General features: G+C 42.6%; 6 protein-coding genes across 12 annotated transcripts; 2 read left to right on the top strand and 4 right to left on the bottom strand.

The window, feature by feature from the left end:
• Positions 1–7,441: 7,441 nt before the first annotated feature.
• Positions 7,442–12,077, bottom strand: LOC105013876 (kelch repeat and BTB domain-containing protein 12). Of its 4 annotated transcripts, XM_034295922.1 has the most exons (10): positions 11,618–12,077; positions 10,556–10,762; positions 10,290–10,471; positions 10,093–10,225; positions 9,435–9,668; positions 9,000–9,349; positions 8,597–8,867; positions 8,298–8,448; positions 8,009–8,206; positions 7,442–7,937 (listed from the first exon to the last, which is right to left on the bottom strand). In XM_034295922.1, exons 2-10 carry the CDS (start codon positions 10,724–10,726, stop codon positions 7,777–7,779), a joined length of 1,851 nt encoding a protein of 616 aa, XP_034151813.1. In that variant the 5' UTR covers positions 10,727–10,762; positions 11,618–12,077; the 3' UTR covers positions 7,442–7,776. The 4 variants fall into 4 exon arrangements, with proteins under 4 accessions (XP_034151813.1, XP_034151814.1, XP_019907216.2 ...); XM_034295923.1 differs by lacking the exon at positions 11,618–12,077 and having other exon boundaries at positions 10,383–10,471; positions 10,556–10,791; XM_020051657.2 differs by lacking the exon at positions 11,618–12,077 and having other exon boundaries at positions 8,597–8,726; positions 10,556–10,791.
• A 17,719-nt stretch (positions 12,078–29,796) lies between these two features.
• Positions 29,797–55,691, top strand: LOC105013875 (solute carrier family 26 member 6). Its single transcript, XM_010875712.4, has 19 exons — positions 29,797–30,159; positions 34,215–34,354; positions 39,424–39,534; positions 40,523–40,863; positions 44,779–44,931; positions 45,991–46,073; positions 47,311–47,458; positions 49,035–49,148; positions 49,273–49,350; positions 49,435–49,530; positions 51,051–51,157; positions 51,275–51,344; positions 52,482–52,574; positions 52,953–53,063; positions 53,325–53,453; positions 53,637–53,843; positions 54,059–54,113; positions 54,236–54,381; positions 54,507–55,691. The coding sequence occupies exons 1-19, from the start codon at positions 30,023–30,025 to the stop codon at positions 54,531–54,533; spliced, it is 2,346 nt and encodes a 781-aa protein (XP_010874014.2). The 5' UTR covers positions 29,797–30,022; the 3' UTR covers positions 54,534–55,691.
• Positions 55,692–58,285: 2,594 nt separating this feature from the next.
• On the bottom strand, positions 58,286–87,617 carry si:ch211-117c9.5 (sodium- and chloride-dependent creatine transporter 1). Of its 4 annotated transcripts, none has more exons than XM_013136454.4 (14): positions 87,027–87,610; positions 81,622–81,900; positions 77,764–77,895; positions 76,352–76,700; positions 76,010–76,142; positions 73,288–73,422; positions 73,059–73,162; positions 69,173–69,297; positions 68,040–68,152; positions 64,670–64,810; positions 64,337–64,439; positions 62,801–62,901; positions 62,326–62,496; positions 58,286–61,433 (listed from the first exon to the last, which is right to left on the bottom strand). In XM_013136454.4, the coding sequence occupies exons 1-14, from the start codon at positions 87,055–87,057 to the stop codon at positions 61,302–61,304; spliced, it is 2,049 nt and encodes a 682-aa protein (XP_012991908.2). In that variant the 5' UTR covers positions 87,058–87,610; the 3' UTR covers positions 58,286–61,301. The 4 variants fall into 4 exon arrangements, 3 of the variants coding, with proteins under 3 accessions (XP_012991908.2, XP_019907214.2, XP_019907215.2); XR_004576610.1 differs by lacking the exon at positions 58,286–61,433 and adding an exon at positions 63,868–63,919 and having other exon boundaries at positions 62,383–62,496; positions 87,027–87,616; XM_020051655.3 differs by lacking the exons at positions 58,286–61,433; positions 62,326–62,496; positions 62,801–62,901 and adding exons at positions 63,017–63,332; positions 63,868–63,919 and having other exon boundaries at positions 87,027–87,617.
• A 3,019-nt stretch (positions 87,618–90,636) lies between these two features.
• Positions 90,637–108,343, bottom strand: LOC105013879 (transmembrane prolyl 4-hydroxylase). Its single transcript, XM_010875720.4, has 9 exons — positions 107,308–108,343; positions 103,311–103,392; positions 96,418–96,614; positions 96,219–96,309; positions 94,701–94,872; positions 94,399–94,584; positions 93,484–93,574; positions 92,883–93,006; positions 90,637–92,568 (listed from the first exon to the last, which is right to left on the bottom strand). Exons 1-9 carry the CDS (start codon positions 107,674–107,676, stop codon positions 92,354–92,356), a joined length of 1,527 nt encoding a protein of 508 aa, XP_010874022.2. The 5' UTR covers positions 107,677–108,343; the 3' UTR covers positions 90,637–92,353.
• LOC105013878 (secreted frizzled-related protein 5) lies at positions 96,558–102,942 on the top strand. The gene is made up of 5 exons (XM_010875719.3): positions 96,558–96,628; positions 100,604–101,124; positions 101,747–101,925; positions 102,128–102,217; positions 102,377–102,942. The coding sequence occupies exons 1-5, from the start codon at positions 96,626–96,628 to the stop codon at positions 102,694–102,696; spliced, it is 1,113 nt and encodes a 370-aa protein (XP_010874021.2). The 5' UTR covers positions 96,558–96,625; the 3' UTR covers positions 102,697–102,942.
• A 3,496-nt stretch (positions 108,344–111,839) lies between the features above and the next one.
• Positions 111,840–121,502, bottom strand: mapre1b (microtubule-associated protein, RP/EB family, member 1b). The gene is made up of 7 exons (XM_010875721.4): positions 121,226–121,502; positions 120,042–120,165; positions 119,562–119,707; positions 117,458–117,650; positions 117,131–117,240; positions 115,307–115,459; positions 111,840–114,993 (listed from the first exon to the last, which is right to left on the bottom strand). Exons 2-7 carry the CDS (start codon positions 120,160–120,162, stop codon positions 114,943–114,945), a joined length of 774 nt encoding a protein of 257 aa, XP_010874023.1. The 5' UTR covers positions 120,163–120,165; positions 121,226–121,502; the 3' UTR covers positions 111,840–114,942.
• Between the last annotated feature and the right edge of the window lie 394 nt (positions 121,503–121,896).

Consider the following 121,896-nt stretch of genomic DNA (forward strand, 5'->3'; position numbering starts at 1 on the left):
AAACTTTAAACTAACTTTAAATAAACTATTGGTTGATAAAAACTGCTTAATAAGGTTAGGCACACTTTTGGGACTCTCGAAATAAAATGTTACGCACAGCTGAATTCAGTTTGATACAGCAGGGTAATGTTGTTTTTTTCATTATACATTTTAAATTTTTCATAATCAATAACTTAATATGGGTTTTCCTATTTTTAATGTTGAAACTTGGTAACTGCTGCACTAGATTATTTACTGGATTAATGTGTTTGCTATATCTCAGTGTACATCTCAGTCTGTTAAACATCCCTCTGGACGTGACAGGATGTAGTTGGAAATAGTAACAATTAGAGATTCTAGGTCTAAGATAAAATAATGACTATTACCTCCCTGGAGTAATGTTGGTTCTGTAGAAAACACGTAGAAAACACATAATCAAACCAGATATAATCAAAATCAAACATAACATTTCTACATACGATATACACAACATATGTACAAATACAAATTTGTTTGAATAGTATTGGTAATGTATATGCAAATAAAGAAACAAAAGAAGTTTCCATCTTGTACTTTACTGCTTCTTTAGGTTTCACCGGGCTCATGTTTGGAAGTCAGCACTGGTCTATTATGGCAGAAATGTAGGTTTCTTTTGGGATTTTCACAGTTCCAGATGGAGAAGAAAGGATGCTGTAGGAGAGGAAACACTGTGGGATCCTCTTATCATCTGTGATGGACACTTCTGGAAACCCTTTTTGTTCTAGCAACAATCCCCTTTAAAAAACAAACAAATCAGACATGGTGGGCTTGTTTCTTTCAAGCTTTTGTATTGCAGGGAGTCTCCTATTATTACACTTATTCAAGAAAATATATAGAGACCAGCTTCTGCAAAAGAGAGAATTTAAAAAAGAAATGTTAACGCAAGCGAAGAAGGGTGAGTTGATAGCTTCTGAAACTACCAGAAGACTGAACTCAACTGTCCAACAATGAATTGGCTCTCAAGACCTTTGAGACCCCTGAATATGTAATACAAATATAGACCCATTAAAATGAACCATATTCTAGAACAGTGCTTCTCCACCCTGCTCCTGGACACCCCCTGCCCTGACTATTTTAGATATCACCCTGATCAAATGATCAGCTCATTATCAAGTCCTTCATGAGCTACATCAGGTATGTTAGGGCAGGGAGAGATCTAAAACATGCATGGCAGGGGGACATCCAGGAGCAGTGTTGAGAAACACTGGTGCAGAGAAATGATAAGAAAAAGAGGACAGTTACATTGATGTGGCCGGAAGCAGTGGCAAAGTTGTTGTGAGATTAAGAAATATCTGTAACACTTGTCGTGGTGTAGTGTTGGTTAGGAACCAGGCGCAGGCAGTAATCTCGTTTGTGGGTTTAATACTCAACAAACAAACCAAACACGAACGGAAAACAATACTAATGACTGAATGAAATAAAAGTGCGCAACATGCGTCTTAGCAATAAACATTCAAACAGTACATTAAACAACACTCACCGATTAACTAACAAACAGCAACAATGACAGCGACAGCAACAATGATCCACAATGTGGGGAGCAGAGGGGAAACATATATACACATACAAACGAGCTAGATTGGGACCTGGTGTGGAAGATTGGAAACATGTGACAGTCTGGGATGTGTTCGTGAGATATGGGAACTTGTGAAAACATGGCACGGTGGCGCTGCTGCTCACCGCACCATGACAGTACCCCCCCCCAAAGGCCCGGCCACCGGACGGGCCAAGACGAACCCCAGCCCAAGGGAGGGGGGGCGGGGCAGCACAGTACCCCCATCGGCACAAACCCGCCGAGGGGGCGGAACAGCCGCGACTAACCAGGGTGGCGGAGCCGTCGGGACAGGCCGGGGAGGCAGAACCGGCTGAAGAACAGGAGCCGGCGGAGGGTCAGGGGCCGGGAGAGCCGACGGAGGGTCGGTAGCCGGCGGAGGGTCAGAGGCCGGGAGAGCCGACGGACGGTCGGTAGCCGGAAGAGCCGACGGACGGTCGGTAGCCGGAAGAGCCGACGGAGGGTCGGTAGCCGGAAGAGCCGACGGAGGGTCGGTAGCCGGAAGAGCCGACGGAGGGTCGGTAGCCGGAAGAGCCGACGGAGGGTCGGTAGCCGGAAGAGCCGACGGAGGGTCGGTAGCCGGAAGAGCCGACGGAGGGTCGGTAGCCGGAAGAGCCGACGGAGGGTCGGTAGCCGGAAGAGCCGACGGAGGGTCGGTAGCCGGAAGAGCCGACGGAGGGTCGGTAGCCGGAAGAGCCGACGGAGGGTCGGTAGCCGGAAGAGCCGACGGTGGGTCGGTAGCCGGAAGAGCCGACGGTGGGTCGGTAGCCGGAAGAGCCGACGGTGGGTCGGTAGCAGGGCGAGCCGACGGTGGGTCGGTAGCCGGAAGAGCCGACGGTGGGTCGGTAGCCGGAAGAGCCGACGGTGGGTCGGTAGCCGGAAGAGCCGACGGTGGGTCGGTAGCCGGAAGAGCCGACGGTGGGTCGGTAGCCGGAAGAGCCGACGGTGGGTCGGTAGCCGGAAGAGCCGACGGTGGGTCGGTAGCCGGAAGAGAAGAAGGAGGGTCGGTAGCCGGAAGAGCCGACGGTGGGTCGGTAGCCGGAAGAGCCGAAGGAGGCGCCGGGGCGGCCGGGACAGGAGAGGGCGGTGGCAGCCAAACCCCGGCAAGCTCAGGCGGTGCAGGCCACTCCTCCTCGGCCTCAGGCGGTGCAGGCCACTCCTCCTCGGCCTCAGGCGGTGCAGGCCACTCCTCCTCGGCCTCAGGCGGTGCAGGCCACTCCTCAACGGCCTCAGGCGGTGCAGGCCACTCCTCAACGGCCTCAGGCGGTGCAGGCCACTCCTCAACGGCCTCAGGCGGTGCAGGCCACTCCTCAACGGCCTCAGGCGGTGCAGGCCACTCCTCAACGGCCTCAGGCGGTGCAGGCCACTCCTCAACGGCCTCAGGCGGTGCAGGCCACTCCTCAACGGCCTCAGGCGGTGCAGGCCACTCCTCAACGGCCTCAGGCGGTGCAGGCCACTCCTCAACGGCCTCAGGCGGTGCAGGCCACTCCTCAACGGCCTCAGGCGGTGCAGGCCACTCCTCAACGGCCTCAGGCGGTGCAGGCCACTCCTCAACGGCCTCAGGCGGTGCAGGCCACTCCTCAACGGCCTCAGGCGGTGCAGGCCACTCCTCAACGGCCTCAGGCGGTGCAGGCCACTCCTCAACGGCCTCAGGCGGTGCAGGCCACTCCTCAACGGCCTCAGGCGGTGCAGGCCACTCCACAACGGCCTCAGGCGGTGCAGGCCACTCCACAACGGCCTCAGGCGGTGCAGGCCACTCCACAACGGCCTCAGGCGGTGCAGGCCACTCCACAACGGCCTCAGGCGGTGCAGGCCACTCCACAACGGCCTCAGGCGGTGCAGGCCACTCCACAACGGCCTCAGGCGGTGCAGGCCACTCCACAACGGCCTCAGGCGGTGCAGGCCACTCCACAACGGCCTCAGGCGGTGCAGGCCACTCCTCAACGGCCTCAGGCGGTGCAGGCCACTCCTCAACGGCCTCAGGCGGTCTCAGGCCACTCCTCAACGGCCTCAGGCGGTCTCAGGCCACTCCTCAACGGCCTCAGGCGGTCTCAGGCCACTCCTCAACGGCCTCAGGCGGTCTCAGGCCACTCCTCCTCAGCCTCAGGCGGTGCAGGCCACTCCTCCTCAGCCTCAGGCGGTGCAGGCCACTCCTCCTCAGCCTCAGGCGGTGCAGGCCACTCCTCCTCAGCCTCAGGCGGTGCAGGCCACTCCTCCTCGACCTCAGGCGGTGCAGGCCACTCCTCCTCGACCTCAGGCGGTGCAGGCCACTCCTCCTCGACCTCAGGCGGTGCAGGCCACTCCTCCTCGACCTCAGGCGGTGCAAGCTGCTGCCACTGGCAGGAAGGAGGCGCTGGCTGCTGCTCCAATGCAGCAGGGGGCGCTGACTGCCGCTGCTGGCAGGTAGGAGGCGCTGGCTGCTGCTCCAATGCAGCAGGGGGCGCTGACTGCCGCTGCTGGCAGGTAGGAGGCGCTGGCTGCTGCTCCAAAGCAGCAGGGGGCGCTGACTGCCGCTGCTGGCAGGTAGGAGGCGCTGGCTGCTGCTCCAATGCAGCAGGGGGCGCTGACTGCCGCTGCTGGCAGGTAGGAGGCGCTGGCTGCTGCTCCAAAGCAGCAGTGGGCAATCGGCGCCGTGGCACAGGGGCGGCGGAAGGCCGCGGAGCAGGAAGCGGTGTGCGCCTAATTGCCAGCCTACAGCCTGGCCAGCCTGCACGGGGTCGAGGAGGCACCGGACATAGAGGGGGCGCCGTCGGGACTTCCCCCGGGCACCCACTCAGCCCCCCCCTAAAATTTTCCTGGGGGGACCTCGGACCAAGCGTTGGGCACCTCGCCCTCTTCTTCCTCCGGCCTCGCCTGCGTCCTGTCCTTCCTGCCTCCTGCATGTCCTGCAGGAGACCCTTCACCAGCTCCCCTTGCTCTTTGGTGAGGGGCTTGACCACTCCATACTGGTCCATGCCCCACAGCGGCACCCCGAACCCGTCTTGGGGCAACCCCCAGCACTGCTCCCCAAGGGGATCCTCCTCCACTCTCTCATAGACCGCTTCATCATCGTCCGATGAGAGGGAGTCAGACCCCCAATCGCCCCTCCAGGTATATACCCTCTCTGGAGGGACTGCCTGCTGGCTCCAGTTGCGGTGGATCATTCTGTAACACTTGTCGTGGTGTAGTGTTGGTTAGGAACCAGGCGCAGGCAGTAATCTCGTTTGTGGGTTTAATACTCAACAAACAAACCAAACACAAACGGAAAACAATACTAATGACTGAATGAAATAAAAGTGCGCAACATGCGTCTTAGCAATAAACATGCAAACAGTACATTAAACAACACTCACCGATTAACTAACAAACAGCAACAATGCCAGCGACAGCAACAATGATCCACAATGTGGGGAGCAGAGGGGAAACATATATACACATACAAACGAGCTAGATTGGGACCTGGTGTGGAAGATTGGAAACATGTGACAGTCCGGGATGTGTTCGTGAGATATGGGAACTTGTGAAAACATGGCACGGTGGCGCTGCTGCTCACCGCACCATGACAATATCCTGTCTCCCTCGTCTCAACCTAAGCTAATACAATCTAAATAACAACTGTCCTGCAGCCAGCTCCTCCATGCCAATCCAATCCAATATTTTGACAACTTTACATTGGTGGATGCTGCCGGCCCCTCCATGAACCCCAGATCAATGTTTGCAATGAGTCTCTAGGAGAAAGTCAGATACTGCCCACACATGATTATGTTCTCTTGTTAGAAGACCAGTTCTCCCATTCCCACATATTTTACAGAAATTAAAAATGTAATAACATTAGAATAAATACAGATATACTGTACATTTGTAGAGGGCTACTTGGACATAATTAACTAGTTAGTGGACTCTGCCCCTTTAAGAGTGCAGTGGGTGCTGGGTAAGGTGGTGAGTGAGTTAGCGTTGCATTTCCTGAATTGGGCATTAAGGATGGGAAGTTTGACTCTTTCTAGTGACTCGGATCTTGTCAAGTAGTTCAGTAAAAAGTTTGAATCTTTCGAGTCATTTAGTTCATTTGAGTCAGTAATGCCTACAGCCCCACCCCTCCCCCCAGGGCCAAACGAATGCTCATCATCATAATGTTGTTCACGTGTATTTTCTACTAAACATATCTTATTTTACTCTATGATTACAACTATGTTTATAATCACAATAAAAAATTAAATACTACGTTAATTACTGTAGTCCATGAGTCCAGTTGTCTGTTACAAACACCTATTTACTATGCCACTTGATCGACTTATCTTTGAAGAGTCAAACTAACAGCTATTGGACGGAGAGTAGGCTACTGAGCTGGAAGCCAGCGGTTGGGGTAGAACTCCACTGGCAGACATTCAAACAGTGGTGGCTACTCTGCTGGCCTAAAGATTGTCAGAATCAGAAAATTATATTTTCATTATTTAATAAGGAGACCCCGGGGAAGACCTAGGACATGCTGGAGGGACTATGTCTCCCGGCTGGCCTGGGAACGCCTCGGAGTCCCCCCGGAAGAGCTAGAGGAAGTGACTGGGAAGAGGGAAGTCTGGGCATCCCTGCTTAGACTGCTGCCCCCGCGACCCGGCCCCGGATAAGCGGAAGAAGATGAATGAATGAATGAATGAATAAAATATGTTTTCATTAACGCTATATGTATTTAATAAAGTGAATTCCCATCTGTCTATTTGAAAGGTTCAAATGAATGAAACAACCATTCAATTGACCAATAAAACCGAAGAGTCGGTCGTTCACAAGTCTTTTTTACTTAGGCAAAGTCTCAGTGTATGATTTAATCTATGTTAATCATTACAATCCAAAATCAACCACTGCATTAATAATTTTAGCCCTACCATGTGTTCAATCATCTGTTACAAACATGTCTTAATAATTTTACTGTCTTGATCTACTTTTCTTTTTGCGAACGTAAAACTAACAGCATATTCCATGGTTGGGTAGAACTCCACTTCCAGTCATTCAAATGAATGAAGCAAAACGTGTACATAGACGTTGATCGGAGAACTGAGCTGGAGAACCAAGTATGAAGCAAGTGATCATGTTGTAGAAATCCACTGTTCGAATGTACGATACAATTGAACAAGTCACTAGAAAAAAGGCATTGTCCCGAGTCACAAAAAGATTTGTTCAAAATGAACGAATCGTTTGTGTACTGCACATCACTATTGGGTATTCGGTTTATGGTTTGGATTAAATGACACAAATTTGTGTGTCAAGGAGAGAAGTGTCTGATCTCAATTATTTCCAACTCCTCTACACATTATTATAATAAGTAATCATGTATTGTGTAATCCAAAAGGTAATTGATATCTTGTGAGATGGCTAGAATAAATGTCATACATTTTATTGAAGGAACTGTACAAGTTAAAGACAAAAAGCTGTCTGAATTTAATTAACAGTAATTAAAGGACATTTCATTGTGGGACAGAAGGAAATACAATGAAATGCTTTCAACTGGCACCAAAATACATGCTTCAACTGTGAGGTCTAACAAAATTCCCATCTTAAAGAGCAAAAATGTTATACTTCATCACGATAATGATCCCAGACCTACTTGAAGTCTACAGATTGAACATTCATTGCAGTAAATGGCCTACCTCAAAGCCGCAACCTCAACTTAACTGAAGCTGTGTGGACAGGGAGTGTAACAAAAAAACATTAAAGTCAAAGAAGAATTATGTAAAATCTTGCAAAATGCTTGGAAGAATTTATCATAGAACTACTTGAGAAACAAAATTCACCTAAGTCTACCAAAGCAAATTTCTTCAGTTTTGCATTCTAAGAGAGGCTACACAAAATGTTTTAAATACACAATAATGTATGAATATTAAATTTTTGCTTTGCATTGTAATAACGTTTTTTTTTTTGTTCAATGCTAATTAGTGTTATTCCAAACAAATATACAATAACTGCTCAAATGAATGACTTTGAACAATTTTCTCATCTGGCCTAAGACTTCCTCATAGTACTCTATGTGTCGTGAGGAGAAAGGGGACAGATCTAGGAGTTTGCAGTGGGACGGAACAGAACCCACATTGCTGCATAGGTTAAATTCCATCCCATACTGGAGTACATGTGCACTGGTACATATGCACCTGAGGCAGTGGCTTAAACTGCTGGATGATCCTAGGCCCTATGCCACTTTCCGACAGTGATCAGAACAGTTGCGTTTTGTCCTTTATCCATCAGGGGTCAGAGTTGGGGGTTGAAAGGTCACGCGGGTTAAAGTTGGCCACCAGACAGACGTCATAGCTGTCATGCATGGCGGCTCGCCGCTCCACCACTGTCCACACGTTGTCCTTGGGATCCAGCTCTAAGATCTCTTTGGTAATAACCTCATGGCGACCTGTTGAAGATTATTCATTCATTTATACATTCATTTATTCATTTATCAACCTAGATGTATTTGGTTCTCACCTGCCCCCTTATAATAGCCACAGAGATACAGCTTGCCGTCCACCTCCCCAGTGTTAGAGGCGTTGCTTCGGAGAGAGAGGAGGGGAGTTGGGAGGGTAGGCCCGGACCTCCAGGTGTCTTCTTCTGGGTTATAGATCTCCACTGAGCTCAAACAACGACGTGATTGGCCACGGTCCTGCCCCTCACATCCTATTCCTCCTGAGGATCACAAATACATGTACAACTTATAACTTTTGGGCCCTTTAATGAATGCTTCCATTCGGATGAAGTGTGAAATGTTTGTTCTGACCTAGAATGTAGATCTCTCCATTGAGTGCAGCGACCCCACATCGATAGCGGGAGTACCTCATGTTCTCACACTCCATCCACCTGTCTTTTCCTGGGTCAAACTGGAACACACGGCTACTCAAGCGGTCTGGCTCATCGTCTGGATGGTCCGTCTGGGGGGGTGGCATTGGTGAAAAGAAGGATTGGAGGATGAAGACGGTGAGACAAAGCTTTTAAGTATTATTTTCTGTTATTGTAAAAATCACATTGGGGATGATGATTTATTTATTTAAGTGTGACTAATCTGACATCCCCGCTCACCTGTGGCGTCCATCCCCCCAGCACGTAGAGGCGGTCTCTGAGGCTGATCGTGCAATGACATGCCACCGGGAGAGGCAGAGGGGCGAAGCTTAGCCAGGACCCGCCCCTTTTCATTGACCACCTCTCAACGCTGCTGGTGATGACATAATGGTTCCTAACCTTCATCTGGCCCCCCAGCAGGTAGATGGCATCGCCTAGCGCCCCCATGGCATACATGTCCCTGTAACCCACCCAACACAGCTCCTCCCACCTCCCACATGACTGGTCATATCTGGGACAGCAGAGCACAGAAGAACACATATGGAGTATCCCTGCGATACCGGAGCGTCTCCACCTTTTATTTCCCTTCAGTAGCCTTTGTCCTTCACCCGCCCCCGGACTCACCACACAGACACACACTCACCTGTATATCGCCAGTTTCTTGGTCCTGTTGTCGTCCTCCTCCTCTACAGCAGCAACTATGTTGTTGTCCTGTGTGACTGCCCCCGCCGTGATCAATCCCACCCCCTTGACAGGAGAGGGGATGTAGTACGACTTTCTGTCCTGGGGGGCGAAACAGAAGCTGAGGTCAGCCAGACCCCCCCGGCGGGCTGGGAGACCCCCCTCGTCACTACCCCCAAGGCAGAGGAGCAAGTTTGTGGTTGCCATCCCATAGCGCAGGGTGGGGCGATGGGTGGCAGCTGCCACCGAGGGACAGGAAGTCTGGAGAGCCGTATCGATCATCCCGAAGCATTCGGCATCCCGGAGCAACACCTGCAATGGTGGAATTAGCAGGGTAGACTTAGCCCTACAGTCTTTTTCTTTTTCAGCCTCCAACCATCTGTCTGTACAGCCTCACCGGGTTTCTCCTCCTGGCTTTCCGGAGGAAGTTGGGGTCAATCAGCTCCAGTCGTACCCGTCTGAGGAGCTCGATGGCCTGGGCCTCACTCTGCTCGTCTCCCCTGCGCCTTTCTATCCAGCGCAGCACCAGCTCCAGAACACACTCCTCCTGGGTCACGTTCAGGTCATCTGACCCCAGTAAACACCCCAGACTCTGGGCATCCAGTTCCAACAGCTCCTCCTCCTGACACACCTGGAGAGGCAGGTAAAAAAGGGTGGTGGTAAGAGAAAAGAGGGTAGTGATGGTCATTTCTTTTGCACAAATAGGTTGATAAATAAACATAGGGAGGTACAGTTAGTCATCGACTTATGACCTATGCAACTTACGTCCGCGCAGACTTACGACCGTCCGTGACCTAAGTAAAAAATGAGATTCTCGCATGCCAGTCGGTACGGTGCGGTGCGGGATTCTGGGCAGGAGGCAGGACGTACAATAGTTACTGCTGTGAGCGAGCTTAGTAAGAGAAAATGCAAACATGGCTACGGGGGACTTGAATGTACAAAGTTATTATTCCTCTGCCAACTTACGACCAAATCGACTTCCGTCCAGTAGGCTACCTGTAAGACGGGCAGAAAAACGGGCAGAAAAATGTCCAAACTCAATGATTCTTTCCTACCTGGGTGAAGTGACGACACAGGTATCTCAGGGCAAGGTCTGCCAGGTCAGTGGCCCCAAGATTTCTGGCCCAGTGGTACAGTCCTACACAGTTGGAAGTGTCCATGCTTTCCACCATGTAGCTCTGGCACAATCTGTAACAGTTAGGTTCATTTAGTACGTCTAATAGCTTTGCTACCATTAGCCATCAGGACCCACCTGAATGCCCCGTCTATGTGCAGCAGGAAGGCAGCAGCGGCCACACCCTGGATGTTTTCGTGGGTGAGAGGCAGATAGGAGCAGTACATGTACCCCAAGATCAGCTTAAGGCTCTGGGCAGGCGTGTCCCTGAGAGGCACCTCCCCTCCACGGGTCTCTTTCAGACCACAGGTAAACATGGCCTGGGGAGACAATCGGGTGAGGATAAAAGAAAACGTCTACAGACGATAAAATGATAGATACGGAAACAAGTATCGTTATCTTACGTGGAAGTAAGGGCTGAAGGCGGATAGCACCACCCGGTGGCAGGGGAAGGGAATGCCGTCGGCCAGAAGAACCACGTCAGTCAGCTCCCTAGCCCTCCACATCCTCTCCAGCTGGCTCCGCAGAAGCAGTCCATGTTCGGCCTGACCAGGCACCATAACCTGCTGGTCCATCTCAAACTCTGGAGGCTCAAACTGGATCTGTTGAACCTACAACGTTAGAGGAGGAATAGAGGATTGGGACTGAGAGTGGGGGGGGGGTATTAAAATAGACATGACGGTCTGTAACATTATACCAGCACACTAGATATGCAGAATGCCCCGTCAACATGGCAGAGAGAGCGGCAGTGGCAGAGTTAACAGCATTAAATAAACTTACAATAATGTACCAGTTTGGAGAACAACCTATCCAGAGGCTTTCCCAGGATTAACAAGTCAGTTGTCATTGGCAATTGTCTCCTTAACAGGGTGCATTTGTCAGTAGGACCTGTGTCTGTCCTCCATACAATTTGCTTGCCGTCTGTGTGTGTGTGTGTGTGTGTGTGTGTGTGTGTGTTTGGGTTTGTTTGCATGTGTAAACAGGTTTTAAATAGATCAGATCGTGCCTCTGAGTCTGCTATAGTTCAGTCAGGACATACTCCTGACTGGACATTAGATAGTTTGACTACCTGGTTGTAATTCAAACATATTGCAACCGGGTAGTCAATTTATAATGCCTCACTTGAAAACTAGATGTATCACTTACTGGGATGTCCTTGTTTCAAAAGGTTTATATCATAGTCAACAGAAAATGTGACCAAATGACCAAACACTAAGCAAACCTGTTCTGTTGCCGGCATAACCCAGTATGGAACTGAAGTAGATAGTTGATATTCACATTCACATGTTTGTTGTAACCCCAGACAAGTGTACCCAATTCAACTCAGTGAGGTCCTGATAATTACTGTAGTTGACACGCTGTTTCAGATATGTACTATTGGGTGTTCTCTGTGACTGGAGTTGGAAACCACTGCCCTAGAGCATAGGCTGTTAGTTCCATTTAAAAGCGGTCATTTGTCTTGATACCTCATTTTCCAAAAGGTTGCATTAACACAGGCAGCCCAGTTCTAATCCAATCTTTCGTCTTTGGGCCCGTCAAATCATCTGTTTTGACAAAAGATCAGAATTAGGTGTGAATGCAGCCAGAGTAGCCTGTCGTTTAGGTCACTTGTAACTCATTGAGTGTGAAAGAAATACGTTGAAGGGTGACGTTTCACTAGTGCATGGTTGATATTTGACCAGGGGAGAGGTGAGAAGGAGGGGTGACATTTAACATGTCCAGGATTGATACCTGACCAAGGGAGGGGTGAGAATTGAGAAGGAGGGGGATAATAGACATGGGGAGATGTGAAGTCTGAGAAGTGTGATGCTTGACTAGTGCAGTTTTGATTCTTGACTAGTGGAGAGGTGAGAAGTGAGTAAAAGGTATGATGCCTGACTAGGGGACGGGGAAAGTCTGAGGAGAAGTAGCAATGAAGTTCCTGGTATGTATTCCATACTGTAATGCTACCAGCTATGCCATTGGTGGAGTGAAATTGCTTATTCCTAAATTATTAAATAAAATGACCAATAGAGGTCAGTGTTTGAAAGTTTTAGGCATTGAACAACTATAGAAGCCTACATTTTACTGGAGGTTTTGGAAAACTTGTGATCAAATTTAGCTTTAGACGTCTCTTGTCTAGTTCTGATTTCCTTTGTATTTTTAAACAGTCCAGCACTGGAAGATATGGTTTTTTTTGTATTTCCTGTTTCAGTTTTGTGTTATGTTTTGTGAAATACTCCTTGCTAAAGGAAAATAAAAATATGTAATGCAAATTCTTTAACTTCACACGTCTCTAATAAGAAACATCTGTGACCAGTTGGTCAAATACTTGTTAGTACTTTAAAATAGGAAGACTATGTACAAAATGTGCTGTATTTTTTTATATATTGAATCTGATATGGATGACAATACCTTTGAATAAAAATAGTCTGCACTTTAACCCCCTAGCCATTGTATCAGTTGAAATGTGCTGGAAAACAGAGTCAAAGAAGCTACAAATTGGTCACTGCCACAATTGGAGTACACTGCAGGTAAGAATCGTTTACAGTTTAGCAACATTGGTTTCCACATGTATGATTACAAAAGAGCCACATTAATATGATTTTCATGAGACTGTGCTTTACACATCAGATTTGACCATTTTAGGAGGTTCTCAATGTGTTCTCATGACTCAACATGTCTATAGCCCCATAAACCTTTGTGCTGGCATCACTGCCAAAACAATAAACAATGACTTCTGAAGAACTTTATTTTTTCTTCAAGGCCTTTTACAAGCTTCTGTCTTAGGGGCATTTGCTTTCAGTCTACACACAATACCTTGTAATGACATAGATGTTTTTAGAAATCTGCGTCAATTTATTGAAAATGAAATTACGATTAACATTACGTCAATCAATTAATCATATTTCGAAAGTCGTCCTCTAATGTTGTTGTGATCTTTGCTCACAAAAGATTTGACAAAAGAGAGCCGCTTGCTGATCAAAAGTACTTACAATATTTTTTTTATTTATCTGTTAGAACAATGAGCACCGATCAGTTGGCTTCACTGTTGCTCAGTTTCTAATTGCCACACAGGATAAATAGTACTCTTCACTCTAAACCACGTCTGTAGTGAAATTATGCACCTAATTCAACAGATTTGCTTGCATTTTATGTAATTAGTTAAAAACAAAGCAGCTGATTACACTCAAAAACTTCAATGTAACTGCAATCCTGTCTGGTATTCAGGTAATATTTGTCTTGGTCAATATGTTATTTGAATAGAGAATGCATGGGAATAACAGCGAACTTTTGCCCATATACTGTGGATGTGAGGTGTGATGGAAGCAAGTGCATAAAGGAGAGGCAAAAACGAAAGAAACAAAACAACACCGACATGAAGAATTATGGTTATTTCACCAGGAACTAAAATTCACCAGGAACTAAAATAGACATCGTAATAAACAACCTCAAAACAGGTGTGTGTGTGAGACAGGTGCGTTGCTGCCATCTGCTCCATCAGGCGGTTAGTACACCAGCGAGGTGAAGCGTCAAAGAGGAAGAGAACCCACAGTGCCACTACATGACTAGATCCCTCCAGTGGACCAGGCACTACCGGCCTGAGGAGAAAGACATGGAAAGAGGGAGAGATGTTAGTAGAGTCAACTGGTGCTCATATGTGACGTTGTTTACCTTCTGGGTGACCTTGAATGGTCCCACCAACTGGGGGCCAGCTTACGGCAGGGCAGACAGAGTGGGAGGTCTCTCGTGGACAAGACGGAACTCTGGTGATTTGCTCCAACGCCGACCCACCTGCACTTTCTGTCACCACATTGCCTCCTGCAGGCAGACATAGGCGGCGGACTAGAACTCGTCAGACTTCTTGAACCACTCTTCCACAGCCTAGACATCGCTGGAATCCCCCATCCAGCGGCACAGCAGGGGCTGGAAACTGAGGACCACCTAGAAGGGGGTGAGACCTGTGGAGGAATGGCGTAGGGAGTACTGAGTGTTCTCAGCCCAGGGGAGAAAACGGGCCCATTCACCTGGTCTATCTTGGCTGTAGGACCAGAGGAAACTCTCCAGTTCTTGGTTGGTACACTTCACCTTCCTGTTGCTGTGCAGGTGGTACCCAGACGTGAGGCTGATCACAACCCCCAGCCTGGAAATGAAGGCTTTCCATAACCAAGATGTGAACTGGGGGCCGCGGTCAGAGACAATGTACTCTGGATGTCCATACAGCCGGAAAACCTGCTGGAACAGCACCTCAGCGAACTGGAGGGCAGAGAGGAGGCTGGGCAGTGGAATGAACCTGACCATCTTTGAGAATCAGTCCACTACCATGTCAATTATGGTTTTCCCATTTGACCGTGGCAGGTCCGTCACGAAGTCCACGGAGAGGTTGGACCAGGGTCGCTGAGGTACTGGAAGGGGGTGGAGCTTGCCCACTGGATTCGCTGGCGGGGCCTTTGACTGCGTGCACACTGTGCAGGAGAGGAAGTATTGCGGCACTTTCCCATGCCGGGCCACCAGTACTTTTCCCGGAGTGCCTCCAAGGTCTGGTTGATGCCTGGATGCCCAGTCGCTGGTGTAGTGTGTGCCCAGGTCACCAACCGGCCCTGCACTCTCTGGGTCACATAGGTCTTGTCCAGGGGGCAAGTCGGTGGTGTGGGGTCCTGTCACCCTGCAACTGCCTATGGGGAGAAAAGAAATCAGATGCACAGAAATGCAAAGAGGCATCCCCACGGTCAGGCCCTGGCTGTGGCCCCCAGGTGCATAGAGGCACCCCAGCCAGGACCTGACAACATGGCTCCACCCATGATGGACAAGCAGATCTTCCGACACTCCGGTGACCATCCCAGAATCTTCAGTTTACTCCAGGTGATGTTGGGGTTTAGTTTTTGGACCCCAGGATGATGGGGTGTATGGACGATCCCCTTTAATTCCAGTCTCTCTCGATGGCAGCCGTTGATGGTGAGAGTGAGCGGGCGGGTCACGTGGGTAATGGAACCAGATCCCATGGGATGGCCATCGAAATCCTGGATGGACATCGAGGACCTCAGACGGCGCAACGGCAGCCCGAGAGCAAACACTAGGGACCGGTTGATGAAGCTCCCCTCAGCACCAGAGTCAATCAGGGCTGTGGATGTATGAGAGGAAAAACCACAAGACAACACCACTGAGCAACAGAAAGGGCTCGCTATGTTAAGCAAACGTAAGACACCTAATGTGCCAGCCTGTGCTGCCTGGCTACTCACCCCCTTCCAGCTCTGCGCCAGAACCGAGGCACATCCCTTCCAGGAGTGCCCCTTCTCACCGCAGAACAGTTACAGACCCCACTGACTCCATCGTTCTCCTTCCTCTGCAGTGAGCCTCATAATTCCCAGACAGACAGACATCCAGCCGCATGGAATTGCTGACACACGCCAGCTCCATCTGGACCTCAGTTCCCAGTCTCCTGCGAAAAGCGGTCCGTAGAGCCGGTCTAATTCCAGCCACTGGGTGCCGCCACCATACGGAACGACAGGCCATGCTTGTTCCCTGTCTAAGGCGCATTAAGCCGGTCGCCACCTCAGCTGACCCCTCTCGATGTAAGACAGTAAGAATTGCTTTGCATAATAAGTCATTTCAATCTCTATCATAACTCAGTCAACAATGAATTTCCAAGTTAGGAAGTGAGTGGGGTTGATGATATTCTCCAGAGCTAGCACATGTCATCTAATCATTAAACTCTTCATTAACGAATCTGGTGTTCCTGTTTAGGGCTACAACAAAATTGTGAAACTTAAATCTCACACTTTCATAATAACATGTTTGCTGCCTAAATTCCCCTTGAGATAAGATAGCAGCCAACAAATTGCTCTTTATGATCTACGTGTGTGGGTGTGTGCTACTGTAAGAAAAAATATTTTGATGTCAAAATGTTAATATTTAACTTATTTGAATATTTATTATGTTGAATACTTAATCAACTCACTTGAAAGGGGGCTCCAACCTGTAATAAATACAGTAACCAGATCGATGCTTCACATACAAGATAGGTGCTTCACATACAATCATTCTGGCCTTCAGTAAAGTTGATTTATCTGCAATCTGAACCAGATCCATCCACCAATATTTTTCAGTTGCTATGTTTATGAAAATGATAGCAATGTACTACATCATTAGGATTACAAAATGAGTGTGAGAGTTGTAAAGATATGATGAACAAATAGTAAGTTGTGAAATATTTTCCTCATCCCTGTTGGTCTGAATTTCATAGTGCACTTAATAACTGAGCTGTATGTATTGTTATTGCCCAGTGATATCTTTATTCATGTTATTCATTAGTGCATACAGTTGAGCACCAGAACAGACTCTGACAGCACAAATGACATTACAACAAAGAAATCAGCAGACTTGTTTAATGTTTTTATTATTATTTAACCTTTATATATGCAGAGAAATCAAGCTGAGACCATGGTCTCTTTTACAGATGATCCCTTTATTGCAGTTATGTAAAATAAGATATTATTTGTTCATTATTTTCACTTTATAAGAAAAAACACAAAGAAATACATGCCTAGGAAGCACACACAACAAGAAAAGCAATCACAGTTTACAGTGAAAAGGTCTTGCATCAGACATTTGAACTGCCTTCAAGGCACCAATTCTTGTAACTTAAGTTTACTCTGCAAGGCATTCCATGGGTGTAAGATATGGTGGTCAAAAGCTGATTTACTTAATTCAGCGTCAACCCATTCAACTTATGGGTACCCATATGGAAAATAAATGTATTTTAAATATATTTCCAAACACATTTGGAAAATATAAAGTGGATATACCCTCACCTAAAGGATTATTAGGAACACCTGTTCAATTTCTCATTAATGCAATTATCTAATCAACCAATCACATGGCAGTTGCTTCAATGCATTTAGGGGTGTGGTCCTGGGCAAGACCATGTCCATCCCTTTATGACCACCATGTACCCATCCTCTGATGGCTACTTCCAGCAGGATAATGCACCATGTCACAAAGCTCGAATCATTTCAAATTGGTTTATTGAACATGACAATGAGTTCACTGTACTGAAATGGCCCCTACAGTCACCAGATCTCAACCCAATAGAGTATCTTTGGGATGTGGTGGAACGGGAGCTTCGTGCCCTGGATGTGCATCCCACAAATCTCCATCAACTGCAAGATGCTATCCTATCAATATGGGCCAACATTTCTAAAGAATGCTTTCAGCACCTTGTTGAATCAATGCCACATAGAATAAAGGCAGTTCTGAAGGCGGAAGGGGGGTCAAACACAGTATTAGTATGGTGTTCCTAAAAAACCTTTAAGTGAGTGTAAAATGCCATGTTTTGTGATGTAAAAGAATGAGACAAAGATAAAATCATGTCAGATTGAAAAACGAAATAATGACCAATTGAAAAACAAACTGAAATCTTCAAGGGGGAACAATGAAAAATAAAAACCTTACAATTACCTGGTCGCATAAGTGTGCACACCCTCTTATAACTGGGCATGTGGCTGTCTTCAGAATTAACCAATCACATTCAAACTCACGTTAAATAGAAGTCATTACACACATGCCATCATTTAAAGTGACTCTGATTAATCATAAATTAAGTTCAGCCGTTGTAGTGGATCTTCCTGACATTTTCTTAGTTGTATCTCAGAGCAAAAGCCATGGTCCGCAGAGAGCTTCCACAGCATCAGAGGGATCTCATTGTTGAAAGATATCAGTCAGGAGAAGGGTACAAAAGAATTTCCAAAACATTAGATATACCATTGAACACAGTGAAGACAGTCATCATCAAGTGGAGAAAATATGGCACAACAGAGACATTACCAAGAATTGGACATCCCTCCAAAATTTATGAAAAGACGAGAAGAAAACAGGTCAGGGAGGCTACCAAGAGGCCTACAGCAACATGAAAGGAACTGCAGGAATTTCTGCCAAGTATTGGCTGTGTGCTACATGTGACAACGATCTCCCATATTGTTCAAATGAATGGGCTGTGGGGTAGGGTGGCAAGACGGAAGCATTTTCTTACAAAGAAAAACATCTAAGTCTGTCTGAAGTTTGCAAAAACAAACATCAAGTCTCCAAAAAGCACATGGGAAAATGTGTTATGGTCTGATGAAACCAAGGTAAAATATTTTTGACATAATTCCAAAAGGTATGTTTGGCACAAAAACGACACTGCACATCACCCAAAGAACACTATACCCACAGTGAAGCATGGTGGTGGCAGCATCGTGCTTTGGGGCTGTTTTTCTTCAGCAGGAACCTGGGCCTTAGTCAGGGTGGAGGGAGTTATGAACAGTTCCAAATACCAGGCAATTTTGGCAAAAAACCTTCAGGCGTCCGTTAGAAAGCTGAAGATGAAGAGGAAATTCACCTTTCAGCATGAAAACGACCCAAAGCACACATCCAAATCTACAAAAGCATGGCTTCACCAGAAGAAGATTAACATTTTGGAATGGCCCAGCCAGAGCCCAGACCTGAATCCAACTGAACATCTGTGGGGTGATCTGAAGAGGGCTGTGCAAAGGAGATGCAATCTGACGGATTTGGAGCGCTTTTGGAAAGAAGAGTGGGCAAATATTGTCACGTCAAAATGTGCCATGCTAATAGACTCCTACTCAAAAATAATGAGTGCTGCAATAAAAACAAAAGGTGCTTCAACAAAGTATTAGTTTAAGGGTGTGCACCCTTATGCAACCAGGTTATTGTGAGTTTTTTATTTAATTTTTTTCCCCCTCAAAGATTTCAGTTTGTTTTTCAATTGAATTGTTCACGTTATAGGTCACATTAAAGGTGGAAAAAGTTCTGACATGATTTATCTTTGTCTAATTCTTTTACATCACAAGAACCTGGCATTTTAACAGGGGTATGTAGACTTTTTATAGCCACTGTATTTCCAAAAATATTTTGGGAAATATATTCCTGAATACATTTGGTAAATATAAGTCAAAAGGTTTGAAATTGGCCGCTTAAATATATTTATAAAAAATGTATTTAATAAATTTTTAAAATGTATGTCTAAATGTAATGTAACCACTGGCAGGCTTTGTTTTGAATCCACAACATTATGCTCCCCAGTCAGGCACACTAACCACAGAATTACCTCTTTTAGAGGGGCGAGTAGTGGCCTTACCAAGGTCGTTATAGTACGTTAGAATATATTTGTGACCGTAAGATGAAATTTATTTTGTCGTTAATTACATTTAATCTTTTTACTTTCACAGGATCTAAAAAATCTATTTTAATATGGGCTTCAAAATACTTTTTGTAATGTATTTTCTATACAAAATATGTATTGTGATGAGATTTCTTAGGGTGAAATACATTTGGTCAAAATGTAAATGTATTTATACATTTTCAAATACATTTCAGAATAAAAGGTGAAACACATTTTGATAACTGAAATGTATATTGTTTGAAGTTAAATGTATTCAACATACATTTTGCATTGCAAAAATATATGTATTTTTCATATTGGTAGTAGTTTTAAGTCTACAAGTACATTTTCAGAAATCAGACTATAAGTGTGCACAAAAATGAAATGTACAATTTATCACAGAACTACAGATATTAAATATATATACAGGGGAACTCCCTTGTCAACTGTAAGAAATTAAATTATTATAGTCTAAGTTATTTTGCTTACATAATTGAGAACCCAAAAGCAAGTGTCCATGACCAGGCCTAATGCGATCAGACACTTTTGCAAGATGGATTGATCAACTGTATCAAAAGCCTTTAAGAGCTCAATAAACAAGAAACCAGGCAAGCCTTGAAAAGCATTGTTGCCCTCCCGAGATTCAAATCCAGATTACCAAGGTGAAAGGCTGTGTCTTTAACCAGGTATGCCACCAAGCTACACATCTGTCAAGTGTCGGTATAGCCTCTTGACATTATATAATTCTGTCATGCATTAACATCACGTCAAGTATGAATATTTGTTTTGACACCATTAACCATTGTGTTACTGAATACCATTTCTTATTAAGTTTTCCTCCACCACAAATAGCATCTATGCTTTTGCCACTGGCCGTTTTAACAGTTTATCAGCCATTCGTGAATGACATTGAAAATCCACCAGAAATAGTCGCAATATAACAGTAAACAGTTTCATTTTAGGCTTATAACAAACTACTGAAGGTTTAAGCCAGCAAAGTTTTTGTCTGTCCTGAACAAATCCTCTTTTGCCACTGGCCGTTTTAACTGCTAATTAGCCATTTGTGAATGACACTGATACAGTATCTATCAATATAGGTGACGACTGTTTCGTCAAGTGAAATGACGAGAGAATCGTAGAATCCACTAGAAATCGTTGCAATACTCTATAACCGTAAACAGTTTTAGACACCATTCAGCATTGTCTTACACTGACTCATGTTTTTTTATTAAGTTTACCTCCACCACAAATTGCATCTATGAACTATGGCTTTTGCCACTGGCTGTTTTAACAGCTTATTACCCAGTAATAGGCTTACTAGAATCAACTCACTTTCAGGGAATAGTTATAAAAATTTAGCAGTAGCTAGCAAGACTGAAGATAAACTTTTCCCTACCAAAGCTATTTCATTTCATGCAACAAAAACATTGGTTTTTCTTTCATTCATGAATGACATTGGTAATAACTATAGGAGACGATAACTGACTTTCTCGTCAAGTGAAAAGATGAGAGAATCGTGGAAACCCCAACTCTTTTACTGCCAAAGAGGTTTTGATAAAGCCTATATTATTACCCTCAAAGGCTTGCACAGATACGTACCTTTGAAAATCCACCAGAAACACAATATATCCATCGCAATATTACCATAAACAGTTTTAGTTTACTATAACGTAGCTACTGAATGTTGTGTCGTCAGGATTTTTTTTGTCTATCCTGAACCAAAAAGCATGCACGGATGCGTACTTCGAAAATCCCCAAGAAATAGTCACAATACTGTATAACTGTAAACAGTTTTTGGTTAGGCTTACTAAGGTAGCTACTGAATGTAGTAACCAGCTAAGTTTTTGTCTATCCTGACCCAAAAAGCATGCATGGATGCTTTTAGTGACCCCTAAAATGAGTGTAAGGTTGTAAATGTGTGTTAGTGCTCTAGAGGTAAAAGGAGCAGCACTAGCCAACATACCAGGATCAAGTTCCTTCCCCTGTGGATTTCCTAAAATTGATACCTAGCACAGCATCTTCAACAATATTTTCCATGAGGCTCAGGGAAAAATGTTTGCTATTAGCAACAGTGTTGTTAAGGATTTTTCTATTTTCATTTATCTCTCAGCCAGTTCTGTTCCAGCAATCCCATTCCAGCAAATCCCTTCTACGAGGCAGGCTTAACTCCTTGACTTATTTTGTGAATGCACATTTTACCTGGATGATATACACCGATCAGCCATAACATTATGACCACTGACAGGTGAAGTGAATAACACTGATAATCTCGTTATCATTGCACCTGTCAAAGGGTGGGATACATTAGGCAGCAAGTGAACAGTCCTCAATGTTGATGTGTTAGAAGCAGGAATTATGGGCAAGCGTAAGGATCTGACCGATTTTGACAAGGGCCAAATAGTGGTGGCTAGTCAACTGGTTCAGATTAATTTGTGATTAATCTCCAAAACTGCAGCCCTTGTGAGGTGTTTCCAGTTTGCAGTTGTCAGTACCTATCAAAAATGGTCCAAAGAAGGAAAAGCGGTGAAATGGCGACAGGGTTAAGGGTGGCCAAAGCTCATCGATACATGTAGGTAGCAAAGGCTGGCCTGTGTGGTCCGATTCAACAGACGAGTTACTGTAGCTCAAATTGCGGATAAAGTTAATGCTGGTGTTGACAGAAAGGTGTCAGAACAAACAGTGCATCACAGTTTGTTGCGTATGGAGCTGCAGACCTGTCAGGGTGCCCATGCTGATCCCCATCCACGGCCGAAAGCACCTACAATGGGCATGTGAGCATTAGAACTGGACCAGGGAGCAATGGAAGAAGGTGGCCTGGTCTGATGAATCACATTTCTTTTTACATCATGTGGATGGCCTGTGTGTCGCTTACCTGGAGAACACATGGCACCAGGATGCACTATGGCACAGGTGTCAAACCAGATCCACGGAGGGCTGAGTGTCTGCAGGTTTTCTCTCTCACCTTGTGCTTGATTTGTTAACAGGGTCACTAATTAGGTAAGTTCTTCCTTCACCTGGTTCTATTTGGTCTCAGATGGGCAAACATTTTAAGGAAAAACCAAAAACCAGCATACACTCAGCCCTCCAAGGAACCAATTAACACCCCTGCACTATGGGAAGGAGGCAAGCCAGCGGAGGCAATGTGATACTTAGGGCAATGTTCTGCTGGGAGACCTTGGGTCTTGTCATTAATGTGGATGTTACATTTATACGTACCACCTACCTAAGCATTTTTGAAGACCATGTGCACCCTTTCATGGCAACAGTATTCCCTGTTGGAATTGGACTCGTTCAGCAGGATAATGCGCTGTGTCACAAAGCAAAAATGATTCAGCAATGGTTTGAGGAACACAACAACGTTGTTGACTTGGCCTCCAAATTTCTCAGATCTCAATCCAATCTGTGGGATGTGCTGGACAAACAAGTCACAACTTACAAGACTTGAAAGATCTACTGCTAACATCTTGGTGCCAGATACCACATCACGCCTGCAGAGGTCTAGTGGAGTCCATGCCTTGATAGGTCAGGGTTATTTTGGCGGCAAAAGAGGGACCTACACAATGTTAGGCAGGTTGTCATAATGTTAATGGCCAATCGGTATATTTAGCTCAAGTACTCCATAGGGAACAAAAATCTCTCACTATATGAAACTATAATGGCAGTTAGACACCAGGACGACAACCTGTCAATTCCTCCCTTGTTTACTAAAGCAAACACTACAAAAACAAAGAAACAAAGAAGCGAAAGAAGACTCAGACAAACTTTCTATAGCTAGCTACCAGGAATCCTAAGCTAACATTACCAAGGCTAAGAAGAATGCTGAATGCTGAAGCTTTTTTGGAACAAGTAATACAAAATTTCATATTTTGATTGAAAAATAGAACGTCATTCTCTATTGGGCATTGGTGTGGAACAACTTTCAGACCAAGAAATTGCAATATGCTGTAATTGTTTTTTTACAGAAAAGCTCTGGGAAAAAATTAAGAGACCACTCCTAATTTTTCTTAAATCAGCATCTCTACATGTATGGCAGCCATTCCATTCCAGTGTCTGTTAAATTCCAACACAGGCATACCTCATTTTATTTAATGAGGCACTGATTAGGTGATTACCTGAACCAAATCTAATTTAACAAGGAAAAGTATAAAAAAAACACTGCTGTGGTCATCCTCTTGCAATAGGACCAGCTGGATGGCAAATACAGTGCAAGTAGTACCTCAAAGGTAATTTGAATAAAACAATTACTATTCAGCATGACAAAAGAGTCAAAAAGAAAAGCTCTGAGTGAGGAAAAGAAGGGTTCAATTCTGGCTTTATTAGCAGAGGGATACTGTGAGCATCAGGTTGCTTCCATCCTGAAAATGTCAAAGACGGCGGTTCATAAGAACAAGGTCAAGCAACAGACATTGGGGACAACAAATCTACAGACTGGCAGAGGGCAAAAACGACTGTCCACTGACCGAGATGACCGTCAACTCATTTGAATGTCACTCAACAACCGTAGGATGTCATCAAGTGACCTACAAAAAGAATGTCAAACAGCAGCTGGGGTGAAGTGCATGGTGAGGAAGGTTCGAAACAGGGTCCTAGGGACAAGGTTGAAGTTGTGCAAAGATATAAAAAAGCCCTTCATCAATGAGAAGCAAAGAACAGCCAGGCTGAAGTTTGCAAAAGACCATAATAATTGGACCTTTGAGGAATGTAAGGTCATCTTCTCTGACGAGTCAAATCTTCCGCTTTGCCCAACACCTGGTCATCTAATGGTTAGACGGAGACCTGGAGAGGCCTACAAGCCACAGTGTCTCGCACCCACTGTGAAATCTGGTGGAGGATCGGTGATGATCTGGGGATGCTTCAGCAAGGCTGGAATCAGGGCAGATTTGTCTTTGTGAAGAACACATGAATCAAGCCAAGTACAAAGTTATCCTGGAAGAACATGTGCTTTCTTCTGTTCTGACAATGCTCCCCAACTCTGAGAATTGGTTTTTCCTGCAGGACAATGCTCCATGACACACAGCCAGGTCAATCAAGGTGTGGATGGAGGACCACCAGATCAAGACCCTGTCATGGCCAGCCCAATCTCTGGAATCAAGAGGATGATCAAGCCATCAAACAAAGCAGATTTGTGTGCCATTTTTGTGCCAGGAGTGGCATAAAGTCACCTAACAGCAATGTTACAGAATGGTGGAGAGCATGAAAATCAGGGTTTGTCCACCAAATATTGATTTCTGAAGTCTTCCTAAGTTAAACAATTAGTATTTTGTTGTTGAAAATGAATATTAATTTGTTTTCTTTGCATTATTTGAGGTCTGAAAATAATGCCTATATTTTGGGTTATTTTGACCAATTGTTGTTTTCCAAAAGTAAATACTCTGTACTGGAATTTGGGTGTAATGTTGTCAGTAGTTTATAGAATAAAATACAAAATAAAATAAAAACACATACCTATGAATAGTAAAACCAGAGAAATTGATAATTTTGCAGTGGTCTCTTAATGTATGCTATATATATATATATATATCATGTGTATAATGTGTAAGAACTTACAAACCTATTTCTAGAGATCTCTTATATAATGTACATTATATAAGATATTTCTAGAAATAGGTTTGTAATACATTATGTAAGAGATAGGTTTGTAAGTTATTTTAGAAGATTGAAAAAGGTTTAACATATACTTTGCTTATTTACCCCACCAGGCTTCAGGCTATGGAACTAAGGTCTAGGAGAGCTAAAGCAATCTTACACACAATAATGAGTATGAAATGTAACAACATGTAAGAGGAGTGTGATGAGCAAAACTTATGGTTGGTTTCATCCACATAATTACTATTTACGCTTAAGTCCTTATTAGAACATCCAGGTGCAGAGCAATGTAGCAAATTTAACATAGTAATTACCTTTACAGTGCTTGGTTTGTTCTCTTAAGGCTTCTTTGAAAAGCTGGGACAGGATCCAGGTGCCAGGTGATTTGGGTGAATGGTGTGAGGTCAACAAAAACTCCTTTGTTTCCAGAAAGTGTCAAAAGTGTCCACAAACGTTACCTCAATGGATTTCCAGTAATTCTGTAGCCACATTTGTAAAGCTAGGAGGATGTTTAAGTGTTCAATGCCATGATCCAAGGATTTCCGAGGTCTGGAAATAACAGGTATTTTCTTTGAGGCTAGCAGTGATTCAAGCTTGTCTTTCATAAACGGTTTGGAGCTGCGGTTCATAATGGCATTTGAACCCACATGAATAACGATAGAGTCACTTTCTGTGTGTTTGCACAAGGTGTTTGGAAACAGCGCGGTAATATCCCTTACATGAACCCCAGTGTAACACAACCCATATGGAAAATAAATATATTTTTGCAATGCAAAATGTATGTAGAATGTATGCTGAATATATGTCAAATACATTTAACTTAATTCAAAATACATTTCAGGTATCAAAATGTATTTCACCTTTTATTCTGAAATGTATTTAAAAGTGTATAAATACATTTAACTTTATTCAAAATACATTTTAGCTTTCATTCAAAATGTATTTGAAAATGTATAAATACATTTCAGTTTTGACTGTCAACAATGCTCTCATTACAATTATAATGTATTATAGAAAATACATTACAAAATGTATTTTGAAGCCCATATTAAAATGCATTTTTCAGGTCATTTGAAAGTAAAAAGATGAAATTTAATTACCGACGTATTGATTATATCACATTTAGATGTTGAAACACATTTTATATATATATACATAATATATAATATATAATACATATATTACCAAAATACATTTAATCTTAGTCACAAATGTAGTCTAACGTACTAAGTTAAACTTGGTAATACCACTACTTGCCTCTCATATGAACCTAATCCTGTTTGGAGTAGTGCTTAGCGCTCCTGACTATGGAACATAAGGTCACAGGTTTGAAACACCACCTTGTCGATAGTCCGATATATTTAGACATGCATTAAATAAAAATTTACAAATGTAATTTCAAACATTTTTACATATATTTACCAAATGTATTCAGGAATATATTTTCCAAATGTGTTCGGAAATATATTTTCCAAATGTATTCAAAATATATTTAAAATATATGTATTTTTCCGTATGGGAAGGCAGTGTGTGTTTGAAAATTGGAGTTTGTACAAAGAAATGAAAGAATCATCAAACTTGGTCATTTCTTTCTCTGTAATTTTCTCAAATACTATAAACCACAAAAGCAATTTAATGTGAACTGTAGCACCTCCTCAAACATGTTTGTTCAGTAATCGATATGTTGCATTCATCCCATTATCCATACTAAAAAAAAATCTGTATACGCTGCATGTTTAAAAAGTTAGTGGATCTCTTCACAAGAGGATTAGAACCAAATGAGTGTGTATTAATCCTTCTGTCTTCTTTTACTGTGGCAAACAGGTCAAATAAAATCATTAAAAATGAGATGCAACACACACGACACCTGTTGAGTGAGATGTAACTGTCCAGGTTGAGAATGGGGCTTTTGACTTACAGTACGTTGACAGAGGTACCAGGGACCCATGTATAGATACGTAAAAAGCTTAGTTAAGCATTACCTCTTTCTTGTTCTTGCTGGTGTGTTATCAGCATTGCAATGCTAGTGAAATTTGATGTTGATTCATCTCACATCTCACTTGAAGATACATGAACAAGAGAGGACCCAACATTGACCCTTGAGGGACATCCTGTGTAACACAACCTAGTGATTTCTCCGTTGCACAAACTGTTGGCAATCAGTGAACTAGGAGAGTTGCAACACAGAATTTCAATGATAAGTGGATGGGAAAGGTGAAGTGGAGTGAAACTGCGCTGGAACATTTGTAAAGGTTATTCAAGTTGAGATGATGTTCCAGAGTGGTCACAACCTATTCCAATATTTCTGAAAGGGGAATATTTGAGATGGGACAGAAGTTGTTTCAGCAGCAGCAATCTCTTGGCATGGAGGGTAAAATTCTGGTGCTGAGGGAGTTACTATATATACGGTAGTGAGCAGGGGAGAGATGTAAAGTCCAAACAGCAATAGTACTAGATCGAATGCTAATCAAATTCGGCATGGTGAAAAATCTGTGTCCCTACAAAATTCTGTAAACCCTAACTGCTTCCAGGTTGTTTCTGTAAATGAGAATGTGTTAGACAACCTACTAGGTAAAATAAGAACGGAATTAGTTGTGTGCGATAGCCTGGGGATGAGGTTACTTTGACTCAGTGAGTTACGCAACATTTCCCTGTTCTATATTTTAGTGCTTTGTATAATAAGGCTGTATATTACAGTTCTGTGTTTGTTATTGCCCTACAATGTCGGCATAAAAACATGTTTTCATTGGTGCTTTCAGACGTGCCCCCTCTTCTAAAGACCAAATAAATCAAGTTACTTGACCTATTACTGCTTGGTGTGTTAATGAATACCAACATACTACATCTGTGTTTATGTGGTTCCACATAATTATCTCACTGGTCAAACCTCTCAATTTGTCAAACTTTAACAGCACAGGTGACGTAACAACACAAAAATCAGTTGACGTGTTCCAAACATTTTCAATATAGACTATGTTCCACCTCACAAGGGCCAAGTTAACTTAAGTTAATCATTCTGGGATGATTGTGCATCCTTTTCTACTCAAATTGATTTTTATTTTATTTTTTCACATAAATGTGTGTGTGTATATGATCCAAGTGTAACAAATCACGTGGGAATCTGAACAATTGTTCCCCACTCCCCCCTGGGAAAGGGTATTTATGGCTTAGGGGTAAGGTTTAGGGTTAGGATTAAGTCTGGTTTTACGCTACCCACAAGGATATAATAACAAACGTGTTTTGTGTGTGTGTCTGTGTGTTTATGTGATGCCACAAAGATAGAAAACCTTTTTTGGCAGGTCCACACTAGGAAAGATGGGATTTTTGTCTTAGGGGTTAGCAATTGGCTAAAAACATACAATTAGGGTTAGTGTTGAAATTGGGTTTACTTTATGTTTTATGCATTACCAGTTAGGTTTAAGGTTAGGCACTAACAATAAGTTAGTTTAGGCATAAAGGTTATTGAAGTTAGGTTAATGTTAGGTTTAAGCAAAGTAATAGGAATCATGAACCTGGGTGAAGGTAAAGTCTCAGGTCCCGACAAGAAAAAAAAGGAAAACTTGTGTGTGGGAGGGTCCTTACGAAACCATACAATCATGATTAACCTGGGGAAAATTGAATCTGGGAGAAACTGGACAAAGTGCAGCTGGCATGGATTGCATAAACACTTTCACTGACGTGTGTTAGAGCTTGAAATAGTGCCTCTTCAACTTCCGATGACTGAAGCAATTTCTAATGAGCTCAGAGATACTAATCAAGTCCTACAGCTGCATTGAGACCATCTTGACTGGCTGCATCACTGCCTGGTATGGAAACTTCACCGCCCTCAATCACAAGGTGCTACAGAGGGTCAAGAGTAAGGTCCACTACATCACAAGGCCTGAGCTTCAGTCCCTCCATGACTACATCTGCAGCCGGCAGTGTTTGAGTTGGGCCTGGAAGGTCACCACGGACACACACCATGTGAGCCACAGACTGTTCGCTATGTTTCCAACTGTAAAACGATATCAGCGCATTGGCAGCACCATTGAATCTATTTGCAACCTAGAGACAACCCTAACCCTAAACTGCGTTGGTTTTTCTGTCTTTGTGGGGACCAGAAATATGACTCCCTAGTTTTCCTATACCCTAAATCTAACTCTCACCTTAACCTTTACTTCAACTTTGATAACTGTTATGCCTAAAACTAACCTACTAAATCTAACAAAATTATACTTACTCCCTAATCCCTAAAATCAACCTAAATTCTGACACTATTTTAATGAATAGTGTTAACAATCTTTGTGAGGAGTTCAAACACAGAGACATACACACACACACACACACACACAAAGCCACACTTTCTGCTATCAAGACATGCGGTTAGCCTAGTGGTTAGAGCATTCAGCAAGTTAAGCTGGTTGGTTTGATTTCCTGCGCCAACAAAGTGAAAACGTGATAAATGTGCCCATGACCAAGGTGCTTAACCCAAATTGCTCCTTTAAGATGATTTGGATATCACAAACATTATTAAACTGTACCCTCTATGTATTTTATAAATATAATCATACTTATCACATATAATAACCTCCCTTGAGAAGAGGGATTACAGAAGATTTTACACCTGTATTCCAGATAATACTTGTCATAGCATGTTAATCTTTTATGATCTATTACCTTATTGTATAAACATCAGGCTGTTACCATGCAAACTATCAATACAATAACTCCAGACAAGATGTTTTCAATTTCAATATATTAATATTGTTCAATGAATAATAGGATGCATTGTTGAAGAAACTAGCATCATTTCCCTGCACCTTTATACCTGTTGTAAACTGCGTGCATGACAAATACATTGTTATTTTATTGGAGGGGACAGCATGATTGGGCAGGATAGGAGTGTGAGGTATTCCTTCATAAGGGCAGGAGTGGAAATTGACTCCCACACTGTCAAACTGGATACACACCAGGACACAGCCAGGAGTACATTCAGGACTAAGCTGTGACTTAAGCGTGGCTTCTTGTATTTTGTAAACAAGTTGCTAGGGAGTTTGTTGACAATTAGGGCCAAGAGGTTTTTATCTGAACAGTGTTTCATTTGGGACCGACAGACTGAAAGAAGAACGCACAGGCAGTTTTGGAAGACAGATAAAGACTTATAGCCATGAGTGCTGAGGAGCAGGGTGCTGGGGAGTTTCACATACATAGGGACGTTATGGATGAGTTATGCCTGAACAAGGTGGCCAAAAGACGGATTCAATACACCAAACCAATAAAGAAGAGGATGAAAGATTCACTCAGGTAAGAGCACAAACTCGTCATTAATGTTATTTTAATTTGACAATGAATTGTGATGTAACAGGATATTTGCATAAAATGTACATGACATTTGCATATCGTGTGATTCCTGCCGCACAATTATGTCAGATCTTATGTTTTAAAACAACAGGCTGAGCAGCACCTCCTCCTGGAAAACATATACATCTAAAGCAGCCTCTTTGGTCTCAAATTATTTACAAGCCCAGCAGATATTGAGATTTTATATGTCTCTACTACCATTGTGCCATTGTAAAAATGATTACAGTGGCAATATGTAAGATTTCTACTAAACTACCAGCATAAATAAAAGCGTAAATAAACAAAATGCCCCCCACTGTTAACCACCCAGGACTAGCTAACACTGTTCTGATCTCAGTATGGGAAGAGGAGATGGAGTCCAGTCGTGTCATTGTTTAAATTCAGTCTTGTAAATGGTACAAGCAGGATCCTATTAAGCCTCAATTTCTCCATCAAAGTCATTCTGAAGTGCACACTAGATTGCCAGAGCAAATCATAAGGAAATATAGATTTTCATATCATTAATTTTGCTATGACAATGTATAAATAATAATTTATATCTAGGATTTTCATACTTAACCAAAAAGAATAAGACTACTGTATGTGTTTTGTCTGGCCTGCATTCTCACCTACAATTCTCACCTACAATGAAATCAAACCTTGACACAAATGGAACCAGACTGAGGACACCCTTTTGAAGCAAACCATGTGCCTTGTTTTGTCAGTTTCCCAGTGCATTTAGTGACTTTCACTTTCACAAGTTCAGACAAACTGAACTATAAGTAGAGGTGTAAAAATTTGAATGTAAATGTACTTACCCAGTGTTCAACAGCAGCAGGCTGTGTTCACCAGGTGAGAAAAGCTCCTAATTATGACTTAAATTACATACCTGGTCATTTATGTCCTACCTAGGAACTTCCTTCAGCTGGTGAACACAGCCAAGTACTTTTACTTTGTACTTTAACTCCTCTGACTAAAAGGACTAACACGTCAGAATTTTGTGATGGAAAAAAACACTTTGGAGTAGTTACTCTTTAACACTCAACGGTCAAAATATGAATTGAATTGGTATATAGTAAAGAGTAAATAACTTTTCAACATGGTAACAAAATAATAACTGATTCATTGAATTCACATCGGCAACTCAACAATAAAATTGTTGCATTGGTTGCAATTGAATATTACTTCTGAAATCCGGAAAATTCACTTAATTTACAGCTATCTTACAAACTACATGAACAGTATATGTGTAACCCTACAATTAGTAACACATCTGCAACAGCTGCTGACTCCTCTCACTTTAACAGCACAACTACCAGACTACACCAGTTCCTATGTTAATACTGGGACACACCCCTGTCAGTATGAGACGTTGATTTGGGTCAACAAGCCTGAGGCAATGGACCAGAAAACACTAACAAAAATCAACTATTAAGTATATATATATATATATATTAAGTTACACGTTAAGAAATAACTGACTTTGTTCCAGAAGTGCACCAATCATTAATCAATGCATACACATATGGTTGAAAATAGTAAATCCCTGGAACTTACAGTCATGCATTTTCACATTTAGAGCAGTCCATGCCTTCTCCATATTAAGGTACTGCATTTCAAACACATTTAATTACATTCTCAATTGGAAAAGTGCAACAAAAAAGGTAAAACGTGTAAATAATACACAGAAGGCTGACACGAAATACATTAAATTCAAATGTCAACAGGTTAAAATAGTTTGCTTGACAACCCTGCAACATATGGGACTACCACCAAATACTGTCACAGAGGAGTATGAAACAATATCTCCACCGATTGAACTTATATTGTATTACAACGCAGTCACTAAATATTAACTTATCAAAGAGTGATGCTTCACCACTGTATTAATCTATCACACTCTGAGACTGCAAAAAGAAAGAGATATACAGTTGGTCCAGGCAGTGTGACATTTAGACAGAGGTGAAAAGTTTACTTTTTGAGACTGAAATCTAGGCCATATAGAAAATAAGCACACAGCAAAATCCACAGTACAAATTTAAACAGATTATCATTATCAGATTAACATTGGTGACTCAGCTTTAAAAGCAAAAATAATTGCTTGTGTGAATGTAATGTCTGGCTCGAGCATAGGTTTAAAACTTTACTTTATTACAGTAGTTAGCTAGTTAATTTAAGGAACATTACATTTAACTTTGAAGGTTACTAACATGTTAGCTTCTCTTCAGTTGTATGAAGTTGTTGGCTCAGGGGAGACAGGATGTAATGGAAAACAAGTGTTTGTTTACATTAGAAAAAACTTCAGAAATACAACTTGCAGGTCAATCTTGTAGAACGATATCTTCATAACTACGAAAGACAATTTGTCAGAGCAAGGGTTTCTATATTATTTTGGCTAACCCAGGACAGTGTCAAGTTTCTAATCAAAGAAAATTTCAATATTGCCCAGTGTTTAAATGAATTGCCGGCATCTCCTAACGCCAGGACCCGGTACCTCTCATGCCATGAAATCAAAGCATAGCGTGACATGATCAATAGTTTCTTCAGATTTATTCCTCATTTGATGTGTATAGCCAAATGAAAGGGATACTGTCAAAAATGGCTGCAAATCTGGTGTTGACTGTGCAGCCAAAACAGGTCGCTGCAAAGTAGGCTGCTGCTATAAATACCAATAAATTGTCCTCAGGAAAGAAACATATTTTAGTAACCTCCAAATAAGTAGTTTGAGTTAGGTTCAAAATATAACTAAGAGTGGCAGTTGCACAACACACCACGGGAGAGGTAGTTTTCTGAGGATATTACTCTTTATTCTTCCAGATTATAGCTTACAATACGTGTCTCAACTACAATTGTGTGATGTCTGAATTGACGTGTCGCCCATCCACTTGTCATCCATGTGTGATTCAATGATGGGGTGTGCACACTGAACATGAATTGTTGGGAATAACGCAATATAAAGGACTGAGGTTATACACACATTGGCTGAGAATCAAACTGTTTATTTATTGTGATGCTGTTGTAGGGGTTACATTATTGGTAGAGTGGGCTACAAAATACTGCACCATGTAAATAGTTAATGAGGTTTATATTGTGATAGTGTGGGTTTGATTATTATATTTTTTTTTACATTGTGACTACTGCTGGTGGTGGCGCTGTTACTTTTCCTGGTCTGTGGAAAAATACATTGTTCTGTGGTGTTTAACCTATGACCTGGAGAGGAAGTAGGCCATCTTTTGCTGTGCACAGGGTGGAAGATATTGTTTGTGTTTTAAGGTCTTGTGGGTGCTGCAATGCTTATGTTTGAATTTGAAAATAAATTGTGTATAAGTGTATCTGTTGAGAAAAACAGAATAGGGATAAAGATTTAATATCAGATATTATTTTTACTACAGGCTAGTCACTCAACTTTAGAAAGTTTTAATTTCACACAGCTGTAGTTGTGATACAAATTATCATTATTTTCATGTGCATTACTTCATTATTCTGTCTGCATACCGTCTTGGTGAAAACAACAACTGGTGTTTTTTTATTCATCTTTTAGAATACTTGTTATGAAAAGCTGTTGCCAATTGGATGAAAATTTAGCTACAGTCATCCATTCTTTTAGCTGTGTGTTGGGTACAGGGTCATGTGTCTGTGGTGGATAGGCCATGACATCACTCTCGTTCAAGGCCAACTGATAAACACCTGGCAGCAGCCTATTTAAAAACCCCAAAACAGATTACACACAATTTTGTAACTGAGTGGTTGAACATGACCTTGGCTATCTCTCACAACCAAATATGTTTTATGGTTCCCTTTGTCATGAAGGGACACAATGTATGTAGATTTTTTGTTTTAGCATAGCTTGTATGACTTAGTTGTTAAAATGAACAGGAACAAACCTCTGCCTTCACTGTGGCAATCCAGGTGCAGTTGCCTGTACGCACTATGAGTATTTCTCTAGTCATAAATGGATTTAAAAAATATATGATTCTGTTCTTCACCTCTCCTCCACTCCAACCCTTCCCCTGGTCCAGGTGTTCAGTGCCCAAGCTGAAGCGTTCTGTGCTGGGCTTTCTGCCTGTACTGTCATGGCTGCCCCGCTACTCACTGAGAGACAACGCCCTGGGAGACCTCACCTCTGGCATCAGTGTCGGCATCATGCACTTGCCTCAGGGTCTGTACTGTGTCTACTGTTTAAAGCACTTCAATTACAATCAACATGTGGTGGAACTGTGCAAAATTTTCTGAATTGAATAGAAGTCTATGAAGACAAAGACTTTTGACTGCGGATAGAGATGGTCACAATCTAATCCTAATAATCAGGTCCACACAACTCTACTTGAGAAAAAACATATCTATAGCCCAAAAAGAATGGTACTTGCCCTGGTAACAGGTATCTCTGACTAATTTGTTAAGAGGTTACCGAAACTCGAAGTTTGTGTTTCATATTGAGGGGGTCAGGTTAAATGGGTCCCAGGATTTTCACTCTTTTTCTGGGGTCCAGGAGAACATGACATTAAGTAGAGAATTCATAATAACATCACAAGTAATGGTTTTGAAATTATAATGATATGTTTTTGAATAAAAATGCATTCAAAACATTTCTGGTAATTTGGTGAATATATCAAACAGAAAAAACGATAAACTCTGTAATTTCTTTAATTTAAACAACAGTCACCACCAAAACCCAGATTCAACTCAATGTAACTGTCATAATCAATTACGGTTTAATCAATTATGAAAAATGTTACTTGATATGTTACTTGACACCATCTAAGATTAACAGTGACTTCGAAAAGTATTCAGGCCCCTGACAAATTCTCTCATATTAGAGAATTACAAATGGTACATTGAAATGTTGTTATACATCCATCCATCCATCTTCTTCCGCTTATCCGGGGCCGGTGTCGCGGGGGCAGCAGTCTAAGCAGAGATGCCCAGACTTCCCTCTCCCCAGACACTTCCTCTAGCTCTTCCGGGGGGACACCGAGGCGTTCCCAGGCCAGCCGGGAGACATAGTCCCTCCAGCGTGTCCTAGGTCTTCCCCGGGGTCTCCTCCCGGTGGGACGGGACCGGAACACCTTCCCAGGAAGGCGTTCCGGAGGCATCCGAAACAGATGCCCAAGCCACCTCAGCTGACCCCTCTCGATGTGGAGGAGCAGCGACTCTACTCTGAGCTCCTCCCGGGTGACCGAGCTTCTCACCCTATCTCTAAGGGATCGCCCAGCCACCCTACGAAGAAAGCTCATTTCGGCCGCCTGTATCCGGGATCTTGTCCTTTCGGTCATGACCCAAAGCTGATGACCATAAGTGAGAGTAGGAACGTAGATTGACTGGTAAATCGAGAGCTTCGCCTTGCGGCTCAGCTCTTTCTTCACCACGACAGACCGATACATCGACTGCATTACAGCAGAAGCTGCACCGATCCGTCTGTCAATCTCCCGTTCCATCCTTCCCTCACTCGTGAACAAGAACCCTAGATACTTAAACTCCTCCACTTGAGGCAGGCACTCTCCACCAACCTGAAGTGGGCAAGCCACCCTTTTCCGACTGAGGACCATGGCCTCGGATTTGGAGGTGCTGATTTTCATCCCCACTGCTTCACACTTGTTATACATGATTATTCTTTTTTTTTAAACAATGAAACAAAAAATCTATTATTTTAAGGTGATATTGGATTTATGTTAGGAAAAATCAAGACGGGGACTGAGATACAGTGGGTAGAACAAGTATTTGATACACTGCTGATTTTGTAGATTTTCCTACTTACAAAGCATGAAGAGGTCTGTAAATTTTATCATAGGTACATCTCAACTGTGAGAGACGGAATCTAAAACAAAAATACAGAAAATCACATTGTATGCATTTTATTGCATGACAAGTATTTGATCACCTACCAACCAGTAAGAATTCTGTCTCTCACAGACCTGTTCTTTAAGAAGCCCTCCTGTTCTCCACTCATTACCTGTATTAACTGCACCTGTTTAAACTCGTTACCTGTATAAAAGACACCTGTCCACACACTCAATCAAACAGACTCCAACCTCTCCACAATGGCCAAGACCAGAGAGCTGTGTAAGGGCATCAGGGATAAAATTGTAGACCTGCACAAGGCTGGGATGGCGCAATTATTGTTGGCGCAATTATTAGAAAATGGAAGAAGTTCAAGATGACAATCAATCTCCCTCGGCCTGGGGCTCCATGCAAGATCTCACCTGGTGGGGCATCAATGATCATGAGGAAGATGAGGGATCAGCCCAGAACTACACGGCAGGACCTGGTCAATGACCTGAAGAGAGCTGGGACCACAGTCTCAAAGAAAACCATTAGTAACACACTACGCCGTCATGGATTAAAATCCTGCATCAAACACAAGGTCCCCCTGCTCAAGTCAGCGCATGTCCAGGCCCGTCTGAAGTTTGCCAATGACCATCTGGATGATCCAGAGGAGGAATGGGAGAAGGTCATGTGGTCTGATGAGACAAAAATAGAGCTTTTTGGTCTAAACTCCACTCACCGTGTTTGGAGGAAGAAGAAGGATGAGTACAACCCCAAGAACACTATAGGTTTCCAATGTATGAAGCCTTAGCTTGACGCTCTAAAGATTCCCCTCGTCCAGATCCACGTCAATAAATCCACAGGACCACTCGTGAACTTCAACTATTTACTTTGGCATAAGCAGAAATTAATACACACATATGGCCAATTTCAGAATCATTAATATTAGGGAGAATCACGAGAGTTCAAAAAACTGTGTGGCTCCACTCTCTTCTTGCCAGACTGCCAGAACATCACCCCCAAAAACCTTTCCTTGTGAGAGTATCAAAGAAAAATAAAGGTGAGGTCAGTACTAGGACATAACAATAACAATATCCTATTCCCAGAAATTACAAATGTAAGAAATTAGATTATATGCATTCTAAATAATCCACACATATAGGTGTGAAGAATAAAACAATTAAGTTACTACATACTGTAAACATGAACTGTAAATACATTAACCTGTAAATACTGTAAATATTCCTTCTGATTCCGAATAAACAAATTAACAGTGTAGTTACTATTGTTTGCATATTAACTTACATAATTGAATCACAATTAGTCAAGTATTCACATTCTAGTTGGAAACTGTATTTAGGCCCCTACAAACACCATCCCAACCGTGAAGCATGGAGGTGGAAACATCATTCTTTGGGGATGATTTTCTACAAAAGGGACAGGACACTGTATTGAGGGGAGGATGGATGGGGCCATGTATCGCGAGATCTTGGCCAACAACCTCTAAGAGCATTGAAGATGGGTCGTGGTTGGGTCTTCCAGCCACAACACACAGCCAGGGCAACTAAGGAGTGGCTCCGTAAGAAGCATCTCAAGGTCCTGGAGTGGTCTAGCCAGTCTCCAGACCTGAACCCAATAGAAAATCTTTGGAGGGAGCTGAAAATCCCGAAACCTGAAGGATCTGGAGAAGGTATGTATGGAGGAGTGGGCCAAAATCCCTGCTGCAGTGTGTGCAAACCTGGTCAAGAACTACAGGAAACGTATGATCTCTGTAATTGCAAACAAAGGTTTCTATAGCAAATATTAAGTTCCGCTTTTCTGATGTATCAAATACTTATGTCATGAAAGAAAATGCAAATTAATTACTTAGAAATCAAACAATGTGATTTTCTGGATTTTTGTTGTAGATTCCGTCACTCACAGTTGAAGTGTACCTATGATAAAAATTACAGACTTCTACATGCTTCGTAAGTGGGAAAACCTGCAAAATCGGCAGGTTATCAAATACTTGTTCTCCCCACTGTAAGCCACAGAGAAGACAAAAATCACTTTGAAGGAGCTACCAGATTTAAATTGCTGGGAGTAGCGTAATGGTGCACCAGTGACCATATCAAGAGATCTGCATATCACTGGGCTGAATGGGAAGGTGGCAAGAAAATGTGGGTTACTGAAAATGTGGGTAACCAGGGACATTATCCCCTGGTCCAGGTGTGCTCATTTTGTTGTCAACATTGAAACCAAACAAGATTTCTGGCTAACGGCACAAACCTAACACTGCCTCAAGGCTACATCTGTACAGTGAAATGTCATTAGCAGGAATTGGACAATTTGACTACTTGGATCTACTTAAAATTGAAAGAAGAATGGGTGGAGCAAAAGTTATTCACATTTTAACTGGAGAACAAGGCTAAAGCAACACTGGAGTTGCTCAAGAACAAAATGGTGAATGTTCTTTAGGGCAGACTGCCTGACTAACATGAGAAACAGGCTTCCTTGAGCCCACAGTCTATGTTCAAATACCCTTGAACATGGCAGGGCGCATTATCCTGCTGAATGATTCCAATGCCATCAGAGAATACCGTTGTCATGAAAGGGTGCAAATGGTCTGCAACAATGCTTAGATAGGTGATACGTGTCAAAGTAACATCCACATGAATGACAGAACCCAAGGTCTCCCAGCACATTGCCCAAAGCATCACACTCCCTCCGCCAGCTTGCCTCCTTCCCATAGTGCATCCTGGTGCCATGTGTTCTCCAGGTAAGCGACACACACGCACCCGACCATCCACGTGATGTAAAAGGAAACATGATTCATCAGACCAGGCCACCTTCTTCCATTGCTCCGTGGTCCAGTTCTGATGCTCACATGCCCATTGTTGGCACTTTCGGCAGTGGACAGGGGTCATGCTGACTGGTCTGTGGCTACACAGCCCCATACGCAACAAACTGTGATGCACTGTGTGTTCTGATACCTTTCTATCGGTACCAGCATTTCAGCAATTTCAGCTACAGCTTATCTGTTGGATTGCACCACACATGCCAGCCTTCGCTCCCCATGTGCATCAGTGAGTCTTGACCCCCCAGGACCCTGTCATCGGTTCACAGCTTTTCCTTCCTTGGACCACTTGTGATAGGTACTGACCACTGCAGACCGGGAACACCCCACAAGGCCTGCAGTTTTAGAGATGCTCTGACCCAATCGTCTAGCCATCACAATTTGGCCCTTATCAAAGGCGCTTAGATCCTTACGCTTGCCCATTTCTCATACCTCTAACACATCAACTTTGAGGACAGAATGTTCACTTTCTGCTTAATATATCTCACAGGTGCCATGATAACGAGACTATCAGTGTTATTCACTTCACCTGTTAGTGGTCATAATGTTATGGCTGAGCGGTGTATAGTTCCAGAATAATCCCATATAATATTTGAAAAGAACTGTAATTCATGTAATGTTTCCTTAAGGTATGGCCTATGCTCTCCTGGCCTCTGTGCCCCCAGTGTTTGGTCTCTACACTTCCTTCTATCCGGTACTAGTCTACTTCATCTTTGGAACCTCCAGACACATCTCCATAGGTAAGACCGAGTGTAGAGATGGTGGAAAGCATGACAAAGAGAAAATAATTTTTTTTTTTTATTAGGTTAAAGGAATATTTATTTGCAATACTCTGTTAAAATGTATGTATTAGCAGCATTATATTTAACAGCATTTGTTATATACATTATATTATAATTACATTTTATGTAAACACTTATTTTCATGTGCAGTTTATTTTCAAGTTGAATAACATTATTTATTTCTGAGTCTTGTCTTGTTTCTGCAAATCATTTAATGTAGTGTTCCTTCCAATATAGCTGTTTTTGTCAAAGAGAGACTTAAGAGTTAGGGGTTTTGAAAGAAACAGATAAATGCTCGCATTTTGGTATCAAGGCCACTTATGGATACAAGGTTTATGTATGCTGGCTATTAGGATGCTATGACTAAAGTGGAGAGAGCAATTTATTAGCTCTCTGGTGAACTTTCAGCAGAAAATTAGCTAGTTAGATAGTTGAACAACAAACGAAGATTTAGTTGCATTGGACAGCCGGCTATTAAAAGAACTGTGAATTAAATTCATTCTCAATTGCCTTGCACTGCTGGCTAATATACAAGAAAAACAGCAACACATTTAATTTCTTCTTTAAAATGTGTTGCTGTTCCATGTGTTTATGCATTTTATCACACATTTTCTTTAACTCCAACCTCCAACACATGGTAAAGAGAGACTTATATTTAGCACAGAGGTTCAGGTTAGGTTTAAATTGTATTGTATTGTTTTATGTGTTATTGCTTATCATTCATTTTATTTTCAATAAATTCTGTAGTAGTATTCCTGGCATCCTGAGTGTGTTTTTTCCCCTAGCACAACAAAAATTGATGTTGTTCCCTATCTCCATATTTACCATATGTAATTCTTTCAATTACTTGGTGTAAGGTTGGTGAAAGGATTTGACAAGGAAAGCTTTTAGGAACATATTCCCTTAATGATTTCACTAATATGAAGTTGTGTGTGTGTGTTCCCAGGCACATTTGCTGTGATCAGCATCATGATAGGCAGTGTGACAGAGAAGCTAGCTCCAGACAGTAACTTCCCATCCCTAAATGAAACCAACGGGACTGGAGGTGTAGATTTAGCAGCCCGTGATGCCTACAGAGTACAGATAGCCGCTAGCACCACTGTGCTGTGTGGACTATTTCAGATTCTGCTGGGCATGATGCGCTTTGGTTTTGTGGTTACTTACCTTTCTGAGCCCCTGGTACGTGGCTACATGACAGGAGCAGCAACACACGTCGTCGCCTCCCAACTCAAATACGTCTTCGGTATTGACCCTGCACGCTTCTCCGGACCGCTGTCTCAGGTCTATGTGAGTACGCAGACACATCCACAGACACACCAAGCACACAGGTCTATGTGAGTATGCAGACACACCCACAGACACACCACGCACCCCGGTCTATGGGAGTATGCAGACACATCCACAGACACACCATGCACACAGGTCTATGGGAGTATGCAGACACATCCACAGACACACCATGCACACTGGTCTATGTGTGTACACAGACACATCCACAGACACACCATGCACACAGGTCTATGGGAGTATGCAGACACATCCACAGACACACCATGCACACTGGTCTATGTGTGTACACAGACACATCCACAGACACACCATGCACACAGATATTTGACCCACATTTAAAATGTAAAGTTTTTCACCAAACAGTCAGGTTTTTCAGTCTCCATTAATTTGGCTTGTCACTGAAATTCTTGTTTTGATTTGAAGAGCCTGATAAGAGGCATATCAATCTGCTCTTGAGGCACTTCTCAACAGAAAATGCTGGTTCCTGGACACTATTAAGCTGTTTCAGTGGGAGTTGGGATACACCAATAATTTCAAAAATGGAATTTTCCATTTCACACCAACACACTTAAAATGCTTACACATGTGTATGTGAAATAGAACATACAGTTGTGCTCAAAAGTTTGCATACCCTTGGAGAACTGGTAATATATGTACCATTTGTGAAGAAAACATAAGTAAGCAGGCAAAACACATGTCTATTATTTCTTAGGGGATTCACATTAAACTGTAGGTCCTAACAGAATGGCACAATCATAAAAGAAACATGGCAACAAAGAAAAAAATGAACTGACCCCTGTTCAAAAGTCTGCATACCCTTAGGCCAAACATTCAAGGGTATGTAAACTTTTGATCAGGGCCATTTGGGTGATTTCTGTAATTTAAAAAGGAGCCAAACAACTGTGTGATAATAAATGGCTTCATATGACCACTATCCCTTTTTTTCATATTTTCAAAATCAATGCCAAAAATTCACAATTTCAGTTAGGGTATGCAAACTTATGAGCACAACTGTAAAGTACCCTACACTTCCAGTGTCTTGGCTGTTCGTAGTAAAGCTTGGCTCCTGATTCTTTACCAAAACAACCTAGACTAATTAGACATTTTTTGGATTTTTAGGATTGTGGCTTGTTGTAGGGTGGAGTGGCTGAGCAGCCCAGCAAGACAGATTCTAGGGACAAAGGCATTACAGCAAAAGAAATGACGATTGACAAAGCAGTTTAAAGCAAAACCAAAGTCAAGAACAAAAAGAACATCAACAAAAATACAGTATAAGCAGTTTAAGTGTAGAAAAAACTCAAACTCATCAAATTCATAGACCCGCCTTGTCACACAGTCTCACATCATGTCCCGTCATGTTTGTCCTCTGTACAAACACACCGATCTGTGACAAGGGGAAAACCTCCACCAAAAAACTTTTTCTCACATCCCATCCTTACCAATAATGGTTTTCTCCATATATATATATATATATATATATATATATATATATATTTTTTTTTTTTTTTTTTTTTTTTTAAAAAAGGAAAAAACTTTGAGGGCACTCATTGAGAGCCCCAAGTTTCAACTGCCAGGTAAAGGAATCCCGTATTGTAGGCAACGTAACAGATCTTCATCCACTTCCATTAAATAAATGGTCTAAAAATCCCTGAATCTGGCAAGAATGACTTTTGCGTATCTTACGTGCACTACTACGCCATTACGCCTCTTGAACGCGCGAATTTCAAAAATGCTAATCATTACGTTTTGCTAGATGACGGTAGAGACATGAGTAAAAGAAAAGATGCAAGCGGTGCTCAAAAGCTCAGCAATAAACTGTTGTCTGAACGAGCTCGAGCAAAACACCAGTAGATTACATCCTTATTTAGACCAGCCAGAGAGGAAGCTATCATCAGCATCTCCACATAAGAAACACTACCGCAGCAGGTAGCTAGCAGCAGCACGTCTTCACCAGCAACCAGCCTATATCTCCTGGCGGCTGGGAAACCCCCGCACTCGTTGAGAGCCCCGGTGTTTCGACTGCCAGGTAAAGAAAACCGGGAAGTAGGCAACATAACAGATCTTATAGGCGAAAACGGGGTTGGTCTCAAAATCCCTGAATCTGGTAACAATGTTATTTGCGTATTTTACGAACATTATTACGCCATTACACCGTTTTCAAAATAGATAGCTTTTCATTGCATTTTGATAGATCATGGTAGACATTAGAGAAGAAGAAAAAAGCAAAGCAGGGCTCAAAAGCGCAGCAATAGTGTTGTCTAATCAAGCTCACATAAAACACATTACGTCGTTATTTAGACAAGCCAGAGAAAAAGCTATCATCAGCACCTCTACAGACGAAACACTGCTGCAGGCGCTAGCTAGCAGCACCACGTCTTCAACAGCAGCCTTCCCAACGCGACATCAGTGTACATTTAGTCAATAAAGATAGTGACGAAAATGTTCGTTAAACACTTATTTTTCTGTGGCAGTTGACGAGAGGATAGCTGACTAAATAGAAACAGAAAGAAAGCGAAAAGAAAAGTACTTTTCATTTTGGTTGACAAAAACGAGACTAGACAAACATAACTTTGTTACAATCACAATAGTCAGATGTAACTACCATAGATGGATAGGAGGATTTTGGAAAGAGAGGTTCTCAGTGTTTTTTTCCCATGATGCGCTTTCGGATATACGCGCAGGCAAATTCCGTGCCGTGGTGTCTGGAGACGTGGGTAGCCTATACCCTAAGTTGTTAACTATCAAACGTTTTTGAATAGTTCTTACATTTCAAACTGATAGTTCTTACATTCCATCCATGTCAATTAAACTGCTCGAACAATAACGGGTGAGCAACACACATTTTCCTCAGGCTAAATACATTTCGGGAAATGTCACGCTTCCATAATGTGCACAACTCTGCGTCTATAATTGTAATAAATAGGCCTTATTGTAGGCAATATCAACATTGTATGTGAAACATTATATGTTCCATTGGCCTTATTTGATATAGTGATAGGTTTAGGCTACTATAGGTAATGAGGCAATAACTGATTGGACTAAAATGTGACTAAAACATAAGGGCATTTTTTTTTTTACCATAAATGCTCTTTGTTTTCGTCATTTCTACAATAACTAGACAAAATCATTATTCAAATGATATAAATGTGTATAAAACTGAAAGTATATTTGAGTCAAAATGATTTAATGGCTATATTCTGCTGATGCAATTGTGCTTTTGCAGTTTAAACTTGTCTCTCTTTTTTAAATTATTGAATATGTATTGTTAAATGTAGACAGCCATCAGTCTGTTGACGTAAGAGGCAGTGGTATAAGATAGTTAATAGATGAAGATACATTTTGAGGGGTTTTGGGGGAGGGGCCTCGAGGTCCGACCTAGCGGGGAGGCCTCTGCAATGTCCGGGCCACCACTGAGTAGTACACCACAAGTCAAGTACTACAGTACAATTCTATTAGTATTGTACTGTATAGTATTGTACTATTAGTATTGTATTGTACTTGTTGTACAGTACAAGTGTTACATATGGTCCCTTTGACACATGTTCTTACTTTGCCAGACAGCTGTGTAAAACTGACAGCAATATGATCCACAGGGTCAAATCTGCCTGGGATACTGCTCTCTATTGCTAAAGACATAAATAATAGCTTCCATCAATCTGACAAATCCCTCTATATGTCTAAAACCTAGTCCCTTAAACATGCACAGCTACTGCATTTGGAGTGTCATCCTTCCTGAACCAAGATTTTATTTTTTAAATACTGCTATATTTGAATTGGTTTGGTGAAAATGTATTTAAAAAAAACTCTGTTTTTGTGTTCAAAAAGCACGCTGTATGTAACCTTGGATATCAAAGGTGTGTTTCTGCTTTTTTTACTATTTAAGTTACAAACATCCCTCTCTTTCACTCCCAGCTCCTAATTGATATATGTAGACTGCTTCCTGAGACTAACATTGGGGCCCTGGTGGTCAGTCTAGTGGCCTTGGTGGTCCTCATAACCGTCAAAGAACTCAACACCTGCTATGAGAAGAAGCTGCCTATGCCAATTCCAATAGAACTCATAGTGGTAAGTCCACAACACCTAACCATGATCAGTGTTATCCTGTTCATTAGTCACATATAGTAGTCTTTCTGTCAAGTCTTTTGGGTTCGTTTAACATGTGAGTACTAGTTAATGCCACTAGAGGGCAATACGGCTAATATCAACATGTCAATACGACTAATATCTATGAGTGTAGTTTCTCTTGTGAACAGTTGTCATATTTTTAACAAAACTGTCCGTAGCTAATTCATGTTTTATTAATTTAGACGTTTTCATGTTTTGGGTGTAGGTCTACCTATCTGCACATCTCTAAGATTCTATATAAAAGAACCGATCAAATGAACGACCGGGTCGTGTCTGTTGCAAATTGACAAATCATAACGTCATTATTAAAACATGTAAATATGAAAATGCGTAATTTGTGCTAGCATAATTGCCTATGTTGTTGTCCAATTGTAGATATGAATGTGTCTTTTACGTCACGATTAAGGTGTCCGGTATTTCAGAAAGTGCAGTGCATTCTACTGTCCCGCTAAAAGGAATTAATCTGCGTTCTAGAACTCATTCTAGCCAGTCAACAACAGGTATCCAAAAATAATGTGGTATAAATGTTAAACGCCTTTATCACGTCTTTACATGTTTGCATTGAAAATAAATGTATTTAAATAGAATTTGGTTCTCTGTATCTGACTCATTTTATTATCTATGAGAGGATTGGCAGCACCATTCCAACCATATGATTAATTTAAAATGTTGGAAAACCGCTGTTGCAAGATCCGTTAGAAAACATGTTATAACAAAGTGTATGCCCATGGCTGTTGCACTGAGCTGCTATAGTCATGTACTGTGGTCATATCCTTATTCTTACTTTAACAGTCCAGAATTGCTCATCATTTGCTTAGCAGTTTTTGTAGTAGTGATTAGTTCTCTTAAATGAGTGGCCTGTTTTCCTGCATGGATTTGAAGCCACCCAGGGTCTGAAATAATGATTTACTTACACATGAATAAGTGGGACAGTGTTTTTTCTGTTGTTGTGACCATGGTAACTTAGTATGTGCTGCTGTGTGTATTGGTGTGCAACAGATCATAGCAGCAACACTCATCTCATACTACGGGGACCTGAACAGCCAATACAATGTGTCTGTGGTCGGGGAGATCCCCCAAGGGTGAGTGTTTATGAGTGTTTATGAGTGTTTATGAGTGTGTGTGTGTTTACATTTCCACAAAATAAAAACCAAAATGGAAAAGAGAGACATACAGCTATAACGAATCAAGCAAACCTGTTTAGCAAACCTATTTTTTATGTGGTGAATAGTCTGAGTGAATTAAATGTTTTATATACATTCATCAACAGAGATGTACAGTAGTGAGCATTATTTTCATACTTCTTAGTATTGTGAACTATCCATTTCAAGATGTTACTATCCATTTAAAGCAGTTATGCATGAGACATGCCTCTACCTCCTTTTATTTTTGGTTCAATGGGAGAGAATGATCCAAACAGGCCTACGGCATGGGTTTTGCTGAGGCAATCTACCATAACTTTTATTTATTTTTTAAAATTGCTGAGCTGCTTGCGGTTTGTGCAGTCATCTAAAGATAGCTAAGTGGGACAACTACATGACCCAATAACAGTAAGTACATTTAACTCAGTAAGTTTAGCTATCATTTTAAATCCATCATCTTTGCTGTGGGTTGCTGGCAGAAGAGCTTGGAGACGGTGTCCTTCACCCCAACCCTTTTAAGAAACATAATGACAGCACTCACAAATGTTTGGAAGTCTCTGATGCACCTATGGTGTACGGGATGGAGAGACTGGTAAAATCAAGACTTTTAAAGAATCTTTTGCCAGTGGTTAGAATAGCCAGAAATGTAGTGTCTGACGTAGGCTAGCAAGCCATCTACTATGGCATTAAGGCAGTCCACAGACAAACATTTAACATGCTGCCACATACAGTGCTGGAGTCAACACGTGTGGGAACACCCGATTTTAGGCTGCAGTTGCACACTTCCAAAACACAATGGTTGTAGGCCTCTGTGGAACCCTCTAATTCCAATGTGTTCATCTGCATCTTAATGATTAACTCTGAACAAGTATTCAGTGTTTATGAATATTTGTTCCTTTGCATCTTAATGATTAACCCTACACAAGTATTCAATGTACTTAATATGGGTCAATGAGTTTGTGTCATTTGTCTGACACCAGTAACCAATATGAAGGACCTAGCAGAAAGCCAGCAAGATATAAAAGGATGGATTGAGTAAGGCCTGGACAGAGTCAAAAGTAGAGCACAAACCTTCTAAAATGGCACTATGTGGAAGTTCCCTAGCCAATATATCCTAGAGCAACATTATTCCCTTGTAACGCTCCCATGCCCATCTTCCCATTTTCTCCCACTTTAGACTGAAGCCTCCAAGTCCACCTGACATCAGCCTGTGGGGTTCGGTGGTTGGCGATGCGTTTGCTGTGGCCATAGTTGGCTACGCCATTAATATCTCCTTGGGCAAGACATTTGGCCTTAAACATGGCTACAAGGTGGACAGCAACCAGGTGGGTCATACAAACAAACACATACAGGCATAGTGGCTCAAAAACTCATGTTTTGGGGTTGTTCTGCTCTGAAAGATTGAGAGTGGCAGGGAACACACTGTGACTGTACCAGCTAACAGCTCTCTTGTTCTGAATGTTTAATGACTGCTCTGCTTAGTCAAGTATGGAGAAGTAGAACAGCAGCAGTTAACAATACAGTACTATCCTTTGGAGCATTCTTGTGCAAGCACATATACACACATACTCATAAAGTCGACACCACTACACCGTATATGGAGGCTTCAGACAACACATTTTAATGCTTGTGTATGTATACATTGTACTCATTTTAGAGTTTATTACAGCACTCATCAACATCTCATGTATGCTGCCCTCTCCTTCCTACTGCTTTAGTAATGAAGCACACATATTGTGTTTATAAGATTTGTTTCTATTTATTATTTGAATCAAACTGGCCAAAATAAAAGAGGAAAGTTGTATATATAAATGTTATTTGTCGCTCAGAATACATAATTTATTTCTAAATGTAGGATACTTTCCAACCCACAGAGCCCTAACTCAAGTCTTTTTCCAAAATATTAAGATTCATTTTTTTCATTTTCTTGCCAAAATTAGATACATTTTCATTGTGGCATCGTAGTTCTTCCCAGAGCCGGTGAGACTCAAAAGATAATGGGTCCATTGGAAACATTTTGTTTGTACTTCTGTACAAAAGTTTTTGTCCTTTTTCAGACATTGTTCTTGATTCTTTGATTTACATGTGTTTTTAATGTCTACATTTTCTATTTCTTTTTTAGAGGGCTGTTATGGTTCTAGTTATGGTTCTAGCTATCGATCTATGATATTTTGCAGTGTTGTAGTTAGTAGCCTCTTTTGTCCGTCACAGTTCCAGAGCTCACGTCTTGTTGGGAGCTGAGCCCATGCTTCCTTGCCAGTGTATTTATTTATTCTTGCCCAACCATGTTAATGATTGATCACCAGCAAATAATGACACATTAATTTGTACAGATGTTGTGGCATAAGTATTGAGAAAGAAATGTTTGCTCCTCTCAAAAATCTTTGTCTGCAATAAATGTAGGCACCAGTAGCCAGACATGCGTTATTTACTGTAGGTTTTTGTATTTTATTTATTGAATATTTGGATAATTTCTTGGCACTGAACTTTGAAGAGACAGCAGCACACTCAGATGCAGTCAGTCTTTAACGGCATATGAAGCACACTTCTGGGTTTTCTGATCCCAAGTAAATTAGATCACTTTATGTGTATCATTTGGGATCAAAGGGATACGATTACAGATATGAGTGTGACGAGACTGGCAGACACTTGGCAGTTATATCCAATTGTATCACATGGCCATGCCGGAGCTTGGTGAGCGCAGGAAACCCCTGATGGCAACGCTTCCCACTTCCAGAGCAAAGCTTGACAATTTACATCACACATGGGGCTTTCCAGCCACTTGTCAGCTACTGGCTCAGTTAAGGCTGGAACATAGGCTACGCCTTCCAACGCTGTGCCATATGGCTCTTACATTATCACCCCCTCTCTGTCCTCTGTCTACATTCTGTGTCTCTGTAGGAGTTGGTGGCTCTGGGTCTCAGTAACACAGCTGGAGGATTCTTCCAATGTTACGCTGTCACCTCTTCTCTGTCTCGTAGCCTCATCCAGGAGAGTACGGGGGGCAAAACACAGGTAATACACACATACACAAACACACACACATTCAGAAAGGTCCACCACCTAATATTTCCACACGCGACGGCTGATGTGTGTGTGTGTGTGTGTGTGTGTGTGTGTGTTTGGTTATTTTTGTCAGGTTGCCGGGGTGATTTCATCAGTGATTGTGCTGGTCACTGTTTTGCAACTGGGGACACTGTTTGAAGAGCTACCCAAGGTATCTATCTATCCTCCCCCCCCATACACACAACATGCCAATACTAATCTGATGAGTGTGTGTGTGTGTGTTTGTGCCCTCTAGGCTGTCCTGGCTTGTATAGTGTTTGTGAACCTGAAAGGAATGTTTAGGCAGTTTCTTGACATTCCTGCCCTCTGGAAGAGCAACAAGGTTGACCTGGTGAGAGCCACACTTCCTTAAACGTCACTTCACAATTTGTAATATCTATGTCCTATAAGACCTGCATCATAACAAGGCTACGCCTTGTTTTGGTGGGTCTGGGCATACTCCCCAAAACATATTTTCAGAGTTACAGAGTAATCTTTAGAGTAACAATGGGTGTAAAATCTATAAAAAATAAGGTTATCTTTGTTCAAGGTTGGCTTACAGTATACCTGTACAGTATAGTTTGTGTTAGACACTGATCTAACTTCATTTCTATCCAAATAATGAAATTAAAGTCCAGCTTTGTCCTCATCCATCCAACCAACAAAAGGCACAAAAACAGATGTATGTAGCCAAATTACTTTTGTCAACTATAGTTTATAGTAAATGAACATATACGTATAGTACATTATCTGTTTCTAAACGAGATTTTAGATGAATTCTGAATTATTTCAAAACAGATTTTGTCATCAGCCCATTAAGTAATTTAAGAAATAAACATGTAATAACCGGATCTCCCTTCCTCTGAACAGAAAACGTTGCAATATGTTAACTTTAAGCCCAAACAAACCTGAATCTGTGAAGCACGCACAGTTTTGCAACTGTGTTCCGTTGAACCGAAGAATTGAACGTAACTCATCTCTAACCCCAGATTACCAGCATATCCAACAACATTTAAAAAAAACATCATCTTGTACTGAGTAATAATTTGATCAAGTCGTTAATGTTTGTGATGAATATTAGTGACATACAAATGTTAGCTAGCATGTCATTAATGGGAAATTCATATTTTCAGTAGTTGGTCATGACATAGGCCTACCTTAAAAATAGGACCCCCTATTATCGGCCAACATCCCCAATTATTGGCCACCTTACTATTTTGTAGAATTACATTATAATTGATCTTAGTCTTCTCTGAAGTGTCTACTACAAAGTTGTGAATAGCTTTCTTGCCTTCAGGTAAAGGAAAAAAAAAAAGACTGATCACTTTGATATTACATGACGTCTGGTCTGTCGCGCAAGTCGAATTTCACGAATTGCAGCTTCTCTAAAAATGTCCATACATTTAAGAGCTAAATTTTTTTTTAAACCTCCATTCATTTCTACAAAAAATGGTGGTGGGCTAGCTGAAAACGTGCCGTTGCTTTCCAGTGCATTTAAATGTTGAACTTGGGAGGTTTTACTTCTCTGACCATTAGAAATGTCCAATAATGGGGGTGGCGGGTAGCGAGACGTTCGCTACTACAGAAGAGAGCTCTCTTCAGATGAGCGAGTTACGTTAAAAGCATCAAACTCAACCAAAAATGCTGCCAAATGAACATGAGTCTATGCAATTTCTATACAATTTGTAAGAAGTTTAGATGCAATGGAACTGTTGACAAAAAAAGAATCACGGAGAAAATATATGGACTGATATATTGATTTATTTAGGAGGGGCTAATTAAATAAGTCTTAGCGACGTCCCTGCTAACTACTGATTAATATAGTGCGACTGGGAAATCCCTATTGATTGCCTGTATCTCTGCTGCCCCCAGATGGTGTGGTTGGTAACGCTGGTGTGTACTGTATTGCTGAACCTGGATATCGGTCTGGCTGCATCCATTGCCTTCTCACTGCTCACTGTCATCTTCAGATCACAACTGTGAGCCTGTGTGTGTGCACGCGTCTGGGAGTGTTTGGTTTTAGAAATTCGATTTCCCTTCCACGGTACTGTGTCCATCCTTTATTCTGGAAGTGAATGATATTTTCTCTCTTCTAGACCACGTTACTCAATCCTGGGGCGGGTTCCTGGGACTGAGCTCTACCTGGATACAGATACATATGAGGAGGTGAGATGCAGGAGCTTGGAGCTCTTAGTAGTTGGGTTAATGGAAACAAGCAGTAGACAGAATTGGGCAAGTAACCAAAAGGATGCAGGTAAAATGTGGACCTTGAGCAAACCAAATCGAGGGTTCACTGTTTAAAGCAGAAGTCAAGTCTTATTTGTACATTGTACCGTTTTTGAAAATCGAGAAAACAGTTTTCCCCAGAAGTAAAAAATACAATAAAATTGGTCAGACATTCTATGGTCAAATGGCTTAACCCAATAGGGATACCAAAAGATTGCAATTGATTATTTCCTATTGCTCCTATTTGTCACATGCACTTGGCTGTTAGCTTTATCTCATGTTGGTGTTATAAGTGTTAAAACTGCACCAAACTTCCCTGCTTTCCCTACGCTGCCTGGCTACCCAAACTCCTTGGTTTAGCCAAACGCCAGAAACACGTTAGTTTCTTCACCTCTAGGATTCTGGATTTTAGCACTTCCTAGGCAAATTGTAAATCCCAAAATAACGGTTACTATTTAGCCTTTTAAAATGCTTTCCCCGTGTGGGTTGTGGCTCACATTGTCCAGGAAAAGGATGGGTTTGGTGTGAACAAGAACCCACATGAGGAATGCAGCTTTTTGAGAATTGGCAAAATTGACTTTGATACTCTGGTGAATTTAACAGGCCAGCCTTTTATATTCAAATTAGCATTGGTATCATTCATAGACACTGAGCTCATGCATTTACCTTTCTAATTAGCACTGTTGAATAAACATGAATATGACTAATTGCAAATGTGAAATGTGTGATTTGTTGCTCCATAGCTATCAGTTGCATGGACCACAATGTACATTCAGGCTCTAGCAAGCTAGCAAGCAAATACGTTATTATTGTCCATACTGGTCATTAGTGCCACCAGAGAATTGGTTGTGATAAGCTGTGGCTGTAAGAGATTAGCTTTGATGTCTGCCAGGCACCGCAGTGCCCCTTAGGCACAACACTGTGGTGCTGAAGTGTAATTTCAAGCCATTTGTGGCCGGGAGATCCATGGGATGTTGTATAATGGCCGGAAGACGTTGCTGTGGATAGTTAGTGGGCTTTAAAGCGGTTTCTAAATGACCATCGAAACAACCATTTGTGTGTTGGTTTGCCCCACAGGTGAAAGAGATACCAGGTGTCATTATCTTCCGTTCCTCCACCACAATGTACTATACCAACGCTGAGCTATACCTGGATGCCCTGCTGGAGAAGGTAGTGTCTGGGTGTGTGTGTGTGTCTGGGTGTGTGTGTATGTGTGGGGGGGGGGGGGTGTGTGTGGGGGGGGGGGGGGTGTCTGGGGGTGTGTGTGTGTCTGGGTGTGTCTGGGGGTGTGTGTGTGTCTGGGGGTGTGTGTGTGTCTGGGTGTGTGTGTGTGGGGGGGGGGGTGTGTGTGTGTGTGTGTCTGGGGGTGTGTGTGTGTGTGTCTGGGTGGGTGTGTGTGTGTGTGTGTGTGTGTGTGTGTGTGTGTGTGTGTGTGTCTGGGTGGGTGTGTGTGTGTGTGTGTGTGTGTGTGTCTGGGTGTGTGTGATGCACATCCATCACCCTGTACCTCCAAATCTTTCAACTGCTTTGTTTTATTTTCTCTCACAGAGTGGAATTGACATAGGAAAGCTACTAATGAAGAAAAAGAAAAAAGATTCTGAACAAAAAAGGGCAGACAAAAAAGAAGAAAAGAGAGCCAAAATAAAGGCAAAAAACCAGGTGAAACACATCACCCTCTGCAGCATTCACCAATTCACCAGATCCTAAACGTAACTTCCGTTTCCCTCCAAAATCAGGATGTTGAAACTCTACATAGGCAATTCTTTTTGACCTCCTGTGTTAGGTAACCGGCACATTACATTATAGATCTAACAAACACACATTCCACTATAGGACTAACGAACATACACACAAACATTCAGACATACATTTACACGTTGCTATCATCTGATTCTCATTCATCTCCCTTTTCCTTCACAGAAGTGTTTGAATGGACACTTACCCAATGGAACAGTCCACCCAGAAGATAAGGATGTAGAGAAGGATTTCCAAGACCTGAGAGGGAACCAACTGGCCGTTGTCGTAACTGACAGCACCGCCAACGGAAAGGTATGTAGTAGGATTCGCTACAGGAAACAGGATAATACTGAATGTGGAAAATAAAGACAACGTTGCTGAAGCATGTTCAAATCACAGCTTTTGGCTAGCCCCCTGAAAATATATATAAGAAATTTGAATATTTGTATTTGATAAGAGCAGAGGAAACATTGAAATGCTCTCTGTCAATCCAAGGTAAACTGGGCCTTTGACCAGCAAGGTACCGGGTCTGACCAGGACTCTGAGATTGGTAGTTATGGTGACAATCACATAACACAGGCAGCCAGTACCGGATCAGAAAGCGAGAGCGGGAAGAGCGCCGACAACAGCACACACACCATCATCCTGGACTTGTCCACAGCCAGCTTTGTCGACACGGTTACAGTGAAGATTTTGAAAAACGTATGTGTGTGTTTGTTAGTGTGGCAAGGGCATGTGTTTTTGAAGAATGTGAAGGTGCTATAGAAGAAGAATAGACTGGGGAGGGATAAGTGCAAAGGGGATGAAGACAGGACAGTGACAGGGAAATGGGGAGGGGGGGTTAAGATTAGTGTCTTTCTGTCTGGTTTTCTGCCTTTACATTTGAAATGTGAACTTTCTTTCTATTTTTTCCTCAGATATTCAGAGACTATAAAGAGATTGGCATTGATGTCTATTTAGCTGGATGCCAAGGTGAGCTTGTGTAGTAAATAATTCAGGCGGTGCTGATCTTGCTGACCTTAGCGTGTGTGGTTTGTCTTTGTGTTTCAGGTTCAGGCATATGTGCTGTCTAACCTTGTTTGTCTCTACTCCAGTCTGTGTGGTGGAGCAGTTATCCATTGCAGGTTTCTTCTGTGAGTCAATCCCTAAAAGCTGCCTATTTGCTACGGTCCACGATGCGGTGTTACACAGCCTCCGGGTGCACGGGGACAAAGACAGACCACAGTACGAGTGTGTTTTGGTTAGTGTCGCAGTTTGGAACATTCCCTTAAAAAATTATCTACTTTCGATATATTATTTTCCAAGCGACTGATTCGTTCATTTATTCACATAATCTTATGTTCCTTTTGATGATATCTCCTTTAGGACATGAGCTCCACTACCAAGATGTAACCGTCATAGGAGTCAGCAACTTCCTCCTCCTTCTCCTCCCCTCCTCTAGCCTCGTCACTACGCCTCCTCGCCTCCTCCCGTCACTATGCCATCAACTCAGTGGCTTCCCCTTGTCTCTTCCCTCTCTCTGTGAAGGAGAATGCACCACAGATATATCTATGGAATGCACCACCACGACATGACGGTCAGTTTCCATGGAGATAAATGGTGCCGTTGCTGTAGCAACAGGGCTTTTATAATGGCTTGTAATGAGCCAGCCAGTGAGACTTCACTTCAACCCTCTCGGTCGCTCTCTCTGAGTGTATGAGAGACAGACAGAAAACGAACAAGAAAATGGCGAGAAAGAAAATGAGTGGGAGGGAGAAGGGCAAAAGACAGGAAAACAGATGGGAACATATGAGAGAGGAGGGAGAAAATGGAACCCTGGACTAATATGAATGTGTATTTATAGACATGGAGCGGGTGGTGTGGGGGGTGAGGTGACAGAGGAGAACTGAGAGTCACTGTGTGAGAGGCGTTTGTTAGTTGACCTGCGGTGTGTTTGGGTATGTGTGTTTGGGATTTGCCAATTGGACCAAGGCAGTTCCCCATGATGTTATGTTTAAAAAATGCAAAATGCCAAACATCAGACAGCAACCTCATAGGGATTGGCTGGGAGTGTAGTCAAGTCATTTGTTTCTCTCGCTCTCATCCTATTTCACATTTTGCTGAAACAGAGGCAGTGTTCTCCCTGAAAAAATTTTTTTTTTCTAAAATAACCCTCAACACATAATGCTATATTTACCCAGTATCAGATCAGCGATAACCACAATGTTCTTGGTCATTTTGATCCGTAATTTAGCCTTGACCTTGTTCGATAACTTGTGAACAGTGTGTCCTGCAAACAATCATTGTTCTGTACATACTGATCCCATGAGGATGATTTTCCTATGACCCCAGAGACTAAACAATAATAATCTGAAGTTACAGTGGATATAAAGACTACATGCCTTCAATATGATCTTGTTTCTAACAATATATAAGTGAATAATTGTGAACACCCTTTATTGAAGGGAATTTAACAGTATTCAGATTTAACCAATCACATTCCAAATCATGCACAAATGTAAAATACTGTCACCTCAACTGAGATTAATTGAATAAAATCAGCTGTTCCTGTAAGATTTCTTTGAAAATGTTTTTCTTGCACATTGCAGACATAGCCACAGTCCTCAAGGAGCTAACAAAAATTATACTGGATCTTATTGTTGAAAGTTGTGAATCGGGAGAGGGATACATAGCCTTTCGAAGTCATTACATACAACACGGAACACTGAAGATCATTAACAAGTCCAGACAAACTATGATGTCGGGTGGCAAGACGGAAGACATTCTTTCAAAACAAAAAACCGCCCACAGACTATACATTTCACAGGTTCCCAAAGCCATGAGGGAAAATTATCTGATTAGCATTTTTAGGCCTTCATTTCAAAACACCTTCCCCACAGCCAAACATGGAGGAGGTTCAGTGATGTTTTGGGGTTGCTTTACTGCCTCTAGAACTGGATGCCTTGGACGTGAGCATAGAAGTCAGGAGAATACCAAGGCATGTGGGAGCGCAATGTCATATCCAGTCACAACACCGGGTCTCCATTAAAGTTGTTGGATCTTCAAGCAGTTGTCACACAGCATGACAATGATGCCTAACACACTGCGATAGCAACAAGGGAGTTTTTAATGGAGATCTGTTGATTTGAATCCAATTAAAGATGACTTTTTATCGGAATTACAAGATTTTATTGAAGTAAGTTTATTGAACTGCTTTGCCCAGAGTAGGTGCCGTATCTATTTGTTACACAGAATTACCAGAGAAGATAACTGGCATTTGGTAGGATCAGTGGGTTTCAGACAGTTATTGCATGCAAAGGATACAACCAAATATTAAACATACTTCATTTGGATTATATAAGGACTGTCTCAGTGCTTTTGGTGACATGATCTAGGGGGACTAGGTAGAAATGGTAAAACCAATACGTGCCCAAACCTTTAAATAAAACCTAATCTATGCTTTAGCCACATAATATAATTTTAAATCCTTTTTGAGTATTGTGCAAAAAAGAATAAAAACTGCTTCACTGTATATCACTTTGCAAGGGAAGAAGACCAGATGTGATGTGTTGTGGAACAATAGCATATTGTAAAAATGTGGAAAATCCTCCTTGACTTGATATGAGACTTATAAATCTTATAGTTTTATTTTAAGAATCAAGTTGGATGTGAATTAGATGATTTTGCTTGTTTTCTAAATATTCTGTCTTCAATTTTCTCAACCTACTGGCAGATTTTCTTTGGCTTTGATTCAAGATTTTTTTTTCTTATTATTAAAAAATCTATTTTTGCAGTGCAGCAGTCCCATTATTAAGTAAAGTTCTGAGTATGCAGTATTACTTACCAAATAAAGGAGATTCTGATTTTATGGGATACATTTGGGTCAAATAGTTACAAATTAATCTTTTCATTCTGAGCTCTCTGCCAAGCAGCAGCTTACATGTAGTGTCCCCGACATCTTCTACTGTGCACAACAACACATGATGGATTGAACTGCTCACATAAACACACCAGCAGCTTTCAAAATATATTACTAAAAACTACTTCTTCAAAACCTACAGTCAGAAGGTCTCTTTATTTTCATGTCTTTCTTGTGGTCTAACCCAAATGTAATGTCACAACTCCAGCGCTAAAGGAAGATATGCTGAATCACATATTTCACCCACATTTTAGATAAGAAAATCTGCATATATCCATCAAACATTTACGCAATTATTCCATGTTTCAGTCTTCATAAATGACCATCTGTCCAAACCAAACAATTCCGTATTTTGCTTCAAAAACCATCACTGATATAGTGCATAGGCTGTTACTGGATCACAAGCAAGCACTCTGTGTTGAACTCTGTGATATCAGCATTCAGGGGGTCTGGACTGTACAAAATCTGAACCAGCAGTAGACACCTACAGTATTTTCAGTTCAAATTTTGGCCAGGGCCAATGGAACAAAAGCATTTTGCATTTGCAAAATATGCTGTGGTTCCCTTTGTGTTATTTCCTGCAAATCAGTTCTTCCACACTTTGCCACCTTCATTGAGGCCAAACCAAATAAATTAGTTTGTCTTGAAAATACGCTAATACGGATAATGCTGATGCACCTTTGACATTTGAAATGCTTCTTGACCTGCATGATTTTACCTTCATTCTAGCCAAGTTGAAGTCTATGTTAAAGGTTTCCCAGCAGAAGTTTTGTAAATGCTGCAGTTGTGACCATAGTGGTTGTGCCATACATGTGCAACTTGATGTATGGTGGACACTGTGTAACCTGTCCAGTTTGATTTCCATCCCAGTGAAAGCCAACAGATATGGGATAGGTCTGGAAGTCAGGATACTTCTGCCAAGGGTGTCGGGGGTGCCATCTATTGTAAGGAGAATATGCCATACTTTATTTTAAATAAATCCTTGCCTAAACAGTTTGAGCTTCGGGTTGTAAAAGTCAAACCCTCTAGGATAACTCACTCTGGCTGCCTGTTATATATTCCCATCGGCTCCTCGCTGAGCTCTGACCATCCTGGGTCATTGCCCCAAACCAGTCCTCTGAGGTTTTCATATTGACTGACTTAAATTAGAAAATGCTCAGTTCCTCTCCTGACTACAGCTGGATTCCCTAAATCCTTATTTCCCAACTGGTTGGTGGTGAGAGGGTCAAAGTGTTGCAGGCAAAGGAATGCTTATAATCAACAACTTTTATTTTGAAGGGATGCTGCTACATACAGTACACATTGAAGATATACAGTACATGGGTCTCAAGTGACTAGTGATGGGCAATTCAAGTATTTTTGTTGAGCCTGGTGTTGCAACCTGGTCTTTCAGCTCTGTTCACCTGAATGGCTCATTTGGGTCCCAAACAACTCTTTGTTTAAAATGCTTAAAAAGAACCCCAAAGCAATGGAACATTTTCAAATCTCCAATGTAAAGGATAAATTGCTAGAATTCTTGTAGAGCGTGGAATGCATATTGAAATAGATTACATCTTACCTGTCCTAATTATTAGATTGTTTTTTTACTGACCATACCCTCCTTGAAAATACATGTGGGAAACTAAAATGTAGTTCAAAAGCAGTTCAAAAAAAGTTGTTCATCGTGAATGACCCATCACTAGATGTAACATAGGACAGCCAGGTCCATTCCTTAACACAGGCGTAAATAACCAACGTGAAACAATAACTCTGTAAATGTAAAAAAATTAAATGTTCTTTGATAAGTACACATTACAACATTTTAGGGAAGTTTATGCACCATGTATTAAGGAATTTTCACAATGACACAAACACTTGTGTGATGTGTTACATTTATTACTGTAAAGTACAAGCTGAGTCAGCAACTCAGCCAGTCATAGTAATTTCATTCATTTGGTCAAACACCTTTTCTTCATTTATGTATTTTCAAGCTTTCGTAGATTACTTTATTCTATCCACTGCATAAGCTTCCTATAGACAGCTGTAGATCTGCAAGGGTTCTGTAAAGTGCTCTTCTAATTCGTATTCTTTTCCATTACTGGGTCTGTAAAAATGTTATCCATTAAGTCATCTGCTCTCGGTCTCACAGGAGTCAAAGGGAGTTTTTCCTTTTGTTTTGTCTTTCCGTAGCCAGCTAATACTGGGCAAAACCAGCTGCACTGGTTCTGAATTCAAAGGAACATTAAATTATAAATTGAACATGTCAATAGTTGATTTCATCACTAACATAAAACTTGTGATGCCCAGGCTGAGCAACACTGATCTGAAGTCAAGTTAACCTTGACCTTCATGCTAAAAGCAAACTACATTTTATTGATTTACGTGCAGTAATCAAACATTTTGCTTTCTAAATTTTAAACAGTTGGGTCTATCAACTCAGGAATAAAAACATATTAAGAGGACATTCTCAGCTCCTAAACATATTGCATAACTGTGCAGTTTTACTTGACTAAGAACTGTGTTTACCAAAACAAACATTATGTAAGTAAACATTGCTTAAACGTCACTGCTAAAGACATCAAATAAATTATGTAGGAAATCGGTTATCCTAATATATAAAGGATTGTACGAATAGCAGCTATTCACAATGTTATGACAGACATCACAGCAACTGGTTCCAATCAGTGCCGAAAAGAGTCTGAAGTATGTGAAATACCATGTTAATTCTCTCTAAGACAATGTATATTTCATCATCAATAAGATATTTTCCTAAGAAATACTTGATTTGGGGTAGGACTCTCTATATTGCAAAACCTAGTTACCTGCTGTACTGTCATGTCATACCTGTCATGTCATGTCGCCTGGTCCCAGATCAGATCTAATGCAGCATGAACAGTACACAAGTTGCCCAATAATTCCCCCACCCTCCCCCTTGGTAATCAGATCAGCTCTGTAACATATCTCAGATAGATTGGACGTGATTGGTCAAAATACCATATTATTGGAAAAAGAAATTGGCGGAGAACATAGCCTAAAGTGATCCACTGGTGTAAGATGTTGCCTCCCATGCATCGCTAAGGAATGAGTCTTAATTTATTCAGCAAAACTATACTTCCCCACTGTTTCTATCAAATGAAAGCCTTGATCAGAGACCAGTAGACCAGGCTTTGACTGTTCACTTTCATTAGAACCATCAGAGATGTTTGATATAAGATGATTTGTTATTGTCATGGTGAAATGTTAATGTTCAAATACATGATGAAAAATGTTCTTTGGATATGTAAACATGAAACAAACTGATGAGTAGAGGCTATGTTAATAAAGAGACTAAAACATAGTGTTTCCATCATGTCTTTTATTGCTTCTTTCTTGGCTTGGCATTAAGACACATTGCTCTCTCCCTCCCCTTTTCTCTCATTCTTCATCGGTAGGCTTCTCTCTCAGAAATACTGATCACAATCATCCCCCCAATATTAACACTGATTCATTGACTCACACAATACTCAGGACACTTAGTTACACTGGAAGTGGTGGTGTTTTTTGTTAGATTTTTCATCATGTTTTTTGTTGTTGCATTTTACAGAGGGATGTTTTATTGGGAGTTCGAACAGGTGAGGGAGAATGAAAATGGCAGTCAGGCGAAAGGTGGAGTTTAGAGTCAAATGCAGGGGCGGACAGAAAACAGCAAGGTATCTCTCGCACACAGTCGCAAACACGACGCTCACGCGCACCCAGACCAACTGAAACACTCAAGTTCGCTTGTATACACACACACACCCACACGCACGGGTCGGTCTGCAGCACTGAACGGCCCCACAGAATCCATGACACGAGGAGGGAAGACGAACACATTCACACACAGGACACGGGGAAAGGGGAGAGACACAGAGGCAGCAGGGAAATGACATGGGGGCTTGGTGGCAAGATACTGCAGCTGTGTTGGACTTTACAACACCATCACAAAACGAGACAGAACAAGACGGCACTGAGGCACTGAGCAGAGGAGGGTGAGAGACAGGAAGAGCAGGATGAGAGGAGTAAAGAGATAGAGGGAATTGAAGGGAAAGCCCTGTCTGTATTTGTCCAATCTTCTCTTTGGTCCACTGGGCATTTTAGTGTTCGTGTGTGCGCGTGCGGGTGATTGGTTTCCCGGGGTGGCCTGCCTGTGCATTTCTGGCTGGGCCAGGGCAGGGTGTTTGTGTGTGATTAAGGGCATGAGTGTGTGTTGAGGACAGAGGGCTCTGAGTGGGCGGGGACTGGGAGGGGCTGTGGGGCTCGGGTGGTCAGATGACACTCTCAAACAGCAAGGTGTTCTTGGTCTGACCATTAGGGGGCAGCAGTTTGGCCTCGGACTCGGGAGCCAGGTACTCCATGTGGTGTCGACCCCACACTGGGGTGGTCAGGTGCTGCCAGCGCTACGGAGGGGGAGAGAGTGGGAGAGAGAGAGAGAGAGAGAGAGTGAGGGAGTATAGCAGAGAAGTAGGAAGGGAGAGAGGAAGGGGGACAGAAGGAGGGACAGGAAGAGACAGAAGAAGCGAAAGTAAGCCAGAGGAAGAAAGCAAGAGAGGGAGGAGGGAGAGAGAGGATAAAATATCACTGAATGAAATGAGTCTGGCATGGAGAGACCGACGTGACAGAGTGAAAGCATTCATAGAGACACAGAGACATACCACTAGTGCAGGGCAGGAGCTAACAAGGGGAACACGGAGTTAACGTAGCGTTCAGATTCAGAGTTTCACACATTTACTGACATGCCACAAAATCAGACACGACCAGCTGTATGTATGTACTGTATGTATGTTGCTGTCAAGACAACTCAGAAACTCAGAACCTCAAAATTAAAGTGTTTGTGTGTTTTTTTTTACCGAAACTCAAACGTGAACCGGGAAAAGGTCAGAGTTTCCGAGTTGTCTCGAAAAGCAGCGATAGCCAGAATAGCATGTTACAGATTAGTGAGCAGGGTCATGACCAAGGAGAAGTCAGGAGGTATGCAACTAGGGAACGTTCCTCCTCTGACACACACAATACTCCCACACCTCTGCGTGTGGGAAGCGTTAGGCCAGTCTCTCTCTCTCACACACACACAGACAGACACAGACACACACACAGACACACACACACACAGACACACACACAGACACACACACACAGACACACACACACACACACACACACAGACACACAGACACACAGACACACAGACACACACAGACACACACAGACACACAGACACACAGACACACACAGACACACACAGACACACACAGACACACACAGACACACACAGACACACACAGACAGCGGTACCTCTGAGAAGGATCCCTTGCAGCGTAGTAGTTTGTAGAGGACAGTGACGGGGATGCAGAGCATGGAGGCCAGGGCCAGACCCCAGCCCAGCGCCTCCCCCCACCAAGGGTATGTGTACACCGAGTTATATGTCAGGGGCTTGTAGTTCACCACGTGGAACAGGAACACTCCCTGCACACACACACACACACACACACACACACACACACATAACCACACACACACACACACACACACACACACACAGACAGACACACACAGACACACACACACACGCACAGAACCACAATTGACAGTAGTTGATTTAAAAGACTTAATCCCAAAGCCATAGCAATTAATCAGTGAAGAACAGCGCCAATTTTCTGGTATTCCAAAGGCCCTCAGATATGCTAAATCGACGTAAATGTAGTTTGTTGCTCTGGAGGTAGTTGTGTGTGTGTTTATGTTTGTGTGTGCACATGCAGGTTCAACTCACCACGCAAACAAGGGGTGTGACATAGGACCAGCACCACTTCATGTAGGGCATGGGCCGGTAGCCAATCATACGAGCCACATCATCCATGAAGCGATCTGCACCTGGGAGAGGAAGAGACAGAAAGAGGTTTGGACAGACGGAGGGACAAAGGGCAGAGACAGAGAAATGGGAAGTGGAGATAGAGCGAAAGACAGAAAGAGACAGGAAAGAGGGACATCTGGAAGATATGTGTGAGGGGGGAGGGATAGCAGGGGAGACAGTCAAAGAAGGAAGGGAGAACACGGTATAGTGTGATCTTAAGACGTAATTGGGTGCCAGTGTTTTTGCATCTCACCTCCATGCCAAACAGTCTGTCTGTTCTGGGTCCCCTGCATGGCTTGTTGTCTGGCAAGACGTGGACAAGCTGGCTGAGGCAGAAGCAGAGCAGACTGGGCCGGACCTCGCTAACAATCTGTTACTAACGCTTTAGAGCACAGCGCACGTATTTCATACCCTCCCTCCATTCAGTCTCACTAGGCCAGGGGTTCTCAACCTAGGGATGTGTCCAGAATATAGGGCTTCATTTGAGTAAGAAATGTGCAACTGTCGCTATCAATTGATCTATTGTTTGTATTAAATTGATATGTTATCTAAACGTTTATAACACATTAACAGCAGAATAACACTCTGGGGAAATCAGGTCTATTATTATGACATAGCCTTCCCTAAATACCATAAGTATTGGTACACTGTCAAATTGGAGCAAATGACCTTCATAACACTAAAACATTCCTAGGTCCCCTCAACATCAAAAGGTTGTGGGGTCCTGGTGCATGTTTGCGAACCCCTGCTCTAGGCTGATAAGCATTGTATTTGTGTAGAAGCCAAGACACACACACCCACACATACATATTTGATGAATTTCTATCTTCGTGGGGACCCAAAACATTACTCCCATTCAAAATCCTATCTTCCCTAAGTCGAACTCCAAAAACATTACAACAATCCAAAACATAACCCAAACCAAAACCACTGAGCCTAATTCTAATCCCAATTGTAATGTTTTTCATCCACATGGTAAAATATACCTTGTTTTACCATGGTTACATGGATTCTTTTGTCCACACTGGGATAGAAAACCTGCATAGACACAAAGAAACCGTCCACCCACCAACTCACATTCTTCATCTCCACAATTACTGATGCACTCAGAAGTGACCCATGTGTTGGTCTTACACACTATACATACAGTATGACTCAAATGTTTGGACAATTCTGTATACAAAACCATCTGTTACTTTTGTTTTTATCAATATATATAATTATTAGGGCTCTCACTAATTCTGTTGATTATTCTGATGATTAGCCAGGTTACACAGATTAGAAAAATACCATTGAATATGTTGGATGTAAGTATGACCATAACTATAAAGGGTATTTAGAAACCCTGCCACAACCCTGGCATTGCAAGCGCCACGCTCTTACCAGGTTCTTATGAAGTGAGCTACACGGGACATACACCTGCCGCAAACACACACATGCACACGCTACCCTTACCATAGACCCAGGCCACGACCACACACTCCCAGAAGGCCTGCCAGAGCAGAGTCATCCCACTGGCAGAGTAGTAGTCAAACAGCTGAAACACATACATCCCTCCCTGAGAGTGAGAGAGAAAGAGAGAGAGAGAGAGAGAGGGAGAGAGAGGGAGAGAGAGATAGAGCATGGATTTTGAAAGAGTTGGGTGGAGAGCCAGAAAAGAAAGTGTGGAAAGATTGAGCATGAGTTGGGTTTTACAGTAACCTAATAATGACTGAATCATTTCCTTTTGTTCTTTTCTCAGTCCACCTCCTCTTCTCAATTATTTTTTAAACTCCCCCTGACCCTTACCTCTGTTACCATGGAGAGGTCAATGAAGAAGCAGGTGATGCAGCATATCGCCACGACAACCTCACGGCGCAGCCGGCCTGCTATAGATTTGGGTGGAACCATGTCCATGACCCCTGTGACAAAGCCCTCGACCCCGACAAACTGACAGAGAGAAGAATAACCAGTGTTTAGTTCAATAGTGAATTCCTTTAATACGGATACCAGTCACTTATAAAGCAGGTGGGGAGCTTGGGAACATGCAGGTTTTTTAACCTTCTTGATATCTGAGTCCAGGACATAAGCCCTTTTCTTCTGGTTCTGATGCTGGTTGTAGGTTTGGCCACAAGCTAAAACATGAATTAATCTGCTGCTGTCTTGACACATGCTGCTGGTCCTAATGTGTGACGGTCACTATCAATTGATCCTTCTTTAAAATAGGATCAAGTCTGTCATCTAAATTATCTGAACAAAACATTTGGTAGCGGAATAACACTTTGGGAAATCATGTCTATAGTTTTTATTAGTAGTAGTAGTGAACAGTCTGAGTGTTGTTACAATTGCAGGAAAATGTCAAAACGATTAAGTCCCATATCAAACTAAATCAACTTGTTGGTGTAATGCAGACAAACTCAATAAAGAATGAATGCTCTTTGAATGCAAGCAGCATTAAGCGAGTTTCAGCATTCAGCATTGCGCTTAGGGTTAGGGTTAGCACCATATGTCAATAGATGCACCAAATGCCACATGGATATTTTTTCCTGTCCAATGGTGCCCCAATGGGTAAAAATGTACCATTGTTCATGTATTATAGAAGTTATCCCTAACCCTGAGCATGTGTGCCAAATGTAATTACACTGAGTGAGACAGATCAAGATATCATCATGTAGCCGTTATAGCGTCACTATGTTGCCAAACTGAATCTCTTAACAATTTTTTGATTAATTTGCCCTGGTCATTTAGTCAGTCAAATGCTTTATGTGTACGTGTTTATCTATCTACTGCTTCATTAGTGATAAATTATACAGTACACAGTATGAAGAAAAGGCAGCATTGTCACTGCCCATTTCATTAACCTGTCGTAGGCATTTGATACTGATAATTTATTATTAATTAAAGGGTTGTTTGAAATCAGCCTGGATGGGGCAGCATGGAATTTGTTTGAAAACTACCAGACTGGACACGTATGTTTCCACTGATGGTGTTACATGAGTTTGCCTTCATATTTCAACAGGCAATTTATTTTTTATTATCTTGAAAAACAAAATGGTAGATAATGTTGTGTATTCTACTGCCTCTTCTAACCCTAACCCTGCCTCTTCAGCTTTGCTCCTGAAACCCTATAAATATATTTTTCTAGATGTAAAAAGGGGTCCAACCTTCTATTTCAGAATGGAGGCCAGTGTGTTCCTGTCTCAGAGCTCTATGTGCAATTCCTTGAAACCCATGGCTTGGCTTCTGCTCGGACATACACTGTCAACCATGGGACCTTATATAGACAGTTGTGTGCCTTTCCAAATCATGTCTATTCTAATGAATTTCCCACAGATGGACTCTAATGAAGTTGTAGAAACATGTCAAGGAAGATCAATACAAACAGGATGCACCTGAGCTCAATTCTGAGTGTCATAGTGAAAGGTCTGTATATTTACGTAAATGTGCAATTTCTGCCTATTATTCTAAAAACCTGTTTTTGCCAGACCGTGTATGCAGAGCTGGGCCAAGAAGAGCGAATATCTCTTACTGAACGAATGAGTGATTGAGTGAGTGAGTGTGTGACGGACTGATTGACTGACAGACTGTCTGAATAGCCCTTGTTAAATAGTGTAGTGGCTAGAGACGCAGACTGCCATGCAAGAGACCCGTGTTCGAGCCTCACCGAAGTCCAAACTAATTATGCATTAGGATTTGTTCAGGATAGACAAAAACTTTGCTGGCTACAGCCTTTACTAGTCACATCATAGTGAGCCTTTGCAGTTAAATTGGGACTATTTCTGGTGGATTTCCGAAGCATGCATCCATATGTGGTAACACACCGTGGACCACAACCCCTTGGGCAGTAAAAGAGGAGGGGTTTCCACGATTCTCTCGTCTTGTCACTTGACAAAAAAGTCAGTTATTCATCACTTATATTGATAGCTACTGTATCAATGTCATTCACGGATGAAAGAAAAATGAATGTTGTTGTGCCATGAAATGAAATAGCTTTGGCAGTGTAAAGTTCATCTTCAGTCTCACTAGCAATCGCTCAATTCTTATGACTATTCCAAGTAGTAAGTTAGTAGATACTAGTAAGCCTATTGCTGGCTAATAAGCTGTTAAAACGGCCAGTGGCAAAAGCTACAGCTCATAGATGCTATATGTGGTGGATGTAAACTTAATAAGAAACATTAGTCAGTTTAACACAATGCTTAATGGAGTCTAGTGAAATATTCAAACTTGGCGTGATATTAATCTGTGACAAAATACCAACACTTGGCACGTATGGCTTAGTTAAGAGGTTAGAGACACAGCCTGTCACATGGGAGACCCCTGTTTGAATCCAGTGAGGGCAACAATATTCATCCCTACTAATCACGGGCTGGCCGAACGGGCTTGCCTGGTTCCTTTGCTTGTTCTTTATGGGGTATTGTGTGTAGATTTTTTTAAATGTAATACATTTTCATTAAGGCTGTAACATAACAAAATTCAGAAAAAGTGAAGGGGACTGAGTGCATTTCAGAATGCACTCTAGGTAAAACTTAGTACACGTTGGGCACAAAATGACTAAAATGCTCTAAGCGTCTATACCTAGAACGGTACCCACATTAATCGTGTTCCTGGTCTTCAGTATATAGGCAGCTAAATAAACAAGTTGTATTTTGAATATAAGTTAATTGAGAAGCTGGGAATACGTTTACCAGAGGAGGCTACGACTGTACCAGAGGAGGCTACGACTGTACCAGAGGAGGCTACGACTGTACCAGAGGAGGCTACGACTGTACCAGAGGAGGCTACGACTGTACCAGAGGGGTTTCCTACGATTGTTCTCCCTGCTTGCATTGATGTACATATTTGTGTAATGACTGGACTCACTAATTATTTATTCATAATCTGTCACTATATTTTGGATTGTCATTGATTAAAGAAAAATTACTAAATTCAGCTCTTGCTTTCATGGATTGTTTACATGAATGGTCATGAGAAAGAAAGAAATCGAGGAGATGGAGAGAAAGGAATTAGCAGAAGGTATGGACAGATGTTCTCGGTGAGGGACACAGAGGCTCATTGACTGCCTCTCTGCTAGTGGAACAATGGCTACAGGCCCTAAGATTAAGGCAGGTGGATTACTTAGACAAATACACTCAAACGTCACCACAGGGTCATGTGTTAGTGTGTCCATGTTGTCCCATACCTGGCTATCCAGGCCCAGTATTAGCAGCATGAAGAAGAAAAGTGCTGCCCAGAGTGGAGCCATTGGCATCAGCGTCACGGCTTTGGGGTAGGCTATGAAAGCCAGACCCGGACCTGGAGGAAGACACAATAGGAAGGAGAGAGTGGGCAGGGTTAGTGTTGAACAGGGAAACCGATCAGGTAGCTGGTTCTATAGAAGTATTCCAAGAGCACCTAAAACCTCTGAACAGGGTCGCCAGTCATTTGTTTTTGGTTTTCAGATAGCACAGGTCGCTTACTGTATGCCTTACAGTAAAAACATATCCCAAACTATCAGTTAGAAGTACAGCACTAGCTTTACTCTCATATTTGTCATGTCCATCCTTGTGTTGCTGGTAGTCAGGAAATGTTTTCTGACTAACTAGCTAGCTGTGTTAAAATTGCTATTGCTCTAGAAAGCTTTTTACTGTAGAGGCAAAAGATAGGCAACTAGTTATTAAGATGATAAATCATGTATAATAGTGCCTAATCCCATATTACCTGCTAACACAGCCACATTCTTTGCTACAGGAGATAGCTAAAGTTAGTTAAAGGGCAAGCATGTCCATTCATTAGATTCATGTATAATGTTAATCCTAGCTACAGCGGCCATGAAGCTAACTTGGTGGAAGCATTTTGTGTTGTGTGCATTATATCTCGACACCTAGCTAACTACCAGCTACCATCTAAAATCCTTTTCATGTGACTGGCTAATTTAAAAAGCTGCAAAGGGATGCATGTCACTGGCAAACGTGGTTTTTTAATTATTTTTGGCAGTACTTTTGTCTACCCACTCATACTCTCCGATCGGCTTATCTCGGAGGGCGAATCGATTTTACATGTTTAATCAGCACGACTCTTCTGTATGTACTTCGCCTCATCATCGGTAGTGGCAGCAGGGCTTCGCCAATCCCACCAAGCCGCCAGCGAGCAATTTGAATGGTAGATGAACGGCCGACAGACATTCGAGGTGGTCTGTTCTGGCCCTTAGTCAGCATTCTGACACACACCAAATGGGGAAGAGAGGTTAGAGGGGAAGGGAAACTGATTTGTCAGGTCATACAATTAGTGGGACGAAGAACAGGTGTAGGCAACTTTAGAAAAGTCTGTTCTCACCACTCTCTGCCACCTTGCTGATGTCGACCCCCTGTTCTGCAGCCATGAAGCCCAGCACCGAGAACACCACAAATCCAGCAAAGAAACTGGTCCCACTATTGATCATGGCCAGAACAAATGCATCTCTGTAGAGAGTAAGACAGAAACAGATAGAGAAAGGTCATAGCCGGGGCACAGCTATATTTGACATGACCCTGTAGTGGCTGAGGGATAGAAAGATCATCTTGTCGGCTTGTGAGAAGAAGCATCAACGTTTTGTTTAACGAACCAGAACATTAACACACACACTTACAAACCCACTTAAATACTACAAAACAACAACAAGCCTAATTTGAGTCATGCATGAATAAAATAGGAGTTTTTAATAGTTTTTTTGGATCATAGAAAATATAAGTTTTTCCTTAGAGTGAAGTCAGTTTTTTGGGGAGGGAATTGAAAATGATTGCAATAACAGGTTGACCAAATAAAAATCCAACATGGGTATAGACTAAAATAAATCAAAGTAGGTGATCTAGTAAGAGGAGGAAGAGAAAAAGAGAAAGGTGGGGTTATAGTCAGCTAAAAGCTGCTGGTGTAAATTCGTGACGGCCTCTACAGCCACAAGGGAAAATGAACTTTTTCAAAAAACTGGCACATCTGATGGGCTGCAGGGAGAGAGTGAGAGAGTGCCCTTAACACATTCAACACTACTACAGTAAGTAATGAGTCTGTACACAGATCACTGCACTGATACTGTACTGTACACAGATCAATGGTTTTTATTTAGGTGTTCTTCACATGATGCTGCATTGATGCAGAGGTCGTGGGACTGGGAGAGATTCACTAGAGATCTGATGGATTCGATAAATAGCCAGACCACCTCAGTGTCCCCATACCTCTTCTACCTATCCAATGCTATTAAATCTGCAACGCCCTCGCCTCAGCACAGATTGTGGCGAGCGCTCCCACTGGTAAGCCAAATATAGATTATTTATTTGTTTTATTCTGTTGTTTTTTATACTGTCAAACTGCAAATTCAGTAGTACCAAAAAGCTCCACTGTCCCCTGATTAAGAGCCAGCTACACACCATGTGTGTATACAATAACATGACCTGCATACTTAAGCTGGTTAACGGTTCTGCTGCCTTACGTAACAACAATAAAATGCAACAATCCAAACAGTCATGTTCAGAAGGCTTTTGGAATAATGATCAGAGTAAATAAGACAAAAAACTATCAGTTGTGGATAGACAGCACACTAGAGAGTCAAATGGATGACTACTTGATTATACAGTTAGTCTAACATAATATTTTCCCATTGACTGAGTTTACCATCACAGACTGCCATAGCAATATTTACTGCCATAGTATCTGGTTTTATTCACTGCCATAGCCTCTGGTTTTATTCACTGCCATAGCCTCTGGTTTTATTCACTGCCATAGCCTCTGGTTTTATTCACTGCCATAGCCTCTGGTTCTATTCACTGCCATAGCCACTGGTTCTATTCACTGCCATAGCCACTGGTTCTATTCACTGCCATAGCCTCTGGTTCTATTCACTGCCATAGCCTCTGGTTCTATTCACTGCCATAGCCTCTGGTTCTATTTACTGCCATAACCTCAGGAAACCATTATTTACTGCCACAGCCTCTGGTTCTATTTACTGCCACAGCCTCTGGTTCTATTTACTGCCACAGCCTCTGGTTCTATTTACTGCCACAGCCTCTGGTTCTATTTACTGCCACAGCCTCTGGTTCTATTTACTGCCACAGCCTCTGGTTCTATTTACTGCCACAGCCTCTGGTTCTATTTACTGCCACAGCCTCTGGTTCTATTTACTGCCACAGCCTCTGGTTCTATTTACTGCCACAGCCTCTGGTTCTATTTACTGCCACAGCCTCTGGTTCTATTTACTGCTATAGCTTCAAGGAACCAATATTTACTGCCATAGCTCCAGGAAACCATAGTCATAGTCTGGGTTTTTCATAATTGACAGCTTGACAGCACCCAAGTAAGTGACAGAATAACTTCCCTTATTCCTTTTGTGTTGTATTGATTGTTGCACCAATGGCCAGAACAGATTCCTTGTTTATTGTGAAACTTACTTGGCAAAAAAAACGTTATGATTCTGACTACAGTTGATCGCAAGCAACTGGTATAAGTAGCCTAACTCATATTAAAAGTTAATCAGTAAATAGTAATAAGGTAGAAGCCCCTTCTGAAGGTAGATGCAATTTTCACATGCTCCACCATAAACTGTCAAAGGAAACCAAGTAGTAGACACTAATCAACACAGCCCTTATTTGACCAAAGAACCTAACACATTATTTTTCCATTAATTTCCAATATGTTGACCCAATCTGTCTGCGTAGTTCACAGGTTCTGTCACTCCATGTATAGCCAGCTGCTAATGTGGCTTCTTTAAACTTTTCACAGAAACCTTCATACATCTATGAATTAGGCTTAACTGGCAGGTACATTATGAGTAAGCATGATTTTGATCTCTTATCTATACATTATGGGAGCAGCATTTAGCCTCATATTTAGCCAACATTTGCCACACATGTTCATTGCTAGACCAGCAATTAAAAGGACCATATGCACTTTTACCTTACACTAAAAACATTCTTCCTGAACCTCCCAAAAAGGGTTGTGATTCTGATGTCATTATAATCATGGACAGAGAACATTCAATTTGAATTTGAAACACAAAAAATATCCAAAACAACAAAAATTAAACAAAGACAACTATGTTGGAAAACTGTAAACACATTTCTTAAAAAAACTAACATTTTGTAGGGCTCCATTTCAGGTTATTTATTAACATATTAATTATTAATATTGTGTTAATAAACAGCCCGAATAAGTGTACAATATTTATTCAATTAAAACGAAGCCTGGCCCTCTGCCCAAAAGGTTTGAATGACCAACTTTGTCAATTGGCTTAATCTGTTAGTGTACAATAACATGCATTCATGAGCAATTAACACAAGAAACAAGATCCAGGAAAAGGTAACGTACTGCAGTAACAAGATACATCCCAACTTGTATTTAAATAAAACAATTACATAAATGTTAGCTTTGTGTATTAATGTTTAACTCAGACTGTAGGTAAGCAGTCAGTTTCATGAGAATCACCCATGTAACATTTCCAACTGGTCTAAAAAAGAAAACAGTTTATTAATACCCTGATATGGAAAGAGCAATTGAAAGGATATTTTTACTACTTCCGTGATATGGACATTCCACTACATCCTTGCCAAGAGACTTAAAACTATTAAAAGGTCCAGAAAGTCCAGATATTTTGGAAAGGGGGTTGTTTACATTTTAGCGTCTGTTTTAGCTAAACAAATGCTAGCAGCCACTCAGCCCAGATGTCCTGTACTACTGGGGCAAACCCTACTTAGGAACTGACTCATAGGGTTTTTAGAGCAGCAGTTACCCAAACTGTCCTCAGGGATCGGCAGATGTTTCGAAATTTTTGTTGTAGTCCTGAACTAGCACATCTGATTCACCTAATCAAGGGAGTGATAATCACTTCACAATTAAATCAGGGGTTCTAGCTTTGGAAAAGTTAAAATGCATGGAATGTCTGCCAGTCTCCAAGGAGAGGTTTGAGAACTCCTAATTTAAAGGGTTTCCAAAATCTCTCCGCAAGCCCCAGGCCTCTAGGCTTGAAGTCATAGTTGTAACCCTAAATGGCCCGACCCGATTTACTAAGCAGCTTAATGATTAGTTCAGTAATTGAGTCAGGTGTACCAGTTGAGGGTTAAAACAAACATTGGGAAACGTCTGGGAGTAGGACCTAAGGAGAGTGTTGGAAACCCATAACTTGGACATAAATGGAAGTTCGAAAAGCAGCATTGAATGGTTTTTAAAGTCCAGCTGGGTTTCTAGTCATACTCACTGGTAGCAGTTGTTGTGGAAGCGGTTGTAGCTGCCCAGAGCGGTTAAAGCACCCAGACCAATGGCATAGGAGAAGAATATTTGAGTGCCAGCGTCGATCCATACCTAGGAACACAACATGAATAATTACTGAAGTTGAACCAAGGCAACAATCCTTTCTTTGGATAGTATTTTGCAACACCTATGTACAGGCCAACCCATACCATTTGTACGTACTGTTGACATCATACCTGTGCTTCTCCGAGTTTGGACCAGTCTGGTTTCAGGTAGTACACGATCCCATCCAGCGCTCCTGGTAAGGTTACGCCATGGGCCAACATAACCACCAGGACCAGGTAGGGGAACAGAGCTGTGAAGTACACTACCTACAGGGAAGGGAACAAAGCTGTACCTGAAGCACATGCAAATTTAAAACCAGATTTTGCCTCTGAGAAGCTTTGCTTAGAAAGCAATTTCCCACTATGTGGTGGTTACCTCGTGCTTTGAGCCTTCTAACTGTGATTAATAAAGTTGGAGGAAAAAAGGAACATATTTGCCTTGATCTGCTGAGACCCCCCCCCATCCTGTCGCCTCGAACACACGCAGAGGGGAAAGTTACTAATCGGCTTAAGTAGCCGGCTCAATTACCCTCCTTGCCTGAACTCTGCTCTACGAGCTTTTGCTATCACTGTAGAAAATATAGGGACATATACAGGGACCCACAGACACATAATTATACATACATAAACAGCGTTAAGTAGCATGCCTACACCCATGTACTTGCAGCCAGACACGGCTCTAATGTGGATATTCTTTGACATATGGATGGGGAAAAGGCCTGTTGCAAATTCTGACTGTTTGTGTGTTGCTGTGGGGACCCCTGGGAGGGAATTCATTAAAGTTACAGTGGTAATCCAGTGTGATGGTGAACTGTGAAAGGCACATTGCTGTACGGTTGTCAACCCGTTCAGCAAACAAGTTTGCCTTTAGACAAATATACCAATGAAGGGGTCAAACACACACTAGGCGTTTTTCCATTCCCACTTATTTGTTGATGAATAGTCTAAGGGAGAATGGTCATTTAGGCGTGGGTGTATGTGTGATTAAGTGTCAGATCTTATGCGTGTCAGTCTAGACATTATGAGCCGTACTAAAGCTGCTTTGGGATCGGAGAGCAAAGTGCAGACGGGACAAAGCTGTAAAGCAACCTCATATTTTGTGCACGAGAACACTGATATTTCCCAGCAAACGTCAAAATTGCAAAATTGGCACAATGTGGGCCTAACGTAGGCTAAAAACCATTGCCCCAGATCAACTGCCAGAATTGTGCCGAGGAGCCTTTAGTCATAGGCTGCACCAAGGCACTGGTCACATCCAACCCACACTGTGACAAATGAAAACGTTTTCCCAGTAATAATGCCCACATTGGTATGGTGTGGACAGGTTAACACATCCGACACCACAGCCCAATCATGTTGGCTGGTGGCACCAAGGGAAGCCCTCGCTCAGCCTGAAAATAGCCTAACCTTCCTGGACCTGATGCCTGTATCAAATGGTTCGGCAACCTGCAGCTCTTGAACCAGCTCAACTGCTATTACAGATCCCCTCAAAAAGAACCAAAACGACATACAGTATATCATACATAAAATTAAAGTATAGTAGATTAAATAATGAAAGAAAAATGCCATAAAAAATGAACCAGAAACTTTCTAAAATTGCAGCCTAGCTCGAAATCAACCATTATAAAATCATTGAAAGGGCACATTTATGCAGTTTGGGCCATGCAATAAACAAACTTGGACCATGCAGAGGGCTTGGAGCGCCAGTCAGGTCTGTCAGGTTTGGTTGGTTTTTTAGCACACCTCTTTCCGAGAATGAAAGATGGTTCACATAAGAAAACAAAATAATTAATTAATTTGAAGGAATTAAAAAAACAATTATGTTGCACTGGTGCCTATACCAGGGAATTGCTTTATAATATGTTCGTACAATGTTAGGTCGCCGTTTAATTGAGATGAATTAAGTTGTTGGAGTCAATAACAGATTTTTTTTTACTTTTATTTAATTATGAAAGAAAAGAAACAACTAGTTGTTTTCACTTAAAGCGGCATAATAGATATTGATTACAAAAAATAAATGTATTTGCATTGTAATAAATCTCTTTCACTATTTACGAACTATATTTGCGAAGCGTATTTTATTCATCCCTGGATTTAAATCTCTGTTTTAATCCTAGAGTAACATCAGCATAGTTAGCCTAATGTCCTTTCACAGGGTTTGATTCTCACTTCCCCAGACAGCTGCTTAAATCAGTCCTTTGCTCTATGATCCACATTTTGTTGTAAATTTGTTCTGACTGCTGTCTATGATGGTTACTATCAGATAGTGATGCTGCTTGATAAAGGCCACAATTTCTCACTCAACATTATATTTGCTGTAGTTTTATTTTCTATTTCTTTTCTAGTCATAAAGGAAGTCAACTCAAGTTCAAGCAGTCATACATTCATAATAGTGAAACTTTTATCTTATCACATGCCCTTATTTCAATGTTTTTGAGACTTTATCATGATATTTCTGTTGGCCTGGCCCGTGTTGGCCTGGCCCGTGTTGGCCTGGCCCGTGTTGGCCTGGCCCGTGTTGGCCTGGCCCGTGTTGGCCTGGCCCGTGTTGGCCTGGCCCGTGTTGGCCTGGCCCGTGTTGGCCTGGCTTATTTGTAGCTGATGTCGGACTACCATGTGCCTTCACAATCAGGACAATAGGTTCATGTTTCCTAGTTCCACTCTCATTCATGTTGCCAGCACCATATTTTGTATCTTTACTCTGTTAGTCTCATAAAAAAACAAAGACAGCCTTCCCTAAACCATTTATTTGCTGAAAGAAAACTTGTATTGTATCTAATGTTGAGTTAAGCAAAACAAGTAAAAGTAAATATACACAAAGCCATACACAATACGCCCACACACTTTGACTGACCTTGCCTGTGCCTTTGACACCCTTCCAGATGCAGAAGTAAACTATGACCCAGGTGGCGATCAGACAGAGGACCATGTGAGAGCTGATGTCACCAGCCTCATCCAGACCACCAGAGAGACGCAGCACCTTACGCCTGATGCAGGGAGAGCGAAACAGAGAAAGAGGGACATATGGAAGAGAAAATGCAAGAAAGAGAGGGAGAGAAAGGCCGGAAATGCAAGAGAGGGGGATAAACAAAGAGAAAAGTTAATAAATAGAAAATTGACAAACAGGCAAGGTTCAACACAATACAGCTAGGCAGTCAGCCACATGACCGACTCAGAACAACAGCCGTTCCCTTACTCCCAGAACTCCATGACTGGCGAGCGCATGCCCTCCGGTTCCACACAGCTGCCATTGTAGAGTAAATGGGCCGAGGACGAGAGGTTGAGCGGGGAGGACGCCACAGACGAGAGAAGGGAGGCAGGGACGGAGGGGCTGGGGGTGGATGACAGGAGCGGGAGAGTGCTGTGGTTGTGGCACGCCCGTCTAAAGTTTTCAGTGCAGTTAACAGTGTTCCAGGGGTGTCCACAGGTTGCCCAGGGCAACGGGCTGGTGAAGGAGTGGACCAGGAAGTACAGGCCCCATACCAGGATCATAATGTAGTAGGTGTTACAGAAGAACACGATCACCATTGAGGCCAAACCAAGACCTAACAGCAGAAAGAGAGAAAGAAGAGATTGATAAGAAGGGGAAGAAGATGGGAGAAGGAGTATTAAGCGTAAATTAAAATCAGATGAAAGCCTTACTGAGTTTGCAGACAATATGCTAGCTGACAATTATTTATTTTTCAATTTTACCCTTCGAAGATTTCAGTTTGTTTTTCAATTGAATTGTTCACATTGTAGGTCACAGAAGTGGAAAAAGTTCACAAAAATCTGGCATTTTAACAGGGGTGTGTAGACTTTTTTTATATACACTGTATCAGGGCCAATGGGGCATTCTATAGTGAGGCCAGGTTCTGTCCTTCTCTCTGATAGTCCCTCAATAGCAGGTATCGCGGCACATATAGCATGGGCAGATCCATACCGCGGCACATATAGCATGGGCAGATCCATACCGCGGCACATATAGCACGGGCAGATCCATACCGCGGCACATATAGCATGGGCAGATCCATACCGCGGCACATATAGCATGGGCAGATCCATACCGCGGCACATATAGCATGGGCAGATCCATACCGCGGCACATATAGCATGGGCAGATCCATACCGCGGCACATATAGCATGGGCAGATCCATACCGCGGCACATATAGCATGGGCAGATCCATACCGCGGCACATATAGCATGGGCAGATCCATACCGCGGCACATATAGCATGGGCAGATCCATACCGCGGCACATATAGCATGGGCAGATCCATACCGCGGCACATATAACACGGGCTGATCCATACCGCGGCACATATAGCACGGGTAGATCCATACCGCGGCACATATAGCACGGGCAGATCCATACCGCGGCACATATAGCACGGGCAGATCCATACCGCGGCACATATAGCACGGGCAAATCCCTACTGCGGTACATATAGCACGGGCAAATCCCTACTGCGGTACATATAGCATGGGCAAATCCATACTGCAGTACATATAGCATGGGGCAAATCCATACTGCAGTACATATAGCATGGGCAAATCCCTACTGCGGTACATATATACCGGCATATGGTTTCTACCGTCCACCCTAAATGCAAGCCAGTTCCAGTACCTTTAAAGAGAGGGGCAATGTTCCATGCTGAGACGCCTCCCTGCTTCATGAACTGGCCAAGAGCGATTTCCAGAAAGAACACAGGAATACCTCCGATGAATACAAAAATCATGTAGGGGATCAGGAACACACCTGCAACATAAAGCACACACACCGGTTAACAACACAACATACTACACTAAAACATCTGATCCTAAACAAACAACGATAACATGACACATATAGCAGACATAGGACTAATGCATGTATACAGAGTTTAACAGAGAGAACTGAGACAGAGATGGAGACAGCCAGGGAGAGCTTTTTTCCACTTGATTGGCAATGTAAACAAATGTTTTCCCTGCCAACAAACCCCTTAAAAATCGAACTTAATTGAAAGACAGAGAGACAAAGGGAGAGCAATAAAGCGGGACATCGCAAGCTAAATTAGTAAAGCTGACTAATACATGTTTAGCAAAACATTCCTGCATTGCTTGTAAAGGGGAGGAGAGGAGGAAGGTCAGATGGAGAGAGACAGAATGGTGGAGATACATGAGGAGGATCGTGGACAAGGTCATAGATAAAGATGAGATGTATTGAGCCAGGGAAAAGGAAAATGACAAGGCAATTTTTTTCAATCCTTTTAGTGGTTGGGCATTAGTGGCTGCCATTGAAGAGAATGAAAGAGAAACATACAGCTAGTGATAGTGAAAGTGTATGGGTGGATTATTTGCTTGTAGCTATTATGTTGAATGCATTCCTTCCATGGGACCTCAAATGGAACAAAGGACATTAGTATTGTATCTGCTATTATCTAAGGTAGCAGACTTCTTGTAACAAACACATCAACCAGATGTACACACAGTTCAGACATTTGGGGTCACTTTGGGACTATGATGGTCCCTCAATTATAGACAGAATACCAGTTGACTGCCTCTTCCCTTCACAGTTCTTGCATAGTTTGGAGCTGTGCTTTGGGTCATTGTCCTGATGTAGCAGGAAATAGGCTCCAATCAAGCGCCGTCCACAGGATATGGCATGGTGCTGCAAAATAGAGTGATAGCCTTCCTTCTTCAAGATGACTTTTACCCTGCACAAAACTCCTACTTTACCACCACCAAAGCACCCCCAGACTATCACATTGCCTCCACCATGCTTGATGGATGGCGTCAAGCACTCCTCCAGCATCTTTTCATTTGGTCTGCATCACACAAATGTTCTTCTTTATGATCCAAACACCTTAGACTTAGACTGTCCATAACACTTTTTTCCAATCTTCTTCTGTCCAGTGTCTGAGTTATTTTGCCCATCTTAATCTTTTCTGTTTATTGGCCAGTCTGAGATTTGGCCTTTTCTTTGCAATTCTGCCTAGAAAGGCCAGGATCCCGGAGACGCCTCTTCACTGTTGACGTTAAGACTGGTGTTTTGTGGGCACTATATAATGGAGCTGCCAGTTGTGGACCTGTGTGGCGTCTGTTTCTCAAACTAGACCCTCTAATGTATTTGTCCTCTTGCTCAGTTGTGCACCGGGGCCTCCCACTCCTCTTTCTATTCTAGAGAGAGCCAGGTTGTGCTGCTCTGTGAAGAGAGTGGTACACAGCATTGTACAACATCTTCAGTTTCTATGTAATTTCTTGCATGGAATATCCTTTGTTTCTCAGAACAAGAATAGACTGATGAGTTTCAGAAGAAAATTCTTTGTTTCTGCCATTTTGAGCCTGTAAATGAACCCATAATTGCTGATGCTCCAGATACTCAATTAGCCTAAAAAAGGCCAGTTGTATTGCTTGAATCAGCACAACAGTTTTTCTAATGATCAGTTAGCCTTTTAAAGTGATAAACCTGGATTAGTAAGCACAACATGCCATTGGAACACAGGAGTGATGCATGTGGATAATGGGCCTCTGTACATCTATGTAGACATTTCATAAAAAATCTGCTGTTTCCAGCAACAACAGTCATTCATAACATGAACAATGTCTACACTGTATTTCGGATCAATGTGTCTGATCAATGTTGTTTTAAATAATAAAAAGTCACCCCAAACTTTTGAACAGTTCAACTTTTGAACTTTTGAGCCAAGAAACAATATGAAAGGATAAAAAGTCTACAGCTAGATGAGATCTCTGAACTAAATCCATCTTGTTATTTTGTTTAGTTGCTTTCAGTGCCGATAAGAGTCCGAACATACCTTAGCAACAACATGCCTCTAAAATGGAAAGTTTTGTGACAAAATGATCAGAATGCCTGCCTAAACCCTCAACCGAGACATATTGGTATGTCTGGTATGATGATAACATATACAGAGGACGTACCAATGCTTAGAAGGAAAGGGTTACAAATGATGAGGAGTCACATGAGAATGGCGCAGGGAGGGGACTGGCTGCTTGGATGCGGAAAGAAAGAGGATGTAACAAGCAAAAGATGGACTGGAACATTGGACAATGAGGTGGTGATGAAGAAAAGCCAACAGGGATCTGAGACACATGGAAACACAATCTCATCTCATTCTATTTCTCTTCCCTCTCTCTGTCTCCCTTGTTCCCCTAGAATCACGGCGTGAGATCAGACAGCCGAAGCCATATAAGGAAGTGTTCGAAGAGAGAGCGAGGGAGGGGAGAGAGAGTAGGAAAGACTGAATGGGTTGAAAAGAGGATTGGAAAGACTGAGACATTAACAAACACGAAAAAGGACTTGGTCTAAGCCAGCATTTTGTTGTCATAATTTCACATGAGAACTTTTGCCAAAATATAGATTATGGGCCACTTAAAGAAGCAGAGTTAAAAATAAAACAACCGCCACTTAAGTTAGTCCATTATCATTGGGTGTTTGTTTGAGAAGGGAGGACCAGGTCTGAGATCCTGCGGGGGCCCAGTGCTCAGTCTTATCCCATGTTGTGTTACCAGACGTCCCCTGGCCTGGGTTGGTCAAGGACACCAAACGTGGCGCCGCAGTGGCACTGCTGACACAGAGGGAAGGACGGCCACAGGACGCTTACTGTGTCGACATGCATCCATACTTGGCCTGCTGTCGAGGAGAGGGGAGGAGAAAGGGAGAAGGCACCTTTGTGTGCAGGGCAGGAGACTGTGTGAGGCAGCCCATTGTTATGCCATATGAGAAGGTGGGTATCAGAGTCATGGGTCACAAGACAGATAGATAGAGAGAGGGAGAGAGAGAGAAGGGGAGAGAGAGCGCATAGTGAGATGCATAAAGAGGGTAGCGAGAGAGCAAGGGGAGAAAGAGAGCACACAGTGAAAGGAAGAGAGAGGGGAGAGGCAGAGAGAGAGAGAAACCGCCAAAACACTCTCACTTTTATTCAAACATCTGATAAAACTAATAAGGGCGGAAAGGTTGGGACAGAGAGATAAGAAACAGAGGCCAAAGGTGGACAGCACAGGTTACAGTAGAGAGAAAGGAGGAGTGTCATACACAGCAACACACTCAAAGCAGCTGCCTTCATGGCGTGGTTTTTGTCTGGGTGGGGTGATAAATTGCGCTAGAGTGACAGCATGTGAAGGGCAATGCTACCAGGGCTACGTGCATTTGGCCATGCAAGCGCTGCCTCTCCCTCCCTCTCGGTCTTCTCTATTCCCTCCCTTTATTGTTCCTCCTTGTTTCTCTCTCCCCTTTTCACGCTCTCTCTTTAATTCCAACCGCCTTTCCGGCATATCAGTTTGACTGCCTGTTTTGCGTAAAACAATCTTTTATCTCCGTCATAAAGTTGGGGACCGTGTCAGCGCGTGTGTATGCGGATTGAGATCGGAGTGTGTGAAGCCATGTGTGTGTGTGTGTGTGGTGTCTGCATGCTAAAGGCATGCGCGCGTGGAATGACTGTTCACCGGTACTGTGTGTTCTGAGGCGGATGTGTCCCAAGCCCACCTCCGCCGTTCTTGTAGCAGAGGTATGGGAAGCGCCACACGTTGCCCAGGCCCACGGCAAAGCCCACGCAGGACATGATGAAGTCCATCTGCCGGGTCCACGTCTCCCTCTCCACGTAGGGCGCAGGCGCAGCCTGGACCGGAGGCAGAGACGGAGTCTGTCCGCCCCCTCCCTCGCAACCCCCCGTCCCCACCCCGGGCACGGAGACCAGGGGGCGAGCCGCACCCCCCTCCACCTCCGACGGAATGCCTGCTTCCATCTGGGAGAGACGCACATCACCTTTGGGTCGGTAGTGGGTAGAGAGAGAGAGACAGACAGATAAGAGAGTTACATGATATATCAACAAAAACCTTTTTAGCCACAAACATGTAAACAACCTGCCAATCGGGGAACTTACACAACAGACCATCGGAGTAGACACACCCAAAGCCTCAGTGAGTCACAGTAATTGAGAAAAAAGGCAATACCCCTCCCCCTACTACTGAGACACACGGCTCCTTCATTCCTCTTTGGCAGCCGCCAGCACAGAGGTCACTCAGGCCAGCAGTAGGTGTGTACTGTGTGTGTTATATGGTAAGGACAGTGTCGGTTCATCACGTCTCCGCTTTACAATGTGCTATAAAAGTCCCCGCCAAATGCCTATGTTTGTATTAAATTAAGTGTTTATTAACATTCAGAAACGCGTGTTTAGAACGGTGTACTGCTGTATCTCAGGGTCGCAGGCTGCGTCAGAAACAGTCGCATGTGTGTTTGACCAAAAATAAACCGTATGGAAGTTACTGTCCCCGTTGGGCTGTCAGCTGCTGTGTGAGCGCGCCCCTCCTGCCCCCTCCTCCCGGTGTGTGGCTGGAGAGAAACAGCGTTCTAATAAAGAAAGAAACACGCTCCAAATGCAACTACGGACAGTAACAGGTTTTATCATAAACAAATAGGAACTACTGTCGTTTCAGTTACAGATAGAAGAAGACATTTTGTTCATTTCAAAACTCTTAACAGTGAGTCAGTGGCGTCACTTTACGAGTAGGCTGTAGTATTTTACCACACCAGGGAGGAGGAGGGGTAAGTGCCATTCGTAATAGGCCTGCATAGCACTGGAAAGTTGTCGTAGGATATTACATTTACTGATATGGTTGATCAGTGAATTAGCCCACACCTCTACCTAGCAACATAATCATTTGCAGTTAGCAATCTGGAATTCATTTTATGTTCCTAAATGCTCTGGTGAAAAACATTAAGCCAATATGCAAAGACAAATCTGAGTAATCGTGGATCCTGTTTCTGACAGGGTTAATTTTTAATCAGAGGCTACCATCTCAGCGGTCTTACTTGACACAGTGTCTGCTATTGTTGATTGAGTCTATAACAATGCTACAAAAAAACCACCTAGCATTCCTCTTGGCTACTACACTGACCCGGACATATCAATATCACTTCTCCTAAAATGAGTCTGTCTTAAAAGGACAGCGTCATATTTTGAGTCAGTCCACATTTAGAAACAAAAAGGAATGCAAATGTAAAAAAAAAAAAAATTACAGTGTCAAATCCAATCTAACAGCTTTTGAATACATACTATAAGAACCAAATGTCACAAGCTGAGAATGTTGATATTTGTGTGCAAATTATGAAATCTTGCCAAATCAATGATTGAATATAAAGGCATGCTAATTGAAAAACTTACTGGTAATCATTACTCTGGTTCTGTATGGATGTAGGCAGATTATGAAAAGGGTCCTCAAACAACTACTTTGGGGCCACCAGCTGCTAGTGCACCAGAGCTTTCACACCACATTCAAATAAACTAATTATCACGCCTTTGACTTGCCTTAAAAGGTTATGTTCTATTATTATCTCCACTTGTCATAGTCAGAAGATGACTGGCCACACCCAGAGTCCAGCTCCTCTCTAGGTTTCTTCCTGGGGAGTTTTTCCTAGTCACTGTGCTTTCATATATTACTGCTTTCTTTCTGTGCTTTAAGTTCACGGCTACCACAAAATTGCTAAATATCTGGCGGGCCCTAAGAAGAGGTTTGACAGTCACTGCATGATGCAACAAAGCAGGTCAGTATCGCTGTGCAGTGGGGAAAAGAACTGGTGCAACTACAATATGTCAGTGCGCAATCAACTGAATTTAAATGGTACAACCGGTGCCACCAGCCAGAAAGGTATGACGGAAACCCGGACCCTTCTACCTCTCTATCACTAACGTAGCTGACCACTCAGGACAACGGTAGTGGTCTCCCAATTACACCTAAGTATACAAATAATAATGAATATACTAACCTCTAAACCTACGACCTTCAGACCTGACCCGTCAGTTCTTTAGTCAGCAATCTTAGCTTAGGCCTATATTTACCACCCGCTGGAAAATAGGGCAGCCTAGTGTATGGTTTATACTTATACAATTGGCTTTATTCTTGAACCTTCTGGCCATCTGTCTTTTCTCGGTGTGTCCCTCTCAATCCAAATCATTGACGATTGACCAGTCAGCATACTTTACCACCCCCCTTATAAAACAGTGATTTATGTGCTGCGGTACAACATGCCCACCATAGATGTCGGCCTTCCCCCCTAACTAACACAAAGCTTTCATTTCCTTGTTTCCCCCACTCACTCTTTCTCACACAAACAGAAAGGCAGACAGAGATTCTCGGCAGTTCGTTACAGTGCTTCTATATCGACATCAATGCCAGTCGCACACTGATCCCAGCACACTTTCGGAAAGCAGTTTTTTCCAGATCGGAGCAGTTGGAGGGATTGACGCAAATAAATGCTTGGTATGTATATCTGCTCTCAGACATGGTGGGTTTCCATGAGAGGTGGGTTGGGCAGCTTTAATCCCTGGTATTCACTGGAGCCGGTTTGAAAATGACATGCTCAACCCATCTGCCAGTCACTGCTGGTTCCAACATAAAGCTGCAACCGCAGGAGAGGTCTTTGAGCCCGCAACCAAATCACTGAACAAATACCAATGGGGGAAATACAGATACGGTTGGATATTGGAATATTGTCATTGATTATATTTTGTTTTGTTCTGGACAATACTGCATCCGCACCAAAACTCAAGTGTTCATTCATCAAAACATGTTCTCCGTTCTTTAAAAATGGGGAATCAGTCCATTTTCAGCACTTGACCTCCATATCTGATCAGAACTAATTTTCCCATGACTCGCCCAATGTCCCTCTGAGCAGAAATATTGTACAGTAAACAGTGTTCGAAACGAGTCACAACATAATCGCAGTATCGAATCACAATACACACAGAACCATGAACATTTTTAGAATGGCCAAGCATATCGTACCAGCACTCTTAACTTTCAGCAGACGCATTGTCACTTGGTATGGCCAACTGCTCTGCTTGTATGGCTCTTTGAAGTTGTCCCGAAGCACCATCTGGGGCACACAGCCTGCCATCCATGTCATTTATACATACAGTGTTGCAGAAAGGCCACAAAAAACCATTGCAGACCTCAGAGGTTATATGGGCTGTTCACACTGCTACTAACTAGCAGACAGAAGGTTCAGGTGCATCTCAACCAGAGCAGAGAGACTGAAGAAAAGCTTTGAAGCACTAGAAGAACTACTCTGAGACCAAGAGGCAGTCAGCCCGTCTCCCCTACACCTTGATCTGCACTGCAGAGTCAGTGTGCACACACACACACACACACACACACACACACACACACACACACACACACACACACACACACACACACACATTCCCACTCCAGCTCATCGGCACACGCTCAACCACACACACTTTCCATGGACACAAAGTCTCTCTGTAGTCACGCACGCACGCACGCACACACGCACGCACACACACACACACTGTACATTGTGACCACTGATCACATTCTGTCCCTGAACAAGACAGATAAAGCTGCTAACTACTCCAAGGATGTACTGTAAGAATGTGTTCTTAGCACACATACCTGGTGAATGTTTTTTAAATTAATGCACCAATATAAACACCAGCAATCGGTATTGGACATTAATTTTCTCATTGTTGCATCCCTAAAGGTTTTTCTAATAACAGAGTTACATTATTTAATTGACTGCTGTCTTGTAGGAGACAAGACAATTTTGCAACCCCTGTAATGACATCTGCTATGTACAGGGCATGGACAAAATTACAGAACAGCTCACAATATAATAATATCATGGACCAGATAGGACCACCCTTTGCCTTCAGAACAGCTCCAATATCTTGGAATGCAAGTTCTGAACTGTTTGTAGAGGAATATTGCACCATGTCAAGAAATGCAACTTGTATAATGCCCCAAAACACCAGGATGACAATGCCGCCAAACCCACAGCTACAGTAAACAAATGATGGGAAGTTCTGAAATATGCAAAGAGGGAAGTACATTTCCACCTCCCTCCTTTCAGGGATGAAAGAGGTGGAAAATTACTGAATCACATTGAATCATTTCTATGACTGACACACATGTTATTTAGGCACTGACTATTTGGCACGTTGCTTTGAAAACTCAAATATGAGGGTGCTAATTTTCAGACCTCTGTTATAGCTGACACATACGCAGAGCTAATTGGCAATCAACCTAATGTGACCTCTACAGCTGTGTTTGGAATTGCAATTTAGTTAGTTTTAGCCCATTTCCAATTGGTGTTTCTGTTATTATTTCCACCCATGGATTTGACTCTTTTTTTCACCACTAGAACAACTGTCACTTCACCAGCCTATACAAATGGTTGAGGCCCTTCAAAGTACTTTGAAAGGGATTTTGACTCAGACACATCAGCGCCAATCAAAATTAGGTATGCAGCAGGCTATTTAGTCAGGGCAATGCACTGCAATGTCTGTTTCAAAGGGCTGGAACTAGCTGCCTCTATTATTTAGGCTTATGAATCAAAGATCAGTTTTCAACTTGGACATTTTCAGATGGAAATGGATTAAATGAGTGACAATTTGACTGTTGTTCTCCTTTAAATATTATTAAGGTATGTGTTGCTTATTTCGAGTAACATACCTGACCTGGATAGGTAAGTAAACTGACAGATATTTGAAGGTAGGCTAACTTTAAGAGTATGAGTACTTATAAGCAAGTCATGAGATTGAAATGACAGGTGAACTAGATAATTATCTAACACTGATATTTACTATGTTGTTCATAATTAGAAAGCTAGTTAAAATTGCCTCTTCCATACACAATAGTGCCACCTAACTTAAGCTATGTACAAAACAATAATAGCTAATTACAGTAATAAAAGACCTTATGTGAAAGCAATTGAATAGACAACTAAGCTTTGCTAGATGTGATCTTTGACGTCTGCCTTACTAGTTTAATTTATCCAAGTCATCAATCTGTCCTGATTTACAATAAATTATTAACCGTAACTCATTGTTTTATTATTGTTCTTGTTATTTTTTTAAATACACTCACCTGGGGAGTTTTCTTCCACTTCTGGCGACATGTTGGTCGATTAACTAACTAGGTTAGATTTCCTGGCTTAGTGTGGTCACGGTTAGAGCCAACCGATGCGTTAATGTAGCTAGCTAGGTACAGGGTCAGTAATGTAGCTAGATACTCAGTGCGTCTGAGAGAGAGAGAGAGCGGGGCTAGAGAAGCAATACAGTTCCCAGTCTTTCCTTTCCTTTCTTGCTTTATTTTTCGTCTTCTTGTTATCAAAAAATATGATTTATTTTTTTAATCCATTAGCTACGATACGAGCTAATGAACCTTCAAGAGATTGAATATTTACAAAGCGTCGCGTCAGACGTTGGGAAGATGGAATTCAAAAGCAGTCGACGAAGCACTTGAAGGATAGCCTGAAGAATCTCATGGATGACAGTTAAATAAAAATGATAGGTATTAACTCGAGAGGTTTATGTCGCTATTTGTATCGTTGGGTCAAAGTCCAAGAACGTACGTGATTCGTGTGCTAGGTTGCTAGCTAGGTCCTTCACCGGGCTCTGAGGAGACGGACAATGTCGTTTCTGGCTCGGTTGGTCTATCTATCCTTTGCCAATGGCTGGGACGGGCACCCCCCCCCTCCTCGCAAAAGACCCTGTGATGCAATTGGCTATAATCTGTGCAGTGCGCGTTCTACAGTGCGCTGCCAGACCAGCGTCATCACCAAGCCTGTTTTTTTATCATTCATATATTCGCATGACGCACATGGTAATAAATAAATAATCATAAACTTAAGCATCCAGTACCGGATAGTCTCGTCCAAGAGCACAATCATTCACTTTACATGGAAAGCATGAGGAACCGCACTGAGTAGGAAAGTCTGAAATTTGCCATTCAGCCTGAGTGCCCGCTAATCTGCTGTTTAAAAAACGGAACACATGTCGTTCTATTTCTAAAGCCACCAAAATACAATACACATTTCAATTCGTGAATGAATTCGAGTATGTAGCTATTTATAATAACCCGCATAAATGACTCATTCACTGAAATGTTGCCAAACAGTATGAAATGATAGGCAGTGGTAAACGTGCTGCGCCGTACAAACATTTCAATGGAATTTCTGAGCACGGTCTGTTTCGTGACGCACTGTTGGCACAGCAAGTCCATCCTTGATTGGAAAGAGATTTTAAAAAACGTGAGTTTAAATTTTATCCCACAAATGAGAAAACATAGTGGGTGCAATTCATGGGACTCCCCTATCAAATAAAATATTTACACGCATTACTAGGTAACGCTCAGCGTAAAAAAAAATATACACTACTCAAAAAAATTAAGGAAACACTTATATCACACATCGGGTCTCGATGATATTAACAAATGTATTAAAGATCAAAATCTTTACTGCACATTGTGTAATTCGTTGAGGACAAAATGGCGTAACAAAGGTCAATGGAAACCATAATCACAAACAGATTGAGGGCTATATTCAAACTTACACCGACAATCAAAGTAAACAATTGAAATCAAAGGCTATTCCAACTTGCATGAATTTCATCTAGGCAACTCGTAATGTGACTCAGTAGTGTGTATGCCTCCCAGGTGCCTGAATGCACTCCCGACAATGTCTTGGCAGGCTCCTGATGAGACTGCGGTTGGTGTCCTGGGGGATCTCCTGAGCTCCTGGAGATGCCCCAGGACCTCCTTGACAGTCTGAGGCATCTGATGCACCAATACATAATGTCCCAGAGATTCTCAATTGGATTCAGGTCTCGGGAAATGAGGGCCAGTCAATGGCATCAGTGCCTTCGTCATCCAGGAACTGCCTACACACTCTGCCCATGTGTGACCTGGCATTGTCCTGCACCAGGAGGAATTCAGGGCCCACTGCGCCAACGTACGGTCTGACAATGGGTCTGTGGATTTCATCCCGGTACCTAACAGCAGTCAGGGTACCATTGGCTAGCACATGGAGGTCTGTGCCTCCAAGAATATTCCTCCCCAGACCATCACTGACCCACCGCCTGGTCTGGATGATGTTGCAGGCAGCATAACGTTCATCATGGCATCTCCAGACTCTTTCACATTTGTCACATGCTCAGTGTGAACCTGCTCTCATCTGTGAAAAGAACAGGGGGGCCAATGGCAGACCTGCCAGTTCAGGTTTTCTCTGGCGAATGTCAATTGAGCTGCACAGTGCTGGGCTGTGAGCACAGGTCCCACTAGAGGACATCAGGCACTCATGCCTCCCTCATGGAGTTTGTTTTTGACAGTTTGGTCAGAAACATGCACACCAGTAGCCCACTGGAGGTCATTTTGTAGGGCTCTGGCAGTCCTCCTTCTGTTCCTCCTCGCACAAAGGAGCAGATACCGGTCCTGCTGCTGGGTTGATGCACTTCTGCAGCCCAGTCCAGCTTTCCTTGAGTAATGGCCCGTCTCCTGGTATCTCCTCCATGCTCTTGAGACTGTATTGGAAGACACAGCAAACCTTCTTGCAGCGGCATGTATGGATGTGCCATCCTGGAGGAGCTGCATACTACTTGTGCAACCTGAATGGGCTGCAGGTACCGCCTCATGCTACCAGTACTGACAAGAATCAATCAGGAAGGATAAGGAGAGAGCAATTGTCTGTGGCCACCACCTGCAAAACCTTTCCCTTTATGGGCGTTGTCTTACCGTTGCCTCACCAATGCACCTGTTGTCACTTTCATTTGCACCAAAACAGATGACACTGATTCAGACACGCTTGTGCTCCTAACTGGACAGATTGATATCCTTGAAGTTTAATTGACTGGCATGATTAGTTAAACTGGCATGATTATGTGTTCCCTTAATTTATTTTGAGCAGTGTTTATGACAACAATATGTTGCAGCACCTCTTTTAAAGCTCCCATTTAGCTGTACAGTAGGAACACATTGTTGTTTATTTTTGTAATGTTCCGGTCTTGCCAATATTTTAAAATGTATTTTACTGTAATGTTATTAAATGAAGTCTGTTGTCTTGTCTATAACGGTTTTGGTCTGTCAGGTGATGTAGACCCCAGGAAGAGTGGCTGCGGCATGTACAACAGCTAATCGGGATTATAACAAATGGTTGCCTAATTCTTTTTAAATAATAGGCGTCGTTAAATGTCGTATCATCATTATACTATTAGCAGGTTATTAACTATCGAATCCTTGTTGACGCCCATTACGTTTATTAACCAAATCAATGCACGTTGTCACTTTACAGAGTAGCTTACATTTTGTAACTAGTCACACAACGCAATCGCGTGTATCGGTCTTCAAAGAAAACCACATTTACTATTCACGTTTCAATTTGACCCAGACTCCAAGGTAATAAGGCAAAAACATTAATCTTTTAATTTAGATACAGACAATTTATATAAGAATGTGTAACTTCGTATATTGTAATTGTTCCCACGTTTTTATTCATAACTTCATAAAATGTCCTTAGGTCTTCAAAACTAGCACCATTGACACGCGCAGCCATGCATTAGTTAAAACTTGGAATCTGTATATGGGGTTTGAGCGTCGATTTGGATTTGCTTGTTGACCTTTGGCGACAGTCGGTGGACAAGTAAAGAATTGCAGCTAAAGGGAAAAACACGCCAGCCTTAATTGAAGACACGTTCACATTAGGTACAGAAAACAGTTTTTTTTTTTTATTGTTTTCGATGACATTGTATGCATACAGAAAACTAGAAATGCAATAGATTCAGCATAACATCAGTCAGATAAAGACATTCATCAATTAAATTAACTCATAATAAATAATTCAATGCAACACAAATAAATACATAAATACAAAAATAAATAAACACACTAATCTGTATCCTGAAAACAGGGGCATAGGTTTGTATTGCATATTGGGGGGCAAATGGATTTCACACACTTTCCGAGGAAGGGGGGGGGGGGGTTGGGGGGGTCAATATTACATTATTAATATATGTAATATTGACCTGCCCTCCCAATCTACATCCCAGTCTGAATAATGCAGAAATTGAATATGTACGGTTTCCTGAACAAGTTTCTTGTTCAACAGAATGGACAGCACATCGTGAGAATTGAGTGCTTCGTCATATTTATACAACCAGGAATTGCAACATAGGAACTAGGTTTGGACTTTACTTGTGTAGAGTCAAATTGTTACCAACAAACTCGACTATGTAAGAATGAAACGAATGGCACCACTGAAGCGGATCATTTAAAATGTTAAGGTGATATGCGTTCGCAGAGGACCACGGGTGGAGCCCAGTATGGGAGCAGGGACAGTGGAGAAAATAAAGCTGTTAGCAGCATAGAGGAAAACTGCATTATTATACATGGACTCCTCCCTAAAGACAGTGGGCCGAGCCAAAGTTGACGGCTCGGGTTTATTATTTGCTACTCTAGCACCCGTCAATTATACCTGGTTGACATACGCTCTCAGATCACATCACTCATGAAGAAAATAGACTGAGGACGACACAGACACACATCACACATCAACTCTGTTATGTCAGGAAGACATAAGGAGATTATCACATTATATAGATATGGCTCAATTTGCTGTCTGGTAACTTCACGTACCATGTGCTTACAACATTTAACACAAGGGCGAATCCAGTAGCTAACTTCGACTGGCAAAAGCAGACAAATACAACCCAAATGTAATTGTAATGTATATGGACTTGGTATGCATTAGATACATTCCACAGGTATATTGTCTCATTTCAAATAATGTCTGAGGGCAGGATCCTCATTCAAGTCAACATTTCATTTAGTCTCACACTGACATTTAATAATTCACAACTAAGTGATCATTTCACTTAAATGTACCTTAGGAAACCAGGGGTGTCAAACATAAGAAAGAGAAAAAGGATTCCTATCAGGCCAATTTGAGAGTTAAATATTGTTTTAGTAGGAGTGGTAGGACTAAATAAAATGCTCAGCTAAATAAATGGAAAATTGCATGGATTCAGAGATTATTTTGTCATTTCAATACCATCCCTTTGGATCTTGCAATTCAACTTGAACCAGGTATGTGACAGACTTTGAGAACTCAATGCTATAAATTAACTCAAACCAACTCAAAATTGTAAAGATTATAATGGACCTACATCACTTCCATTCAGATTATTTTAGACTTGATAAAAACAATGGAATTGAAGGCTGGACAGTAAGGGAGCATTGGAATTTCCCAAAATTTATGGGCAAAGGATTCTTTTTAGCCAACTTTGCCGGCAAGATATCAGTGCATTTCGCGGGACCAGGATACATTCCAAAAATGGCCCCTGGGGCAAAATTTGCTTGAAACCTCCAGCTTAAAGTAATTGTGCATCTCCCCATAGTATGTTCCCTGCGATCCTAGTAAAGTACTAGAGGTCTTGATGGATGTCGTTGCGATGGAGACGGGGCTCCAGCTGCTCTTTGCCTGACTCGTCCTCCTGTCTGTGGGTCACCAGTCTCTGGTAGCGGGCCTGGCGTTGGTGGTCCGGATCAACGTTCACCCAGCTGTTGGCCACCCACTTCACCCCGCGGGTCACAGGACAGTCCCCGTGGAGGGAGTACTCATCCAGCTCCCCCATCCAACCTGGGTACGGAGATCTCTACCATATCACTATGTACTTGGACTAAAATGTGGCTTTATTGTGGACACTTTTAGCTGTTTGTTTGGTGTGTGTTCATGTTTTACTAACCTGGTGGGAACCGAAAATGCCCACAAACAAAAAAACAAGTTACCATGATAAAAAATTATATTTCCGGGAATAAAAGTTTAAATGTTACAGGTGGCGGTACGTTTTTAGGGATATGGTTAGAGGTTTTAGTTAGGTTTAGGGTTAGAGTATGGAAGATAGAATTCCAAGGGGTTCCACAGCGTGAGTGTGTGCGAGAGTGTGTGTCTACCTTTTCCATCCGAGAGATGGTTGTACCAGAGCAGAGCACTCCCAGCAGTCGGCTTCACCCTGAGATTTCCTCTGTCACAGCTGTGCTGCGTGTCGGTCAGATCCACGCCATCCTGCACTAGTGCCTGGAAAATACCAACAAACGCGTACACTCCAACAACCGCTCCTTTATGACCCTGTTACAGAGCATGACAGTAGCTTCTCACTGAACGCTCTCTGTCATTGTTCAGCACTACGTTTGACTTGGGGGCACCGTGCCTGACGCTGCGTAAAAGCCAGAAGCGTTTCCCGTGCTCATGTGCGGAGGCGCTGTACGACTGCGAGAGCGAAGTCTTGAATATTCACATTTCCACTGTAGTCATTTGGCAGAGGCTATTATTCACAGCACAGCATTATTAAATTTGGTGCAAAGTGCCTTTTCTCAGGAGCACATCCGATTCCCCCCAATATCTCTCTTATGAACTCACGGATTTGAACCGGCTCTCTTTAGTTTTCTGGCCCAATCCTCGAACCACTAGGTAACTGCCACCCCCCTCCCTCTCGTGGCCATGTCATTTCACTGAGTGCACCTTTAAGCCATAGTGTGTTCTGACTCCACCCACCTCCTCCTTGTAGGTGCGATTGTCTGCCACAGGGAAGGTGGTCAGTCCGCCCCCATCCACAGAGTTTAGGTAGAGAGACACAGTGATGTACCTGGGGTGACGAACACAATATTAAGGTGGATTTCCATACAGAACTTTACCTCAGTGTTTTACCCATCTACATGAGCTGGCACCGGTGTCTCACTGGGTCACTGACCGACCATGGCACCTCATACCACGGGTTTGAAAAATGTTTTTTTGGATATAATAATCATTAGGTTGGGTTTCAGGCCATGGAGATCATAGGTCATTTTACGAGTTCAGAGTCGGGTCCAGTGATTTCTCATTCTCAATAGACATACAGCAATTAGACCAAAATAATTTGCCATGCTCAACATAAAGCTCTGGAATATATTAAGAGACTGCTGCACCTTTTTCTTTCAGAAGCGTTCAATTTGCAATGGTCTCTTAATTTTAACCCTTCTGTTCCTCACTCAAAACCTTCCTTTTCGACTTTTATGGAAAGGAAAGAAAAAGGTGCAGCTGTCTCTTAATTCTTTCCGGATGTGTCTATATAATTATATATGAATATATGAATGTGTCTCTATAATTATTTGATCAAACATATTTTATAGTCCTATTTCTGTTTTGTTTTGTAAGCTCCAACAGTAATTTTCTGACTTCTATAAAAAGCCATTCCGCTAGTGGTCCTGACATTTCTATATAAAAGTAAATTTTTTGTTTAATTACGATTATGTTCCTTTCAAGGTCAAGAGAGAAGGACCTATTCTGTGTTCTAATGTCAGCAACACAAGTCCAAATGTAGCTTCTAAAGGATTATGTCAATTATAATCATTTGACTAGAAGCCAGGAGGATCAAAGTGCACAGTTATACAAACAGGTGGATGCAATTAAGACATACAGAAGGACGCAGACCTGCACGAGATCTCCGTGTTTGCTGTGGTGTTTCCGGCCAGGCGCGTGTGAGAGCATGTGGTCTCCGTGCTGGAGGGGCTACTGTCGTGGTGGGCGTGGCTGAAGCCTCCCTGCTCATAGCGAATCACCTGCAGTGGTTCGCTAAGCTCTACCAGTGGCGAGGGCAAGCGTGCCAAGTGGGTCACCCTACGGAAGGAGATGGAGGCCGAAAACAAAGCAATGGAATCTGTGAATACTGAGGGAGTGGGACAATCAGTTTGGTTGTCTGTTTGTGTGTGTGTGTGTGTGTGTGTGTGTGTTACCTTTTCCGTATTGTGTGTAGTACATGGTGTGATCCGGGGCCCTGGTAAAGCCAGGTGTGCTGGCTCTTCCGCTTAGGTTGGCCCTGCCTTGTTCCACCTTCCTGCTGCTGTTGCAAGGGATGCTGGGACATGCCTTGGCACAAACACCTGAACTCCTCTAGGGTCAACACACCTGCAGAAAATGAGCCATTACAGCCATTCCTATCGGCAAAAACTCCACAGCAGGTTTGTAAGAGTCAAAGATCAAGGCGTGTCCTCTGATATTACACCGCTCTCTGAACCAGGAAGAATTTCTCAGCACACGTGGACCTATTTGACCTTCCCTCCTTCCACCAGGCCACACTGAGCTTGTTTGCAGCGCCCTCTGCAGGACCAGAGCACAGTCACTGTGCCGCAACACCCACTCATCCTATTTCTAACCACATTATCTCTCGCTCTCTCTCTCCTTAACATTATAGTACAATGGGCTCTCTCTCTCCTTAACATTATAGTACCATGGGCTCTCTCTCTCCTTAACATTATAGTACCATGGGCTCTCTCTCTCCTTAACATTATAGTACCATGGGCTCTCTCTCGCCTTAACATTATAGTACCATGGGCTCTCTCTCGCCTTAACATTATAGTACCATGGGCTCTCTCTCGCCTTAACATTATAGTACCATGGGCTCTCTCTCGCCTTAACATTATAGTACCATGGGCTCTCTCTCGCCTTAACATTATAGTACCATGGGCTCTCTCTCGCCTTAACATTATAGTACCATGGGCTCTCTCTCGCCTTAACATTATAGTACCATGGGCTCTCTCTTTGCCACTCCACTCTTTGTATTCTCAGCACCTCTTTCTTATCTAACAGCCAGGTTTAACTGGCACCTTGTTTGGATTTGCAGTTCTCTGTTTGACTGTCAAACTCCCTTCGTTCCTCCCTCCCTTGCTTGCTTGCTTTCTCAATGGAGCCATCCCTCTCTTTACCTCCCTCCCTTTCTCAATCCATCATCCCTCTTCCCCCTCCCTCCTTTTCTCAATGCTTGCGCTCTCTCCTTTCCTCCATATCTCCCTCATTGCCCTCTTTCAGTCTGCCCTTTCCTCAGTCTAATAATAACGTGTTCTGTTACTCTCGGCCGAGTGAACGTCCGGCCCCCCTCTCCCCTTGTCCCCCGATGAAGTAGCGCCCCAGACGAAACAAAAGCTCTGGGGTGCCGGAGGGTAGAATTGAGGCGAGGCTATGTGAGGGATGAGGGGGTACGGGGATCCGGGGGGGTGACAGGGTAGGCGGTTGGCGGGGGCACAGATTTTAATGAGAAGATGGAACACATCCGGCTCCGGGGACAAGCAAGCAGCGCCTGGCGTAAAGGCACCCGGTCATCGGCCCTCTGTTGCACGAGCGAACGAGTGACCGCACACACACACACACACACACAAGCACCCGCTTCAAAAACACTTTTACCACGCTGCCAAAGGGACAGCACATCCGTCTCTGGGAAAGACAGATGCACACGCCTGCAGATAAACACGACATGCCTGCAGGGCTGTTCTCAAGCCTGGTGAGGATCTGTCGTAGGTCCTCTGGTTTCAGCCAGGTGCCGTCCCGTGAACGTGAGTGACTCAGAATCTGCAAGCCAAAACACACGACCAAACACACCGGTAAGCCGCCCGCTGTCCTCCGTCTGAACACTTTCCCAATCCGTCCCATCAATCCCCGGCTTCGAGACCCTGTCACCTCCTGTCTCTGCAGTAGTCCGTCCTGATCCAGGTCCAGCAGGCTGAAGGTCTCCTTGGGCCGGAGGGAGAGAGGCGGCTGTAGTTCGTCCTCCAGTCCTCCCGGTGGAGCTGTGGCCTGACTCTCCATCAGACCCTTCAGCTGGGCCAGCTGAACAACCACGCCACACTCCTCCTCAGACAGGAAGCCAGGGATCTCTGACAGGAAAATGGTAAGAGTGGGGGGAGGTTAAGTCATTCATTAACCGTGTAGGGGCACCAGCTAACCTAGCGTTAGCCCATCTGACCAGCAACCAAGCAAAGCAGTTAACCCTAAATGCTTCCCAGGCTCTTCCTCTGACAGCTCACCAGTTCGGTGGAAGCCTGGAACAAGCTCAGGTTTCACCTAGTCAACAGCTGGGTTGATAACAGTTCAAACACACAGACAGGCCACACATCCAGACTTAAAATAACAGCACTCTAGTGGTGTCCCATTTAGCATAACAACCAATAGCCATCAGGTCCATGATCAAGGATTAGCAGATATTAAAAGACCAGGGTGATGAACGACTACAGGGCGGGGTGGCAGATGGACTAAAGCTTAAAGTGGTGGGACCGTAATGCAAATTTCGCTTTTTAGACCATGTTCTGGACAAGCTGGATGAATTTGTCATTGTGCGCTAACACAACGCTCTCAAACCTGACTGCTTATCCAAGTCGCTCTGCAATAGACTCTGCTAAATGACTGAAATGTACAGACTTCCCTTGTTGTTGCCTCGCTGCCAGTGAGGATTCACACAGAGACAGATGCCTGAAGACCTGTTTAGCATACTGAGTGAACATAAATGGAACATAAGTGGATCAGGACACCAGAGGCTCAGGTGACAACAGTACCAGCACGACTTTAGGGCTTGTCTACATTACGAGAGAGAGAAGAAACTGCTAGATATAGACTTATTTTGTGTAATCATTTCCATAGCTTTAAATACACCGGCGTACCACAAAGGATTGTGGCCATCAATTACGTGAAAAATCAAGCGATATGCCTGTGCACAATACAGAAACTTAAAACAGTTCCAACACACTTGTATTCACACCTGCAGAACTCCTGGGGGGGCTCTAGTGAAAATGTGGTGCATACTTGAGAAGATCTACAAGGATTAAAGCAGTGATCAAGTACTGAATAAAGGGGCATGTCTGCATGAGACATTTCAGTTTTTGTCTGCAATAAAATTTGCCACAAATTATTAAAATGATGTTTTCGCTTTGGTATTATGGGGCATTGTGTGTATATTGTTTGCAAAAAAAGTATTTAATCAATTATAAATTAAGTCTAAAACACAACAAACTTTGCAGAGATTTAACAAGTCTGAGTACTAGTATTAGCAGAGTTAGGTAACATGAGTTTTCACAAAATCTCATGAACACTGAGCTTTTGTTGTGAATAACATGCTGACAGACATTCAGACTTATAGTCCATAGCTTTGTGGAAGCATGAAGGTGATGGTTGACAATTTAGATGTTTGGCAGTTTACACTGAAAAAATGCATAGTTGACAGAAATCTGGCAACAAGTCTTGTCTATCTAAATATAAATTACTGCAGTGTAAATAGTGGATTGCTGGGAACTAAAGGTTATTAACAAATAGGTTATGGTTAACCTGCTTTACCAAAGCTTTTCAGGACAAAGAAGTTCTTATAAATAAATGAAAACAACTAAAGCTTTGCAAACAGATTAATTACTGCTTTTTCACCACACTGAAAAAGCAGTAATTATTTTTACAATTTGTTAACCAATTGCTTGTGACCAAAAGGAACCATTTCTCCATGCAGTGTTTGGTTTAGCTTTCTCTGCAACGTGTTTGAGTAGGTGTGTACACAAAGGGGCTGTTAAGTGATTGTGGATATGGGAATAATGAGAACTCCCTGGCCTGCCCCCCGTCACCCACCAGGGATCTATTTGTGGTATGGCCCGACCCACTGACAGTGCTAATGAGCCAGGGCAGTAAATGTCTCCCAGGGGGGGGGTTGACTGGGAGAGGTATTGTGGTTCCCCTGGGTGGGAGTTGGACTGTTGGTTGCTCATATTAGTCAACACGGGGGAGTAACAGCCTGTCTGTGAACGCTTGATATCATCATTCTCATTCAGACCCATTCGCATGCATAGAGATCTTGGGAGAGCAGCAAGACCACCCAAAACACACTAACCATATGAATAACGCCACGGACACAACAGACTGGCAGAGTTGCTGTAAAAAGAGGACAAACTATGCTCACCCACCAAAACAACGTGGACAGTAAAGCTAGGTACATTTGTTAATGTGGCTCTAAACCTAACCGTTTCTATATTAAATGCAAAATGTTTCATGCAATGTCCATGTTTTTGACTTTACGCTCCCCTTTGCAATGTGTTTTCAGGTATTGACAGAAAGCAACTCAAAGGTAGATAATGTATTGTGCCTATTTAGGGGTTAGTTGTAGGTATGAGATGTTTTAAGTATGATGCTATCATGACTACAGATAAGAGTTACACTGATGAGTAAGGTAAAGTGCACCAACATCAAGACCACCCCGGTTATTTGGCACTGCAGAGTTATAGTGTTTTGTTTTTACCTCTGAACGGAATCTTAATCATCATTAATCAGCAGTCATTCTTGATTAATCAGCAGTCATTCAAGCCTGTCACAGTTAGGGTTCATTATGTAGTATATAGAAACATCTCACCTTTTTACTTACTGAACGCATTGGCATGACACCACCATTAAATGAAAAACTATCTGTAATGTCGCCTCATGCAACTTTTGACCTCAGAAAAATGCCATAGGATAGGCACATTTAAAACTGGCTTCACTATCAAATGACATATTATTATAGTGCATATGATATTATGCTATTCTAAGTTTCCAGATAAGATAGGAGAGAATGCAGGACCCCTGATAACCCCCATAGCAGCCCCCCTCCCCTCCCTCTGTCTCTCCCTCTGCGTCTTCCCTCTGTCCCTTCCTCTCCTAATAAAAGGCTTCCGGGTGGACGTCTGCCAATACAGTAAAAGCCTTGTTCCACTCAGCTGTACTTACTGTACTCTGGCTGATGAGAAAGCCAACGGGTAGGAGGGAGAATGAATGATGGAGGGAGGAAAAGGAGAAAGAGAGGGACTGATGGCTAATCCCTATTGTCCAGTCACACCTCATTACGATGGATGGGTGATATGAATGAAAGGGACTGGGTCTGCCCCTCCCACCCTCTCTGGGGAGGAAGTGACCTGCTTCACTTGACAGGAATCAGGTCACGGGCCTTGAGGTAGGCCAACACTCACACCTCCTGCTTTCACACGCAGGTCGCTCCACGCGCACGGGCCGGGTGCGCTCAAACACGCGCTCGGCTCTGGGATGTCTCGTCCAATCATGTTTGCATGTGCGCACGCACGCACTATCACTGTTCGTGGTCTACAAGCAGGTTCATAGATGTCCTCAAGACATGCAGACAGGTATGAGAAAGGCTGACCTAGGGTTCCTCTAAAATACAGCCGTACAATCATATAGGAGGAGTGGAGAGGTGTGGGGGGAAGAAGCCTTGGACGATTTGAAGGAGGGTGGAGAATGGGGTAGGACAGGAGTGAGCGGGAGACGAGGGTCCATTTTTAAAACCGAGCCTGCGGGGAGAATGGAGCGGGTTCGTGACACGAGGGGACTCTTTTCCCCACTTCAAGCTGCGGGGGCGGAAGGGCAAGTCAGGCTAAGTCAGCACAACACGCTGCGGGAGCATGACATCCAGAACGCACGCGCCCACATGTACATGTACGTACGCAGGCGCACACACACACACACAGGTACGGAAGCGTGCACACCCCCCCACACACACAAACACACACACACACACACTTGATATCGTGAACCAGCAGAAGCCTCTGTGACAGGACGCTCGCTCTCTCCGAGCACACTGGAGCTAATGAGGGGGATTGGGTTTCCCTTCTAATCCCATGTCAAGCACAGTCTCATTCTCTTGTACTCCACGCCCTCCCCCCTGTTGTAACTCCGGCCCACTCTCCTCCCCTCCCCCAGCCCTTTCCTATGCAAATGCAGACAAAACCAAAAGAGAGGTGACGCGTCACCACCCAGTATAAATACACCTATATCTGCTCCCTGTCATTCAGACCCTGACCACACACACACAAACACTCGCTCACTCCAGTAGCTCTCTGCTCTCCAGTCTGAGATCTTCTCTGCGCCTCCCGGGATGACCCCAGTTTTGGCGCCCCGTCTTCACGCCTCATGTCCGGGGAGATCTTTGCGAGTCCTTGCCCCCCTTCTTGTTCTCATCCTCCTGCTTCCAGCTGTACCTGGCCGGGGCGTGAGGCTGGAGGCCAGGGCTGCGTCGAGCGTCAGACCCGGGTCTGAACCCAGACGCGCGGCCGGGTTGAGGATCGTGGAAGCGGCGGAGGTCAGCCCTGAACATGGAGCTGAGGCGGTGGGTGGCGTCCTGTCGGCGGACAGCAGCACCGGGCACTGGGAGCTCCGCACCTCCTCCCGCTGTGTGCCAGTCCCGCCAGGCATGGCGCTTTGCCGGGACATCGGCTACGCCACCATGAGGATGCCCAACTTGCTGGGCCATGAGTCGCCAGGGGAAGCCGTCCAACAGAGTGCCAGCTGGTTGCCCCTGCTCGCCAGGGAGTGTCACCCGGACGCACGCATCTTCCTCTGCTCGCTGTTCGCGCCCATCTGCCTGGACAGGTAAGTCAAGGTATTTCTTCGTAGGGATGAGAGGGTCGAGATTTATATAAGCTTAAAGAGACACCGTCACTGAGAAAGTCAAAGGAGGATGGTGTTCTTTGAAAGGAAGTAACTGGAGTGCTGAACAGACTTGTTTCGCTGTGACATTTGAATTCCTTTGGCCTGGGCAGTTCTAGATCTTTATCGTGATAACATTACAGGCATTTTGTCAAATGGTGCATGGTGTCTTTTGGAAAGCTCTTCTAACCAAAGCAGACGCTGTGAGGAAATCTACACTGTGTCTGTTTGAGTAGGGGGGGCTAAGCAAGGAATTACACCCCACTGGGAGCTATGCTAATCCAGGCTCGCCTCACAGGAAAGGTCCTGGTTTCACACAGCCATCATCAAAGGGACTCCAAAATGGCCCATTCTCACACCTGTTTTTTTTTTATCAAGACAGAAAACAAGATTAAGATTCAAAGGGCAAATGTTTTTAAATTGGATAGAGGCTAGTCTTTTACAAATACTCCTTTCCTGATTAAGATCATTTATCCTGCCTGCTTTCTCTCTCTCTCTCTCTCTCTCTCTCTCTCTCTCTCTCTCCGCGTGGCTCGCCCTTCCTTTGTCCTCTTGTCCCCCACAGGTTTGTGTCTCCATGTCGGAGCCTGTGTGAGTCGGTGCGGGACAGCTGTGCTCCCATCATGGCTTGCTATGGCTACCCCTGGCCGGACATCCTTCACTGCGACCAGTTCCCTGACGATCACCTCATGTGTATCTCCTCCGTCACCAACACCAGCGCCACCATAGGGGCGCGCACCCAAGGTGAGACGGGCATGCGACTCCCTGTCTAAGGTTGTCCTGTTGTGTACGTCAGCCAGGAATGGGATATGTCTACGTCCCGTATATCTTGGTTGGTAGAAGCGGACTCTTAGAACGCCAATGGTTGTGGGTTTGAATCCCACAGAGGGAATTTAAGTCGCCATGGGTAAAAGTGTCTTACATCTCAGTGTGTTGCCCATTTCAGTGGTGCCCCGGGCAAGCTGTCGAGATTGTGAACTGGAGGAGGCCCCGTCTGCCAAAGTCCTTCTGGAGACCTTCTGCCGGAGTGACTTCGGTGAGTCGACAACGTCCTTTTGCGCCCTGACTTACAAAGCTCGGTTTTGACCTATTCCAACATTTCCTCATCCCGTCCACCGACCATATAAGACACCCTAGATGTATCCTAGTCATAAATATAAATAAATAATTGAAATATTCTCCTCTGTGTCCCCAGTGGTGAAACTGAGGCTTACGCGGCTCACGTCCAGCCCGCTGACTCTGGCCCAGTTCTCCCTGGCCTCTCGTCTACAGGCCCTGAAGCACGGCCCCCTCCTGGGAGGGCAGATCCGGTCCCGCCTGCAGCTGTGGCTGGACAGAGACGCCACGTGCGTACGGAACATGACCCGACGCCACCCGCAAGGCGGGTCCTTTCTGGTGACGGGCACTGTGCAGGGGGACCGGCTGGTGATCCACAAAGCCTTCGCGTGGAGCAAACGGGACCGGAATCTGATGGCTGCAGCCCGCAAGTGGAAACAGCACCGATGTAGAGGCTAGCAGGCACCAGAGACGGAGGAGCTGGAAGTTGAATTAGATCTGAGATGGGCATAAGCCCAGCTACTGCTTAGCTGTACCTGTACCAACTCTGGATTCAGTGATAGACTTAGGGAAATATAATCATGTCCTTGGATAGCTGGATGGATGTTTCAAGAGAGGATGCTGGTGAGGGGAGGACGCTCTGCGTTCCCAAATGTACATATCTATAAATTATAAGTAAAATATCACCGATCTATATTTCTAAAAGGTTGACGGAAATTAAAGGAGTGTTCTGAAAAGGTTGAGTTCTGCATTTATATGCTCTTGAAGGGTTTTCTGCTTTCACTGGCTGTATCATACATGCTAAACTACACATATTCTTGGAAACACAATATTGGTCAGTCACAGGTGATTGGAGATGTAAGTATAGGGTCCTGGGACCTGGGTGGAGATGTACGCACTCAATAACTACAGTGAGTCGCTCTGGATAAGACCTGTTAAATGACATAAATGGAAATAACTACCCTGACTGCATCCAGTCATTGCTCTGCCTGTCCCTTTCCCGGTACCCCCCTGGTCTGCCAAAGTGCTTCTTGTGAGCGTTGCATTTAAAAGGTGAAAGGTGCCATTCTTACCAAATAACAGAGGCTTGAGGCTGAGAGTCTTCATCTCATGGCTTCTGTCAGGCATGAGTGACACCCTCTGGACATGACCCACCTGAGGAAACACAGTTTACATGAATACCAGAAAGATATGGCCATCATCTAGAGGCATACACATTATCAGCCATAACATTATGACCACTGACAGGTGAAGTGAATAACACTGATAATCTTGTTATCATTGCACCTGTCAGTGGGTGGGATTTATTAGACAGCAAGTGTACATTTTGTCCTCAAAGTTGATGTGTTAGAAGCAAAATGGGCAAGCGTAAGGATCTGAGCGACTTTGACAAGGGCCAAATTGTGATGGCTAGATGTCTGGGTCAGAGCATCTCCAAAACTGCAGCCCTTGTGGGGGGTTCCTGGTCTGCAGTGGTCAGTACCTATTAAAAGTGGTCCAAGGAAGGAAAAGCTGTGAACTGGCATCAGGTTCATGGGCGGCCAAGACTCATTGATGCATGTGGGGAGCGAAGCCTGGCCTGTGTGGTCTGATCCAGCAGACGAGCTACTGTAAAAGTTAATGCTGTTACTGATAGAAAGGTGTCAGAATACACAGTGCATCGCAGTTTGTGGCATATGGGGCTGCATAGCCGCAGACCAGTCAGAGTGACATTGCAAAAAGCACTCACAGTGGGCAAGTGAGCATCAGAACTGGACCACGGAGCAATGGAAGAAGGTGGCCTGGTCTGACGAATCACGTTTTCTTTTACATCACGTGGATGGCCAGGTGCATGTGTGTCGCTTACCTGGAGAACACCTGGCACCAGGATGCTCTATGGGAAGAAGGCAAGCTGGCGGAGGCAGCGTGATGCTTTGGGCAATGTTCTGCTGAGAAACCTTGGGCCCTGCCATTCAGGTGGATGTTACTTTGACACGTAAAGTGGGGAGAACAAGTATTTGATACAGTGACGATTCTGCAGGTTTTCCCACTTACAAAGCATGTAGAAGTCTGTCATTTTTATCATAGGTACTCTTCAACCGTGAGTGACGGAATCTAAAACAAAAATCCAGAAAATCACATTGTATGATTTTTAAGTAATTAATTTGCATTTTCTTTCATGACATAAGTATTTGATACATCAGAAAAGCATACCTTAATATTTGCTACAGAAACCTTTGTTTGCAATTACAGGGATCATACGTTTCTTGTAGTTCTTGACCAGGTTTGCACACACTGCAGCAGGGATTTTGGCCCACTCCTCCATACTGACCTTCTCCAGATCCTTCAGGTTCCGGGGCTGTTGCTGGGCAAATACAGACTTTCAGCTCCCTCCAAAGATTTTCTAATGGGTTCAGGTCTGGAGACTGGCTAGGCCCTTGAGATGCTTCTTATGGAGCCACTCCTTAGTTGCCCTGACTGTGTTTCGGGTCTTTGTCATGCTGGAGGACCCAGCCACGACCCATCTTCAATGCTCTTACTGGGGGAAGGAGGTTGTTGGCCAAGATCTCGCAATACATGGCCCCATCCATCCTCCCCTCAATACGGTGCAGTCGTCCTGTCCCCTTTGCAGAAAAGCATCCCTAAAGAATGTTTCCACCTCCATGCTTCACAGTTGGGATGGTGTTCTTGGGGTTGTACTCATCCTTCTTCTTCCTCCAAACACGGCGAGTGGAGTTTAGACCAAAAAGCTCTATTTTTGTCTCATCAGACCACATGACCTTCTCCCATTCCTCCTATGGATCATCCAGATGGTCATTGGCAAACTTCAGACGGGCCTGGAAATGCGCTGGCTTGAGCAGGGGGACCTTGCGTGCGCTGCAGGATTCTAATCCATGACGGCGTAGTGTGTTACTAATGGTTTTCTTTGAGACTGTGGTCCCAACTCTCTTCAGGTCATTGACCAGGTCCTGCCGTGTAGTTCTGGGCTGATCCCTCAACTTCCTCATGATCATTGATGCCCCACGAGGTGAGATCTTGCATGGAGCTCCAGACCGAGGGTGATTAACCATCATCTTGAACTTCTTCCATTTTCTAATAATTGCGACAACAGTTGTTGCCTTCTTACCAAGCTGCTTGCCTATTGTCCTGTAGCCCATCCCAGCCTTGTGCAGGCCTACAATTTTATCCCTGATGTCCTTACACAGCTCTCTGGTCTTGGCCATTGTGGAGAGGTTGGAGTCTGTTTGATTGAGTGTGTGGACAGGTGTCTTTTATACAGGTAACAAGTTCAAACAGGTGCAGTTAATACAGGTAATGAGTGGAGAACAGGAGGGCTTCTTAAAGAAAAACTAAAATGTCTGTGAATTCTTATTGGTTTGTAGGTGATCAAATACTTATGTCATGCAATAAAATGCAAATTAATTATTTTGAAAAATCATTCAATGTGATTTTCTGGATTTTTGTTTTAGATTCCGTCTCTCACATTTGAAGTGTACCTACGATAAAAATGAGAGACCTCTAATATGCTTTGTAAGTAGGAAAACCTGCAAAATCGGCAGTGTATCAAATACTTGTTCTCCCCACTGTACCACCTACCTAAGCATTGTTGCAGACCATGTGCACCCTTTCATGGCAACAGTATTCCCTGATGGCATTGGCCTCTTTCAGCAGGATAATGTGCCCTGCCACAAAACATAAATGGTTCAGGAATGGTTTGAGGAACATAACAACGAGTTCAAGGTGTTAACTTGGCCTCCAAATTCCCCAGATCTCAATCCAATCAAGCATCTGTGGGATGTGCTGGACAAACAGGTCCGATCCATGGAGGCCCCACCTCGCAACCTACAGGACTTATCTCCTAACGTCTTGGTGCCAGATACCACAACACACCTTCAGAGGTCTAGTGGAGTCCACGCCTCGATGGGTCAGTGTAGATTTGGCGGCAAAAGGGAGACCTACAGAATATTAGGCAGGTGGTCATAACGTTATGGCTGATCTGTGTATGTCATAGTGGTTCTCACAAACAAAAAGATCCCCTTTGCATTTGCAAATCTAACAAGAGTACCAAGCTAAGGTTGAATTTGGGTATATATAACAATATTGGCCAGCACTGCGGACGTAGATTAAGTCTGGTCCTGGACAAAACAAATCAAGCTCAATAGAATTCCTTAGGCTTGGTTTTCTTGTCCTGGTCTAAGCTTAATCTGTGTCTGTGAAACCGCCCTATAAAGTAGATGGCGTTTCGATGGGATTTGAAAGTATGGGATGCCAGTTTATAGCTACCTGCAGTTTTGGAATGCTTATTCAAAGGTATTGATGATTCCAATGGGGCCCAGCCCTCTTAAAATGGTTATGGTCAAAACTGCCACGGCAATATGCAGGCTATGGTGGATCCAATGATTAAGTAAGTGAGTATTCAGGGGGTGGGGGGGATCTACCAGTCTAAAAGGCTTAGCTAAAGTGCTAGAGGGAAGCTGTCATGCATAACAGTCTTGAGTCAGTGGCAGCCAATCTGCCCAATTAGCTGTAAGATATCCATGCAACCACTTATGTTGACTCATTCATTTATTCATTTATACATCCACTTTCAAGCACACTTCATGCATGCAGTTCGCCTACCCATACTTGCACTCAACTGTCACAGGCACAAAATAAACTTGCTGGTTGAATTTGCCAGTGATAAATGTCATTTTAAAACGTGGACCGGAATTGAGAAAACGAGACCTGTGGAGTATTGTACACATTTTCCTTTCATAAGGAGACTAACCCGGGGTATGTATCTTAAATTATGTACAAGCTATTGAGCTATGAATGTCTGAATATCTGTCACATATCGAACGTCAAACTAACTTTACCACGGTCACAAAACACCATAGTACACAATTTTACAAAGCGCAACTTTTCCAGCTATAAATCGCAACCTTTCACCTCATGATGTTATGGCCCATAAACGGGTACACCCCGGCCTGGGCTAGCTCAGTAGAACTCCCTCAATGCAGAGGACCTGAGCATAAACAATAAAAAGACGGGCAAACGTTGTCTTTCTGTCCAACATGGTGGTTTGCAGCCACAGACTCCCCATCCACTTACCCGTATCCCCTCGATACGTGGAAGACTGAAGCTTTGACTGACATCAATGTCAGGGTCTTGCTGAGGTGGGTCTGAAGGGGACAGACGGCTGGCAACCCCGCTAGATGCCGGAGATGCGTCCACGTCGCTGACAGTATCCCCTGGGCTGTTATTATAATGTACGTAAAGAAGCAGACCAATTACGTTTATGATATAGACGTGAAAGAAGACCATGACCACCACGAAGTATGCCCGGGAGCAGACACTACTCTTCTGGATCTGAATCCGCTCCCTGCCATGCGAGGGCAAAAACGACGGTGACGACTCCAAGCTTTCCTGAGATTCATCGTCCATTTCGGAATGTATATGTTGTCTATTGCTATAATCCATGACTAGCTAGTAGTAGTATTAAATGTCAGACTGAACATTTAGGTAGTCCAGACTTACTGACAGGTTACTTCGCTGACTTCTTTCACTACACTAGTACAGTACTGTACAGTAGTAGCGTTAGCTAACGTTTACGATAGCTGGTAACAACATTATGCAGAGATTTAATTTAATCTCAAATTGCTAGCTAATTAGCCAACACGTAGCTACAACTAACGACGTCAGAGAAAAAGTGTAACCGCTAACAACGTCAGCGATTTAGCTAGGCCTAGTATTACTATAGCATACAAGCAGGTTATATTAATAGTGCTTCAGACTGCCTTGACACGAAAGGCTATGCCGTGTCGTTGTAATCTATTTTAATTTGATAAAATAAAATTACAACCCGTATTCATTAAGTGTTAAACATCCGAGAACACAAAAACGTACAACAGGACAATGATAATCCATTGTTCTTGTAGCAACTGTTAGCTAACGTTATGCCCCTGGGCAACGCTGTGCCCCTGACAACGATAAAATCAACCTAACAACGTCAACAACCATAAACAAGAGCAGGGAGAAGAGTAGACTAGTGCTAGCTCAGTTCGAAATCCCTCAAAACAATATCGCCCTCTGGCGGAAGACCAGAATTAAATATGTCGAAGCAGTGAGCCTGCGTTACCACAAGAGATCAGGCTAATCTAGGGAAGGGACGCAAGCCAAGGGTCTGCCACAGAGGGATGAAAAGATGTTGTTGGGCCCTGGAATAATACACCAAAAATACTCTACTGAGCACAGTCATTTGTACCTGTTATGTGTGACAAACAGACAAATCAGATCCACTGAGAAATATTTGGATCTAAGTTACCTTAATACCTCTTTAAAATACTTTGAGTGTCTGTTTAATAAAAGTTGAGTTAGGTCTGAAGTATCTCTCGTGTACAGTCTGTCTATGTATTTTGTCTGCAGTTACTATCTTGTTTGTTATTCAAATGTTTTCCGCTGTATCTCATCTCTCGGTTTGAGTCTCCTTGTTCTCCACTGTTGTCAGTGTCTTTCTGTGTGATTCTCCTTGTTGTCCTTGTTGCCACTATCTGTGTATCTCATCTGTCTGATTCTCCTTGTTCCTCTCGGCTGTCACTCTCTGTCTCAGTGATTCTCATGTCTGTATGTGATTATATTACTCTTGCCTGACACTGTCCATGCCTCTACTTCTGTGCTGTCACTATGCCATACCCTACTGCCAGTAGACGGCGCTGCGGTTCACTGTTCTCTGCCATCTTGTCAATGATAGATCAAAAATAAAAATCATAGAGATAGCTAGATGCCAGTTCTTACAGAGATTGGCGATATAATCAATTAATACATGTACATAAATGGCAAAATCATAAATAGATTAAAAAATATATATCATAGAGGTAAGTAGCTGACAAACTCATAGAGGTAGGTAGATTACGCATAGAGATAAATTACTATCTGGATAAATCATCTATGAATTAATAGATTAACCAAGATAGAGATAGATTAACCAACAGATAGATGACCAATACATAGAGATGGATTATGTATTCTAGCTCAATGAATTCATAGAGATAGATAGGTGACATAAAAGTCACCTACCTATCTTTATGAATTAATAGATGTAGATAAATGGCCAACAGATATATCATCAATTCATAGATAGATAGATCAACAATAAAAATCAGAGATCGCTAGATGCCAATTCATTGTTCATTACTGACAAACTCATAGATGGATATAAAAAAAAAAATAGAGATAGGTAGTTGACAAACTCATTGAGGTAGGTAGATTAATTATTCATATAGATAGATAACTATCTGAATATGTCACCTAGCTCTATGAATCCATAGAGATAGATTGATCTGTTAAACATCTAGAATAGAAAGGTATTTTGTCAAATGTTGGATATGATCAAATGAAATTTAAGCTGCTAAATTTCTGATGGCACATTCGTCAACAACTTTAATATATTATTTTATCCACTCTGATATTTTGTAGACTGCCTGTAGAGGCTGGTTGTCTGACTGCTATTCCCCATGCAATCATTTCCTTTATTCTCAGTGCAGACAGTAAGTAGAGTAGCATTGTCAGTGAGTCATGAGTTTTACCCAAACAGAAAGAGAACCATCCTGGTCTATCGGAGAGCCATCTGTCTCCAGTAGCATCCTATCCCCCTCTCTCTCCAGAGTTACCAGCCACTGGACTGTAGGTCCTATTCATGGAATAAAATACAGATGGACTACCCTGACTTGCTTTTGTTTTTCATGACAAAACATCTGCTGTGATGTGCTGTACTGAATACAACACAGGTCACTGCACAAACACAGGGACACATTTCAGAGATTTAGGGAAGTAAATGGGATGGTCTGTTCTGTTCTTCTGACTGTCACTTACATATTCATCCTGCAGGCAGGCAGGTATACATTATGAGCACAATCTGAAATTGCATCCTATTCCCACGTGCAATATAGAATAGGAAATAGTGTCATTTTCTATTCAGCCAGTAAAGTAAAACATTATACATGTTGCTTGCTGCTTAATAGCATAGACATTTCCATGAACATCTAATGATTTGCATGTTCCATAAGCAAACTGCCTATGGATGTGTTCATACTGGGAGGGAAAACAGTACATCCATGAGTAAAACAAAGAGATTGTATATTAGTCAAAGTAATGTTCACTCCAGAGGGGTCAGCATTCTGTTGATTCTGCATTCCAGTCTAGTATAGGATTTCGGTGTGGGTGTGTGCATACTTCAGTCCCTAGTCATTTCAGATATGTGATTCCCAAGTCATCCTCTGTGTGTAAGAGGGAGGGTCATCATGGATAATAGTTAGGGGTGGCAGCTGGCGGTTTGACTCACAGGGACTCACTGTCTGTGAGAGACAAGTGACTCTCTATGGAATACGCCCCCTCAAGCATGTAAAATCCCCATCATTGCAACAACAAAAAAACATGCTCCTCAAAACTACCAGTGCGCTCAGATAGACCCAATCCACACTGCCGCCAAAGTTGGTGTCCATTTTCTCAATTGCCTGCCGAACCTCATCCATAACCAATCCTTTGAGAAGAGAAAGAGAAAGGAACAAGTTAGAAAGAAGAGGGGCCTTAACGTAATACAGCACTGACGCTTGGTTCTTTTTATCATAATGCTGAAAGAGTATCATGAAATGTGACACTGACGTTAAAGAAGAACAAGGGTGGCAATGCAACAGTCACTAATTATTCATGAGGGATGCAGGACATTGAAACAGTGACCTAGTCCCCAGACTCATTGCTACCACATACAGAGACATCCAAACAGTTGACAAAACCTCTGAAACTGGAAGTGTGGCAAAAAGATGGGTAGAACTCTATTTACCTCCCTTCCTGTCAACGTCAACCTCGTGGAACATGGCCTCAATGCATTTGGAAGTGCTCTGTGTTTATCTGGTCCTCCACACACCTGTGGTTTCTTTGCTCATCCTCCTTTAGGGAGCCTCTTGATGTAACTGCTGCCTGCAACAGCCTTTACAGCTGTGGCAAGGATAGAGGGAGGCACAGAAGTGCGTCTTTTACATGAACCTGTCAACCTGAAAGAAAACCAAGCCAAGAACACTAGACGGATCTGTCTTCACACTATACCTGGGGTCCATTTGGTTTCTGTTTTTATCCATCAGTAGGGGATCTGGAAATAAAGTTATTTAGACATGGACAAAAACGATGCTACATATTTATGGACTGATTCAGAATAATGGTCCTCTGTATAAATGGCTAGACAACCATCGTTGTCTTTTTGACATCAACCTGGTCACCGAAAATGCCTTCTGCATCACCTAGCACTTTGTCACAGCAATGGAATTCAAATCTGACAACTTGGAAATTATAATTGCTTAACTATGTTTGTTGTCTACACAATAATGATAATAATCCAAGTTCTATAATGCCTTTCATTGAATCAGAAAGCTGTCTTAAAGAGAAGACACCAGCAAGATCATGACAGGTCAGACAACTTAGGCAATGTTTGAATGCTACACCTTCTGAAAATGAGGTCATGGCTTGAACAGAGGTGCTCAGAAGATGGTAGAGGATGGTAACCTTAGAGTGACCAAGATGCCATATCAATCTTTAAAAACACATCTTTGTTTTAGAGATACAAATGAAAAGCAAACAGCCAACAGAAAAAGAACATGGAAATACTGTTTTATTGTTTTTAAGAAACTTGATTCAGCAAATATGATCTAAGACAGAAAATAAAAATGAGAGACAACTAAGGAGCTAAGATGACCGATGGCTCACAGTGTACAAAAATGTCGGCACAGATTGTTGAGTCACAGGGGACTGACCTAAACCAGGAGTATTCAAATCTTACCCAACGTGGGCTGGAGCCTGGTGGTGTTCTGTTCTACCAACATAAACTGCACCAACCTGGTGTCCCAGGTCTAAATAATTGGGGGGGGGGGGAATCAGATTTTATATATTCACCATTATCAAAATAGGAATCAAAAGAAAAAACAGGATCAGAAAGGCAAAGGTTGATTGATGTTAAGATTGGCACACTGTCAGATTAAGAGGCCACTGAAGGGTTTTCAAACAGGCATATAAAATGCACTTTCCAAAACCAACAGACAAGCCAGATGTCATCACAGGCTGTATGTGATTAGTATCAGCAGACCTGACTTCACAGTCAATGATATAGCCACAATATCAGCAAACAGATAAACATTTGGTTTTGGACGTGGTTATTGACCACTATTGAAAATAGAATTAAACGTAACAGTAAATAATTATAGGAAAACAGTAATTTTCTTGCACCACATTCAAACTTCCTTCATTGCCATGTGAGTATCTAAGATGATACCCCCTTTGAATGACTTAAAATGGTCAAATGGACCTACTGCTCCAAAGGCACTCCAAACTAAACATCAGAAAAAAACCTAGTGAAAATATTAATGCAAAGGTAAAAGACAACTGCCTTGCCAAAGACAACTAAAGGACTCCATATATTCAACATCTTTGTTGTTGAATTGTTTCTGTTAAGGAAGCGAGACTTTGGACTGGTTAGTTACATTACTAATCATCACTGAGGTCACATCCTGCATTGGGGTGGCACTAGTTACATTAGGTAAACAAGCAGGTTGATAACACTAAAGAACCAATGGCACAAAAGTAATTAAAACATTAAGAACATAGCTAGAACAATAAAAAAATAATCTAGTTCAACAGAAAACTCCATTGGGCTTCTTTTTTTAGTCCTAGACTATGTAAACCGGCCAATAAGGTCTCTATGGGTGATCCTCACATAACCAGTTTTAATGGGTTTGTAGAAAGGGGAGTTAAAACCATGAATCATCTCCATATATCATAATGAGTATGAAGGGGCATTTTCCTGGGCAAAGATGAATTCTAGTCCAGGACAACAAAAAATTCCCATTACATTTTTCCTGTGATTTTTAGTTTTTTAGTTCAGAAGTAGGCTTAATCTTTGTTTCTGGGAAACTATAGGTAAAACGACTGGGTTTAATCTACAATTTTGCTGAAGTTTTATTACGAGAAAGTGCCCAGAAATCCAGTTTCATCACAGTAAGTCCAAACAGACTTTGGAGAGCTGAAGATCACAGCATGCCCACCTCCTTGGTTTCAAACCATTCTACAATTTTCCGCAACACAAAAAAGTGTTTGATTTAGTGTTATGCTTCTCAGGCCTTTACATCTTCAATGTAGAACATTACAAAAAAATTGGGTTATGACTAATGCAGAATAGCAGTAATTTGAATGTTACGGTCAGAAACAAAATTCTGATTTAAACCTATCGCAGATATTGAGTAAATTGGGAAATTATACTCCAGAACGTTTTGATTAAAGGAGAGTTGTGAGAATGACCCATGAAGTACCCTTAAACATCAAAGTTTCTTCCAGATTCTAGGTGCCATCTTTATTTCAGAGCAACAGAAAACTGAGAATAGCTAAAATTACAATGCTAAAATCGTACAAACATTTGCCAAAAATAGAGTACATTAAAGTCACATCCATCTAGGTTATGAAAGGTTTAAGAAAAATGCATTGAGGATAAGGCAATTTGTAAAGCATATAAAATCTTCAGGCGCAAAGACTTGCAATTCTATGAGTATCAGCACTTTGGGCCTTAAAAACCATATCTGATGCAGTGGCTGGCTACATGATCACAACAAATTCAAACACAGCTGGAGTGTGTTAAAACATGCTGCAGAACCAGAAAAAAGTAACATTAGGAAAGGAAATACAACTGTAAAAGGATGCATTAGACATGAGGTTAATCAAGACAAATTATTAGAACTGATCCCCTGCCAACTGACATTACAGAATGAGAAAAAGGCCAAGAAAATAATTAAGCAAGCAGTTTGGGCTTTGGACGAGGGAGAGTTCCTAGATTTTCTCCAGTGCACATGCCTTCCAACTTCCAAAAAACAAAAATACAGATAAATCACACAAAGTATTCCACTGTCAGCTTGTAGTTCTAACATGTTTCTTCAGCATTCAATATTATGAGCTGTTTCGAGAATTGTTGCCACATTAAGAAAATCTAAATTATACAAATCTAATTCCCTGGTATAAAAAAAATATTATTCATGCACATAATTGCACAATTGAAAATTGGTTCATCTCCACAACGGATGAGACCAAATAAAAAATTGGGAAATAAGTAGGTTTGGGGGATATTAGTGAAGGATGAAAATTCTCACTGTCAGTACATTAACCGCCCTCTGAAACCATCTAAAACACTTGACAGTGACAATTACATGTCTTTTGACATAATTACACATCTTTTGACATAAGTGACATTTCTCAGACCCCAAAAAACAAATATGTGGCATACTAGTACTAAATTGGGAAACGAGTAAAAGAAGAAAAAATATAATGTACAAAAATTAGTGCAGGTGCCAGAGAACTTGTAGCTCCAATTCCCGGAACAGACAGCAAATAAGGGGAAAGATCGACAAGAAAAAAGTGGAATCAACCGCTCACTTGCCTGGACCCAAATAGACACCTTTTTCCAAAATGATGCTGTCACTGCCAAAGGCCAATAGGATGACCCGGAGGAGGTGCTTCAGAGAAGAAACAGGTACTTCACACTTGACTTATTTCAACTTGATTTTACAGACGAAAAACACTTGATATATAGTCCATTCAAAGACCAAGCAATGCATAACAAGGATCCAGTCGTTTTGGGTGTGATAAATGTTGAAGATAGGAGCTGTTGTAGAGGATTGAAGGGGTTGTATTAAAAGTTGCGTGATCCAGTCCTGAATGTTAGAATTCTTCCTGGTCCTCTGACTCAGCATCTGGTATGACGAAGCCCTCCTGACAGTGCAGACAGATGAAGAGGAATCAATTACCTGCTTTATTTATTTATTTGGTTAAAGAATGCCACATTGTTGAACATTTGAAATGTATTCCACACTCGGGTCAAGTACTTCTAAATGTGAGTAGTATTACATTTATTTAATTTATAAAAAGCACCAATGGAGTCTCAAAATGGCAAACTAAATTAAATCACATGTACTTGTGTTAAAACTCGACTTACATGCTACATACATGCTATTCTACATATGGAATATTAGAGGGCATCAGCAGTTGACCTGGTGGCTTTCCGTATAGTAGTACTAAAACTTACATCTGTGGCATAGAGTATATCCACGATCCTCTGCAACGTGGGGTCACCCTCTCCTTCCTTCTCCTGGCAGATGAGTTCAATGTTCCTCAGTTTGCCGAAATAAAAGTCCCTCTCCTTTTCCATGTCCTGTATAGTAGACTTCAGTATATTCACCTGGGATGAGGGAGAAACATGTTTCAGTCACTAATTTCAGGCTCACTTTTTGTGTAAGAGGTTTTATTTTCAAGACATTGACAGAGGGTGTGTGTTGCACCAATTGTTATCCCTTGGGACTAGAGATGTAACTTATTGGAAATTTGCATTACAGTCTAAACGCTCACACGTAAATATATTTAGCAGCACAAATCAATTGCGGCGGTAGCTTTCATTTTATCTAGCGCTGACAAATAACCATGATTATGGGCAGTAAAACAAAGCTGAAAACATTAATACAGGGGTATTTCTGGGGTCTCCACACAAAGTATGAGAGCTACTTTAAAAATGTATTACACATGTTGTGAGGGATGCATTCAATTGGACACATACTTCTCTCCCATGCCATGGTTCCCCTAGGTACGTCTTGTACAAAAGAAAGCATTGTACCGTTACCAGACTATATTAATTAATCTTAAGGGAGCCCTATAAATTAATTTACATTTTCCCAAATACAGTTCTGTCGGTTGTAATTTCCCTGCCTTAGGATTCTTGTCTACTAATACTCTGAAAAAAAGGGAACTCAATTTCAATGACTCCCTCACATCAGAATAACTATATAGATCGAATAATAACTATATAGTTGTATAGTTATTAATATTGATGCATGTTTTTGTATAGTGGTATTACTGATTGTGTTCTTATTTTTTAAAATCATAATTACGGTTACGTTTTTTAACGTAACAAGCATAAAATTGCCGTACCTTTTTATTGCAAATGACAAATAAACCTTTGAACTTGAAACTTAACTTTTAAGTCAATAGTGGCAGAACAGACTTGGGATCATTTCAATGATGCCTGGATTAGATGGGAACTGGGAGCCTGCAGTGTCAGATAAATGATGTCTGATTCAGCAATTTTTGGACTACAACTCTGCTGGGGCGGAGCGTCTTGCTCTGGCCTAGTCCCACCCTAAAGCAACATGCTTTATATGAATGTTCTTGTTTTTTTTTTCTTGGCATTTTTCTATCTAGATAACATTACACAAGACAAGACCATTTCATCAAGACTGAGGGTTGATTAATACTTTTCAAAAGGAAGCAATCTTGGTGATACTGGTTGGCTCTGTCCGCGGTTACCTTCAGACAGGGTCACCGTTCCTCTGGACCCCCGGGTCTCAGACCCCACTCAGACCACGCTGCTATATTATCATGTTAGGGGACTAGGGTCAGTCTGTCCTGTCTTAAGTCCCAAGTGTTCACGTTGTATTAGTTTGTGACGGGGACAAGGGACAGTCTGTAACGTATGCTCAGGTATCCTATTAAATCCAAGGAATGCTCTTAAACTTTCCAAGTGTATGGAGAAATGCACCTCTAAAGATCTCACCTCATTTAACCCTTGTGCCCTCCTCAAATTTACTACCCACTGGACACCTTTGTGGACAAAAATGTACACGTACAATAAACTGATATAAAATATTTATACATTCATATTTTTTTCAGCTTTCTTTTTCCATAAATCTCAAATTGAAACCTGCTCAAAACAACCAAACATTAAATAATTTTCAGGATTTTAATCCTTTAAATGCCAGTTCGATTGCACACTCCTGCACACAAAAACTCTTCTACGCTCACACCCCTACTTCAGACAGAGGAGACAAGACATGAATGGAAGAAGAATGGATGAGAGTACCTCCTGGATGAGTTCTGCCCGTTCTTCGTCACCTCCACCAGCCCCTGGTCTCCGCACCGAGCTGGGTGCCATTTTTGGTGCCACCTTGGCAACTGCTGCCCGCTGGGGTGCTAAGAGGAACAAGCCATCAATGAGAATTGCGATGGGGAGAGCTTAATACCCAGCAGGCTTTAGAATAGGAAGACCACTGCTAGTTGCTATCCATTTTCTATTTTAGTTCAAGAGCTGAGACAATATGCCTTACCTGAAACAATTTGTGAGGGAAATGCTCCTAAAAATTAGTAGGCCTAATTGATTTTAAGAAGTGCCATGTCACACCACACTCACCAGCATTGAGGATCTTCTTGGGCTTGCTGAGAGCTGACATGGCGGGGCTGGGCATGGTGTCCTGTCCCTGCCGAGCTTCCACAGGGTCATACTCCTTGCCATCATAGTTGGCATCAAAGAACTTTTTGAACCACTGCACAAACTCAAAGTTGTCCTGGAACTTGCCTTTTATCAATTTGTCAACTGGGATGATCTTGAGGAAAACAAAACACAGTCCAGTGGATCCAACATTAGCGGGGAAGTCACTGTAGAATTTGCCTAAACATGAGACAGCTGTTAAATGCTGTAAGAGTGTAGAAACTAGACCAGCTGTCAATTTTTTTTGTCATGACATTTTATGGGACATTTATGGTCATCAGGTTTATTTGTTGTTCAACCAAACTTTATAAAAGAGGAAGACGCATGATCCAAGGCATGATTGTTGGCATCATCTCCACTTCCATAGAAAGTGGAGATGATGTGTGGAGGAAAACACCTTTCTAATAAGATGTCAAAGGGGAACGGCCAGTTTCATTCAAGCTGACAAGTCCACAAATACTGAAATAACCAATCTTTACAAACATGATGTGCAGACTAGCATCCCTGAACGCAAAACACATTGAACCTTGAAGTGGACTGAGGCAAAGGGGTTCCAGTCCAATGTTCGATTGGTGTACCAAGTGGTGGGGGTATAAAGAACCATGTGGTACTGATGATTTAAATGTTGAAATATTTCCTTAGCAATATTTCCCATTTCAAACCTCCACACGTGTAGTCTGATATTAAGACATCCTTTTTTTGCCAGTATCCTGCATCTAAATTTTATATATGTGGTCACCCGACCCAAAATAATAATCTATGAACAACATAATTGCATCTGTCAAACAGGCATGAATGTAATTTTTTGGAAAAGCAAGGAACACCCTCCAACAAAGCTCAAGTTAGTTAAGTCAATAGTTAAAATAGTTAGCAATTAATTATACTTTAATTAGGCTACTTGCAGCACCATTTGCTGTCTAAATCCATTTGAATATTGAGTGGTTACATTCATATTTTAACCGCTAGCCAGTTATCATCATAACAAGTATTATCTAGTCCTGGGTTGGGCCCCCTCGCCACCTAGCGAACAACCTACAAAGCATAGGATAAATTACACAAGGATTTCGGCCCATCCTGCAGACTGGATAGTTACAATGATCTAGCAAAGAGCATGTTCTAACTGATACCAAAAGTTCCTCTGTCAGGTCTGGGGACCGCGTAGGACATTCAGAAAATGAAATTATTTGTCATGTTTCCAGAAACATATAGAAATGGCTTATTGTAATTTTGGACTGCAACAATGTTCAGATGCACAATGGTGTTGTAATGTTGCTCAATTGATATCAAAATATCTAACTTGCCAAGAAAACATTCCAGACACCATTACAATATCCCCATCAGCCTTTTATCATTGACACCAGGCAGGATGGGCCCATGAATAAAAGCTGCTGGCACTAAATCCTGACTCTGCAGTCCACATGACACAATAACCTGGATTCATCACACCAAGCTGTATTTTTCCACTCTGCAGTAGTCCAGTTCAGGAGATTGCATGCATGCCCGCTTGTTTTAATCAGAGTGAAACTGTGTGGCTGTTTGCTCTAAGAGGCCTTACATTACAAGAACCAGCGTTTTGTGTTCCAGGATGCCATTTTCTCACACCACTGTTGTACTGTGCTGTTATTAGTTTGTAGCACATGTATTAGCTTGCACAATTCTCACCATTCTCTTTTGACAGCTGTCGTCAACTTATTGGTTAATTTGAACCTAGTGAGAAGTCCAGGACGGCAGCCGTTTGAGACACTAGAATTGTCACATGCTTTGCCCAATATAACATTCAATCAAACAGTAACTGCATCTCAGTGCCTGTCGTAAAAACACATGCCAAGAGCACATGACTCACTCTTTAGACTCAATCAATTTTATGAACTGGGTAGTGCACCTAAGTGCCTACTAAGCCCATATATTGATAATACAAATAAACACATAATTAGCATTGAGAATGCATTTCTCACAAGTTATGCCTCTTGACAACCCTCAGTCTGTTGCCAGGGCGCTGCGGTGGGAAAATGAATAGCCTACTTACTTTGTCAACACCCATTCTTTTGAAGCCAGCTTGCAAGATCTTGAAGTTGTGGATGAATTCATGCTCTAGTTTTGCAGCGAATTTGACTTTCTTTAAAGGTACACAGCCAGGGAAGAGCATGTCCATGAACTGGCAGTAGGCTGCACCTTTAAAAGACAGATACCAGGGTTCACCATTAAACCAGCGGAACTATTTATCAAACAAAAAAACATTGTCACAAGTTATGGTACTACATACTTTAAGGATGTTGATATATTGCCCATTTAAACTTTCTCACTAGTCCGTCTGAGATGGCATGGATGTGCAGTCTCCTCATAATTGCTTTAAACCCTTGCAGAATTACCCCAAGTCGTATATTGTACATTTAGTCTCAAATGTTAGGGGCAGGATTTTACATAGTGCGTCTTCAAATTTTCTAAAGTATAATCATTCATTCAAAGAACAAATGCAGTTGTGCCCCATCCATAACGATCCACTTACCTGAACATAACAGCTCAATCTTAGTAAGGTTGATCTGTAACGATTCGTTTATCCATGCAAGCATATCATGACGACTCAGGTTGTCGCTACAAACTGAGGTTGAGTAAACGTTCACAGCCATTTTCTGTTGAAACATTGACATCAAACAGCTGTTTTTAGAATGGACGGAGAGTGGTGCAACCAAACAAAGATGCCACTTAGCGATTACATAGTTATTAAATGATAAAGCTAGACTCAGAAACCAATACGCCTATACTTGAGAACGTTGAGATCCTAGCTGGCAACCAATAAAGATGCACAACAGGTGACTGGCACTGGGGGGTGTATATTGAAAATGATCATGCATAGACAAAACAGGAGATGAGTTAAACGAATCTACAGCTAGTTCTGCTGGCCAGCTACAATGACTGTCAGTGACTACAGTTTATTGGTTAGTCAGCTTACATCTGCAAAACAAGTGCCCCACACCGCCCCTAGACTTGGATCTAACGCGACAGAATGCTTATAGAATACTGGCCAACTATGTTAGCTAGTTAACACTGTACTTAGTTTAGCTCGGTAACACAGATGGGGAAGAGAAAGGGCTCTGCTAAAATACTTATTACGCCTGTGGGAAATTACAAGAATCAGGATGGGGATAACCAATAAGATTTTTCCGTCTCTGACTACTGTACTGCCTTGCATGCCAGCTAACATCTACAACAACAATATTGGGCCTACATGGTCAACAAAAGCTGTAACGTAAGCTGCAGTTACCCAGTTAACGTAGCAAAATCAGCAGTTCAGTTAAAGTCTGCACGTAAGTGTTAGCATGCAATTTAACGCGTTAGTTACCAACGTTACATTTTGAACAACGTTAGTCAGCTCGCTATATAGTAAGGGAAGGTCTTGTTAGCCAGCGATTCTTAGCTAGGTCGGTAACTAGTTACAATACTAGTAAAGGTAAGAAAACTAGGTAGTTAACAAAAGTCGTTCAGTCATCAAAGTACAGTAGCTAGATTGTCTAGCAGAAATTCACCCGACTCAACTCCTACTATTTAACTACAGCAGCTAGCTATGTAGCTAGCTAAACGGATTCGGTCCTTCCCGGCCTCTGCGCCCCCACATTGCTTGCTGAACATTACAGTAGCTGGCTAGCTAAATGGTCGTTAAGATTGCTTTTACACCAGCAAAATATGACGTACCTTGTTTAAAACGGCTACCGGAGCTGTAAGTGTGACTAAAGCAGTTTTTTTATTTCAATTTAAACAGTTTCTCATATAAACTCAAACGTAAATGTTTCCTGCTCCTTTCTCCTGTTTGCCAGTTTAATACGCCGGCATCCGCGGGTTCATCCGTCGGGTCTTTCCTTTCCGTGCAACTGCGTGCGTTCATCCCCAAAAGACGTGCAGACGTACGCAACGTCTAGACCCAAGCATGGGCAGAACCAAATACCGTATTAGGGAGTCAACAAGTGGTTCCGGAAGATAAATCTCATTCTTCGTCAGCCATGGTTTTATTTAAATAAGACATAGCAAAATTACTATACATAGTTAATATTTTCATTGCCGTGCATAGTAAACGTCCTATTTTCTGTTAAGATAGTAAAAAACACTTCATGTTTTTTCAGTTTATGTTTTCAACAAGCACAAAAGACGACCTACAGTAACCTTGAGCATTAGCATTACTTAAGACAGAAACCAGTTGCGTCGTTAGGCGTGGGCGTCCCTGGGCGAAATGTATGATGCATCTACAGTATCTCACAGAAGTGAGTACACCCCTCATATTTGTAAATATTTGATTATATCTTTTCATGTGACAACACTGAAGAAATGACACTTTGCTACAATGTAAAGTAGTAAGTGTACAGCTTGTA

The sequence above is a fragment of the Esox lucius genome, chromosome 12 (assembly GCF_011004845.1).
Source record: "Esox lucius isolate fEsoLuc1 chromosome 12, fEsoLuc1.pri, whole genome shotgun sequence".
In the NCBI taxonomy this organism is placed as follows: domain Eukaryota; kingdom Metazoa; phylum Chordata; class Actinopteri; order Esociformes; family Esocidae; genus Esox; species Esox lucius.

What these genes read in the sequence shown, in the direction of transcription:
- si:ch211-117c9.5 (XM_013136454.4), bottom strand. Translation starts at nt 87,057, where the DNA reads ATGTCGCCAGAAGTGGAAGAAAACTCCCCAG. An exon ending in CCAAACTCGGAGAAGCACAG is followed by an intron (nt 73,163 to 73,287) that starts GTATGATGTCAA and finishes TTGTGTTCCTAG; the next exon opens with GTATGGATCGACGCTGGCAC. An exon ending in TTCCACAACAACTGCTACCA is followed by an intron (nt 69,298 to 73,058) that starts GTGAGTATGACT and finishes TACTCTCTACAG; the next exon opens with AGATGCATTTGTTCTGGCCA.
- LOC105013875 (XM_010875712.4), top strand. Translation starts at nt 30,023, where the DNA reads ATGAGTGCTGAGGAGCAGGGTGCTGGGGAGTTTCACATACATAGGGAC. An exon ending in GTCATCTTCAGATCACAACT is followed by an intron (nt 51,158 to 51,274) that starts GTGAGCCTGTGT and finishes TCTCTCTTCTAG; the next exon opens with ACCACGTTACTCAATCCTGG. An exon ending in AAATAAAGGCAAAAAACCAG is followed by an intron (nt 53,064 to 53,324) that starts GTGAAACACATC and finishes TTTCCTTCACAG; the next exon opens with AAGTGTTTGAATGGACACTT.
- LOC105013879 (XM_010875720.4), bottom strand. Translation starts at nt 107,676, where the DNA reads ATGGATTATAGCAATAGACAACATATACATTCCGAAATGGACGATGAA. An exon ending in CCTCAAGCCTCTGTTATTTG is followed by an intron (nt 96,615 to 103,310) that starts GTAAGAATGGCA and finishes TTTTCCTGTCAG; the next exon opens with AGATCCCTGGCTTCCTGTCT. An exon ending in ATCGCACCTACAAGGAGGAG is followed by an intron (nt 93,007 to 93,483) that starts GTGGGTGGAGTC and finishes GGTATTTTCCAG; the next exon opens with GCACTAGTGCAGGATGGCGT.
- LOC105013876 (XM_034295922.1), bottom strand. Translation starts at nt 10,726, where the DNA reads ATGGACCAGCAGGTTATGGTGCCTGGTCAGGCCGAACATGGACTGCTT. An exon ending in TGGGGGGATGGACGCCACAG is followed by an intron (nt 8,449 to 8,596) that starts GTGAGCGGGGAT and finishes CCACCCCCCCAG; the next exon opens with ACGGACCATCCAGACGATGA. An exon ending in TGGCTATTATAAGGGGGCAG is followed by an intron (nt 7,938 to 8,008) that starts GTGAGAACCAAA and finishes AATCTTCAACAG; the next exon opens with GTCGCCATGAGGTTATTACC.
- mapre1b (XM_010875721.4), bottom strand. Translation starts at nt 120,162, where the DNA reads ATGGCTGTGAACGTTTACTCAACCTCAGTTTGTAGCGACAACCTGAGT. An exon ending in GATTGAGCTGTTATGTTCAG is followed by an intron (nt 119,708 to 120,041) that starts GTAAGTGGATCG and finishes TGTCTTTTAAAG; the next exon opens with GTGCAGCCTACTGCCAGTTC. An exon ending in GGGCAGAACTCATCCAGGAG is followed by an intron (nt 115,460 to 117,130) that starts GTACTCTCATCC and finishes CCCTCATCCCAG; the next exon opens with GTGAATATACTGAAGTCTAC.
- LOC105013878 (XM_010875719.3), top strand. An exon ending in CATAGGGGCGCGCACCCAAG is followed by an intron (nt 101,926 to 102,127) that starts GTGAGACGGGCA and finishes TGCCCATTTCAG; the next exon opens with TGGTGCCCCGGGCAAGCTGT. An exon ending in CTTCTGCCGGAGTGACTTCG is followed by an intron (nt 102,218 to 102,376) that starts GTGAGTCGACAA and finishes CTGTGTCCCCAG; the next exon opens with TGGTGAAACTGAGGCTTACG.